The sequence below is a fragment of the Hyperolius riggenbachi genome, chromosome 3 (assembly GCF_040937935.1).
Source record: "Hyperolius riggenbachi isolate aHypRig1 chromosome 3, aHypRig1.pri, whole genome shotgun sequence".
Classification (NCBI taxonomy): domain Eukaryota; kingdom Metazoa; phylum Chordata; class Amphibia; order Anura; family Hyperoliidae; genus Hyperolius; species Hyperolius riggenbachi.
In genome coordinates, this window is record NC_090648.1 from 10,141,289 (window position 1) to 10,285,467 (window position 144,179).

Here is a 144,179-nt window from a genome sequence, read left to right on the forward strand (position 1 = left end):
TGCTGGGATGACCCCACAAACTCCCCTTCTGCATGCATGGGCTGAGGGACAGTCACCCAAAGTGCCCATCAGCATTTCTTCCTCCTCCATTGCCAATTCTGCCGCAACAGCACTCCATAGCCCCGCTGTGCTTGGGGATAAGAAGGTGCTGAGTGACAGGGTGCTGGTGTTGCCCGCTGGGGCTGGAGAACTGCACTCCTCATCCTCTCCCCCAGGCAGTGCTGGGCGGCTACTGCTACCCTTGCGAACAGGAGTGGTGGTGGGGGTGGAGGACTCTGTTCCAGAGCCAATGGTGGCCTGCTCATCCACAATCAGTTCCACCACAGAGTCTGCGTCCTTCTCCTCAATAGGACGGCTACGACCTGGCGGTGGGAGGAACATCTGCGCCACACGCTGCTGCTGTGTCTCTGCAGCGTGACTCCCAGCTGTTGGGCGGCCAAGGCGTCCACGGCCAGTGGCTAATGGCGGAATAGCCACTGGTGCAGACGCAGAACTGCGCATGGTGGTGGTGGCGCGGCTGCCACGACCTCCTCTCTTGCCGATGCCCTTGCTGCCCCTGCCCAAACCGCGGCTGCCAGTGCCAGACATCGTATATTTTTAATATTATACAAATGAAAAAAAAAGTTATGTATTTAAAGGCGGGTGGGACAAGTGGGGTACTTTAATGGGGTGGGACTGGTGGTGGTGGGTGTGTGAGGTGACGGACAGGTGTACTCTACAGCAGAGATCGGTGTAGGCTAACGAGAGAGTGCACAGTGCGCACACAAAGACCCTAGCTGACGCTGACTGACGGTGCCCCTATACACAGACTACAGTACAGTACAATTCAGCGAATACACAATACAAGTTATATAAACAATAGGACGGGTGTAGCACTAATGAGAGGATGTGGACAGCGCAGACGTGCACTGCGCACACAAAGACCCTAGGTAACGCGGTGACGGGCGGTCCCTATACACAGACTAGAGTACACTACAGTACTAACTAAACAATAGAAGAATCTAGTTAAACAATAGAACAGGTGTGACTAGATTACAGAGAGCAGATACAGGACAGGTATAGCAGTAAAGCTGGGCCTTGCTAACTACAAAATAGTACAATAATCTATCTAACACAGAAGTAGTACAGTAGAGTAGGACAGGTGAGAGCACAGGTAACTAGAGACTAGAGCACAGAGCAGGGCAGGCTGCCTTGCCTAGGCACAGGGCCTAGCTGCTGGCTGCAGGCCTGCAGCAGCAGCACCAGTGACAGTCTCCCTCCCTAGTCCCTAATCACACAAACTAAACTGCCTAAAATACAATTTATCTACAATACAAAGCAATACAGGTGAATATCAAGTGTTGGAGTGTAAAAACGCTTGGTGTATTCAACAATAAATGCACTACTTGCACAGACAAAAAGCACTGGAGCAGTCTCTCAGTACAATCAGTCAGTAAGTCACAAGCAGGACGAGTGAGGCAAGATGCTGCCCGCTATTTATAGAGGGGGGCTTGGCCAGGCTCCCCCTCTGTGATTGGCTGCAGTCAGAGGGCTGGGAGCCCTCTGATTCGCTTGTGAGGACTCGGGTGATGTCACCCGCTGATGGCGCTATCCGAGCTCCGTATTCGAGCTCAGATAACTCGGATATCTTCGGATAGCTGATTGCTATCCGAATGCGCTCGGATAGCACAGCCCGGATAGCTAATACTATTCGAGCTCGGTATTCGAGCTCGAATAGTAAAAAAAGAGCTAGGGTATACGAGTATCTCGGCTGTCCTACCTCGGATGAGCATCACTGCTGGATATTTCTACTCCAGACTCAGTCCACTGCTTCCGCAGGTCCCCCAAGGTCTGGAATCGGTCCTTCTCCACAATCTTCCTCAGGGTCCGGTCACCTCTTCTCGTTGTACAGCATTTTCTGCCACACTTTTTCCTTCCTACAGACTTCCCACTGAGGTGCCTTGATACAGCACTCTGGGAACAGCCTATTCGTTCAGAAATTTCTTTCTGTGTCTTACCCTCTTGCTTGAGGGTGTCAATGATGGCCTTCTGGACAGTAGTCAGGTTGGCAGTCTTACCCATGATTGCGGTTTTGAGTAATGAACCAGGCTGGGAGCTTTTAAAAGCCTCAGGAATCTTTTGCAGGTGTTTAGAGCATGATATGCTAATTTTTTGAGATAGGAATCTTGGGGTTTTAATGAGCTGTATGCCAAAATCATGAATATTAAAACAATAAAAGGCTTGAACTACTTCAGTTGTGTGTAATAAATCCTACTAATATAATAAATGGGAAAGTTCGGATGTTTGGATGTTTGGATGTTTGGATGTTTGTTACTCGATCACGCAAAAACGGCTGAACGGATTTGAATGAAATTTGGCACACACATAGAACATTACCTGGAATAAAGTATAGGATACTTTTTATTCCCATAACCAAAAAGAGACAAATACAAATTTCACTGGAAAATGTAAACTGCAGACATACACTGTTACACTGGAGGTGTGTTTAGCTTCTAAGGGTAGAATGGTTAATTTGCATATATCCAGCAGTGATGCACTGGGAGACATCTCAAGCTCACTCCAACCTAAATTATCGCAAATTCTTTCTGTTTTAAGAAAGCAAACGTTTGTTTTTCTTAACATCTTAGTAAGGGGGCTTTTAGGACCATTGTAGTCCCTTACACACTCCAATGAGTTCTGGGTCACCATGAGCTTGCTGGGTAGCATGTCCCTCTCGGTGTTACAAGCCCTACTGCATAGAGCCAAATTAATCTATGCAATGCATTGATAAGGATCAAACAATCCAAAACAGTCTGTATGCATGTTGGATTATTATGTACAATTTAACAAGCTGACCCATCATTGCATTCCAGCAGTTCTGAAGGTGTGTTTAGCTTATAAGGGTAACAATGGTTAATTAGCATATTTTCAGCAGTGATGCACTGGGAGACATCTCAAGCTCACTCCAACCTCAATTATCGCAAATTCTTTCTATTTTAAGAAAGCAAACTTTTGTTTTTCTTACACTGTTAATGGTAGGGTTCTCAAACTTTGCACAGTTGGTCGTTGGGTGACTGGGATTAATAATCAGAAAAGTGGTTGGAGCCTATAAAAGCCAATCAAAATTCACCTAATGATTTTCAAGGGGAATATTTACATTTCTGCCATTCTTGCACTGTTAATGGCACAAGCCTGAAACCTGGTATAGTTGATCATTGGGTGACTGGGGTTCAATTTCAGAAAGGGGGTGGAGCCACAAATAGCCAATTAGATTTGTTTCATTCCAATGCAAATTATTGTTGCCAAACACCGCAAAGCTCACAAACTTGGTAATTGAGTAATTGATTAATTGTGTGTTAGGGTTATGAAAAAGGGCACAGCCATCACCAGCCAAATACATAAGCGGGCAACGCCGGGTCATAAGTGGGCGGAGACAAATACAAATTTTACTGGGAAAATGTAAACAGCAGCCATTCTTACACTGTTAATGGTAGGGTTCTCAAACTTTGCACAGTTGGTTACTGGGTGACTGGGATTAACCACTTCCCTACCACGCTATTTTGTGCTGATCTGTGCTGCGTGGGCTCTCCAGCCCACAGCACAGATCAGGTTGCAGCCAGGCCGATCAGACTTCCCCCCTTTTTTTCCCCACTAGGGGGATGTCCTGCTGGGGGGGTCTGATCGCCGCCGGCTGCTTGCGCTTGCGGGGGGGGGCTCTTCAAAGCCCCCCTCCGCAGCGCTTCCTGGCCTCCTTCCCCTTCCCTCCCTCTCCCTCCCCCTGTGAGCGGCGCAGGACGGATTTCCGTCCTGCGCCTGATGGGATAGGCTTTAGCCTATCAGATGCCGGTGATCCCCGGCCAATCAGAGGCCGGGGATCACCGATCTCCTCTACGGCGCTGCTGCGCAGCAGCGCCGTATACATGTAAACACCGGGGAAGGTCTTCCCCGTGTGTTTACATTTACCCTGCGAGCCGCCGATCGGCTCGCAGGGTGTCCATGGAATACACTTCAGGATTCAGGGGCGTGTATATACGCTCCGAGAATCCGGAAGTGGTTAATATTCAGAAAAGTGGGTGGAGCCTACAAAAAACAATCAAAAATTACCTATTGATTTTTCAGGGGAATATTTCATTGCTGCCATTCTTGCACTGTTAATGGCACAAGCCTCAAACCTGGTACAGTTGATCAGTGCGTGACTGGGGTTTAAATTTATATAAGGGGGTGGAGCTCCAAACAGCCAATCTGATTTGTTTCATTTTAATGCAGGTTATTGATGCCAAAGACCGCAAAGCTCACAAACTTGGTCATAGAGTAATTGAGTAATTGAGTGTTAGGGTTAGGAAAAGTGGGCGCAGCCAACACCAGCCAAATACATAATCGGGCAATGCTGGGTCATCAGTAGGCGGAGACAAATACAAATTTGACTGAGAAAATGTAAACTGCAGCAATTCTTACACTATTAATGGTAGGGTTCTCAAACTTTGCACAGTTGGTCACTGGGTGACTGAGATTAATATTCAGAAAAGTGGGTGGAGCCTACAAAAGCCAATTAAAATCCACCTATTAATCTTTAAGGGGAATATTTAATTGATGCCATTCTTGCACTGTTAATGGCACAAGCCTCTTGCACTGTTAATCACCTGTACCTGGTACAGTTGGCCATTGGGTGATTGGGGTTCAAATTCAGAAAAGGGGTGGAGCCACAGCCAATCAGATTTATTTTATTTCAATGCAAATTATTGATGCCAAAGACTGCAAAGCCCACAAACTTGGTCATTAAGTAATTTTGTGTTAGGGTTAGTAAAAGTGGGCGGAGCTAGCACCAGCCAAATACATACCTGGGCAATGCCGAGTCTTCAGTGGGCGGAGACAAACACAAATTTCACTGGGAAAATGTAAACTGCAGCCATTCTTACACTATTAATTGTAGGGTTCTAAAACTTTGCACAGTTGGTCACTGGGTGACTGGGATTAATATTCAGAAAAGTGGGTTGGAGCCTACAAATACCAATCACAATTCACCTATTGATTTTCAAGGCAAATATTTAATTGCTGCCATTCTTGCACTGTTAATGGCAGAAGCCTCAAACCTGGTACAGTTGATCATTGGGTGACTGGGGTTAAATATTTAGAAAAGGGGTGGGGTTACAAACAGCGAGTCAGATGTGTTTCATTTCAATGAAAATTATTCATGCCAAAGACCACATATCTCACAAACTTGGTCATTGACTATTGACAATTGTGTGTTAGGGTTAGAAAAAGTGGCCACAGCCAACAGCAGCCAAATACATACCCGGGAAACATTAGGACATCAGTGGGTGGAGAAAAATACAAATTTAACTGCCATAATGTAAACTGCAGCCATTCTTACACTGTCTGTCAATGGCAGGGTTCTTAAACTTTGCACAGTGGGTGACTGGGATTAATATTCAGAAAAGTAGGTTGAGCCTACAAAAGCTAATCAAAATTCACCTATTGATTTTCAAAGGAGTGGAGCCACAGCCAATTATTGATGCCAAAGACCACAAAGCTCACAAACTAGGTCATCATTGAGTAATTGTGTGTTAGGATTAGAAAAGTGGACAGAGCTAACACTAGCCAATTACATACCCGGGCAACGCCGGGCGACCAGCTAGTCTAAAATATATGAAAGTCTAATGCTTATCAGTACATTACAGAAAATAATGAACTTTATCACAATATGCTAATTTTTTGAGAAGGACCTGTACATGTGTCCATTACCCTTCATGATCATTACCTTGCCGCGGTGAAGGGGCTTGTGTATCACAATGAAGCAATGACCGCCGGCTATATGAGTGTCTCGGGGGGTGGCACACCAAAGATAATAAGGTTGGTGCTTCATTGTGGACAGACCAAATTTGATCAGCTGGACAGTCACTGTTCTGTCATTCAGCTACATCAGCCGGGCGGCCATATGGGCTGAAAAGCCACCATCACCTGCACTCTCGTCATGGTGCGCACCAGTCTAGCACGGCCGTCACTACACAAATGGCTGTTTGCAGTCACTGCATACCTTTCACTGCATCTGTGACTGCACATTATACCTGGCAGTGAGTGCATAACTTGCACTTGAATGGATGGCAAACTTGCCCTCCATAACAGATTCTCATTACAGCCAGGTAATGCAGCCTCCTTTTGGTCACTACCTCGGGACATTCATGCCATGCCTGCTGCCTTCCTTGGATGTGTGCAGGGCCGCCTTCAGAAATTTCTGGGCCCCATACTGGGAAAACCTACTGGGCCCCCTCATGCCAGATCGCAATCTGCAGAAAACCGCTCTTTAACTGCTTGCCAACCGATGGGCTTGGCCGCGGCGGCAGCCCCAGGACTGCCTAACGCCGATTGGTGTAAAGTCCTGGGGCTTCAGTTTGCAGGAGATTGCGTGTAGGCTGCGCAAGCATCTTCAGTCTCCCAGAGGTGATCACCGCTCAGAGACTGTTAGAAGGCTTTTTCCTTAGTACAGCGCTGCGATCAGCAGCAGCGCTGTACTGGGGACAGCCATGTGACACGGCTGTCCCCCTGGGGCACAAGAGAGCGACTAGCTCTCTTAGGTTTAAGCCTATGACAGCTGATCGCTATGATTGGCTTAGGGAGGCAGAGGGAGAAAAAAAAAAACATACATTTTTTTTTTTAAAATACAATAAATATTTGTAAAAAAAAAAAAAAAAAGAAACAACTGGGGAGCGATCAGATCCCACCAACAGAAAGCTCTGTTAATGGAAAGAAAAGGGGGGGATCACTAGTGTGCTGCCCTGCAGCTTAGCCTTAAAGCTGCAGTGGCCTATTTTGAAAAAAAATAGCCTGGTCTTTAGGGGGGGGGGGGGGGGGGGGGGTTTAACACTGTGGTCCTCAAGTGGTTAAATGCCTGAACCCATGGGTGCTCTTGTGCCCGCTTTTCATCTTTCATCTGTAAGGTCTGGGGCACACTAGAATGCTTTTTGGAATGATTTTAGAGTTTTGAGAATCGCCGGCGTTTGTGAAAAAAAAGCTTTGCTAATGCCAGGCTACGGTGTTGAGCCCGATAGAGTGATTGCGATTTTGGAAGTTGTAATCGCAGGACATGCAGCATTTTGTGAGTGTTTGTACTCATATACTTAGTATATGAGTTAGCGTGATCACTGAAAAACGCAGTTGTAATCACCTACAAAGGCTATCATTCATAAAGCATTCCCGCATGCAGAAATGCTGAAACGGCTGACTTTACCGAGCACATAGCAAAATGTGTATTCATAAAGGCTGTTTCCGCATGAAAAGCTGACATTCCTGAGCAGAGCGATAAATTACCGCCTTGTGCTGTGATTATCTTAACAAAAATGTCAATTCATAAAGATTAGAGCAAGCGGTATGCGGACGGGGGAATACCGCTCCCTTGGAAGTAGCGATAAGCATGCGAAATACATGTAAGTTAATGGAGACAGACCTCCCAAGCAGCAGCAGTGAGAGCAGCGCACGGAGGGACTCAGGCAGCTTCTCCTGATACTACAGCCTACAGCCAGCCTAGTTCGGGAAATCACCGCACTGCTATCGCAACTGGCAACATTTTTATGAATGAGCACACAGAAGTCTGAATTACCGAAAGCAGTATTTTCCCGCACAGATTTTTGTTACCGAACTCACTTTTATGAATGATAGCCAATGTGTTTACACCAGGGATGGCTGCAGGATTTTTTAAGATTGAGGGTGCTATGCAGGTGCCAGATCAACTTCCAGTGAAGCTGATGACCGCGGTATAAAATGGGCATGTCCATGCACTTGGAATAGAGTGTGTGTGTGTGTATATTGCACACACACACACCAGCTAACTTTCATGTACTTCACATGCTCTGGGATGTACATGGACATATGAAGCTTTCATATAAACCACATGACAGGATGCATTTTTACAGATGACATGCTGATCTCTTGTGTTTCTGGGCTGAGGAGCTGGGACAGTGACAATACACCTGAGGATCAATGCATTCACATGTTCATTATAAGTGTGCATGAGCTCTCAGATCCAAAACCAACACAGCCATCTGGCCATCTGTACATACTGTCTATAGGCTAGGGCACACTAAATACAAAGACATGCTACATGCATACCTCACACGCAGGCAGTATTCCTCACTGTCTCCCTGTCCTGATGAATTCCTTGTAGCTAGAGTGACCAGATTTTTGTGCGTCCAACCTGGGACGGGGAGGGGGGGCAAACGCAATGCGGGCAAACATGTCAGTACAAAATAAACGCAATGCGGGCAAACATTTACTCTCCGGCCGCGACGAAAAGTGGGGGGACTGAGGAGCGCGCCGCGGTGAAAAATGGGCGTAGCCATGACATTGTATGGGCGGGGCTAACGTAATGATGTAACAGCAAGGCATAAGAAAGCAGCGTTTACGCCATGATGTGGTCAAACGAGACTTTTCATCATGGGTGTGCAGAAACTGTGTGATGCTAATAGTATACCGTAACCACAAAGCAGCAAACATAGCTATCTATGACCATTAAATAATAAATGCAGTAACAGTTACCCCGGACACCAGAAAATAAATGCAATGGGCAACATGTCAGCACAAAATAACCGCAATGCGGGCAACATGTCAGCACAAAATAACCGCAATGCGGGCAAACATGTCAGCACAAAATAACCGCAATGCGGGCAAACATGTCAGTACAAAATAAACGCAATGCGGGCAAAAAATGTCAGTACAAAATAAACGCAATGCGGGCAAACATGTCAGTACAAAATAAACGCAATGCGGGCAAACATTTCACCACAAAATAAACACAATGCGGGCAAACATTTCACCAGAAAATAAACGCAATGCTGGCAAACATTTCACCAGAAAATAAACGCAATGCGGGCAAACATTTCACCAGAAAATAAACGCAATGCTGGCAAACATTTCACCAGAAAATTAACGCAATGCGGGCAAACATTTCACCAGAAAATTAACGCAATGCGGGCAAACATTTCACCAGATAATTAACGCAATGCGGGCAAACATTTCACCAGAAAATAAACGCAATGCGGGCAAACATTTCACCAGAAAATTAACGTAATGCGGGCAAACATTTCACCAGAAAATTAATGCAATGCGGGCAAACATTTCACCAGAAAATAAACGCAATGCGGGCAAACATTTCACCAGAAAATAAACGCAATGCGGGCAAACATTTTTTAGAAAATAAACGCAATGCTGGCAAACATTTCACCAGAAAATTAACGCAATGCGGGCAAACATTTCACCAGAAAATAAACGCAATGCGGGCAAACATTTCACCAGAAAATAAACGCAATGCAGGCAAACATTTCACCAGAAAATAAATGCAATGCTGGCAAACATTTCACCAGAAAATAAACGCAATGCTGGCAAACATTTCACCCGAAAATAAACGCAATGCGGGCAAACATTTCACCAGAAAATTAACGCAATGCGGGCAAACATTTCACCAGAAAATTAACGCAATGCGGGCAAACATTTCACCATAAAATTAACGCAATGCGGGCAAACATTTCACCAGAAAAGAAACGCAATGCGGGCAAACATTTCACCAGAAAATTAACGCAATGCGGGCAAACATTTCACCAGAAAAGAAACGCAATGGGAGCACATTTCACCTGAAAAAGAAAGCATTTACTCACCTGGCAGAAGTCTCCGGCCTCTGGCGCGCTGCTCCCGGTACCACATTCCTCCTGCTCTTCTCTCCCGCGCTGACAGGGCTACGGCAAGATGGCGCCCGAAGCCCTGTACTGGAGACACAAATAGTCTCCAGTACAGGGCTTCGGCAGCCATCTTGCCATAGCCCTGCTCGCCTGCCGGTGTCGGAACACCGGAAGACTAAGGAGGCTGGAGCGGGGCTGCGGGCAATGAACTGGCACGGCGTCTATAGATGCCGCTGCCAGTTCATGAAGATAGAGTGGCCAGAGTCCTGAGGCCGGGACGTCCCGTTTCCCAGGACCTCATGCAGCCTGGTACAGCGGACCCCGAATCCGGGACGTCTGGTCACTCTATTGTAGCATAACTCAGCGTTATCAGTATGGTTCAGCAAGGAGATCAAGTTACAGCTTTCTCTGCTCTGGATAGCTTGGTCTCCATTCAATTGTCAATATCTACACAATACTAGAATCACATGTACAAATGATACAGATTGCCCTGCAAGGTTATGGTGAACCAGAACTCCTAGGAATTGTGTAAGGGGCTAAAAGAGACCAACAAACCTCCATACTAAGATAAACTTATGAACAAATGTGAACAGAAGTTCCAAGATGATAACTTACTCTTACTCCTTACACGCAACAGGATGCGTGGATCGGGGGGCTGGCCCTGGAGTTGCGCAGCCGCACTAGCGGCAATGCGGAGTGCGCAGCCGCGGCCAGGGCCGGCGCCCATCTTGATACAGGCAGAGAGCCCGACCCTGGCCGTAGGGTCGGGAGCCGTCCGGGGGGCTATGAGCGGCGGGGACCCGGCGGAACGGCATGGAGGGCGCGGACGGCGTCCTCCGTGTCCTACAAAGTTACACAGGTATATAACTTTTTTTATGTTTTTTTTAAACATTTGGCCTCGGAAGTCCTTTAACAATGGTAGAGAAAGAACCATTGAAAGTTGATAAGGCAGTCAGACATTACCTGACATAACTGAGTGAGGAAGAGCAATCTCGCCATGGTGCGCACCAGTCCAGCACGGCCTTCACTACGCAAAAAGCTGTTTGCGGTGCTTTACACGGTGAGTTTGGTGTGTCAGTGTAAAGCAGTACACTAATTACTCTACCTGATTGATGTAGACACATGCAAGATGTTTTAAAGCACGTTAGGCCTGCAATTTAGCTTTCAGTGTGATTTCGGCCCTTATAACGCTGCTTTGCGTCCAATCCAGATTTTTCCCCGGGACTTTTGGCGTGTATCCCACTCTGCCATGCCCCCCTCCAGGTGTTAGACCCCTTGAAACATCTTTTCCATCACTTTTGTGGCCAGCATAAATTTTTCTCGCTTTCAAAGTTTGCGACCCTAAAATCAGAGGTTCGGGCCATCTCTAATAGCCAGATGCTCCCACAGTGTTAGGCAGCTGATCCTCTGCCTTGAATACTATTAGCCATAGACCCCAAGCAAGCATGCAGCAGATCAGGTGTTTCTGATGTTATTGTCAGATCTGACAAGACTAGCCACATGCTTGTTGCTGGTGTGTGATTCAGACATAACTGCTGCCAAATAGATAAGCAGGACTGCCAGGCAACTGGTATGGTATTGTTTAAAAGGAAATAAATATGGCAGCTTCCATATTATTCTCACTTCAGTTGCTGTTTTAATTGCATTCTTGAAGACACATGACATTTAGCTGTTGACACACTGCATTTGTTCCAGCATTTGTCAAAACCATTTTTCCATTCATCCAAAATGTTCTGTATTGTGTACATGAGGGAACCATCCACACAGGGGCAGTCTAGGGCACAGAACGAATGTGAAAGTCCAGAATGGTTTTACATATAAACTTGGCATGCTTTGCTGTGGTTACTTTTCTTGCTTATTTGCATATCATAAAAGCTAGAGCAATTTTCCTGATCACCTGACCCATGCACACCTGTGTCTCTGACTCACCGACCCTGCCCTCTGCTACCCCTCAACCTCAGCACAACACAAACATCCCCGCCTCTGAATACCTTTCACCCTCGCTGGCTCCCCAATGACAGGAAACCACCTGGCACCATCCATCTTCACTGCCAGCCACAGGTGTATAAATCGTCACACAAAGGCAAATGAAAAATACATAGCAACATAACAACAACAGAAATAAGGAGCAGATCAGAAGTGTCCTGCTCTGTGTGTTGTTTCCAAGATACTTTTTTGAATGAAAGCCCCGACTTCGAGCCACCCTCAGTACCTGATGGTCCCTCAATAGGGATGGTCGTAAATGCCTATATCCGATTCTGACTGATTTCCACTTTCTGAGATATATATACAGGGGTGTGAAAAACTATTTGCCCCCTTCCTGATTTCTTATTCTTTTGCATGTTTGTCACACTTAAATGTTTCTGCTCATCAAAAACCGTTAACTATTAGTCAAAGATAACATAATTGAACACAAAATGCAGTTTTAAATGATGGTTTTTATTATTTAGTGAGAAAAAAAACCTCCAAATCTACATGGCCCTGTGTGAAAAAGTGATTGCCCCCCTTGTTAAAAAATAACTTAACTGTGGTTTATCACACCTGAGTTCAATTTCTGTAGTCACCCCCAGGCCTGATTACTGCTACACCTGTTTCAATCAAGAAATCACTTAAATAGGAGCTATCTGACACAGAGAAGTAGACCAAAAGCACCTCAAAAGCTAGACATCATGCCAAGATCCAAAGAAATTCAGGAACAAATGAGAACAAAAGTACTGTAATTGAGATCTATCAGTCTGGTAAAGGTTATAAAGCCATTTCTAAAGCTTTGGGACTCCAGCGAACCACAGTGAGAGCCATTATCCACAAATGGCAAAAACATGGAACAGTGATGAACCTTCCCAGGAGTGTCCGGCCGACCAAAATTACCCCAAGAGCGCAGAGAAAACTCATCCGAGAGGCCACAAAAGACCCCAGGACAACATCTAAAGAACTGCAGGCCTCACTTGACTCAATTAAGGTCAGTGTTCACAACTCCACCATAAGAAAGAGACTGGGCAAAAACAGCTGCATGGCAGATATCCAAGGCGTAAACCACTTTTAAGCAAAAAGAACATTAAGGCTTATCTCAATTTTGCTAAAAAACATCTCAATGATTGCCAAGATTTTTGGGAAAATACCTTGTGGACCGACGAGACAAAAGTTGAACTTTTTGGAAGGTGCGTGTCCCATTACATCTGGCGTAGAAGTAACACAGCATTTCAGCAAAAGAACATCATACCAACAGTAAAATATGGTGGTGGTAGTATGATGGTCTGGGGTTGTTTTGCTGCTTCAGGACCTGGAAGGCTGGCTGTGATAGATGGAACCATGAATTCTACTGTCTACCAAAAAATCCTGAAGGAGAATGTCTGGCCATCTGTTCGTCAACTCAAGCTGAAGCGATCTTGGGTGCTGCAGCAGGACAATGACCCAAAAGACACCAGCAAATCCACCTCTGAATCGCTGAAGAAAAACAAAATGAAGACTTTGGAGTGGCCTAGTCAAAGTCCTGACCGGAATCCTATTGAGATGTTGTGGCATGACCTTAAAAGGGTGGTTCATTCTAGAAGACCCTCAAATAAAGTTGAATTACAACAATTTTGCAAAGATGAGTGGGACAAAATTCCTCCAGAGCGCTGTAAAAGACTTGTTGCAAGTTATCGCAAACGCTTGATTGCAGTTATTGCTGCGAAGGGTGGCCCAACCAGTTATTAGGTTCAGGGGGCAATTTCTTTTTCACACAGGGCCATGTAGGTTTGGAGTTTTTTTTTCTCACTAAATAATAAAAAACATCATTTAAAACTGCATTTTGTGTTCAATTATGTTATCTTTGACTAATGGTTAACGGTTTTTGATGAGCAGAAACATTTAAGTGTGAAACATGCAAAAGAATAAGAAATCAGGTAGGGGGCAAATAGTTTTTCACACCACTGTATATATATATATATATATTTAAAAACGTGTACAAGTACAGTTGGCGGCAGTGCAGGAAGTGATAAGCGCTAGGAACGCGGAAGGAAGAGGTGCCTGACACGCTGCGCTCATAGCTGGAGGGGGAGATCGGACGGGGAGCTCCAGGTGAGGGGGGGTCCAAAACCTCCTCCCCACTGCTGTGCCTGCTGCCCTCCTTCCTGGCTGCTACCCCCTCCACCTCAGCAGCCCCACCCACGGCCAGGATGGTGCCCCCCCCACCCCATACACACTTTTGCCACCCGAGAAATCTGCCTCACCCCGCCTCATGCTGCCCCTGCCTAAAGCAAATCTGTAGTGATAAAAAGGCAGAAACCTATGGAGAGGTAAGGCATTGGATCCTTCAGAGCCTTATCTGCCCCCTCTCGGTGTGCTCGTTCCCCCTGCACTCAAGCACATGAGAGGTCCTGAAGCCTTCCGAGCGTCCCTGGAGGAGTACTCGTCCATTTGTTCAAATACATGCAGAGGGGTGACAGCGCTGGAAGGAGGAGACCGAGCGGGGACTGGGGAGGTCAGCAGGATTCAGAGCCTTACCTCTCCATAACTATCGGACTTTCCTTTCCCTCTTCTTCAGAGCTTGCTCACATCAGGGGCGATTTCATTTTTTGTTTATTTACGCTGGTGATTTAAAAAATCTCCTTTAAAGAGCCTCTGCAATGGAAGCTAATGTGAGTGTTCTCACATGAGTGATGAACTTGCCATACAATCGCAAATGCGGCTCCTGCACCACTTTCAGAGCGTTTGCGATTCAATAGAAAGGATAGGGAAACTGCTAAGCACTTGAAAAAGCGCTTTGAAAGTGATTTCCCGAGTGCTTTAATGAATAAATACATTGTATGTTTTCATTTCCGGGGCAAAGAGTTCACTTCCTGACTGACATCAGAAAGTAAAAAAAAAATGTTACACAAAGTGCTTTCAAAATTGCTCAGCACTTGTGATAGCTCTGACGATTTATAATGTGATCTAGGCCTCAGTTTTACTTTAAAGATAATCTGTACTCTAATATTCTTACAATAAAAAGCATACCATTCTATTCATTATTTTGTCCTGTGCCCCTCTGTGCTGTTTCTGCCACTCTCTGCTGCAATCCTGGCTTGTAATTAACAGTTTTAGGCAGTGTTTACAAACAAACTAACCAGCTTGTAATAGGATCACATATACAGAGTGTGTGAGTCATTCAGAGTGTGCAGGGGGCCTGCAGAGGGTGTGTATCGCTTCTACCAATCACAAGCAGCCCTGCACATTCCACACAATCAAGCCTTATCCCGACAAACAGGACAGAGGAAAGATACATTGATTTATTACAGAGACAGTGCAGTTAGGAAAGACTGCAGTAAGCCAGAGCAGATTAGAACAGGCATAGGAACTTATAGGATAGAAGAACTAAGGCTGAAAAATTTGTTACAGAGTCTCTTTAAGACCCCTACCTCTGACCACACCGCATGCACCAGGTCTAAGCCGATTCTCGCTATGTTAGATTTCAGTAAGTAGTTCACCCAGGTTCAATATTCTTAGCAGCAGTTTCCCTGCATGAGAGGTCATGTTGATGCAAAGTGATGAAGGCTACAGACCTTTCTCTGGAGGTGACCCTCAATAACACAAGGAGTTCATGGACTGTTTCCATATAGCAGTGGACCACCACTATGACAGTGTGAGTACCTTGGCCTATTTTTCCTGGACCATGAATTATTTTAACTTGTCATTGAGGCTGTTTCTTGTAAAATAGATCTCTATAAAGCACAATGACTCCCAAATATAATGCCATTGATAGTCAAATTGGTGCTTGCAGGCAAAAGGTTCTAGAGGGGAAGTGGATGGGAGGGGGGTTGTGAAATATCACATACCTATAATGGGGACTCACAGGTACATCACTACACGGTAGTAGGAACCCTCTGATGATTTATTATTTTAAAAAAGAGGGTGTTTTTTGTTGTTGTTGTTGTTGTTACATAGTTACATAGTTATTTTTGGTTGATAAAAGACATACGTCCATCGAGTTCAACCAGTATAAAGTACACCAGCCTGCTCCCTGACATATTGTTTTTCTTTTTTTTAACCACTTCAGGATCAACACAATTTTCACATATCAGCACTGCTTCCATTCTTTTGCCAATAATTGTATTACTAATAATCTCACATAAATGATCTATATACTGTTTTTGTTTTTTCAGGACAAATTAGGCTTTTAGCATGTGATAATTTTGTTTAGTAATTACCTTATTTTCAATGCATTAAAAAAAAAAAGAAGGGAAAAAAAATAGAAAAAAACACACTATTTTTACATTTACACCCATTATAGCTTTACAATAAACAGTGATAACTATAAGTTATCCCACAAATTGTATTTGCTTATTCATCCTGGTTATTACATCGTTTAGATTATGCTCCCAGCACAATGGGGTTGATTCTCTATAACAAATAGCGTGCCTTACCAGAGTTAACATGCATTTTCAAAGGTAACACACCTTATCAGAGTTGGCGTGCCTTATCAGGGTAGCATAGTGTCACAAGGGCCCTCGTGGCTGACCGCACTTAGCCTTCTAAACGGTGCCAGTGCACAGATCGTGCGAACTCTGGTCGCAGTCAATGCGCAGGAACCGTTAAGAATTAGCCGCAGACAACTCAGAAGGGAGCCTGTGAGACACGGGTAATTACAACGTCACCTACTGGTTCAGAGTAAACTGCCACCACCGCGGTTACTATGGGACCGTGGGGCCCACTAACTGACTGACTAATCCTGCGAATAAAACGGTTAAACACACGATATTCTGTCTAGCCAACAACAAACAAACAGTAGCGTATCTTCAGAGACCCGGGATCAGTTCTGTGTGTGCTGATAAGCAGGGTAGCGGAAAGTGAATGACTTGGAGAAAGTCGTTTATTCACGCAATATAAATAATTAATATATACAGGCAATTATGAAAATCAACAATTATTAAAACAGTAATAGCCAGTATGAAAAATAAAAGAAGGGAGAAAAATACTTAGTTCCTGGAAAGATGTCCTTATTGTGGGAAGAATCATAAAGTTCTTGGTTTCAAAGTCCAGAGTTCAGAGTTCAGACCAGGTGGATGCCAGCATATCCTCAAGCTGGCATCTGATGAGTGCAAGATGGTTCAGTGTGGAGGACACTGAGTTTGGGTCCTCAGCCATTCTTATGCCCCTGCTTCAGTAGGAGGGAGTGAGGGCGGGGAGCCATACACCCCCTTCAAAGATGAGATGAGCCCTCCCCTTGTACTGGGGCTAGAAATCATATCTACCCATATATGGGCTCTATCTCACAGAACCGTACAGGTCAGGGCAGATTTATTAACATTTTCAGGTCTGTCTCGATTTACCCAGCGCCCTGATACCAGACATGAGGGGTGGGACCCCTGTGGTATCATCAGGGCACTTTGAAACTGCCTAGCTGGCAGTCCTTACCTCCGAAGGTTCTGAAACTTCCTCAGAACCAGCACCGGGGCTCATGCTACACTTCCCCCATGTTTGGTGAAGCGGCCATCTCAGGAACCCCAGAAATATTACAGATCTGGGAAGTTATGGATTATGCCATGAGACTGAGGTTGTGTTCTAGCTGCTAACTGCTGACTTTCCTTTGATCTTTAGCAGAGAGCAGAGTGTCCAGACCTCCCGTGGATTCGTAGCCTGCTTGGCTGCACCTAGGCATCCTTTGGTTAATTAACATCTCCATGAGATCAGCTAAGTGTCACCTGGTTCCCAGAGCCAAAAGGGAAATTGGGCCTTCCACAGGGAATATGTCCAAGCTAATTAACACCTCCCCCCAGGCTTTCACTCAGCTAAGACAGATTCCCCAGCTGTTTTAAGCAGAGGGATACTACACGTCAAATCTTGGTTCTATTGATCTGAGGCGCACTTGATGCAGGAATCGAGTGCGATCGTTCTTTTCTTCACGGGCGGTTCCAGGACGCGCCTGCGTCCCCGCAATCGTCCGTGACAGCCCTCCCCCTTGTCCGTGGCTTAGCCACTCATCCGCAAGATGTGTGGCGGCGCCGCTAACCTGGCTGACGGGCCTCGAGTTGCCGGTACGGCGGGAAAACCTATTGGAGCCTGTGGCTCGGTTCCCCTGGACCGGTCGCGGTCTGCTACCCTCAGGGTTGACCCAACATGGACCGTTCTGGACAGGGCGTTTGCGCCACTGCAGTCGGACGTGGTGTCTGCCGGGACTGCTGACAACGGCCAGTGGGTTGGTTAGGTCAACAGCCAGCCCACGCAGGGTTCCCCTGCTGAGTGGCTGTGGACCTAAGGGAACCCCGCGGGAATCCCTGGACCTTCCCAGCTCCTGACAGACGGCACATGCCCTGCAGTAGTTGGCTACATCCCTGTTCATCCGGGGCCAATAAAACTGGTTCCGAATACCGGCGAGTGTCTTGCGGACACCCGAGTGCCCTGTCAGAGGATTACCATGTGCGGATTTCAGCACATGTCCCCTGAACGCACTCGGGACCACAAGCCACTTGGTATTCGCGTGGGATCTACCTGTAGGGGGCTGTACAGACTCACTGTACAGTCTCCCACCTTCCCAGTACACCTTGAAAGTGGCCCCGTCTGCGAGGGGCTCAGCGGCTTGCTGCCTGAGCACCTCCAGGCTTGGGTCACTTTGTAGTGCGGCTGAGAATATGGCGCTGTCAGTTTCAGCCAACTGGCTCATGTCACACGAGGCCAGCGGCTGAAAGGTCTCATCCCTGCGGTCAGAGGAGGGGGAGGAGGCCGGAACCCCCTCCACCTGTTCTGAGCTCGGGTTCTGAGCAGTGCAGCTGCGCGGTACTGCTAGCACAGGTACACTGTCAGAATGGCACAGACGGGCATTACTCAAATCATCATTGCATGCAGTAATGACATTGACAGGTATAGACATTTTTTCATTACAGATAGGTTGTACAGTAAACTCAGGTACAGCTACAGCATCATCACAACAGACAGTCTGTACATCAAACTCAGGTGCCTTTGAAGCAGGCACTATTGAACCTGGTACCCTTGAACTGGGCACATTCAACCCACCTCCCCCTGGTGCTCCCCCAAGTGTATAAAGTACCTGGTGGTGGGTGGAGAGTCCGTCTCCTTCCGTGAGCGACAAGGCGGTCGTGGCAGGTTCATAGTAGGACACAAGCTTGCCCAAATCAGTCCCCAGCAACACAGGGACTGGGAGATCCTTCATAACCCCAACAACCCTTTCGTGGATTCCTCCCACTCCCCAATCCAGCTTCACTGTCGCGTGGGCTATGTGAAAAAGGGTGCCCTCTACTCCAGTAAGGGCAAGGGATCGGCTGGAGCTGATGCTCTCCTTTGGCACAAGATGTGAGTGAACTAACGTGATGTCAGCTCCGGTGTCTCGAAATCCGGTGACAACTTTGCCGTTCACTCTAACAAGTTGCTGCTGGTCGGTTCGGTCGCGGATTTCCTGTCCGCGTGCAAACAGGACAAAATCTGATGATCCAGGCTGTGGTTCGCTGGCGGGTTGCCTCTGCTGTGGGTGAGGTACAGGTGATGCAGATGATCCAGGTGCTGGTGGTGTCTGTCTCCGCTCCGGACAGTCGAATTTCATGTGTCCGGGCTGGCGGCAGTAGTGACAGGTGACCTCTCCAGGCGCTGCAGGCCTGGGTGCAGCAGCTGCGCTGGGTGGCCTCTGTGGCGGACGGCTCACAGGGGCAGGAGGGTCTGCCGAGGTATTGGGCTGACCTCCTCTCCAGCTGGATGGGACAGTTCTGCGGGTATCAGCCACCCGGGTAGTTGCAAAAGTCTCAGCAAGGTCTGCAGCGACAGTGGCTGAAGCCGGCCTGCGTTCTAACACAAACTGTCGTACATCAGCAGGGCAAATGTTCAGAAATTGTTCGAGGACTATCAAGTCCTCCAGGACATCATAAGACCCTTTGGTGAGGCCTAGTGTCCACTGGCGGAGTGTGGTGAGCAAGCTGCTGACCACATCTCGGTACGAATCAGAAGACTTTTTCTGCCAGGCCCTGAACCTTTTCCGATAGGCTTCTGGCGTCAGCTGGTACTTAGTAATGATAGCGTCTTTTATAGCAGCATAATCATTATCCTTCTCCGCAGGCAATTCTGCGAAGGCATCAAGCGCTTTGTAGCGCAGCAAAGGTGTCAGATGTCTGGCCCACTGGTCTTGGGACAGACGATACTGACGGCATGCTTTTTCAAAAGACCGCAAAAACAAGTCAATGTCTGTGTCTTTTTCAATATTAGCAAATTTAAACTTTGCACTTACGGGTGGTGCAGCTCCTTCAGCAGGGAGGCTGGGCGGTGAACTCCGGCTGGCCTGTTGAACTTTTGCCATGTTGAGCTCATGCTGTCGTCTCTCCCGCGCCTCTGCAGATTGGCGCTCCCGTTCTCGCTCAGCGGCATCCCTCTCTGTGTGGCGTTCAGCAGCAGCAGCAGCAGCAGCAGCAGCTTGCCGCTCCCGTTCCTCCCGCATTTGGCGCTCTGTCCGCGCTTCTGCAGATTGGCGCTCCTCACGCATGTACTGCAGGTACTTGTCCAGGTCAGTGTCCATCAGCTTTTGTAATGCCTGCTGCATTAGCGGATCAGTACAAACGGACAGTCCAGTACTGGCCGGTTCCAGGCGAGTACTTTCAGAAACTCTGGGATTGGGGTCCATACTGACAGTCTCTGGCGTAACTGTTGCAACAGGGCCCGCAGGATGCTCAACCTCTGTACGCCTAGGATCTTCAGCCTCTGGTTCCCCTTGCCTTGAGTCAGATGGGGCAGCGTCTACCTCAGCAGACACATCCAGCTCCCGCGGTTGCTGGGTATCCCATTGAAACAAGTCATTTACCATGTCCTATTTGTTCCTGCGGAGGGTGTCAATGCCCCGCAGCTGACAAAGATTTTCCAGGTCGGATACGGCCATGAGCTTGTAGTTCCCGGACATTTCCATGCCAAATAAAATAAAACTTTTGGGGAGGGGTACTGGCTACACAGTCTCTCTGTATATATAAAAAATATATTGCCTTCCAGCTACACCAACGAATTAGTTCGTTTCTCGATAGCGCTAGCGCTATCGCAGATACTTTCAGCACAACACAGGTCCCAACCGCTGCCTAACACTGTCACCAGGGCCCTCGTGGCTGACCGCACTTAGCCTTCTAAACGGTGCCAGCGCACAGATCGTGCGAACTCTGGTCGCAGTCAATGCGCAGGAACCGTTAAGAATTAGCCGCAGACAACTCAGAAGGGAGCCTGTGAGACACGGGTAATTACAACGTCACCTACTGGTTCAGAGTAAACTGCCACCACCGCGGTTACTATGGGACCGTGGGGCCCACTAACTGACTGACTAATCCTGCGAATAAAACGGTTAAACACACGATATTCTGTCTAGCCAACAACAGACAAACAGTAGCGTATCTTCAGAGACCCGGGATCATTTCTGTGTGTGCTGATAAGCAGGGTAGCGAAACAGTGAATGACTTGGAGGAAGTCTTTTATTCACAGCAATATAAATAATTAATATATACAGGCAATTATGAAAATCAACAATTATTAAAACAGTAATAGCCAGTATGAAAAATAAAAGAAGGGAGAAAAATACTTAGTTCCTGGAAAGATGTCCTTATTGTGGGAAGAATCATAAAGTTCTTGGTTTCAAAGTCCAGAGTTCAGAGTTCAGACCAGGTGGATGCCAGCATATCCTCAAGCTGGCATCTGATGAGTGCAAGATGGTTCAGTGTGGAGGACACTGAGTTTGGGTCCTCAGCCATTCTTATGCCCCTGCTTCAGTAGGAGGGAGTGAGGGCGGGGAGCCATACACCCCCTTCAAAGATGAGATGAGCCCTCCCCTTGTACTGGGGCTAGAAATCATATCTACCCATATATGGGCTCTATCTCACAGAACCGTACAGGTCAGGGCAGATTTATTAACATTTTCAGGTCTGTCTCGATTTACCCAGCGCCCTGATACCAGACATGAGGGGTGGGACCCCTGTGGTATCATCAGGGCACTTTGAAACTGCCTAGCTGGCAGTCCTTACCTCCGAAGGTTCTGAAACTTCCTCAGAACCAGCACCGGGGCTCATGCTACACTTCCCCCATGTTTGGTGAAGCGGCCATCTCAGGAACCCCAGAAATATTACAGATCTGGGAAGTTATGGATTATGCCATGAGACTGAGGTTGTGTTCTAGCTGCTAACAGCTGACTTTCCTTTGATCTTTAGCAGAGAGCAGAGTGTCCAGACCTCCCGTGGATTCGTAGCCTGCTTGGCTGCACCTAGGCATCCTTTGGTTAATTAACATCTCCATGAGATCAGCTAAGTGTCACCTGGTTCCCAGAGCCAAAAGGGAAATTGGGCCTTCCACAGGGAATATGTCCAAGCTAATTAACACCTCCCCCCAGGCTTTCACTCAGCTAAGACAGATTCCCCAGCTGTTTTAAGCAGAGGGATACTACACGTCAAATCTTGGTTCTATTGATCTGAGGCGCACTTGATGCAGGAATCGAGTGCGATCGTTCTTTTCTTCACGGGCGGTTCCAGGACGCGCCTGCGTCCCCGCAATCGTCCGTGACACATAGCGATCACTATGAACGTATGCCTGCTAATTGGCGAGAGCTCTGCTCATCCTGCCCTGAGCCCCTGAGAGTCCAGTCACTTTAGAGGACATTATCCCCACACTTTGATTGACCCAGTAGGCTGCCTGTCACTTGACAGCAAACTTGACAGGCAGCCTATTGGGCCAATCAAAGTGCGGGGAGAATGTCCTTTAAAATGATTGGACTCTCAGGGGCTCATGGCAGGACGAGTGGAGCGCTCATCATTGCCAATTAGCAGGCATAAGTTCATAGTGATCACTATGCTACCCTGATAAGGCACGCTAACTCTGATAAGGTGTGTTAACTCTGATAAGGCACACTATTTGTGAATCAACCCCAATGTTTGGTGACAATATTGTGTTTGGAAATAAAGGTGTCTTTTTCTGTTATTTGTCTTTTACTTTCTCATGGTACACTATTGATGATTATAAAACTTTTTTTTGCAAAAAATAATAGTAATATACCCTTATGGCATATATATTTTAAAAGCCAAGTTCCTAAGGTAACAATGTATGTTTCTTCTTTCATATTCTGTAACTTTGTTTTCATTTTACAAGTCTTTTATTTGGTACAGACTATGCGAAAATGTAATTGGCTTTGATTCAGTTTGTGACTAAAAATAATACACAAGACATGGGCCTCAACCCTAAAACTCTCTAAACTCTATTCTACTACTTATCATGGTTAAAATGTTACCACATATATCTCCTGTAGTTTTGTTAAAACTTTCCCAAGTTTGATCATAATTTTGAAAATTACTTTTTTATGTTGGATTGAGTTTGCCACCACCTATTTTTTACGTGACATGTGTCCAAGCTTAAAGAGTAACTATCGGGCTGCAAAAGCTAATTTAAACCTCTATTCTCCTGTGTTAAACAGTTTAGAAGGAAGCCAAAAAGGCAATACTGAAGTTAAAAATCTCTCTTACTTTTGATGTGTGCTGAACAGCAAGGCTGTTATTCCCAAGCTCTTAAAAGGACGAGAGGCCGCATACCATACTGCAAAGCATTCTGGGGCTACTTCTCCCCACCTTGGGTCCTCCCCTCGGCTGTTAGTGATAAGTTACAGGCTCAAGTTACAGCAGCTTGTAACTCAGCCCAGCTCACCGCACTGAAAAATCACGGCATATGTTCCGTTAGAGTATACTGCATGAGTCCGCTATTGTTCCTAGCCACATGGCTAATTAATATTCACTGCACAGTAGTGTTGTCCATTAGGATCTTTTTTGTGAGTCGAATCATCAGGAAGCAGGGAGGACATGAAGACACAATTGGCTTCATAGGAGACAGACAAACATGGAACCTGCCATGAGCTGTCAGGAGCATCATTCTCTGCAAATACTATATAAAAATTCTGTGAAATCCAAACGTGGACAGTGAAATGCATATGTAATGTAAGTACAGTAATATGTATGTAAGTAAGACCTTATACCTAACAGCTCCTCTTTAAAGACACACCAAAATGTATTCTACAACTCGTCACGGTTAAAATGATACCACATAAGCCTAATTTAGTAACAAACTGGTGGTGCACTCTCCACAAATACAAGGTCAGTATATACATGTCCTGTAGTCATTAATTGGAGCATACCTGTAACCACCCAGTGACGAAAAAGTCAGATACTTACCTAGGAAGACGGATGGCGCTGGATCGCTTAGAGCTTTCCCGTTCCTCTCTTGGTCTCCTCCATCCCGATCTGGGCCCTCGTTCAATTCTCCCGTTGCTTGCATCTACAGGTCTCCTCGAAGAATTTGGGTCTCTAAGTACTTCCAGAGATACAGTAAGTGGTACCATACTGCGCATGTACAAGTCCACAGTCACGTGTCCACAGTGTGGAGCCACAACAAGAATGAACAAGATAAAGTAACGTTTATTTTATTTACACATTGCCTGTGCAAATAAAATCGATTTTACTTTATCACATTAGTGTCATTGGAGAGGTAAACCAGGGCTATTGGACTACAGTGACTCAGCCATCTGCAGTACCAGTTATTTTTCCAAGAGTACGACCAATCCCCATCCAGCTATACCTGCTATGCCCGAGTGAAGGTGGGTTGTTGTTCTGCATCTGCATCAGGTGATTGGTTGCCCCTTGCTGCAACCCACCTTTGTGAGTATATTTCTTTTTGTTCATTTTTCCAAGCCTAGGGACATATTGCGCTATTGGGCTCCCATTGTCTCTGTGTTTTTTCCAAGTTGTTTGTTCTCCTCGTCCTCTGTGCAGTACGGAGCCCCTTTTGTTCCAAAGAACTCGGAGACCTGAGTACTTTCATACTTTTCTAAGGAGACTCAAAGGTTTCTTCTATATTAAAGTCCAATGCTGGAACATGGGGCCCGGCAGTGGAGCCAGGAGACCCAGAGGGGACTGGAAGGTTCTATAACAGGGCTTTTCAACCCTGTCCTTAAAGTGAATGGGAACTGCATTTTTTAAAAAATGAAGCAAATACTTACCTAAGGAGAGGGAAGGCTCTGGCCTCTGGGTCGTATAGAGCCTTCCTTCTCCTTTCTCAATACTCTCTATCCTGTGCTGGCCCAATTTCAATCCCCCGCCGAAAGGGTATTTGGAAGTCTTCGGGAGCCGTGTCCTCCCAAAGACGTGCGGCTCCATACTGCACAGGCGTGAGCAGTGGCGGCTCCAGGATTTTTTTTTAGGGGGTGCTAAGCAGGTGCTGGACCAATTTCCGGGGGAGCTGACGGGCAAAAAATGGGTGTGGCTACAACCTGCATCGCGCAAAGCGCGCCGCGGCGAAAAAATGGGCGTGGTCATGACCGGATGAGGGCGGGGCTAACTGTAATTTAAAGTGAACCCCGGGTGAGAGTGATATGGTGGCTGCCATATTTATTTCCTTTTAAACAATTCTAGTTGCCTGGCAGCCCTGCTGATCTATTTGGCTGCAGTAGTGAACTGAATTACACCAGAAACAAGCATGCAGCTAATCTTGTCAGTTCTGACAATATTGTCAGAAACCCCTGACCTGCTGCATGCTTGTTCAGGGTCTATGGTTGAAAGAATTAGAGGCAGAGGACCAACACGGCAGCCAGGCAGCTGGTATTACTTAAAAGGAGATAAATATGGCAGCCTCAATATTATTCTCACCTCGGGTTCCCTTTAAAAGTGCAACGCAAAGACAGAGGGCCCAAGTATTGGTGACCCTTTCCCCAGAAAATTCACATAATTGTGCAGGTTTTCTCAAGAAAATACACGTAATGTGAGCAGATTTGAACAAAAAACATGTTCAATAACCCCAATATGCACAATCGTTATCAGATATGGCCCCAATACGCACAATCTGTAGCAGATATGGCCCCAATATGCACAATCGGTAGCAGATATGGCCCCAATATGCACAATCGGTAGCAGATATGACCCCAATATGCACAATCGGTAGCAAATATGACCACAATATGCACAATCGGCAGAAGATATGACCCCAATATGCACAATCCGCAGCAGATATGACCCCAATATGCACAATCCGCAGCAGATATGACCCCAATATGCACAATCCGCAGCAGATATGACCCCAATATGCCCAATCCGCAGCAGATATGACCCCAATATGCCCAATCCGCAGCAGATATGACCCCAATATGCACAATCGGTAGCAGATATGACCCCAATATGCACAATCGGTAGCAGATATGACCCCAATATGCACAATCCGCAGCAGATATGACCCCAATATGCACAATCCGCAGAAGATATGACCCCAATATGCACAATCCGCAGCAGATATGACCCCAATATGCACAATCCGCAGCAGATATGACCCCAATATGCACAATCGGTAGCAGATATGACCCCAATATGCACAATCAGTAGCAGAAATGACCCCAATATGCACAATCGGCAGAAGATATGACCCCAACATGCATAATCGGCAGAAGATATGACCCCAATATGCACAATCGGCAGCAGATATGACCCCAATATGCACAATCGGTAGCAGAAATGACCCCAATATGCACAATCGGTAGCAGATATGACCCCAATATGCACAATCGGTAGCAGATATGACCCCAATATGAAAAATCGGTAGCAGAAATGACCCCAATATGCACAATCCGTAGCAGATATGACCCCAATATGCACAATCCGTAGCAGATATGACCCCAATATGCACAATCCGTAGCAGATATGACCCCAATATGCACAATCCGTAGCAGATATGACCCCAATATGCACAATCGGCAGAAGATATGACCCAAATATGCACAATCGGTAGCAGATATGACCCCAATATGCACAATCTGTAGCAGATATGACCCCAATATGCACAATCCGTAGCAGAAATGACCCCAATATGCACAATCAGCACCACCTGAAAAAGAAAAGAAAAACCCATTTACTCACCTATAGCCAGAAGACCTTCTTTCCCGACCACTGGCACGACCTCCTTGTGGCGCGCAGCGCCCGCGCGCCCACGATCCTCTTCCTTCCCGACGTCACGACGAGACTTCCTGCTTGCATGCTGAGAGCAGGGCTACGGGAAAATGGCCGCCCGAAGTCTGCAGAACAGGGCTTTGGGCGGCCATCTTACCGTAGCCCTGCCTGCTGCTGCCGCTGTGTGAACTGACTTGGCGTCTTTTAGACGCCTGAAGTCAGTTCACTCCAGGGGGTGCTTTGGGGGTGCTTGGACAATTCTAGGGGGTGCTCGAGCACCCCCAAGCAACCCCCTGGCGCCGCCCCTGGGCGTGAGCGTCCAAGAGAGCGTGCTTGTGCAGGCCCAGTACAGGGCCGCCCTTCTTCAGGAGCTCTCGGGCTTCCTGAAGACTTCTGAAGCCTCCTTCGGGCGGGTAAAGCAGTATTTGACTAATTTAGTCAAATACTGCTACCGGATGAGCCAGCACCGGAACGAGGGGACCAGGAGAGGAGCCGGAAGGCTCTGTAGGACCCAGAGCTTTCCCTCTCCTTGGGTAAGTATCTGTCTTATTTTTTAAATGCGGTTCCCATTCACTTTAAGGCCCACCAACAGTGCATGTTTTGTGGAAAACCACAGAGGTAGTTAATCACAGCTCTGCTGAGACACTAATTACCTCACCTGTGCATGTTTGTGGCTTTCTGAAACACATGTACTGTTAGTGGTACTTGAGGACAGGGTTGAAAAGCCCTGCTCTATAAGATCCAGAGCCTTCCCTATTCTTTGGTGAGTAACTTTTTCTTCCCTTAATTAAAAAACACCAGCTGTGACTTATATTATTATTGGCTTGATCTGAGAGTTATTGAAGAGGTTTTGTTTCTATAATTTTAGGTAAGAGAGAGTACTGTAGGGCATTCCATGGAGGGCTTTAGGAACCTTTTGGGGTCTGTATCGTGTGCCCAATAAACACCCTGTGTGCATGATTCTCTCCTGATACTTCTGACTCTGCAAACATTTAGGCTAATGTCATTTGGCAGCTTCACCCATCACTGACGGCCAAACAAGTCGTGGAAAGGAAAGAGTCCTAAACCCGTAACAAAGACAGAGGGAATGGTATGTTGACTTTCATGTGAGTCATTGCAGGTGATTCATTCACAGATGGTTCTGAACAATGAAGGCATCCAGATGGAACTGAAATGACAGAAGAATGTCCCAGTCCCTAACAATGATAAACAAGGCAGTAAATGGCTCCTCAGTAGGAAAGTACATTGCAGTGGAAAGTCCCTGGCCTGGGTCTTCATCATGGTCACATTTCCGCTATGTTGTATAATGGCTGCCTCACCACACCCGGGTTTATGGTGCAATGACCGAATATTACCAGCTATAAAGCAAAGTCCACACCTGTTCTCTGTGCTGCAGGCAATGCGGAAGAATGATCAGCAGAGAGGGCAGAAGTAAGTGAAGTGCGGTCCGGTGTTAGTCAAGGAGCAGAATGCAGATATCAAACCAACAAACGTTGATTCAGGTTATACCGTCAGGCCGGTTGCACACCTAATATAAGCAGTGCAAGCACCGCATCGCACTACATTAATGAGCCTTCATATGACGGCGCCACAGCGCAGCGACAGGGTCATATGCCTAACTCCGCCTCCCCGGCTAGTGCCGTATTCGCTGCTGGGCAGGAAGCACATCACTGGGATTCCCGTCGGTCCACACATGCGCACTTGGTCACACTTGCTCCCATCAGGCACACTTACTGCTTCGCCCATTGACTTGCATTGATGTGTAATCCATAATGTATAATCCAGTGAGCTGCATACCTACCGTTGGCTACCCTGAGTCAGGCTCGGGATTACTGCTCCTGGCTACTTTTTTCCACCCTGAGCCTAACTCAGGTTTTTTTTCCCGACTAGCGGTGGCCACCAGAAAGGTTAAGAGAAATGGGACTTTATTGAATTGAATTGTATCAAGTTGCTGTGTACACTTTAGGCGATGTGACACGGTGGGCTGGAAGTATCCAAATCACCGCATTACTGACGCATTGTCCGCAGCGCGTTACCGCATGATCCATGCCTACCGAAGCGTGGCGGCGTTTCAACTCACCTCCCCGGGATCCAGACACTGGCAGCCATTCTCCTTCCGGTCCTCAGAGGCTCTGTATCCCTCGGGTGAGATTGCCGTATTTTGTGATAACAACAGAGAGCAATCTCACTATAGGGGTACAGCGCCACCCGGAGGACTGCCAGGGAGGTTGAAATGTAAAAAGGTGCCTGGATCTAATGACCTGGGGAAGAGAGACTGTCATGTCATATAGGGGGTGGGGGTGTAGCTGAAGTCATGCAGCAGGTGGGTTAGAATGGGGAGAAGAATGGGGAGTGATCTGCCAGGACAGATTGCTGGCCGAGTGATCCAGAGGGTCGGTGGCTGCCGGACACACACTGGATTCCCGGCAGATGTGGTTGTTATTGGCTGCCTCTGATGAGTTTCATCTGGCGTATGTGGGAAGCTTGAGATTGCCAGTGCCATTTCCTTCTCTCTCTTAGTGCCTAGCTGAATTAGAAGTCCTCACCAGAGCAGGGTCATCTACAAGGCAACCGGGGTGTAACTACAAATTCTGGGCCCACCTAGCAAAACTTTGATGGGGGACCCCAATGTTTACACCCTTTCCCTTGCCTACTTCTGGTGACCCTCACAGCCGGGAAGCCCATCTTGCAAAGGTCATAAAACAAGTTTGGACATTGTAATATTCATACTTATAACAAGTGTAGCCACAAGAACATCTGGTCTGAAGGATAGACTCCTTTATTGGAGGGAGTGAAATAGTAGTAAGGGCCCCCTTACAGCTCAGGGCCCCACTGCAGTTGGAGTGCCTGCTCCCCCATAGTTATGCTTCTAAAGGCAACCATAGGCAACTGCTTAGGGCCTAGTGGCCATCAAGGGGCCCAGCTGACACATTCTTTGACCACTCTCCACCCTCAACTTACCAAAACAGACTATTGAAGGAAGTGAAGGCTAGTACATTGCCTTGGGCCCAATTTCATGTCACTTACTGTCCTCAGAGGAGCTCACATTCTAATCCTACCATAGTCATAGTCTAATGTCCTACCATATTATTATTATGTATTTATATAGCACTGACATCTTCTGAAGCACTGTACAGAGTACATAGTCATGTCACTGACTGTCCTCAGAGGAGCTCACGCTCTAATCCTACCATAGTCATAGTGTAATGCCCTACCATATTATTATTATGTATTTATATAGCACTGACATCTTCTGCAGCACTTTACAGAGTACATATTCATGTCACTGACTGTCCTCAGAGGAGCTCACACTCTAATCCTACCATAGTCATAGTCTAATGTCCTACCATATTAATATTATCTATATATATAATTCAGTAAGTGCCTCAACCGTCCAGCAAGAAGAAGAAGTACTTTGCATGAGAAAATTTATGCGTGCTCAAAGACCAAGTTTGAGGCCTCCTTTCCATGGACTGTTGAGCTGTGTGCTCAGCAAGCAGTTACCAGGCACAGGTAAGAAGTTATCAGGCAGCAACAAGCAGTTATCAGGCAGCAACAAGCAGTTACTAGGCAGCAGTGAGCAGTTACCAGGCAGCAGTGAGCAGTTACCAGGCAGCAGTGAGCAGTTACCAGGCAGCAGTGAGCAGTTACTAGGCAGCAGTGAGCAGTTGAGAGAGTTTGAGAGGCATTTCACTGCCTATCAACAGTCCGTGGAAAGGAGGCCTAACCCTAGCAAGTCTGGGTTTGCAAATCTGGCCTAATTGGCTATTCATAATTCAATAAGGGCCTCAACCTTCCAGCAAGAAGAAGAAGTACTTTGCATGAGAAAATGTATGCGTGCTCAAAGACCAAGTTTGAGGCCTCCTTTCCACGGACTGTTGAGCTGTGTGCTCAGCAAGCAGTTACCAGGCACAATTAAGAAGTTATCAGGCAGCAACAAGCAGTTATCAGGCACCAACAAGCAGTTACTAGGCAGCAGTGAGCAGTTGAGAGAGTTTGAGAGGCATTTCACTGCCTATCAACAGTCTGTGGAAAGGAGGCTTAACCCTAGCAAGTCTGGCTTTGCAAATCTGGCCTAATTGACTATTCATGAGGCAATGCTCATGCAAATATGCATTTGCTTTTGCATGTCAAACTATGCAGGGTGAAAAAACCAATACTGCAAAGCGGTCGTGGAGCAGTGCTTTTCAGCACTGCTAGATTTAGGCTCAGCGAGTGCCGCCATAGACCAGGGGTCCCCAACCTTTTTGAGCCCGGGGCCCCCTATACCGTCCAAACTTTTCTCTGGGGCCCGGGGGAGGGGGGCAGGGATTTGGGGGTCGTGGTTAGTGGCGGCGGCAGTCCCCCTCCTGCCTTTTTTCCCCCGATTGTGAGTGTAGTATATACACTCGGCCCCTCAGAAAAACTGCCCAGGGACCACCAAGGGGGCCACGGCCCCCAGGTTGGGGACCCCTGCCATAGACTGTAATGGGAGTCAGTCTATAGCGGCGCTCAGTGAGTAACGTCGGCGCCGTCAGAAGACGGAGCCGAACTTGCTTAAAAAACACAATCATTCGACCTCCAGCAATCGCTGGAAGCCGAATTATATCATTCCCCCACTATCCATGGCGGCCTGGAGGGGGAATAGTAGTAATTATATAATAGAGTAAGTGTCTCAACCTTCAAACAAGAAGAAGAAGTAGCGCCCTGCCCCCAGGGCCGGTCCAAGCAAGAAGAAGGGGCTGGTCCAAGCAAGAAGTAGTGTCATATCAAACCAAGGGCAAAGAGGGATAATTTGCATATTCAGTTGCAGTGCATTGTGGGTAACCACAAATGTTCACTTATAGCTGAAATATTGCAGATTTGCTTCTGTTTTAAGAGGGAAAATTACACCAAGCTTTGTTTTTTTTAGTAGGAGGGCTTTTTGGTCTCTTTTATCATCCTATACATTCTTAATAGTTTGGGTCACCCTGAGCTGCTTGGTTACTCTGTTGTACTGGTCCAAGCCCTATCTCATACAGCTGTATCAATCCCTGCCATGTACTGATGAGGACCAAAAGTCTGAAACAGGCTGTGTAAAACTTAAAGCTATAGGCTTGCTTGACTTATCAAGGGTGAAAAGGAATTATTTGCATATTTAGTAGCAGTGCATTGTGGGTAACCACAAATGTTCACTTATAGCTGAATTATTGCACATTTCCTTCTGTTTTAGGAAGGCAAATTACATCAAGCTTTGCTTTTTTTAGTAGGAGGTCTTTTTGGTCCCTTTTATCCCCCTATACATTCCGAGTGGTTTGGGTCACCCTGAGCTGCTTGGTTACACTGTTGTACTGGTCCAAGCCCTATCTCATACAGCCATATCAATCCCTGCCATGTACTGATGAGGACCAAAAGTCTGAAACAGGCTGTCTACATGTGGGTTTGATATGACTGTGTAAAATTTAAAGCTATATGCTTGCTATACACCAGCGGCTCTGGATGCTTGCTTGGCTTACCAAGGGGGAAAAGGGGTAATTTGCATATTTAGTAGCAGTGCATTGTGGGTAACCACAAATGTTCACTTAAAGCTGGATTATTGCAGATTTCCTTCTGTTTTAAAAAGGCAAATTACACCAATGCAGTGTGCGGCATTGCAGGAAGTGACGACAGTGGAACGCACGATGGAACACGGAAGAGGTGAGTCATCCCCGCCCGCTGCCTCTTACTAATAGTGGCGGCTGCTACTGTGCTTAAGCAGGAGGGGGAGTGCACATGGGGGACACAGGTGAGGGGGGGGGGTTCCTGCTGAGCTTAGGCTGGAGGTAGAGCACACATGGGGGACCCAGTTGAGGGGGGTCCAACCCCCCTCCCTGCCGCTGTGCCCAATACCCCCTTCCTGCCCTCTACCCTCTTATGCGGCGTATGGTACGCCGCGGGTCGGCTAGTGTAATTATATAGCACTGACATCTTCTGCAGCACGTTATAGAGTACATAGTCATGTCACTGACTGTCCTCAGAGGAGCTCACACTCTAATCCTACCATAGTCATAGTCTAATGTCCTACCATATTATTATTATGTAATTATATAGCACTGACATCTTCTGCAGCACTTTACAGAGTACATAGTCATGTCACTGACTGTCCTCAGAGGAGCTCACAATCTGATACTACCATAGTCATAGTCTAATGTCCTACCATATTATTATTATTATGTATTTATATAGCACTGATATCTTCTGCAGCACATTATAGAGTACATAGTCATGTCACTGACTGTCCTCAGAGGAGCTCACACTCTAATCCTACCATAGTCATAGTCTAATGTCCTACCATATTATTATTATTATTTATTTATATAGCACTGATATCTTCTGCAGCACATTATAGAGTACATAGTCATGTCACTGACTGTCCTCAGAGGAGCTCACAGTCTAATCCTACCATAGTCATAATCTAATGTCCTACCATATTATTATTATGTATCTATATAGCACTGACATCTTCTGCAGCACATTACAGAGCACATAGTCATCATGTCACTGACTGTCCTCAGAGGAGCTCACAGTCTAATCTTACCATAGTCATAGTGTAATGCCTACCATATTATTATTATTATTATTATTATGTATTTATATATCACTGACGTCTCCTGCAGCACATTACAGAGTACACTGTCATGTCACTGACTGTCCTCAGAGGAGCTCACACTCTAATCCTACCATAGTCATAGCCTAATGTCCTACCATATTATTATGTATTTATATAGCACTGGCATCTTCTGCAGCACTTTACAGAGTACATAGTCATGTCACTGACTGTCCTCAGAGGAGCTCACACTCTAATCCTACCATAGTCATAACCTAATGTCCTACCATATTATTATTATGTATTTATATAGCACTGACATCTCCTGCAGCACATTACAGAGCACATAGTCATGTCACTGACTGTCCTCAGAGGAGCTCACACTCTAATCCTGCCATAGTCATAGTCTAATCTCCTACCATATTATTATTATGTATTTATATAGCACTGACATCTTCTGCAGCACATTACAGAGTACATAGTCATGTCACTGACTGTCCTCAGAGGAGCTCACACTCTAATCCTACCATAGTCATAGTGTAATGTCCCTACCATATTATTATTATGTATTTATATAGCACTGACATCTTCTGCAGCACATTACAGAGCACATAGTCATGTCACTGACTGTCCTCAGAGGAGCGCACAATCTAATCTCTACCAAAATCATAGTGTTATGTCCTCTTACCATATTATTATGTATTTACATACTCGATCAAAAGACTGATTTTTCTGCAACAGTTAAGCATATTGGTCCCCATCTCACCCTACCTGCTGGAATCCATCCCATAATACGTTGATCTATCATTCCTCTTCCCCGAGTGATAATCATAGTGCATGTGTACATCAATGATACAATCTTACCTTTCTATGTAGTGGCAGACTAACTGAATATACCTTGAATGGATACTTGCGCACGCGGGGGGTGGGGGGAGATTACTGATGCCCCGAATCCCCCCTCCCCCCCCCCCTGCTGCTCTCCCCGCATGCCCTATAGCGGCACCAGCCGCCGAAGTGTAATGCTGGGAGGGAGGCCGACATCACTCCTCCCTCCCTCTTCATCAGTGCCCCCTCCCGAGTCCCCTTGCAGAGAATGCGTAGCAGGCGTTTAGTTTACCTGAGTCTCTGCGCTCCAGCCGGCTTCTTCATTCCATTTCCTGTTTCCCATGACGCGAAGCAGGAAATAGAATGAAGAAGCCGACTGGAGCGCAGAGACTCAGGTAAACTAAACGCCCGCTGCGTGTTCTCTGCAAGGGGACTCGGGAGGAGGCACTGATGAAGAGGGAGGGAGGAGTGATGTCAGCCTCCCTCCCCGCATTACACTTTGGTGGCTGGTGCCTCGATCTCCTCCTCTCCCCCCAGAATGGCACCCTACAACCTACCCATGTTGGGTGGCTATATATATATATACATATGTACGTATATATGTACTGTATATGTATGTATATATATATATATGTGTGTATATATATATATGTGTATATATATATATATATATATATATATATATATATATATATATATATGTGTATATATATATATATATATATATATATATATATATATATATATATATATATATATATATATGTGTATATATATATATATATATATATATATATATATGTATATATATATATATATATATATATATGTATATATATATATATATATATATATATATATATATGTATATATATATATATATATATGTGTATATATATATATATATATATATATATATATATATATATATATATATATATATATATATGTGTATATATATATATATATATATATATATATATATATATATATATGTGTATATATATATATATATATATATATATATGTGTATATATATATATATATATATATACACACAGGGGGATCTGACTATATACACTGGCTATATGTAGGGGGATCTGGCTATATACAGTGGCTATATACAGGGGGGATCTGGCTATATACATTGGATATATACAGGGGGGTATGGCTATATACAAGGGGTATCTGCAGGGCCGGATTTGTACTTTTCACCGCCCTAGGCCAACTTTCACCAGCCGCCCCATGGCCAACAGCACCCAACACCCCACCCCCAGTATGACCTATCTCCGCCCCCTGCCCTGCACCTCTTTTTATTAGGGAAATAATCTTTTAAAGCTTTTGTACCTACTCTTAGGTACAGGAATAAAAAAAAAACTAGCTCTCCATATACATATAAAATAACTACTTGGTTGATCCCCCAGTGTGATTACAGCAGAGTGTGGAAGGAAGCACACAAGGCATGCTCCCAGTATTCCCTTCTAGTGATGCATCAGCCACATAAATGCACCTGATCTGTGCAGCTTTTGATTGACCTTAATGGACAACTGTAGTGAGAGGTATGTGGAGGCAGCATTATTTATTTCCCTTTAAAGGACTTACGAGGCGAATCTACTAAAAAAAGTTATTTACCTTATTGCAATAGCTGACCTCAGACCAGCATACAGTAGCAGCGCTGTGCCAGCGTAATTACAGGGGGCGCGGCTGACTGGAACACAACTTAGTCATGTGGGCGGTCATGTGGGGACGCCCACATGACGTAGTTCAGCGCGCACGGAGCTAGGATGGACCGCAGACAGGGCTGGAAACCTGCGCAGCCGCAACAGCGGCTATGCGAACCTACGCAGGCATTTGAATTTTAAAGCGCCGATTCTAATCGCCATCAGATAAGGCGACCCAAGGGAGGGTCGAGTCGTGTAATGAAGCATGGATTTAGATAAGAGAGAGTCTGAAAATGACAAGGGAGGCGCCGATCGTCTGGTCTGAGGTCAGCTATTGCAATAAGGTAAATAACTTTTTTTAGTAGATTTGTCTCGTAAGTCCTTTAAGCAATACCAGTTGCCTGGCTATCCTGCTGATCCTCTGCCTCTAATACTTTTAGCCATAGACCCTGAACAAGCATGTAGCAGATCAGGTGTTTCTGACATTATTGTCAGATCTGATAAGATTAGCTGCATACTTGTTTCTGGTCTGATTCAGACACTACTGCAGCCAAAGAGATCTGCAGGGCTGCCAGGCAACTGGTATTGTTTAACTTTGAAAGCAAATAAAAATGGCAGCCTCCATATATCTCTCACTTCAGTTGAACTTTAACACACTGCCAGTCACTGTGATGTCAGCCTGTTCTGGCAAGATCAGGTCCATTTATGTGACTTATTTGTCACTAGGAAGGAGCAGGCGGGGAGGAGTGGTAGTGTGCTCGGCACTCTGCTACAATCAGACTGAGGAATCAGCCAGGTAGCTATTGGTTTATATTGAGATACATATACCACTTTAAAATTTAAAGCGGAACTGAAGATAATTTTAAAACAAACAGTTTCACTTACCTGGGCCTTCTGCAAGCCCCCAGCAGCCGTCCTGTCCCTTGCTGGTCCTCCACGATCCTCTGTTACCCGCCGACTTGTAAGTCGAGGGGCCATTGCGTCTGTTGCGCCCTGCCAAGCGTATCCTTTTTACACGTTCCCGTCTGCAATAGCGCTATTGCGGACTGGAACATGAAGTAGGATACGCGTGGCCAGAGCCGCGCAGGCGCAGCGGCCCGAGGGCGAAACCAAAAGTAGCGGGAGAACGGAGGCTCGTAGAGGACCGGCGCGGGACAGGACGGCTGCTGGTGGCTTGCAGAAGCCCCAGGTAAGAGAACCTGTTTGTTTTTCAACTATCTTTAGTTCCGCTTTAAGCTACATACCTACGACACACTTTTTTGAACAATTTTTTCCAGCCACTGACAATTTTTTGCGCAACAAGCAATCTTTTCTGCGATCTTGCGTCGTGGGTGTGGGTGCGTAATCGGGCAAACAACGATTTGCGACGCACGGTGATATTGATCGTCAGATCTTTAAGATACCCGACAACTCCCGCACAAAATGCAGCGATCGTTTGAACTCTCGTTCAAGCCCGTCGCGTGTCGTTGCATGATCCCGCGAGAAGGAAGATGGATTGGAGAACGCTTGTTTGCCGAGCCGCATCGCAGTGAGAACAGGGCTTGAGAACACTGTGTCTGAGTGTTGAGGCGGAGGTCAGTCAGGACAACAGCTAAGACCAGAACTTGAGAAAACAGACAGACCTCTGCCCTGAGTCCCGGGAACTGCTCCCCCTCCTCCTTCCCTCGCATCACCCCCAGCATTCCAACACAGACAGGCTGATAATTCATTACACACATGCTTACCCACACAGAAGCAGCCATGATCTAGTGATGATCCATTTGCAGAGTCTGAGTGTCCCGTGAACAGCAGCTGTATATGATGACCCCGGGGATGCAGCTCCGATCTTCTTCCTCCACGTGTGAAGCTTCAGGGGGCGGGGAGGTGACGTTCATGCAAACCAGGAAGGCTGGAACAAGGCTGGAGGTATCAGCAGCAAGTGTGGATGCTGCTCTGAGCGTCTGGGCGCGCTTTTACTTCCCTGTCAGCCTGCGTCAATGATCAAGGTGTGAATCAGCAGCCAGTGCCAGGGAGACTTCATGGGGATTAGTCCGGTCCTCAGGCTTCCAAGGCTCCTCTCCGTGTCCCCACACTGTGCAGCGCACACTCTGCTCCTCTTTGCAGTTGATGTGCGGTGTCCCCCACCACACCGGGATCTTTCCTGCCAGCCACGCGTCCTTTCACTGCCGGTGTGATGATCACATGTCTGCCCCAGCGCCGCTGCTATCTTAATGCAGGGCCAGGTCTGACTGCCTCGTCTACTGTTTGCATTAGCATTGTGAAGGAGAGGAGTTGGGACTCCCGAGCAGAGTGTGCAGCTGGCGGCAGGCATGGTTGATTAACGTGACCGGGCGCTTTGATCCTACTTGCCGCACACATCAAAACAAATACTTACTTCCCCTTAGCCGCCCTAAACAAGGCTGAATTTTCTGCCGCCCTAGGCCCAGGCCTTGGTGGCCTTGCCAGAAATCCGGCCCTGGGTATCTGGCTATATACACTGGCTATATACAGGGTGATCTGGCTATATACACTGGCTATATACAGGGGGGGGGGGTATGGCTATATACAGGGGGATCTGGCTATATACACTGGCTATATACAGGGGGTTCTTCTGGCTATATACACTGGCTATATACAAAGGGGGTCTGGCTATATACCCTGGCTATATACAAGGGGTATCTGACTATATACACTGGCTATATACAGGGGGATCTGGCTATATACACTGGCTATATACAGGGGGTTCTGGCTATATACACTGGCTATATACAATGGGGATCTGGCTATATACCCTGGCTATATACAAGGGGTATCTGGCTATATACCCTGGCTATATACAGGGGGAGGGGTCTGACTATATACCCTGGCTATATACAAGGGGTATCTGACTATATACACTGGCTATATACAAGGGGTATCTGACTATATACACTGGCTATATACAGGGGGTTCTGGCTATATACACTGGCTATATACAAGGGGTATCTTACTATATACACTGGCTATATACAGGGGGTTCTGGCTATATACACTGGCTATATACAATGGAGGTCTGGCTATATACCCTGGCTATATACAAGGGGTATCTGACTATATACACTGGCTATATACAAGGGGTATCTGACTATATACACTGGCTATATACAGGGGGATCTGGCTATATACACTGGCTATACACAATGGGGGTCTGGCTATATACCCTGGCTATATACAAGGGGTATCTGACTATATACACTGGCTATATACAAGGGGTATCTGGCTATATACACTGGCTATATACAGAGGGGGAGGGGGGGTCTGACTATATACCCTGGCTATATACAGGGGGATCTGGCTATATACCCTGGCTATATACAAGGGGTATCTGGCTATATACACTGGCTATATACAAGGGGTATCTGGCTATATACAAGGGATATCTGGCTATATACCCTGGCTATATACAAGGGGTATCAGGCTATATACCCTGGCTATATACAAGGGGGATCTGGCTATATACCCTGGCTATATACAAGGGGGATCTGGCTATATACATTGGATATATACAGGGGGGTATGGCTATATACAAGGGGTATCTGGCTATATACACTGGCTATATACAGGGTGATCTGGCTATATACACTGGCTATATACAGGGGGGGGGGGGTATGGCTATATACAGGGGGATCTGGCTATATACACTGGCTATATACAGGGGGTTCTTCTGGCTATATACACTGGCTATATACAAAGGGGGTCTGGCTATATACCCTGGCTATATACAAGGGGTATCTGACTATATACACTGGCTATATACAGGGGGATCTGGCTATATACACTGGCTATATACAGGGGGTTCTGGCTATATACACTGGCTATATACAATGGGGATCTGGCTATATACCCTGGCTATATACAAGGGGTATCTGGCTATATACCCTGGCTATATACAGGGGGAGGGGTCTGACTATATACCCTGGCTATATACAAGGGGTATCTGACTATATACACTGGCTATATACAAGGGGTATCTGACTATATACACTGGCTATATACAGGGGGTTCTGGCTATATACAGTGGCTATATACAAGGGGTATCTGACTATATACACTGGCTATATACAGGGGGATCTGGCTATATACACTGGCTATACACAATGGGGGTCTGGCTATATACCCTGGCTATATACAAGGGGTATCTGACTATATACACTGGCTATATACAAGGGGTATCTGGCTATATACACTGGCTATATACAGAGGGGGAGGGGGGGTCTGACTATATACCCTGGCTATATACAGGGGGATCTGGCTATATACCCTGGCTATATACAAGGGGTATCTGGCTATATACACTGGCTATATACAAGGGGTATCTGGCTATATACAAGGGATATCTGGCTATATACCCTGGCTATATACAAGGGGTATCAGGCTATATACCCTGGCTATATACAAGGGGGATCTGGCTATATACCCTGGCTATATACAAGGGGGATCTGGCTATATACATTGGATATATACAGGGGGGTATGGCTATATACAAGGGGTATCTGGCTATATACACTGGCTATATACAGGGTGATCTGGCTATATACACTGGCTATATACAGGGGGGGGTATGGCTATATACAGGGGGATCTGGCTATATACACTGGCTATATACAGGGGGTTCTTCTGGCTATATACACTGGCTATATACAAAGGGGGTCTGGCTATATACCCTGGCTATATACAAGGGGTATCTGACTATATACACTGGCTATATACAGGGGGATCTGGCTATATACACTGGCTATATACAGGGGGTTCTGGCTATATACACTGGCTATATACAATGGGGATCTGGCTATATACCCTGGCTATATACAAGGGGTATCTGGCTATATACCCTGGCTATATACAGGGGGAGGGGTCTGACTATATACCCTGGCTATATACAAGGGGTATCTGACTATATACACTGGCTATATACAAGGGGTATCTGACTATATACACTGGCTATATACAGGGGGTTCTGGCTATATACACTGGCTATATACAAGGGGTATCTGACTATATACACTGGCTATATACAGGGGGTTCTGGCTATATACACTGGCTATATACAATGGGGGTCTGGCTATATACCCTGGCTATATACAAGGGGTATCTGACTATATACACTGGCTATATACAAGGGGTATCTGACTACCGTATTTTTCGGACTATAAGACGCACTTTTTCTCCCCCAAAAGTGGGGGGAAAAAGTCACTGCGTCTTATGGTCCGAATACAGGGAGTCCCCGACTTACAAACACCCGCCGATACGAACTGCCGCTGCGCCGCAATGTCGGGGACTCCCTGTGCAGTCCACTCTTTGTCCTCCTGTGTCCTCTTCTTGTCCCTGCCCCCCCCCCCCCGCAGTGTAATTAGCGGCCCCCGCTGTGTAGTTAATGTCAGCAGTGTATAACCCGATAATCCCCGCATCAGTACAATGACATTGCCCCCCCCCCCCCCCCGTAGTGTAATTAGCGGTATCAATATAATCCAATTAGGCGCTCGCTTTGTAGTTAGTGGCAGCCATGTATTACCGGATAGTCCGCATTAGCATATTCCTGATAGTCCGCATTAGCATATTTCATTGTCTCCCGCTGGCGCTGTGTAATTAGCAGCCATCCGATCCTAGAAGTCCGCGCTGCTCAGAGACTTTTCCTATGCGTCATTCGCCTCTAGTGCCGGCTTTTTATGTTGCGTCATTACAGGCGGCCGGCACTAGAGGGAAGAATGACGCATAGGAGAAGTCTCTGAGCAGCGCGGACTTCTAGGATCGGATAGCTGCTAATTACACAGCGCCAGCGGGAGACAATGAAATATGCTAATGCAGCGAATACACTGCGGGACTATCAGGTAATACATGGCTGCCGCTAACTAGCGGGCGCCTAATTGGATTATATTGATACCGCTAATTACACTGCCGGGGGGGGGGGGCAATGTCATTGTACTGACGCTGGGATTATCGGGTTATACACTGCTGACGTTAACTACACAGCGGGGGCCGCTAATTACACTGCGGGGGGGGGGGGGGGGGGGCGGAGACATGCAGAGGACACAGGGGGACCAGCAGAAGACACGGGGGGGCCAGCAGAGGACACGGGGGGGGCCAGCAGAGGACACGGGGGGGGCCAGCAGAGGACACAGGGGGGGCCAGCAGAGGACACAGGGGGGACCAGCAGAGGTCACAAGGGGGACCAGCAGAGGTCACAAGGGGGACCAGCAGCACAGGGGGGCCAGCAGAGGACACGGGGGGCCAGCAGAGGACACAGGGGGGACCAGCAGCACAAGGGGACAAGCAGAGGACACAGGGGGACCAGCAGAAGACACAGGGGGGGGGCCAGCAGAGGACACAGGGGGACCAGCAGAGGACACAGGGGGGGCCAGCAGAGGACACAGGGGGGGCCAGCAGAGGACACAGGGGGGGCCAGCAGAGGACACAGGGGGGGCCAGCAGAGGACACAGGGGGACATGCAGAGGCAAGCAGAGGACACAGGGGGGACCAGCAGAGGACACAGGGGGGACCAGCAGAGGACACAGGGGGACCAGCAAAGGACACAGGGGGACCAGCAGAGGACACAGGGGGACCAGCAGAGGACACAGGGGGACAAGCAGAGCACACAGGGGAAAAGCAGAGCACACAGGGGAAAAGCAGAGCACACAGGGGAAAAGCAGAGCACACAGGGGGACAAGCAGAGCAAACAGGGGGACAAACTGAGGAGGTCAAGGGGGACAGATGGGGACTAGAGTTGGGCCGAACGGTTCGCCGGCGAACGTGGTTCGCGCGAACGTAGGTGGTTCGCGTGCGGGTACCGCACGCGAACCTTTTGCGGAAGAAGTTCGGTTCGCCCCATAATGCACTGAGGGTCAACTTTGACCCTCTACATCACAGTCAGCAGGCCCAGTGTAGCCAATTAGGCTACACTAGCCCCTGGAGCCCCACCCCCCCTTATATAAGGCAGGCAGCGGCGGCCATTACGGCCACTCGTGTGCCTGCATTAGTGAGAGTAGGGCGAGCTGCTGCAGTCTCTCATATAGGGAAAGATTAGTTAGGCTTAACTTCTTCCTGGCTGCATACCTGTTCTGTTCAGTGAGCCCTCAGCCCACTGCATACCTGTACTGTGATCCTGCCACTGCATACCTGTTCAGTGATCCTGCCACTGCATACCTGTTCAGTGATCCTGCCACTGCATACCTGTTCTGTTCAGTGAGCCCTCAGCCCACTGCATACCTGTACTGTGATCCTGCCACTCCATACCTGTTCAGTGATCCTGCCACTGCATAGTGCATACCTGTTCTGTTCAGTGAGCCCTCAGCCCACTGCATACCTGTACTGTGATCCTGCCACTCCATACCTGTTCAGTGATCCTGCCACTGCATACCTGTTCAGTGATCCTGCCACTGCATACCTGTTCTGTGAACCCACCACTGTATACCTGTTCTGTTCAGTGGACCCACCACTGTATACCTGTTCTGTTCAGTGGACCCGCCACTGTATACCTGTTCAGTGAACCCGCCACTGCATACCTGTTGTGTTCAGTGAACCTGCCACTGCATACCTGTTCTGTGAACCCGCCACTGTATACCTGTTCTGTTCAGTGGACCCGCCACTGTATACCTGTTCAGTGAACCCGCCACTGTATACCTGTTCTGTTCAGTGGACCCGCCACTGTATACCTGTTTAGTGAACACGCCACTGCATACCTATTGTGTTCAGTGATCCTGCCACTGCATACCTGTTCTGTGAACCCGCCACTGTATACCTGTTCTGTTCAGTGGACCCGCCACTGTATACCTGTTCTATATCATTACCTTGCCGTGGTGAAGGGGCTTGCGTATCACAATGAAGCAATGACCGGCGCCTAGATGAGTGTCTCGGGGGGCACACAAAAGATAATAAGGTCGTTGCTTCATTGTGGTCAGACCAAATTTGATCAGCTGGACAGTCACTGTTCTGTCATTCAGCTACATCAGCCAGGCCGACCATATGGGCTGTAAAGCCACCAAAACCTGCACTCTCGCCATGGTGCGCACCAGTCCAGCACGGCCGTCACTAGTGCAAACAGCTGTTTGCGGTGCGTTACACGGTGAGTTTGGTGTGTCAGTGTGAAGCAGTACCTTAATTACACTACCTGATTGATGTATACACATGCAAGATGTTTTAAAGCACTTTAGGCCTGTCATTTAGCATTCAATGTGATTTCTGCCCTTAAAACGCTGCTTTGCGTCAAATCCAAATTTTTCCCGGGGACTTTTGGCGTGTATCCCACTCCGCCATGCCCCCCTCCAGGTGTTAGACCCCTTGAAACATCTTTTCCATCACTTTTGTGGCCAGCATAATTATTTTTTTTTTCAAAGTTCGCATCCCCATTGAAGTCTATTGCGGTTCGCAAACTTTAACGCGAACCGAACGTTCCGCGAAAATCAACTCTAATGGGGACTCAGAAGTCACAAGGGGGATAAGAAGAGGACAAAGAGAGGTACAAGGGGGGCACAAGAAGTACAAGAAGTCCATAATAATTGGGGTGAGAACATCCACAAGATGCCCCTGGACCATAGACGCACCAGGTTAAAAATATTTTTTTCCCCTGGTTTTTGCCCTCTAAATCTAGCTGCGTCTTATGGTCCGGAGCGTCTTATGGTCCGAAAAATACGGTATATACACTGGCTATATACAGGGGGATCTGGCTATATACACTGGCTATACACAATGGGGGTCTGGCTATATACCCTGGCTATATACAAGGGGTATCTGACTATATACACTGGCTATATATAAGGGGTATCTGGCTATATACACTGGCTATATACAGAGGGGGAGGGGGGTCTGACTATATACCCTGGCTATATACAGGGGGATCTGGCTATATACAAGGGGTATCTGGCTATATACACTGGCTATATACACGGGGTATCTGGCTATATACAAGGGATATCTGGCTATATACCCTGGCTATATACAAGGGGTATCAGGCTATATACCCTGGCTATATACAAGGGGGATGTGGCTATATACCCTGGCTATATACAAGGGGTATCTGGCTATATACACTGGCTATATACAAGGGGTATCTGGCTATATACACTGGCTATATACAAGGGGGATCTGGCTATATACCCTGGCTATATACAAGGGGTATCTGGCTATATACACTGGCTATATACAAGGGGTATCTGGCTATATACACTGGCTATATACAGGGGGGGTCTGACTACCCTGGCTATATACAGGGGTATCTTCCTATGTACAGTAACTATATACAAGGGGTATCTGGCTATATACACTGGCTATATACAAGTGGGAATCTGGATATATGTACTGAACGGGGAGTCATCTGGCTATATACGATAAATGGGGATCATGTGGTTACCTATCCTAACTGGGGGGTCATCTAGCTACCTATACTGTAAATGGGGGGGGCCTCCTCTGGCTACCTGTGCGATAAATGGAGGTCATCTGGTCACCTGTACTAAAGGGCAATTTGGTTATCCATAATAAAGAGGGGTTATCTGGCTACTTAATCACTGCCACATTATATATATTTTGGCGAAACACTACTGCATCATGTGTATTTTGTATGGAAACGCTGCCCATTGTATGTATTTTGTGGGGAAATGCTGTGCATCATGTGTATTTTGTGGGGAAATGCTGTGCATCATGTGTATTTTGTGGGGAAATCCTGTGTATCATGTGTATTTTGTGGGGAAATGCTGTGCATCATGTGTATTTTGTGGGGAAATGCTGTGCATCATGTGTATTTTGTGGGGAAATCCTGTGTATCATGTGTATTTTGTGGGGAAATGCTGTGCATCATGTGTATTTTGTGGGGAAATGCTGTGCATCATGTGTATTTTGTGGGGAAATCCTGTGTATCATGTGTATTTTGTGGGGAAATGGTGTGCATCATGTGTATTTTGTGGGTAAACGCATGCACGGTAGTGTGCGGCTTGCCAAAAGAGGCTTTCAGGAATCCACCCCTTGAAAATCCTGGGTTTGCCCCTGCCTATTACATAGAAGAGGTGAGATTGTACGGTAAAGATTTCATTATTGACAGGCACCTTTAGAATCTGGAGGGGCGGCTGGTAAAAGTGGGCTTAGGCGGGTAATGAAAATACAAACCCGCCCTGGACATAGGAAAATGTTGCTGCCACTAGATGTCGCTGTTGCTGATATAATCCTGCACAGCGTCATCCTGTACGGCTCAAGTGTCCAACACTCTGGTCATTTACCCCCGCAGATGCACCGGCCATCTCCTTCACCGCTCCACTGCATCTGGGCCAATCATAGGGGGGCCACATTCATGACAATGACAATTAGGGTACAACACATCATTGTACATCCAAGCAATAATCTGAAGGGTCCCCCAAGTCTCAGCACCTTTCCACTCCTCCCCAGAACAAAATCTTCTCTGGATTACCCCCCCCCCCCGAATAACAGAGAAAGGAAGAGTAGGTAGATGGGATCCAGTGGTGTAGCTAAGGAGCTAGGGGCTCCGATAGAAAGTTTTACATTTGGGCCCCCCCCAAGCACTCTATACATAACAATTGATACGGGGCACCAAAACTTGCCAATGGCAACTACAGTGTCAGAGGTGCAAGAAGGGGGTGGGGAGCAGCTTGTTACTGATTACCCCCAAGCACTCTATACATAGCAATCCCTGCCAATGGCAACTACAGTGTCAGAGGTGCAAGAAGGGGGTGGGGAGCAGCTTGTTACTGATTACCCCCAAGCACTCTATACATAGCAATCCCTGCCAATGGCAACTACAGTGTCAGAGGTGCAAGAAGGGGGTGGGGAGCAGCTTGTTACTGATTACCCCCAAGCACTCTATACATAGCAATCCCTGCCAATGGCAACTACAGTGTCAGAGGGGCAAGAAGGGGATGGGGAGCAGCTTGTTACTGATTACCCCCAAGCACTCTATACATAGCAATCCCTGCCAATGGCAACTACAGTGTCAGAGGAGCAAGAAGGGGATGGGGAGCAGCTTGTTACTGATTACCCCCAAGCACTCTATACATAGCAATCCCTGCCAATGGCAACTACAGTGTCAGAGGTGCAAGAAGGGGATGGGGAGCAGCTTGTTACTGATTACCCCCAAGCACTCTATACACAGCAATCCCTGCCAATGGCAACTACAGTGTCAGAGGAGCAAGAAGGGGATGGGGCACAGCTTGTTACTGATTACCCCCAAGCACTCTATGCATAGCAATCCCTGCCAATGGCAACTACAGTGTCAGAGGTGCAAGAAGGGGATGGGGAGCAGCTTGTTACTGATTACCCCCAAGTACTCTATACATAGCAATCCCTGCCAATGGCAACTACAGTGTCAGAGGAGCAACAAGGGGATGGGGAACAGCTTGTTACTGATTACCCCCAAGCACTCTATACATAGCAATCCCTGTCAATGGCAACTACAGTGTCAGAGGTGCAAGAAGGGGATGGGGAGCAGCTTGTTACTGATTACCCCCAAGCACTCTATACATAGCAATCCCTGCCAATGGCAACTACAGTGTCAGAGGTGCAAGAAGGGATGGGGAACAGCTTGTTACTGATTACCCCCAAGCACTCTATACATAGCAATCCCTGCCAATGGCAACTACAGTGTCAGAGGTGCAAGAATGGGATGGGGAGCAGCTTGTTACTGATTACCCCCAAGCACTCTATACATAGCAATCCCTGCCAATGGCAACTACAGTGTCAGAGGGGCAAGAAGGGGATGGGAAGCAGCTTGTTACTGATTACCCCCAAGCACTCTATACATAGCAATCCCTGCCAATGGCAACTACAGTGTCAGAGGTGCAAGAATGGGATGGGGAGCAGCTTGTTACTGATTACCCCCAAGCACTGTATACATAGCAATCCCTGCCAATGGCAACTACAGTGTCAGAGGTGCAAGAAGGGGATGGGGAGCAGCGTGTTACTGATTACCCCCAAGCACTCTATACATAGCAATCCCTGCCAATGGCAACTACAGTGTCAGAGGTGCAAGGAGGGGATGGGGAGCAGCTTGTTACTGATTACCCCCAAGCACTCTATACATAGCAATCCCTGCCAATGGCAACTACAGTGTCAGAGGTGCAAGGAGGGGGTGGGGAGCAGCTTGTTACTGATTACCCCCAAGCACTCTATACACAGCAATCCCTGCCAATGGCAACTACAGTGTCAGAGGTGCAAGGAGGGGATGGGGAGCAGCTTGTTACTGATTACCCCCAAGCACTCTATACATAGCAATCCCAGCCAATGGCAACTACAGTGTCAGAGGTGCAAGAAGGGGAGGGGGAGGAGCTTGTTACTGATTACCCCCAAGCACTCTATACACAGCAATCCCTGCCAATGGCAACTACAGTGTCAGAGGTGCAAGAAGGGGATAGGGAGCAGCTTGTTACTGATTACCCCCAAGCACTCTATACATAGCAATCTCTGCCAATGGCAGCTACAGTGTCAGAGGTGCAAGAAGGGGATGGGGAGCAGCTTGTTACTGATTACCCCCAAGCACTCTATACATAGCAATCCCTGCCAATGGCAGCTACAGTGTCTGAGGTGCAAGAAGGGGATGGGGAACAGCTTGTTACTGATTACCCCCAAGCACTCTATACATAGCAATTGATACGGGGCACCAAAACTTGCCAATGGCAACTACAGTGTCAGAGGTGCAAGAAGGGGATGGGGAACAGCTTGTTACTGATTACCCCCAAGCACTCTATACACAGCAATCCCTGCCAATGGAAACTACAGTGTCAGAGGTGCCAGAAGGGGATGGGGAGCAGCTTGTTACTGATTACCCCCAAGCACTCTATACATAACAATCTCTGCCAATGGCAACTACAGTGTCAGAGGAGCAAGAAGGGGATGGGGAGCAGCTTGTTACTGATTACCCCCAAGCACTCTATACATAGCAATCCCTGCCAATGGCAACTACAGTGTCAGAGGTGCAAGAAGGGAATGGGGAGGAGCTTGTTACTGATTACCCCCAAGCACTCTATACATAGCAATCCCTGCCAATGGCAACTACAGTGTCAGAGGTGCAAAAAGGGAATGGGGAGGAGCTTGTTACTGATTACCCCCAAGCACTCTATACATAGCAATCCCTGCCAATGGCAACTACAGTGTCAGAGGTGCAAGAAGGGGATGCGGAACAGCTTGTTAATGATTACCACGATTCAAAGTATCTATAGAATCAGCGGTGCTCGGATAGTACTTTTTAAAATCCGAATTGATCCGGATACCCAGATATCCGGATCCGGTTCGAATATCCGAATCCGGCCTTTTAGATATCTGCGTTAACGCGGATATCCGGACGCATTATCTGCGGATATCCGACCTATTCGGATATCTGGATAGAGAAACCGGAAGTGCCCTTTAAATAGCTTTAAAAGGTGTTTTTAGGGTAAATGAGGCATGTAGCATCATTATTTTGCGAAGGGGAACACGGGTCTACATGAAAAGGGCGCTGGTAAAAAAGGGCGCCTGGTGGAGCCCATATATATACCAACTTCGGCTACAAAAAAGGCGCCTGGTGTAGCCCATATAAAAACTTCGGCTACAAAAAAACTCCGGGATGTGCTAATTACTATTCCCCCTCCAGGCCGCCATGGATAGTGGGGGAATGAAATAATTCGGCTTCCAGCGCTTGTAGCCCATATAAAAACTTCGGCTACAAAAAAAAAGTCAATAATATGGGCTACAGAGGGGCACCTTACTGTAGCCGAAAAAAATATGGGCTACAAAGGGGAGCCCGCTTGTAGCTGAAAACCTTGTAGCCGAAAAAATATGGGCTTCAAAGGGGAGCCCACTTGTAGCCTATATCAAAACTCGGGCGCCCTTTTCTACACCTTGTAGCCCATATTTCCAGAAATAACATTGAGGTCTATGGCGGCGCCCTTTTCATACAGGCAGCTCGGGCGCCCTTTTCAACCGATCCCGGGAACACTAATTGATAATGTGGGGACTTCAAATCCCCCCCCCCCCCCCCCAAAAAAAAATGGCTGTCAATTAACATTAGGCCTAGGTTCTAGACAGCGGTCGTGCACCCCACATTGTGTCCAAAGTCCACCCGCACAATTGGGACATGGCAGTTTTCAGCCAAGACACCTCCAAAAAATTATGCAGCAATTGTGTTTTGGGTTAAATATAGGTGGTACCAGCGGCCTGTGGCACCCTAGTGGTGGGAGCTGCACAGGCAGCAGGAGCAGGGCAATGCAGCAGCATCAGGTGTAATGTGTGCCAGGAGCATGCCGGACGTGGCACATGGCACTTGCCACTTGTTACGTGGCACTTGCCAAGTGACACGTGACATATGCCAAGTGCAAAATGACAAGTGACACGTGACAAGTGCCGAGTGACAGTCAGACAGCAGAGGAGAAGACACTAGTGCACACTAACACATTAATGATTTAACAATAGTGTAGTGATAGTGAAGGGGTTAATCACTGAGCTTATCACTGTGTGCAGCCCTAGGCCCCGCAGCACTGCAGCTGTGCAGCACACACTCTAACTGTCACACTATGAGACATCAATCAAGCTAAATAACGATTACTATAGAGTAGTGAAGGGGTTAATCAATGAACAGCTTTAGGTTTATAACTGTGTACAGGCAGCCCTGGCTAGGCCACAGGCACTGGAGCATGTCTCTCAGGAAGCATTCAGCAAGCTAGGACGATCTGTCCCATCATGGCAGTCCTCCTTATTATACAAGGGGGGCTGGCCAGTGTTCCTTTCTGTGATTGGGTGTCAGGGCTTCTGCTGGGTGGCCTCTGATTGGCTCAATGAGGTCAGGTGGGGCTGGCCAGGGTTCCCCTCTGTGATTGGTTGCTAGGGCTTCTGCTGGGAGCCCTCTGATTGGCTCCAGGACGTCATCACCTTAGTTACAGTATTTCGGATCCGGATATCCCAGATATCCCCATATATCCGGGTAATGCGGCAAAATATTTGCAGATAGCTATCCGGATTTCTATAGAAATCTGGAATCTTTAATCTGATCCAGGTAGCGTAAAAATGGTCGGATATCCAGGTTACCCGGATATCTGGAATCCGGATGAGCATCCCTGTATAGAAGTGATTATTATGAGCACAGGACCAATAGAGAGCTAATACTGTAGTTGAGGAAGGGCCCTTCGGGGCCCCTCTGGCTCAAGGTCCCTGATGCGGTCGCTACCTCTGCACCCCCTATTGCTATGCCCCTGATGGGATCCCAACTGCCTTGGCCCCCTTATAGATAAAGAAGAAAATGTCCCAGTACTTTGGACTTTGGTTGCAAAACTTTTTCACTCTCCTACAAGGAAGTGCAAACAAAATCTAAGTCCACTTCAAGTCCAGGAAGTTCTGAGAATATTTGTGCAATGAGAGGAGTGGAAAGGTGTATCAGATGTTCAAGGAACTTTGATAATCCTTCTGTAGGAACTCGATGAGGTGTTCGGTTACACAACCTTCTTGTTGCTGAAGACAAACTGATCTTATTTCATATTGAAGAAGGGATACTTTATTTTTACCCTGCTGTTAGGACACTTTATTTCTGTTTGACCTCTTCAGAACAGTAAAGGCTGATCTTTTATTGTCTGGTAGAACTACAGATCTTTGACCTTTTCTAAAGTTTACAGTACATAACTCGTGACTATGGTTTCTGCCTCGCCCTGTGTCCTCATAAACTGCACAGACATTTAAATCAGAGAGTTTCATTTTCACTTTTCCCTTCTGCAGTCAGCAATGGCTTCTGCTAGTCTCAAAGAGGAGCTTGAGTGTTCCATTTGCCGAGACATCTACAAGGACCCAATAACTTTGCTTTGCGGACACAACTTCTGCCGGTTATGTGCCATACAACACTTTGACTCGCAGGAGGAGCTCTGGATGTACAATTGTCCTGAATGCAGGGCCGAGTTTCTGGAGCGGCCGGTACTGCAGAAGAACCTGAAGCTATGCAACATAGTAGAGAACTTCACGTCTTTTCAGTGGAATCAACCAGAAGCTGAAGTCAACCATTCTCCCGAAGCACCTGCACCTCCTATCAACATTACTTTTCAAGATGAATTGCCCTCATCTGAGAGGAATCTCATTATTTTCAGCAGGTTTCCAGAAGATGACCCAGCTGCTTTCACCCAGACACGGAATCGGTATTCCAACAGGACCACGCGGATGTACAATTCAGACACAGGTGATTTTTCTGACACTGAGAGACAATGTACAGATGTTCTCCCAGGGGCTAAACTAATGCCCCTGCATGGGATGCAGCTGCAGAGGGCCCTTAGGGGGAGAAGCCTGAGGGGAGGGGGCATGCCTCTGGGGCTCTCCAGGGCCATTTTTAGGGGCAGGAGGAGGTGCAGCACAGGAAGGATGAGCAGCAAGCACACACAGCAGCGGGGAGGGGGACCCGACTCCACCCTTACCTCGGGCTCCCCCTCAGCACTCCCTCTTCTAGCAATGGCAGCAGGCAGGAAACGCTGACTCACCTCTTCCACGTTCCATGTGACAGAGGTCCACTCTTCTCTGCAGTGCTTTACTCGCTCAGTAGCTGGCTACCCATACTGGGGACACCTATAGCTGGCTAAATATACTGAGGGCACCTATAACTGGCTACCTATTATTATTATTATTATTATTATTTATTTATATAGCACCAACATATTCCGCAGCGCTTTACAAAGCACAATAAGACGACAAGGGGAACATAGATACAACTAACAAATATACAGCAGAGTTCCAAGCAGCACAAATATTGTTACAAAAACAGTAAACATTAGGAGGATGACCCTGCCCTTGCGAGCTTACAATCTAATGGGTAGTGGGGGACACACTAGGTAAGGGGGTGGAGGATGGATGAGGCAGTGATTCTTTGCCTCTGATTACATTGTGACAAATAAGTAAATAAAGGGCTATAGAATGTTATAAGCTTGTCTGAAAAGGTGTGTTTTAAGAGTGCGTTTGAAGATGTCCAGGTTTGGAGCATGACGTACAGGCTGTGGAAGAGAGTTCCAGATAAGGGCTGATGCTCGTGTAAAGTCCTGGATGCGAGCATGAGAGGAGGTGATCAGCTTAGAGGCCAGGAGAATTTCTTGGGAGGAGCGAAGGTTGCGGGAGGGACAATATCTTGAGATTAGTGAGGAGATGTATGGAGGAGACAACTCGTGCAGGGCTTTGTATGTTAGAGTCAGGAGTTTGAACTGGATCCTCTTGGTAATGGGTAACCAGTGGAGAGAATGGCACAGTGGGGCTGCATCAGAAGAGCGTGTGGAAAGGTGAATGAGGTGGGCCGCTGCATTTAGAAGGGATTGGAGAGGAGCTAGCCTGTTTTTTGGTAGGCCACAGAGCAGGGTGTTGCAGTAGTCTAGGCGGGAGATGATTAAGGCATGAACAAGCATTTTGGTGGCCTCTTGTGTGAGGAAGGGATGGATACGGAATATATTTTTGAGCTGGAAATAGCAGGTGGTGGTTAATGAGGCAATGTGAGGTTTAAAGGAGAGCTCTGAGTCAAGTATAACCCCCAAGCAGCGGGCCTTAGTGGTTGAGGTTATTGGGGTGTTGTCTACCGTTATGGTTGCAATTGGTGGGGGTGTAGATAGCAATGGTGGAAAAATCACAATTTCCGTTTTAGTCATGTTGAGTTTGAGGAAGCGGGAGGACATGAATGCAGAAACGGCACGTAGACAGTCGGGGACTCTGGATAGTAGTGAGGACAGGTCAGGAGCTGAGAGATAGATTTGGGTGTCATCCGCATAGAGGTGATACTGGAAGCCAAAAGAGTTAATTAGTTGTCCCAGGCCACGGGTGTAAATTGAGAAAAGAAGTGGCCCAAGAACAGAGCCTTGAGGTACACCAACAGACAGTGGGTGTGGAGAGGACTTGGTGTTAGAGAAGGAGACAGTGTAAGAGCGTCCAGAGAGATAAGAGGAGATCCAGGAATGTGCTTGTCCCTTGATTCCTAAAGATGACAGTGTCTGCAGAAGCAGAGCATGATCAACCGTGTCAAAGGCAGAGGAAAGGTCAAGGAGTATTAGAATGGAGAACTGGCCTTTGGATTTAGCTACCAGTAGGTCATTAGCAACTTTCGTGAGGGCAGTTTCAGTGGAATGGTGTGTGCGGAATCCAGATTGAAAGGGGTCAAGTAAGGAGTTGGTAGAGAGAAAGGCAGACAATTCTGAATGGATGTGACGTTCCAGCAGTTTAGAAGCAAAGGGGAGGAGCGAGACAGGACGGTAGTTGGATAGAGAAGTTGGATCAAGAGAGGGTTTTTTGATTAGTGGTGTGATGATAGCTTGTTTGAATAAGGAAGGAAAAGTGCCAGTGGAGATAGAAAGGTTGAATAGAGTTGTTAGAGCGGGATTAAAGGAGGAGGAAAGCTGGGGGATTAGATGAGAGGGAATGGGGTCCAGGGCACAGGTAGTGAGATGCGCTTTGGAGATTAGTGAGGAAAGACACTGATCAGTTAGTGTGGTGAAAGATGTTAGAGTGGGAGACTGGTCTTGTGGAGCGGGGGGGAGGCAGTTAGTGGTGGGTGAGGGTGCAGGCGGACAGAAGGAATTTATAGGTGACGGCTGTGCTGGTAAAAATGGTTGCGCGTTAAAGCTATTACGTATTGCATCAATTTTGCTTGTAAAGTATGATGCAAAGTTGTCGGCTGACAGACATGTGGTAGGGGGAGGAGGTGGGGGACGAAGTAGGGAGTTAAAGGTGTTGAATAATTGTTTTGGGTTGTGAGACTGTGAGGAAATGAGCGAGGAGAAATAAGACTGCTTAGCAGAAGTGAGGGCATCCCTGAGCTCCTGCATAGTTTGTTTATAGTGATTGAAGTCTTCTACAGCAGTGCTTTTTCTCCAGCATCTTTCTGCCACCCTGGAGTGCCTTTTCAGCTGTTTGATTTGTTCAGTGAGCCAGGGCTGCCGGTTAGTTTGGCGGGGGCAGGTGGTGGTGAGTGGAACGGCTGAATTCATGGCAGAGGAGACTACATTAAATAAGTAACTGGATGCTGCCTCAGAGTCAGTGTAGGAAGACAGGGTACTTAGAGGTTGCAAGGCCTCAGTCAGGGAATTCACATCCAGGTTGCGGTAATTCCTGTGCGTGACTGTATGGTGTAGTGTTGGAGGAGTTGACGGTAGAGAAGAATTGATTGAGAAGGTAAGAAGGTTGTGGTCTGAGAGGGGAAGCGGAGTGTTATGAAAGCTTGAAATAGAACAGAGGCGGGTAAAGACAAGGTCAAGAGTGTGGTCGTCTTTGTGGGTGGAAGTGGAGGACCATTGGGTGAGGTCAAACGAGGAGGTGAGAGAGAGCAGTTTGGTGGCAGTAGGGCAATTAGTATCGATGGGTATATTAAAATCTCCAATGATGATAGAGGGTATATCAGTGGAGAGGAACTGGAGAAGCCATGCTGAAAAGTGATCAATGAAAGTAGAGGCTGGACCGGGCGGGCGGTAGATAATAGCAATCTGAATGTGGTATGGAGAGTAGAGACGGACAGCATGAACTTCAAAGGATGAGAGTGCGGGCAGTGATGTGAGTGGCTTAAAGGAACAGTGTTCAGAGAGGAGGATCCCCACCCCCCCTCCATGTTTGTGGCCTGGTCTAGGGGCATGACTAAATTTTAGACCACCATATGATAGAGCATCTGGAGACACCGTGTCTGATGGATACCTATACTGAGGGCACCTATACCTGGCTACCTATACTGGGGGCACCTATACCTGGCTACCTATACTGGGGCACCTATACCTGGTTACCTAAACAGAGGGCACCTATCCCTGGTTACCTAAACTGAGGGCACCTATACCTGGTTACCTAAACTGAGGGCACCTATACCTGGTTACCTAAACTGAGGGCACCTATAGCTGGCTACCGATACTTAGGGCACCTATACCTGGCTACCTATACTGGGGCACCTATACCTGGTTACCTAAACTGAGGGCACCTATACCTGGTTACCTAAACTGAGGGCACCTATAGCTGGCTACCTATACTTAGGGCACCTATACCTGGCTACCTACACTGGGGGCACCTATAACTGGCTACCTATACTGGGGGCACCTATACCTGGTTACCTAAACTGAGGGCACCTATAGCTGGCTACCTATACTGGGGGCACCTATACCTAGTTACCTAAACTGAGAGCACCTATAGCTGGCTACCTATACTGGGGGGACCTATGCCTGGCTACCTATACTGGGGGCACCTATACCTGGCTACCTATACTGAGGGCACCTATAGCTGGCTACCTATACTGGGGGCACCTATACCTTGCTATCTATACTGGGGGCAGCTATACCTGGCTATCTATACTGGGGGCACAAATGCCTGGCTACGTATACTGAGGGCACCTATAGCTGGCTACCTATACTGGGGGCACATATACCTTGCTATTTATACTGGTGGCAGCTATACCTGGCTATCTATACTTGGGGCACCAATGCCTGGCTACCTATACTAGGGGCACCTATACCTGGCTACCTATACTGGGGGCACCTATACCTGGCTACCTATACTGGGGGCACCTATACCTAGTTACCTAAACTGAGAGCACCTATAGCTGGATACCTATACTGGGGGAACCTATACCTGGCTACCTATACTGGGGGCACCTATAGCTGGCTACCTATACTGGGGGCACCTATACCTAGTTACCTAAACTGAGAGCACCTATAGCTGGCTACCTATACTGGGGGCACCTATACCTGGCTACCTATACTGGGGGCACCTATACCTGGCTACCTATACTGAGGGCACCTATAACTGGCTACCTATACTGGGGGCACCTATACCTTGCTATCTATACTGGGGGCAGCTATACCTGGCTATTTATACTGGGGGCACAAATGCCTGGCTACGTATACTGAGGGCACCTATAGCTGGCTACCTATACTGGGGGCACCTATACCTTGCTATTTATACTGGGGGCAGCTATACCTGGCTATCTATACTTGGGGCACCAATGCCTGGCTACCTATACTGGGGCACCTATACCTGGTTACCTAAACTGAGGGCACCTATACCTGGTTACCTAAACTGGGGGCACCTATACCTGGCTACCTATACTGGGGGCACCTATACCTGGCTACCTATACTGAGGGCACCTATAACTGGCTACCTATACTGGGGGCACCTATACCTTGCTATCTATACTGGGGGCAGCTATACCTGGCTATCTATACTGGGGGCACAAATGCCTGGCTACGTATACTGAGGGCACCTATAGCTGGCTACCTATACTGGGGGCACCTATACTTTGCTATTTATACTGGGGGCAGCTATACCTGGCTATCTATACTTGGGGCACCAATGCCTGGCTACCTATACTATGGGCACCTATACCTGGCTACCTATACTGGGGGCACCTATACCTGGCTAACCTATACTGGGGGCACCTATACCTGGCTACCTATACTGGGGGCACCTATACCTAGTTACCTAAACTGAGAGCACCTATAGCTGGATACCTATACTGGGGGAACCTATACCTGGCTACCTATACTGGGGGCCCCTATAGCTGGTTACCTATACTGGGGGCACCTATACCTGGCTACCTATACTGGGGGCCCCTATAGCTGGTTACCTATGCTGGGGGCACTTTCTACCTGGCTTGCTTTTCCAATTTTTTTTTTGCTGGGGGAGCCCTCACGATTCTTATGCATGGAGCTCCCAGTGGCAGCCCTAGTTTGAGACAACACACAAGTAGTTTGATTATTAATATTATTAAGTATTATATAGCACTGACATCTTCTGCAGCACATTACAGAGTACATAGTCATGTCACTGACTGTCCTCAGAGGAGCTCACACTCTAATCCTACCATAGTCATAGTGTAATGTCCTACCATATTATTATTATTATTATGTAATTATATAGCACTGACATCTTCTGCACCACTGTACAGACAGAGTACATAGTCATGTCACTGACTGTCCTCAGGGCAGCTCACACTCTAATCCTACCATAGTCATTGTCTAATGTCCTACCATATTATTATTATGTATTTATATAGCACTGACATCTCCTGCAGCACATTACAGAGTACATAGTCATGTCACTGACTGTCCTCAGAGGAGCTCACACTCCAATCCTACCATAGTCATAGTCTAATGTCCTACCATATTATTATTATGTATTTATATAGCACTGACATCTTCTGCAGCACATTACAGAGTACATAGTCATGTCACTGACTGTCCTCAGAGGAGCTCACACTCTAATCCTACCATAGTCATAGTGTAATGTCCTACCATATTATTATTATTATTATGTATTTATATAGCACTGACATCTTCTGCAGCACTGTACAGACAGAGTACATAGTCATGTCACTGACTGTCCTCAGGGCAGCTCACACTCTAATCCTACCATAGTCATTTTCTAATGTCCTACCATATTATTATTATGTATTTATATAGCACTGACATCTCCTGCAGCACATTACAGAGTACATAGTCATGTCACTGACTGCCCCAGAGGAGCTCACACTCTAATCCCACCATAGTCATAGTCTAGTGTCCTACCATATTATTATTATTATGTATTTATATAGCACTGACATCTCCTGCAGCACTGTACAGACAGAGTACATAGTCATGTCACTGACTGTCCTCAGAGGAGCTCACAATCTAATAGCCATAGTCTAATGTCCTACCATATTATTATTATGTATTTATATAGCACTGACATTTTCTTCAGCACATTACAGAGTACATAGTCATGTCACTGACCGTCCTCAGAGGAGCTCACACTCTAATCCTACCATAGACATAGTCTAATGTCCTACCATATTATTATTATGTATTTATATAGCACTGACATCTCCTGCAGCACATTACAGAGTACATAGTCATGTCACTGACCGTCCTCAGAGGAGCTCACACTCTAATCCTACCATAGACATAGTCTAATGTCCTGCCATATTATTATTATGCATTTATATAGCACTGACATCTCCTGCAGCACATTACAGAGTACATAGTCATGTCACTGACTGTCCTCAGAGGAGCTAACAATCTAATCCTACCATAGTCATAGTCTAATGTCCTCCCATATTATTATTATATATTTATATAGCACTGACATCTTCTGCAGCACATTACAGAGTACATAGTCATGTCACTGACTGTCCTCAGGGCAGCTCACACTCTAATCCTATCATAGTCATAGACTAATGTCCTACCATATTATTATTATGTATTTATATAGCACTGACATCTCCTGCAGCACTTTACAGAGTACATAGTCATGTCACTGACTGTCCTCAGAGGAGCTCACACTCTAATCCTACCATAGACATAGTCTAATGTCCTACCATATTATTATTATGTATTTATATAGCACTGACATCTCCTGCAGCACATTACAGAGTACATAGTCATGTCACTGACCGTCCTCAGAGGAGCTCACACTCTAATCCTACCATAGACATAGTCTAATGTCCTGCCATATTATTATTATGCATTTATATAGCACTGACATCTCCTGCAGCACATTACAGAGTACATAGTCATGTCACTGACTGTCCTCAGAGGAGCTCACAATCTAATCCTACCATAGTCATAGTGTAATGTCCTACCATATTATTATTATGTATTTATATAGCACTGACATCTGCAGCACATTACAGAGTACATAGTCATGTCACTGACTGTCCTCAGAGGAGCTCACACTCTAATCCTACCATAGTCATAGCCCAATGTCCTACCATATTATTATTATGTATTTATATAGCACTGACATCTCCTGCAGCACATTACAGAGTACATAGTCATGTCACTGACTGTCCTCAGAGGAGTTCACAATCTTTTTTTTTTTTTTTAAACGTAATTTTTTATTGAAGGTTTTCAGGAATACATACAGTAAGTACTATGAAGCTTAGTAGAACAAATCTCAAATGCGCTATATGGCAATACAAAAACACGTGTACATATATTCACTTCTGCAACTTGACATATGTGTATTCAAAACTGAGTTATTACATCAATTATATGGTATGTCAAATAGTTATTAATAGTTCCCTAGTACCAAGCTCGATTATTTTCCTTATACATGGATAATAGCACATTAAACATAGAACAACGAAACCTTAACAGATAACGAACTATAACATGTATCAAGCTGCCTTACCAGTCTCCTCTTAGGGTGTTCACTCTCGTGTGGTGGGTGACTTGGTTTTTACTGTCTAAAACCTGTATCATGTCTCTAACTCTTTGAGTTTCTGGATTTCCCCTGTTGTGGCATTTCAATTGGATATATTGCGTAGTTTGAATTCCATATCGAAGTTTAGCGCCTCTAGGTTTTTTATGTATACCCATGTGGGCGGATCAGGATCTTTCCAATGTGAGCATATTGCTTGTCTTGTGGCACATAGTAGGTGGGTTATTTTTAATCTGTGTGGCTTTGGTATGGTGTCCAAGTCTATATGTAGTAATGCTAGACTGGGGAAGGGTATTATGTGTTTCCCCAGTTGGTCCGATATTTCCTCAAACACTTGGGCCCATATTGGATAGTGTAATGGTTAAGGGCTCTGCCTCTGACATGGGAGACCTGGGTTCGAATCTTGGCTCTGCCTGTTCAGTAAGCCAGCACCTATTCAGCAGGAGACCTTAGGCAAGTCTCCCTAACACTGCTACTGCCTATAGAGCGCGTCCTAGTGGCTGCAGCTCTGGCGCTTTGAGTCCGCCAGGAGAAAAGTGCTATATAAGTGTCTGTCTGTCTTTATGTATGGGCCCTCCCATAATATATGCGTTAGGGTTCCCTCCTCTCCACAGTTTCTCCAGCAAAGCCCCTGTTGTGATTTGGAATATTTGGCTATCTTAGAGGGGGTAATATACCAATTGTACATTATTTTTAATACAGTTTCCCAATGCGATATGCATTTGGATAAGTGTGTTATGTTTTTTGAGGCCTGGCACCATTTTCCTATTGTAATATTTTCTCTAAGAGATACTGTCCAGTATCTATATATATAATAGAGTAAGTGCCTCAACCTTCAAGCAAGAAGAAGAAGTAGCGCCCTGCCCCCAGGGCCGGTCCAAGCAAGAAGAAGGGGCCGGTCCAAGCAAGAAGAAGAAGTAGTGTCATATCAAACAAAGGGCAAAAAGGAATAATTTGCATATTTAGTAGCGGTGCATTGTGGGTAACCACAAATGTTCACTTATAGCTGAATTATTGCAGATTTGCTTCTGTTTTAAGAAGGAAAATTACACCAAGTTTTGCTTTTTTTTAGTAGAAGGTCTTTTTGGTCTCTTTTATCCTCCTACACATTCTTAGTAGTTTGGGTCACCCTGAGCTGCTTGGTTACTCTGTTGTACTGGTCCAAGCCCTATCTCATACAGCTGAATCAATCCCTGCTATGTATTGTTGAGGACCAAATATCTGAAATAGGCTGTCACATGTGGGTTTGATATGACTGTGTAAAGCTTAAAGCTATAGGCTTGCTTGCCTTACCAACGGTGAAAAGGAATCATTTGCATATTTAGTAGCAGTGCATTGTGGGTAACCACAAATGTTCACTTATAGCTGAATTATTGCATATTTCTTTCTGTTTTAGGAAGGCAAATTACACCAAGCTTTGCTTTTTTTAGTAGGAGGTCTTTTTGGTCCCTTTTATCCCCTATACATTCCAAGTGGTTTGGGTCACCCTGAGCTGCTTGGTTACTCTTGTACTGGTCCAAGCCCTATCTCATTTAGCTGTATCAATCCCTGCCATGTACTGATGAGGACCAAAAGTCTGAAACAGGCTGTCTACATATGGGTTTGATATGACTGTGTAAAATTTAAAGCTATATGCTTGCTATACACAAGCAGCTCTGGATGCTTGCTTGGCTTACCAATTGGGAAAAGGGGTAATTTGCATATTTAGTAGCAGTGCATTGTGGGTAACCTTATAGCTGAATTATTGCAGATTCCCTTCTGTTTTAAAAAGGCAAATTACACCAATGTGCGGCATTGCAGGAAGTGACGACAGTGGAACGCACGATGGAACACGGAAGAGGTGAGTCATCCCCGCCCGCTGCCTCTTACTAATAGTGGTGGCTGCTACTGTGCTTAAGCAGGAGGGGGAGCGCACATGGGGGACCCAGGTGAGGGGGGGGAGGGTTCCTGCTGAGCTTAAGATGGAGGGGGAGTGCACATGGGGGACCCAGGTGAGGGGGGGCTCCCCCTTCCTGCCCTCTACCCTCTTATGCGGCATATGCTACGCCACGGGTCGACTAGTGGTAAATATTTCTCTAGGCTTGTAGAGGAGTCACGTGTAAGGGTTTCATAACAAATAGCGATTCCTTTCTTAAATTTACCTGGGTCTGCGAAACAGGCGTAGAGACTTTTTGGCCATAGGGGCCATTTAGATTGTGTCGATTGTATAAAGTGGCGTATCTGAAGATACGTATGAAATTCTCTATTATTCAAACCACATTCCTCTCTTAGTTCTTGGAACGACTTTACCCCTGTTGTGGATAAGACCTGTTGTAGTGTAGTGTTGGGCGAACACCTGGATGTTCGGGTTCGGGAAAGTTCGCCGAACATGGCTGCGATGTTCGGCATGTTCGGGCCGAACCCCGAACTCCCCGAACATCCCGCTTTTGGGGGCCCATAAGGGGGGACATGCCCGATCGCGGGGGGGTCGGAAATTCCCCCCACCCCCTCCGCTAGCGCTCCCCCCTCTGCCCGCTTCCCCATACAAAAGTTTAATGAAGTAAAACAGTACCGGTCCGGTGCGGTGGTAGTGGCTGGGTGGCTGGCAGTGGGCGGCACTGTTTAGTGAGTGACTGAGGAGGAGGAGTCCGGAGAGTGACGTGTTGAGGGAGGCCGGGCAGCGGGCGGTTCAGCAGTAGTACGGTACTACTGCTGAACCGCCCGCTGCCCGGCCTCCCTCAACGCGTCACTCTCCGGACTCCTCCTCCTCAGTCACTCACTAAACAGTGCCGCCCACTGCCAGCCACCCAGCCACTACCACCGCACCGGACCGGTACTGTTTTACTTCATTAAACTTTTGTATGGGGAAGCGGGCAGAGGGGGGAGCGCTAGCGGAGGGGGTGGGGGGAATTTCCGACCCCCCCCCCGCGATCGGGGCATGCTCCCCCCCTTATGCCTGCGACCCCATAGGGGGGCAGTATTCGGCCGAACAGGGCCCTGTTCGGCCCTGTTCGCGGCCATTTAGTAGTTCGGGGCGAACCCGAACTTAAAAGGCCGAACACCATCAGGTGTTCGGCCGAACTCGAACATCACCCGAACAGGGTGATGTTCTGCAGAACCCGAACAGTGGCGAACACTGTTCGCCCAACACTATGTGTAAACTCCTGCTTTCAACCATTCTGCTATATTAATATTGTCTATTAGGACTTTGAGACAGGATAGAGGTATGTTTGGGCAGGACAATTTGTGCCCTATAAATTTAGTTTCTGATAACGTTTTCCAGGCACTAATAGTGGCCTTAATAGTAGGATAGTTGGGAATTTGCGTGTTACTTTGGATGCAATTAGCTATCAATACATCTTTGGGGTGGTGGTTCAGTATGTTGCTTTCAAGTGTGGCCCAAAGGGGCCTGTCCTTATCCATCCACCAAGCCTTAGAGATCTCTAGGTTGCAAGCTATATATAAGGACTTGAAACAAGGTAGTCCAAAACCTCCAGAGTGTTTTGGAATTATTAAATTTTTAAGAGCTAGTCTGTGTTTCTTGTCTTTGCCCCATATATATTCTAGAGTGATTTTATTGAGGTCTGCAAAAAATTTCTTACGGATTGGGATTGTGACAGTCCGAAATATATATGTTATTTTAGGTAAGGTAAACATTTTTAATGCTGCTAGTCTACCTACCCATGATAGTTGATGTTTGGCGTAATCTTGGAGTTCAGTCTTAACTGTCTGCAGTAAGGGGGTGAAATTTAGCTTGAATAATTTATTTGCTGAGGCTGACAATTTAATGCCTAGATATTGGATCGAGTCCTTTGCCCATGGAAAGGTATATTGTGCTTTAAGTATTTTCTGCACCTCGAAGGGAATATTAGACCCTAGTATATATGACTTAGACTCGTTAATTTTATAATATGATACCTCAGAGAAGGCCTCAAGATCCTTCATGAGGTATTTCATGGAGTTTAGGGGATCAGTGATAGCCAGGATGGTGTCGTCCGCAAATAGGCCTATTTTGTGAGTTTGATCATGGCACTGTATTCCTTTGATTAAAGGATTTTCTCGTATTTTTTGAGCCATAGTCTCCATGATGAGTGTGAATATGAGAGGGGATAAGGGGCACCCCTGACGGGTGCCATTGGTAATTGTGAATATTTTAGATTGAAAGCCAGACGACACCACCCTGGCTGTGGGGGATGTGTAGAGGGCCATAATACCAGTCTGTATATTTCCAGTTAAGTCGAACCTGTGTAAGATGCTTCTCAAGAATGTCCAGTTTACCCGGTCGAATGCCTTCTCCGCATCCAAGGATAGGAACAGAGAAGGCATCCGACCGAGCTCAGTGAACCTTAAGAGGTCTATAAATCTCCTAGTGCCATCGCCTGACTGCCTGCCCTTCATAAAGGCAACCTGATCTAAGTTGATTAGTTTAGGAAGAACCATTAATAGTCTTGAGGCTAAGATCTTAGCGTACAATTTCAAATCTCCGTTCAGGAGAGAGATCGGCCTGTAATTGGAAGGGCTACTTAGGTCTTTTCCAGGTTTGGGTAAAATGGATATTGTGGCTGATAGGTATTCCTGCGGTATTGTACCAGATTGCAGAAATATATTGTATAAAGTTTGGAGCCTAGGGGCTAATATATTAGAAAAAGTCTTGAGGTATTCCCCCCTAAAGCCGTCAGGGCCCGGCGCTTTGTTTGATTTTATAGATTTGATGCCATGGAAGATTTCAGAGAGAGAGATGTGTTTATTAAGGTGTTCTAAATCCTCTGTTGAGATGTGAGGTAAATTTATAGTATCCAGGAATTTAGTGATAGATTGGGGGGTAGGTTGGGTGGTGTTCGGATCTTGTTTGATGTTATAAAGGGCGCTATAGTAATCGCTAAACGCGTTAACTATGTCTCTGGGGTTGAACAGTTTTGCCTTTGTTGGTTTTGGCTTGTCTACTTTTGATAATATTAGCACATTTTTTGCTGGCTTTGTTACCTTGGGAGTAATGATTGGTTTTATATTTTTTGAGGAGGAACTCATATTTATTTTGTAAAAGTAGCCTAAGCTCCTGCCTTAGCTGGAAGAGGATGTTAGATGTTTGTTGGGAGAATGTGCGCTTCAGGGTAGTTTCACATTTATGTATTTCTGTTAATAATGCTTCCATTTTTGCTTTTTGATCCCTCTTTTTGTTTGCACCTAGTTTTATTAGATAACCTCTTATGTGCGCCTTATGGGCTGCCCAAATCGTAGCCATTCCAACTTCACCATTCTCGTTTATTTCAAAAAATTCTTTTAAAACATTAGTTATATTCTCTTTGTTGGTGTCAGAAGCTAATAATGTTGTATTGAGCCTCCATGCAGGTCTATCTGGCGATGGACCCAAAACACTTAAGGTCAGTGAAACGGGAGCATGGTCCGACCATGTTATTTGATGTATCTTAACATCTTTAACCTTCTGTAGTGTATGTTTATCTAATAGAAATAGATCAATTCTGGACCATGACTTATGAACCTGTGAATAGAACGTGAAGTCTCTTTCGGATGCATTCATCACTCTCCATGCATCATAAAGTTGTTCCTTATGTAGAGTTTCTTGTAGGGAGGGCACTGAGTCTCGGTTAGGGTGTGTTGAGTCCAGTTTAGGGTCGGTACATATGTTCATATCACCCCCAATTATAATGGAGCCTTTACCTGAGTGTTTAATTTTTTGATTTTAGCTTTAAGGAATGACAGTTGTTTTGTATTGGGTGCGTACACATTTGCAATGGTGTATAATTAGTTGTTGATTACGCAAGTCACCAAGATGAATCTCCCCTGTGGATCCCTTACTTCTTCCAAGATTGTTAAAGCCAGATTCTGATGGAAGGCTATAAGCAGACCTCTTTTCTTCTTACAAAAATTATTGAAAAGGATGGTAGGAAACTCTTGCAGTTTGCAATAGCGCTGTGTTGAATCTAGAAGGTGTGTCTCCTGTAGTAACAGAACGTCAGGGTGGAGCTGTTGTATCTCCTTTTTGAGTGAGAACCTTTTTATAGGGGAGTTCAGTCCATTTACATTAAGTGATATAAAGCTGAGAGACATGTTTCTTTCAGATTTGTGATGTGTGTGATACCTGTTGTATGACCAGGTTTAGGAGGTGAACCTCTCTAGATGTCAGGAGGCGCAGTAATGAGTCAAGAGAGAGATAAGCAGTAGACGTTTCTTGTAAGGCGCTTGAAAAACACAGTCTTAGGAGGAAACAAAAATTATATTCACCTGGGTGGAAGAAGGTGACAATATCTCGGGGATTGGAGTATTGCTTATGGTAAGTAGCAACACTCAGGATACAGTGCAGCAATAGGACAACTAGGTGTCTGGTAGTGGGATACCTGATCCAGCTTTCAGTTGTTAGATCTCCTTCCCTGGAAGATTTTTCTAGAGGAGGAAGTAACAGTGGCATGCAGAGGAGGTTCTTGTAGCTTGAGCTTCCAGCTTTTTATCAGCTTATGACCTCCTTCTGTGTCGACAATTACATGTGTTGAACCTGCTCTGGTGATCAGCAGCTTTAAGGGGTAGCCCCATTTGTATTTTATATGATGATTTCTTAAAGTAGCCGTGATCTGTTGTAGTGATCTCCGAAATTTTAGGGTGGCCGCTGAGAAATCCGGAAAGATCTGGATGTTCTTGTAGGTTTCTGGCATTGTATTAGACTTTTGTAGGGCGAGTAAGATGGCTTCTTTCATAAAGTAGAAAGCAAAGCGCACGATCACATCTCTCGGGGTCGCTGATGGTAGATGCTTTGGTTTTGGGATTCTGTGTGCCCTTTCAATAATAACATCTCGCTCTGGAATAGATGGTATTAGTGATCTGGTTAGTTTCAGGATGTAAGGCTTGATTTGGTCATCTGGTACTGTCTCTGGTATGCCTCTCAGCTTCAAATTTTGTCTTCTGTCCCTGTCTTCCATATCTATCATTTTTAGTTTTATCTGGTCCATATCATCTGTGTTATGGTCCAGCGTGTCCACTATTTTATTATGCTCTTGTGTTAAAGCGCATAGCCTGTCCTCTATCATGGCGACTCTCTCTCCTAGTACATTTACTGAAGATTGTACTGATTTGGAAAGAGAAGCAAAGTCAGCGGAGAGAGATTGCTGCAGCAATAAGAGCATGGTTTTTAGGCTGTCTGGTGTTAATGTTTGATCAGAGGTATTGATATCAGCAAGCGTTAGATCAGCTCTGGTGTCTGCAGGGACAGTCGGTGTTGTTTGGCCTACCTGATTCGGCTCCTGGTTCGTATCAGCCAGCCTAGGTCTGGACTTTGCAGGGCTGCCACTCTGCGGTGATCCGGATGCTGGAGAAGTGCACTCTGCTTCTGCATCCAGCTCTGCCGCTTGTGTACAGGTGCCAGAGTCCTTTGGAGCTGTGTGCGTACCTCTGGCGCTCGTGCCGGCGCCATCTTGGAGGCCTTCATCAGAGCATGGAATAAAGTAGTCTGTACGTTTCTGGGGTCTGGCGCTACCCATTTTGCGTTTGCGGGTAGCGTCTGTGTCCATCCACTGTTCCCCGTCCATGGATGTAGGTTCTGCCGAGATTTGGAGTTGCGGTGTGCCGTTTCGTGAGGCTGGATCACGGAGCTCTCCTTTCAGTCAGCCGTCCTCAAGCGCTGCCAGGCCACGGCCACAATCTAATCCTACCATAGTCATAGTCTAATGTCCAACCATATTATTATTATGTATTTATATAGCACTGACATCTTCTGCAGCACATTACAGAGTACATAGTCATGTCACTGACTGTCCTCAGAGGAGCTCACACTCTAATCCTACCATAGTCATAGCCTAATGTCCTACCATATTATTATTATGTATTTATATAGCACTGACATCTCCTGCAGCACATTACAGAGTACATAGTCATGTCACTGGCTGTCCTCAGAGGAGCTCACACTCTAATCCTACCATAGTCATAGTCTAATGTCCTACCATATTATTATGTATTTATATAGCACTGACATCTCCTGCAGCACTTTACAGAGTACATAGCCATGTCACTTACTGTCCTCAGAGGAGCTCACAATCTAATCCTACCGTAGTCAGTCTTATGTCCTACCATATTATTATTATTTATACAGCTCTAATATCTTCTGCAGTACATTACAGAGTACATAGTCATGTCACTGACTGTCCTCAGAGGAGCTCACAATCTAATCCCTGTTATAGTCTAATTTCCTGGATTATTATTATTATTACTATTATGTATTTATATAGTGCTGACATCTTCTGCAGCACTTTATGATCTCGGAACAGGTCCATACACCCTATTGAGAATCTTATTGTTCAGGTTTTCAGGACATATGCTCAGGGTGGGATAAATGATGGCCAGTTGTTGTATGTTGTTTATATTCTTATCTTCCCTGTGTCCTTTTATTGTGTGTCTGTGCAATCTGATTCTTTGTTGTAATATCTGTCTCTGATGTTAGCAGGAACAGATGAGAATGATGGTTCCTACGCTACCTGGAGCCTGCTGTGCCTGGCATTCTGCAGCGGACTCCTTCTCTACCTGCTGTACAAGTCCCCAGCTCACCTCTACGACATTCCCTTTGGACGTAAGTTTTGAGGAAGCAGTTTTAATGGATGTACACCCGTCACTAATACACATAAAACGCATATTGGGGTTGCTTCACAAACCTAGGTAGAGCGAGTAACCTCCTGTTACGCAAGCTATTACCCTAGGGTGCCTTCATTGTAAGTCCTTGCATGCTATGCACGCTAGTAGCAGCGTAGTGTGCGTAATTAAGCTTGGTCAGAGGAGTGCATGCTATGCGCACTGGTAGCAGCGTAGTGTGCATAATTAAGCTTGGTCAGAGGAGCGCATGCTATGTGCACTAGTAGCAGCGTAGTGTGGGTAATGAAGCTTGGTGAGAGGAGCGCATGCTATGCACGCTAGTAGCAGCGTAGTGTGCATAATTAAGCTTGGTCAGAGGAGCACATGCTATGCGCGCTGGTAGCAGCGTAGTGTGGGTAATGAAGCTTGGTGAGAGGAGCGCATGCTATGCGCGCTGGTAGCAGCGTAGTGTGCATAATTAAGCTTGGTCAGAGGAGCACATGCTATGCGCGCTGGTAGCAGCGTAGTGTGGGTAATGAAGCTTGGTGAGAGGAGCGCATGCTATGCACGCTAGTAGCAGCATAGTGTGCGTAGTTAGGCTTGGTCAGAGGAGTGCATGCTATGTGTGCTAGTAGCAGCATAGTGTGCGTAATTAAGCTTGGTCAGAGGAGCGCATGCTATGTGCACTAGTAGCAGCGTAGTGTGCGTAATGAAGCTTGGTCAGAGGAGAGCATGCTATGCGCGCTAGTAGCAGCGTAGTGTGCGTAATTAAGCTTGGTCAGAGGAGCGCATGCTATGCGCGCTAGTAGCAGCATAGTGTGCGTAATGAAGCTTGGTCAGAGGAGAGCATGCTATGGGCGCTAGTAGCAGCGTAGTGTGCGTAATGAAGCTTGGTCAGAGGAGCACATGCTATGCGCGCTGGTAGCAGCATAGTGTGCGTAGTTAGGCTTGGTCAGAGGAGCACATGCTATGCTCTGGTAGTAGCAGCGTAGTGTGCATAATTAAGCTTGGTCAAAGGAGCACATGCTATGCTCCGGTAGCGCAGTGTAGCGTGTGCTGGTAATTTACTTCCGCTTTCCAATAACAGGCGCTCCACTCGTCCTGCCCTGAGCTGAGCCCCCTCGGGTCCAGTGGCTGCAAAGGATGGAATCCCTGCACTTTGATTGGCACCGTCACTTAAAGCCACTGGACCCAAAGGGGCTCAGGGCGGGACGAGTGGAGCGCCCGTTATTGGTGGGCAGGCATAAGTGACTAGCGCTAATTAGGTTAGTGAACCAAACCCATTGGCCTCAATTCTGGTAACCGTGTGCAATATATATATATATATATATATATATATATATATATATATATATATATATATATATTTGTCAGTAAAATACCTCATGGTGTGATTTCCTCTCTCTTTTTTTTTTGGGGGGGGGGGGGGGGGCAATTCTGATTTTTCTGCATTTCCAAACATGTAGTAAAGCATGCGGTAAAACATGCAGTGAATGCATAAACGTGGTAAAACGTGCGGTATTTCAGCGGTAAGCATGCAGCAAATATATAATAGCAGTCTTTAATTGTCTTCCATAAGTTAGGAAATTGTTTGGAAGATGTTTTTTTTTTTGGGGGGGGGGGGAGGGGAGGTGTATTTGATTATGTTGCAACCTATCGAAAGTATATCTATAGGCACCCCTTATTAAAAAAATCCAGTAAATATTTGGAGTTGCATATAAATTGACATTACCGCCAGGTCTTAAATAGAGATGGCCCGAAACTCCAATTTTCGGTTCGCGAACCGGGTTCGTGAACTCCCGCAAAAGTTCTGTTTGCGTGAACTTTCTCGAACCGCAATAGACTTCAATAGGGAGGCAAACTTTGAAAACTAGAAATACTTATGCTGGCCAGAAAAGTGATGGAAAAGATGTTTCAAGGGGTCTAACACCTGGAGGGGGGCATGGCGGAGTGGGATACACGCCCAAAGTCCTGGGGAAAAATCTGGATGTGACGCAAAGCAGCGTTTTAAGGGCAGAAATCACATTGAATGCTAAATTGGAAGCCTAAAGTGCTTTAAAACATCTTGCATGTGTATACATCAATCAGGGAGTGTAATTAGAGTACTGCTTCACACTGACAGACCAAACTCACTGTGTAATGCACCGCAAACAGCTGTTTGCGTAATGACGGCCATGCTGGACTGGTGCGCAACATGGCGAGATTGCTCTTCCTCACTCAGTGATATCAGGTAATGTCTGACTGCCTTATCAACTTTCAATGGTTCTTTCTCTACCATTGTTAAAGCTTACATCTATTTTTTTTATTACATTTTCTGCTGGCTGTTCAGTAACTGTAACGAGAATCTGTTATGAAGGGCAAGTCTGCCATTGTGACCACGGGTAATGGCCGGGGAATCAGGGTTCGATTCCGGTCCGAAGTGGGAGCCTGAGAACTGACTACCACCACCACACATCCAAGTAAAGACCCATTTGCTGTATAAGTAATGTACCTGCCCTTACCGTGCTTTGCAGACCAGGCATCTGTGGTCAGATGGGCCCTTGACCCAACGCTGTGTGCCAGAGATGACACCACTTGCCTTTAACGAGAATCTGTTATGGAGGGCAAGTCTGCCATCCATTCAAGTGAAAGGTATGCACTGACTTGACTAATACAATGTGCAGTCACACAGGTGCAGTTAACAGGTATGCACGGAGTGGTATATCACACTGCGTGCGCTCACGTAGGTGGGTGGGTGCACTGTGAACAACAGGTAGGTATATGCAGTGATGGGTATTACAATGTGCACCTGTCACACACAGACAGGTACCGGACAGGCACAGTGACACTGCGTGCGCTCACGTAGGTGGGTGGGTGCACAGTGAACAACAGGTAGGTATATGCAGTGATGGGTATTACAATGTGCACCTGTCACACACAGACAGGTACCGGACAGGCACAGTGACACTGCGTGCACTCACGTAGGTGGGTGGGTGCACAGTGAACAACAGGTATGTATATGCAGTGATGGAAAGGTGGGGGGGGGGGTGGGGGGGAAAGGCTGTGCATCCCTAAACACATGCTGCAATTGAATGGTTAATCGCACAGGCATACACCGCCACTGCCAGACTGAAAAATGCATGCCCTGCATCCAAGACAAGTGCTAACATTTATTAAACTAGGAGGTACTTTAGCTTCCAATATGGTTTGCATGCAAAGTATATTATACTAGACACTTGCGCCACGGTGAGGCAGACCTCCGGGCAAGTGACCTAACCTAAATGTAAAACCTTGGGAACAGCTAAGCAGAAAAAATGTGTAACTTACATTTGGTAGAACAGCGAGGAGAACGCCAGCGCATACCACTAAGGCTGCATCTGAAATGACCACCAGCTCAGTGTGTAGCACCTATATAGACTTTCTACACACTTCGCATTCAATTCAGATGCAAATCATATGCAAATCTGCTACTACTTATGATGCAAACAGGAAACTCAGGAGGAGGGGCTGGGAGCAGCTAACCTGACAGTTACATAGTTACTATGTAACTATGTAACTGTCATGTAACTGTCTATGTAACTGTCACATAGTAACTATGTAACTGTCAGGTTAGCTGCTCCCAGTCCCTCCTCCTGAGTTTCCTGTTTGCATCATAAGTAGTAGCAGATTTGCATATGATTTGCATCTGAATTGAATGCGAAGTGTGTAGAAAGTCTATATAGGTGCTACACACTGAGCTGGTGGTCATTTCAGATGCAGCCTTAGTGGTATGCGCTGGCGTTCTCCTCGCCATATGCAGTGATGGGTATTACAATGTGCACCTGTCACACACACAGACAGGTACCGGACAGGCACAGTGACACTGCGTGCGCTCACGTAGGTAGGTGAGTGCACAGTGAACAGGTAGGTATATGCAGTGGGTATTACAATGTGCACCTATCACACACACAGGTAGTAGTCACTGAATGTGCTGGGCCTGGCAGTGGCACACAGTAGGTATTACCAAGGCTGTCTATGCAACACAAGTGTCAGTGGGGGACACACAAAAAAAAATAGATCACAAGAACAAGATTAGCTCTCAAAAGAGCTGTTGAGGGGTGATTTTTTTAGCAATGAAAATCAGCAAGGAGCAAGCTAACAAGCCTACAAGAGCCTAACTAACCTTTCCCTATGAGAGTCTGCCAGCAGATTTCCCTTCACTAATTACTGCAGACACACGAGTGAGTGTAATAGCCAGCGCTGCCTGCCTTTTATAAGGTAGGGGGGGCTCCAGGAGGGAGTGTTGCCTAATTGGCTACAATATGCCTGCTGACTGTGATGTCAGGGCCGGATTTGTACTTTTTACCGTCCTAGGCCAACTATCACCAGCTGCCCCATGACCAACCGCAAACAAATTCCCCCCTCCCTCCCCAACATACACACAATTTTCCCCCAGCAAACATGCAGCCTTAACTTTTGAATATAAATAAATTCATGACAGCAGGGATTAGATTGTAAACTCCTCTGAGTAGTTAGTGACTGTGACAATCCAGCCCCGCGATCCCGTCGAGATCTGCTCCCGTTAGCGTACGCAGGAAGTACGGGCGCAGACGGACAACGAGACCGGTTGCTGGATCGTCAGAGGTAAGAAGAAAGAAAGAAGAAAAGGCGACAGAGTGGGCCAATCCCGTCTAATCTGCTCCCGTTAGCATACGCAGGAAGTACGGTGAACAGACTGACAATAAAGATTGGTCGCGCAGATGCCGACAATATGTAATGGGACAAACATCCACCAATCCCGTATTACTAGGCCACTGTTGCCATGCAGGTCTCATGCACTAGAGACTGCTGGAGGCAAATTCACTGTGTGCGTAGTAAACGGTTAAGATTGGTTGGAGGTGCCCATACATGTACAATTCTGATTGTATATACAATCGGTAAACTAAAAATATCGATTTCGCGCTGGAAATCGGGTAAATAAAGTAAACTGCCACCACTCTCTCAAGTTCAGGGAGGAAAGAGACTCCCGCGCTATCATAATACGGTAGCCAGCCCAATCACGTTCAACACGCTCAAGTCACCGTTCGGGGAATAATCACTTCCGACGGCTTAAAGACTGTGAGCAATGTGACGTTAAAGAAAGGTTACTGGGTCCCTATATGATGCAATCTCGAATTGTATTTACAATCGAGAAACGAAAGTTATCGATTTCGCACAGGAAATCTGGTACTAGCTAATCCTAGAAGGAAGAAACGGTTATTTACAACCTAGCTAGCAAATCAACAATTTATAAGCAAATCATAAAACAATGCGGTAGTATGACTGACTCTTCAGAGGGCAGATTCGTTATAGCAGCAATCAGATGACCAGAACAGGCACACAACTGAACAATAAAATCGTTAGTTTATTTCTAAACTACATACACACAGCTTATTTTAGAACAGATTGATTGGACAGAGAGAAGAGAGGAAGAGAAACAGAATGTCTGATTATATACAGTTCAAATACCGTTATTGGTAGTCCATGCGGCAATCGCAAGTCTTTGGCGAAAGTCCCAAAATGGCGGTTGCCATGCGGCCAACAGGCCTTTGTTAGAAAGTTCAAAGATGGAGGTTGGCCCGTGTCCCTGCGGGCTGCCAGGATGTTACTAGGCATCAGATTGAAGGTAAAGGACACTGGACTTTTGGATCATGTCAGTTTTGTTCCTCACTGTAGGTGGGGGGAGTTATGACACGTACAAGTCCAGCCTTGTGCAATTTGAATAAGGCAATGCCCCCTTAGGCAGGGAGAGGTTTTGGGCCAATTCATATTTTGCCCGCTCTCAGCATGCCCGTAGGTAATATCAAGAACCCGAATGAATATTCACAATCAGCGTAAGTGTGTGAATCTGCTAATACCAAACACGAGGAGTCTGGATCGCTAATAGCACCGTCCCCCCCTTTCACCTTACTGGCACTGGTTCCGAAAGATCCAGAGGGCTGAAAATCTCTCAGGACCAGTGTCATGTGGAATCTAATAAACTCTGTGAATTTGAGGGAACTGCGATCTTGGGAACACCAGAAATATTACCAAATTGTGCCTATTTATTAAATACAGTTTCTACAGTTTGGTTGAATCTTTGGGTGCCCAGATGGCGTGATAAGGATCATTCCTGTCTCCTTTCAACTCAGGCCACAAGGCAGCTAGGTGTTGGACTCCTGGTGGGTCGGTGCCAGATCAGGCTGGAGAAAGCTACAATTTATGAGCTTCTGTCAACTGATATCTACCCTTCACCTGATGGATGAGGTCATAAACACCTCAGGGGGTCCCCTGTGCTGGCAGAGAATCTTTTCAACAGGAGGCTAATTAACTGACCATGAAAAGATTTCTCCAGCCCTTTGGTGAAGGGAAAAAAAGTGTATTTAAACCAAAAACTGTCAGTTTGGGTGGTTTGCGAAGAACTAGCGTTGGTAACTCCCTGACGCATTCGATATGTCATATCGACGGCGTCACAGTGACATCATGTGGTAGGGATTAGATTGTAAACTCCCCTGAATACAGCTAACGACATGGTGGCAGGGATTAGATTGTAAAATCCCCTAAATACAGCTAATGACATTGTGGCAGGGATTAGATTGTAAACTCCCCTAAATACAGCTAACTACATGACAGCAGGGATTAGATTGTAAACTCCTCTGAGTAGTTAGTGACATCTTGTGGGAGGGATTAGATTGTAAACTCCCCTGAATTAGAGTGACCTGACGTCCCGGATTGCCCGGGACGCGTCCTGGATTCGGGGCCCGCTGTCCCAGGCTGCATGAGGTCCCGGGAAACGTCCCGCTTTCAGCAGCGGGACATCCCGTCCTCGGGACTCTGGCCACTCACCTCATGAACTGGCAGCGGTGTCTATAGACGCCGTGCCAGTTCATTGCCCGCAGCCCCGCTCCAGCCTCCTTCTTCCGGTGTCTGTTCCGACATCGGCAGGCGAGCAGGGCTACGGCAAGATGGCTGCCGAAGCCCTGTACTGGAGACTATTTGTGTCTCCAGTACAGGGCTTTGGGCGCCATCTTGCCTTAGCCCTGTCAGCGCGGGAGACGAGCAGGAGGAAGGTGGTCTCAGGAGCAGCGCGCCAGAGGCCGGAGACTTCTGCCAGGTGAGTAAATGCTTTCTTTTCCAGGTGAAATGTTTGCCCGCGTTGCGTTTATTTTGTACTGACATGTTTGCCCGCATTGCGTTTATTTTGTACTGACATGTTGCCGGCATTGCGTTTATTTTGTACTGACATGTTTGCCTGCATTGCGTTTATTTTGTACTGACATGTTTGCCCACATTGCATTTATTTTATACTGACATGTTGCCCGCATTGCATTTATTTTGTTCTGACTTGTTGCCCATTGCGTTTATTTTCTGGTGTCCGGGGTAACTGTTACTGCATTTATTATTTAATGGTCATAGATGGCTATGTTTGCTGCTTTGTGGTTACGGTATACTATTAGCATCACACAGTTTCTGCACACCCATGATGCAAAGTCTCGTTTGTCCACATCATGGCGTAAACACTGCTTTCTTATGCCTCGCTGTTACATCATTACGTTAGCTCCGCCCATACAATGTCATGGCCACGCCCATTTTTTCGCCGTGGCGCACCCCCCCCCCTGTCTTCATTGCTGCGTGCTCCTCAGTCCTGCCCACTTTTTGCCCCCCCCCCCCCTCCCCGCGCCCCCCCCCTCCCTGTCCCCGGTTGGACCCACAAAAATCTGGTCACTCTACCTGAATACAGCTAACGACATGGTGGCAGGGATTAGATTGTAAACTCTCCTAAGTACAGCTAGTGACATGGTGGCAGGGATTAGATTGTAAACTCCCCTGAATACAGCTAACTACAAGACAGCAGGGATTAGATTGTAAACTCTTCTGAGTAGTTAGTGACATCATGGTGGCATGGATTAGAGTGCAAGCTCCTCTGAGTACAGTAAATGACATGGCAACAGGGATTACATTGTAAGATCCTGTGAGTAGTTAGTGACATCATGGTGGCAGGGATTAGATTGTAAATTCCTCTGAATACAGCTAACGACATGGCGGCAGCAAGGATTAGATTGTAAGCGCCTGACATCATGTGGCAGGGATTAGATTGTAAAATCCCCTATTTGCAGCTAACAACATGGTGACAGGCAGCAGCAGGGATTAGATTGTAAGCTCCTGCAAGAACAGCTAGTGACATAGTGGGGTGGCAGTGTGTAAAATCCCCTTAACATTTCAACATACAGGGCCAGATTTATCAAAGCATTACTGACAGTTTTTTCTTCTTAATCTGTTCTAACCAGCAGAGGAACTATTCAGCATGATAGTAAGAAACTGCTCAAATCCTAAGTAATAGCAGCAGTTTAGTGTAGATTTCTAGAGCTATAGAACAGTTAAGAGAAGTGCAAATCCATCCCTAAACTGGTGCAGAATAAGAAGTGCTTGATAGCAGTTCTACAGATGTAGAACTGCAGGCTAGAAATGATTGCAGAGTGCAAGCTAGACATGATTTGTGATGTGCTCCTCCCCCCCTGCTGAATTCCTCCTCAGAGCTGCTGCTATGAATACAGCCGGTGTGTTAGTTACCTCAGCAACAGCAATTCCCCTCACACACTGCACTGTCTGAGAGACCTTCCTAACTCCTCCTATTATACAACAGTTTTAGAAGGAATCTGCATCTAATGATTTCTTAAGATGCCCGAGACAGTTCTGCACAGATTTCTAAAAACCTACTAATATTTTGTCTCAGGCACTCTTGATAAATCTGGCCCACTGTGCATTATTCATACCTTATGTATTAAATTCCCTCTGTCCCTTGTCCTGCAATACCAAGCCCCTCACCGTCCATCACCAGGCATCAGCATCACTTCCATTCCTCTCTCTGAGGACCACATTTGTCTTTCAATGCGCCTGCGCCCCGGGGATGTTTTTTCCCAATGCAGAGAGCCACATGCTTTTCAATCTTCATCACAGCACAGGCAGTCGGATTTGTACATTGGGGGACATTTCATCTGAATTGCAGCCAGGCAACATGAGGTGATGTGAGTTGCCTGGCTGCTGCTTCTCGCTGCTTGTCCCACCATGATCGCTGCCTTGCCGCTCTTGCAAAGTGTCCAGCTGCCGAGAAATATGTTGAATTTGTCCCCCTCTGCCGCCATGTGTCACATGCGACCACCAGCCAATGAGCTGGCAAAGATGGATTGTACACCACGATCAGCAGCCAATCGCGTGGCTCGGGGGTTGTGGCCACACCCCGGAGCAGCGCGATTGGCTGCTGAGCGATGTACACAATCCAGCCTTGCCAGCTGTCGTGTTTGCAGCCCAGGAGAGGGGGAGAGCGGAGAAACTGATCCCTGCATCCATTATCAGGTGCGTGCGAGACTCCTGCCCGTCCAGCCTGCTGCCTGCTAGCCAAATGTCTATCAGCAAGCTCGTAATGCAAGACGGGTGGCCACAAATGGATCGGGTCTCAGCGCATGTAAGAATGTTTATGAAGAAGGCCACAGAGGAGAGCAGAGGGGATGACAGGAGGAAGTGTAACTAAAGCAGCGGCTGCACAGCCCATGGGCGGCATGATCGAGTAACATTATAGACGCTGGCTAGTTGTCACTTTATGCACTATTGCTACATACACTTACTGCCCCTTAGGTGCCTCAAGACAGTGCAAAATTCTGGTGCCTTAGGCCATGGCTTAGGTGGCCAAGGCAGAAATCCAGCCCTATGTGATGTAGAGGGTCAAAGTTCACCCTCACTATGGGGGCAAACCGAACTTCCGGAAAAGTTCACGGTTCTCCGCAATCGCGAACCCCGGAAGTTCGCCGGTACCCGTTCTCCTAAAAATGACTTTGATATTCCACGGTTTTATTTATATTTGAATCTACTTTTTAAGTTTTTGCTGTTTTATTGTTTGTGGTCAATGGCACGTTCATTAAAGTATTCCAGAGCTAAAATGTATGAACTATTGAACCTTTTTTATCTCTTTCCTGCTCTCAGAAGCCATGTTTTGCCAGGAAAGTGTTTTATAGTTGTAATTTCTTATCAGTGAGGGTCACACTGTAGTCTGACCCAGTCCTGACTCAGACAGGAACTGCCACTTACATACCTGATATTTAACCCTTTCAGGCAGAGAAAGAAAAAAAGGAACACAACCTAGTTATTAGTGTGCTTGGCACTGTACATACCCATGTCTATCTCATCATGTCACATGTCACCTCGGGTATCATTTAACCCCCTTGGCGGTACGCAGTTTCCGACGCTACGTCCGCCAGGAGGTTTTTTGCCCCCAAATTTTTTTGAATGCTTTAGCTAGCAATTCCCTAGCTAAGCGTATGTATTAGGTTGCTCCGGTCCCCCCCATGCCGGCCGATCGCCGCCAGCTATACATACCTCGCCACGATCCCACGCAAAGCGCAGTTTCCTGATCGGCTTCCGGCATTGCCATGGCGATGATCGGAGATGACGTCATGACGTCAGCCGCAATCCTGATCGCCGTCATCGCGAAGCCTGGAGCCGATTGGGCGGCTGAGCCTGCGTGGGAGCGCTGGGGGGGTACGTATACCAGCGGCTATTATGGGCGATCGCGGGGGACCGGAGCAACTTTGTGCATACGCTTAGCTAGCGAACTGCTAGCTAAAGCGTATTGCACCATTTTTTTTTTTTTTAAAGTCCTGGGGCCATGTGATCCTCCGCGGCGGCTACCCCATATGTAGCACGGGATTACCGCTAAGGAGGTTAAAGCAGACAGTATTTTCAGCTCATCACTTTCAGCATGTGTCTACATTTTATAGACAAGATCATGCAGCCTCATCTCACATCAGTAACTCATTCCCTTCCTCTCCACAGTCCCACGAAACTGCCAGGAGCTGATGGATGAAGGGGTGACTATGTCAGGCTGGTACACCATACATCCGTATGGGATGAGGTCTGTGAAGGTGCTGTGTGATATGCACACCGACGGAGGAGGATGGATAGTAAGTGACAGAGGCTGACCGGAACTGATATGTCTGTACACTGGTGATGGATGAAAAGAGATTATTATTATTATTATTATTATTATTTAGCACTGACATCTTCTGCAGCACTTTGCAGAGTGCATAGTAATGTCACTGACTGTCCTCTGAGGAGCTCACACTCTAATCCTACCATAGTCATAGTCCAATGTCCTACCATATTATTATTAAGTTATTATATAGCACTTACATCTTCTGCAGCACATTACAGAGTATATAGTCATGTCACTGACTGTCCTCTGAGGAGCTCACAATCTAATCCCTACCATAGTCATAGTCTAATGTCCTACCATATTATTATTATTATGTATTTATACTGCACTGACATCTTCTGCAGCACATTACAGAGTACATAGTCATGTCACTGACTATCCTCAGAGGAGCTCACAATCTAATCCTACCATAGTCATAGTCTAATGCCCTACCATATTATTATTATGTATTTATATAGCACTGACATCTTCTGCAGCAGTTTACAGAGTACATAGTAATGTCACTGACTGTCCTCAGAGGAGCTCACAATCTAATCCTACCATAGTCATAGCCTAATGTCCTACCATATTATTATTATGTATTTATATAGCACTGACATCTTCTGCAGCACATTACAGCGTACATAGTCATGTCACGGACTGTCCTCTGAGGAGCTCACACTCTAATCCCTACCATAGTCATAGTCTAATGTCCTACAATATTATTATTATGTATTTATATAGCACTGACATCTTCTGCAGCACATTACAGAGTACATAGTCATGTCACGGACTGTCCTCTGAGGAGCTCACACTCTAATCCTACCATAGTCATAGTCTAATGTCCTACCATATTATTATTATGTATTTATATAGCACTGACATCTTCTGCAGCACATTACAGAGTACATAGTCATGTCACTGACTGTCCTCAGAGGAGTTCACAATCTAATCCTACCATAGTCATAGTCTAATGTCCTACCATATTATTATTATGTATTTACAGTATATAGCACTGACATCTTCTGCAGCATATTACAGAGTACATAGTCATGTCACTGACTGTCCTCAGAGGAGCTCACACTCTAATGCTACCATAGTCATAGTCTAATGTCCTACCATATTATTATTATGTATTTATATAGCACTGACATCTTCTGCAGCATATTACAGAGTACATAGTCATGTCACTGACTGTCCTCTGAGGAGTTCACACTCTAATCCTACCATAGTCATAGTCTAATGTCCTACCATATTATTATTATGTATTTATATAGCACTGACATCTTCTGCAGCACTTTACAGAGTACATAGTCATGTCACTGACTGTCCTCAGAGGAACTCACAATCTAATCCTACCATAGTCATAGTCTAATGCCCTACCATAATAGTATGTATTTATATAGCACTGACATCTCCTGCAGCACTTTACAGAGTACATAGTCATGTCACTGACTGTCCTCAGAGGAACTCACAATCTAATCCTACCATAGTCATAGTCTAATGCCCTACCATATTATTATTATGTATTTATATAGCACTGACATCTTCGGCAGCACTTTACAGAGTACATAGTCATGTCACGGACTGTCCTCAGAGGAGCTCACACTCTAACCCTACCATAGTCATAGTCTAATGTCCTACCATATTAATATTATTATTATGTATTTATATAGCACTGACATCTTCTGCAGCACTTTACATGGTACATAGTCATGTCACTGACTGTCCTCAGAGGAGCTCACAATCTAATCCTACCATAGTCATAGTCTAATGTCCTACCATAATATTATGTATTTATATAGCAGTGACATCTTCTGCAGCACATTACAGAGTACATAGTCATGTCACTGACTGTCCCCAGAGGAGCTCACAATCTATTCCCTGTCATAGTCATAGTCTAATGTCCTACCATATTATTATTATGAATTTATATTGCACTGACTTCTTCTGCAGCACATTACAGAGTACATAGTCATGTCACTGACTGTCCTCTGAGGAGCTCACAATCTAATCCTACCATAGTCATAGCCTAATGTCCTACCATATTATTATTATGTATTATATAGCACTGACATCTTCTGCAGCACTTTGCAGAGTGCATAGTAATGTCACTGACTGTCCTCAGAGGAGCTCACAATCTAATCCTACCATAGTCATAGTCTAATGCCCTACCATATTATTATTATGTATTTATATAGCACTGACATCTTCTGCAGCACTTTACAGAGTACATAGTCATGTCACTGACTGTCCTCAGAGGAGCTCACAACATAATCCTACCATAGTCATAGTCTAATGTCCTACCATATTATTATTATGTATTTATATAGCACTGACGTCTTCTGCAGCACATTACAGAATACATAGTCATGTCACTGACTGTCCTCAGAGGAGCTCACACTCTAATCCTACCATAGTCATAGTCTAATGTCCTACCATATTATTATTATGTATTTATATAGCACTGACATCTTCTGCAGCACATTACAGAGTACATAGTCATGTCACTGACTGTCCTCAGAGGAGCTCACACTCTAATCTTACCATAGTCATAGTGTAATGTCCTACCATAATAGTATGTATTTATATAGCACTGACATCTTCTGCAGCACATTACAGAGTACATAGTCATGTCACTGGCTGTCCTCAGAGGAGCTCACAATCTAACCCTACCATAGTCATAGTCTAATGTCCTACCATATTATTATTATGTATTTATATAGCACTGACATCTCCTGCAGCACTTTACAGAGTACATAGTCATGTCACTGACTGTCCTCAGAGGAGCTCACAATCTAATCCTACTATAGTCATAGTCTAATGTCCTACCATATTATTATTATGTATTTATATAGCACTGACATCTTCTGCAGCACATTACAGAGTACATAGTCATGTCACTGACTGTCCGCAGAGGAGCTCACACTCTAATCCTACCATAGTCCTAGTCTAATGTCCTACCATATTATTATTATGTATTTATATAGCACTGACATCTTCTGCAGCACTGTACAGAGCACATAGTCATGTCACTGACTGTCCTCAGAGGAGCTCACACTCTAATCCTATCATAGTCATAGTCTAATGTCCTACCATCTTATTATTATGTATTTATATAGCACTGACATCTCATGCAGCACATTACAGAGTACATATAGTCATGTCACTGACTGTCCTCAGAGGAGCTCACACTCTAATCCTACCATAGTCATAGTCTAATGTCCTACCATATTATTATTATGTATTTATATAGCACTGACATCTCCTGCAGCACATTACAGAGTACATAGTCATGTCACTGACTGTCCGCAGAGGAGCTCACAATCTAATCCTACCATAGTTATAGTCTAATGTCCTACCATATTATTATTATGTATTTATATAGCACTGACATCTTCTGCAGCAGTTTACAGAGTACATAGTAATGTCACTGACTGTCCTCAGAGGAGCTCACAATCTAATCCTACCATAGTCATAGCCTAATGTCCTACCATATTATTATTATGTATTTATATAGCACTGACATCTTCTGCAGCACATTACAGCGTACATAGTCATGTCACGGACTGTCCTCTGAGGAGCTCACACTCTAATCCCTACCATAGTCATAGTCTAATGTCCTACAATATTATTATTATGTATTTATATAGCACTGACATCTTCTGCAGCACATTACAGAGTACATAGTCATGTCACGGACTGTCCTCTGAGGAGCTCACACTCTAATCCTACCATAGTCATAGTCTAATGTCCTACCATATTATTATTATGTATTTATATAGCACTGACATCTTCTGCAGCACATTACAGAGTACATAGTCATGTCACTGACTGTCCTCAGAGGAGTTCACAATCTAATCCTACCATAGTCATAGTCTAATGTCCTACCATATTATTATTATGTATTTACAGTATATAGCACTGACATCTTCTGCAGCATATTACAGAGTACATAGTCATGTCACTGACTGTCCTCAGAGGAGCTCACACTCTAATGCTACCATAGTCATAGTCTAATGTCCTACCATATTATTATTATGTATTTATATAGCACTGACATCTTCTGCAGCATATTACAGAGTACATAGTCATGTCACTGACTGTCCTCTGAGGAGTTCACACTCTAATCCTACCATAGTCATAGTCTAATGTCCTACCATATTATTATTATGTATTTATATAGCACTGACATCTTCTGCAGCACTTTACAAAGTACATAGTCATGTCACTGACTGTCCTCAGAGGAACTCACAATCTAATCCTACCATAGTCATAGTCTAATGCCCTACCATAATAGTATGTATTTATATAGCACTGACATCTCCTGCAGCACTTTACAGAGTACATAGTCATGTCACTGACTGTCCTCAGAGGAACTCACAATCTAATCCTACCATAGTCATAGTCTAATGCCCTACCATATTATTATTATGTATTTATATAGCACTGACATCTTCGGCAGCACTTTACAGAGTACATAGTCATGTCACGGACTGTCCTCAGAGGAGCTCACACTCTAACCCTACCATAGTCATAGTCTAATGTCCTACCATATTAATATTATTATTATGTATTTATATAGCACTGACATCTTCTGCAGCACTTTACATGGTACATAGTCATGTCACTGACTGTCCTCAGAGGAGCTCACAATCTAATCCTACCATAGTCATAGTCTAATGTCCTACCATAATATTATGTATTTATATAGCAGTGACATCTTCTGCAGCACATTACAGAGTACATAGTCATGTCACTGACTGTCCCCAGAGGAGCTCACAATCTATTCCCTGTCATAGTCATAGTCTAATGTCCTACCATATTATTATTATGAATTTATATTGCACTGACTTCTTCTGCAGCACATTACAGAGTACATAGTCATGTCACTGACTGTCCTCTGAGGAGCTCACAATCTAATCCTACCATAGTCATAGCCTAATGTCCTACCATATTATTATTATGTATTATATAGCACTGACATCTTCTGCAGCACTTTGCAGAGTGCATAGTAATGTCACTGACTGTCCTCAGAGGAGCTCACAATCTAATCCTACCATAGTCATAGTCTAATGCCCTACCATATTATTATTATGTATTTATATAGCACTGACATCTTCTGCAGCACTTTACAGAGTACATAGTCATGTCACTGACTGTCCTCAGAGGAGCTCACAACATAATCCTACCATAGTCATAGTCTAATGTCCTACCATATTATTATTATGTATTTATATAGCACTGACGTCTTCTGCAGCACATTACAGAATACATAGTCATGTCACTGACTGTCCTCAGAGGAGCTCACACTCTAATCCTACCATAGTCATAGTCTAATGTCCTACCATATTATTATTATGTATTTATATAGCACTGACATCTTCTGCAGCACATTACAGAGTACATAGTCATGTCACTGACTGTCCTCAGAGGAGCTCACACTCTAATCTTACCATAGTCATAGTGTAATGTCCTACCATAATAGTATGTATTTATATAGCACTGACATCTTCTGCAGCACATTACAGAGTACATAGTCATGTCACTGGCTGTCCTCAGAGGAGCTCACAATCTAACCCTACCATAGTCATAGTCTAATGTCCTACCATATTATTATTATGTATTTATATAGCACTGACATCTCCTGCAGCACTTTACAGAGTACATAGTCATGTCACTGACTGTCCTCAGAGGAGCTCACAATCTAATCCTACTATAGTCATAGTCTAATGTCCTACCATATTATTATTATGTATTTATATAGCACTGACATCTTCTGCAGCACATTACAGAGTACATAGTCATGTCACTGACTGTCCGCAGAGGAGCTCACACTCTAATCCTACCATAGTCCTAGTCTAATGTCCTACCATATTATTATTATGTATTTATATAGCACTGACATCTTCTGCAGCACTGTACAGAGCACATAGTCATGTCACTGACTGTCCTCAGAGGAGCTCACACTCTAATCCTATCATAGTCATAGTCTAATGTCCTACCATCTTATTATTATGTATTTATATAGCACTGACATCTCATGCAGCACATTACAGAGTACATAGTCATGTCACTGACTATCCTCAGAGGAGCTCACAATCTAATCCTACTATAGTCATAGTCTAATGTCCTACCATATTATTATTATGTATTTATATAGCACTGACATCTTCTGCAGCACATTACAGAGTACATAGTCATGTCACTGACTGTCCTCAGAGGAGCTCACACTCTAATCCTATCATAGTCATAGTCTAATGTCCTACCATATTATTATTATGTATTTATATAGCACTGACATCTCATGCAGCACATTACAGAGTACATAGTCATGTCACTGACTGTCCTCAGAGGAGCTCACAATCTAATCCTATCATAGTCATAGTGTAATGTCCTACCATATTATTAAGAAGGTGGCAGGTGGGCCCCTTGACACCCTCTAGGCCCCAAGTACCTGCTTAGGTTGCCTGGTGGATGATCCTGCTCTGCATCTTCTGCAGTACTTTACAGAGTACATAGTTTTGCCTAATGTTCAACTTGAATTTCGCATGTTTGTCATTTTAAATTGGAATTCCAATATAGTTGGATAATCCATCAGCAAAATGTCACATCCATAAAGTAATGACAATTGGCAAAAATCGTGTGTAAATTTTGCTAGTTCGGCCCCCTAACATTCACAAGAACAGCGATATGGCCCTTGGCCTAAAACGTTTGGACACCTCTGCTATAGAGGCTTCCCACACCCTCCTCGCCAATGCCGCAGGGCAGTTTCTAGGCTACATTGCTCCCAGGGTGAGGGTGTAAAAAGTGCGCCCCCTTCCCCTCCCACCCCCGTGGACTCGCCATCCCTTACTCTTTAGGGACAGTCACACAACCACAGGTCTCAAGTAGATCTGCCTACTTACTAGTGACCAGCCGCTCATCCAGGAGGAAGCAGGGACCAGGAGAACACACAGGAGAAGAGAGCCCAGAAAGCCGACTCCTCCATGGGCGCTGCACACTGACAGCCTGCAGTACCGCTACAGGACACCAGGTGTCATCACGCGGTGGTGACAGCCTGCAGTACCGCTACAGGACATCAGATGTAATCACGCGGTGGTGACGTGATGATGACTTGACTTCTGACGCAGGCAGCCCAGGAGGAGTCAAGGAAGGTGATCGCTCTGGTAATCTTCCTTCTTCCATTTGGCTGCACTGCGCGTCACCAGCTCCCTAGCGGTTATGTCCTTGTGTCTGCGCCCCCTTCTTCTACTTTTCGGATTTGGGTCTGCACCCAAGGCAGTCGCCCTGCCCGCACAGCCCAAGAAACGGCCCTACTGCCCCTGCTGCTCACTGGAACCCTCTGAAGCACTGGGGCTGCGCTTCTCTTCAACACAAGCGTGGCCGTGCTGCACTCACGTGAGCACAGGCGAGCCTGCGCAGCAGCTTGGAGGTGCTTGTGCACGAGTGGCTCTGGAATACTGCTCAGATGCTGGCTGTACTCACCCAGGCACAGTATGGGCTCACTCATGCTTGAAGAGCAGCACAGCCCTGATCAGACTTCTGATAAGCCCTTGTCGGAAATCTTTGGGAGGTCCACAAGCGGCAACTGGAGACCAGAGGAAGCTTCTATAGAATCCTGAGGCTTCCCTCCCTTTTGACCTGGGCTTTAGCTCAGGTCCTCTCTGTAAGTTTGTAAAACGCTCAGCTGAAGGCCTCTCTCCTCTCTTCCAGGTGTTTCAGAGACGTGTGGATGGCTTGGTGGACTTTCACAGGAGCTGGAGAGAGTACAAGTACGGCTTTGGGAGCAAGATGGGCGATTTCTGGTTGGGGAATGACCTTATTTACCAACTCACAGATACAGGTAGATCTCAGACCCTGCATATCACTTTGTGCATGTATGTCTGCAGAACTTAACTGATTATAACTTAACATTGCTCTTTATTTAGTGAGTATTTGCTCATTGTAAAATGTTTCCTCACACTGATTTAGTTTCTGAAATTTATCACAGGTGGTGACATTTTTACTACTGGAAGGTGTATCATTGAGGAATGCTTGTTTGTTGTGTGTTCCAAAGACAGTAGAAATAATACCTGGTATTCCACAATACTCCGGGAGAAGAATTATGCATGGCTGAACAGCCTAGGCTAAACATCACTAGTGGGGGGCGGAGATACACACCAATATACTGCAATATATACATATGGGAAGTGTTGCTGATGCTGAAACCAGGAAAATTACCATAAAATTGTTGTGTATCTTATTGCTTATTACCTGTATTGTGTTATTGTACCTTATTGCTTGCTATCTGTATTGTGTTGTGTACCTTATTGCTTGCTATCTGTATTGTGTTGTGTACCTTATTGCTTGCTATCTGTATTGTGTTGTGTACCTTATTGCTTGCTATCTGTATTGTGTTGTCAGTCACCCATCAGAGATCAGGATTGGCCTGTCAGATTTCTTTTTCTCCACCCCAGATATGGATGGAGCACCCTCGGCTCCCATATCTGCTGACAACATCTCACCACTAGCCACCCTTCTGCCATGGCCTGTTCACTATCCACGCCTGCCCCACTGGCTCCCAAATCACCCCCAAATCCCTGATATTGTTAACTACCTTTGTAAAGTCCCCATCAAGATGCTCTAGTAATGTTTAGACCCCTTGCAGGATACCCATAACAGAACCCCCTGCCCCATCACCTGACTCCCTGTGCCCTTGTATAAAGGCTCACACATGTCCAGCTATCCAACTTAATGCACACCCAACCACACAACATGACCAACCACACAGGGCCCTATCTCTTAAAGAGACACTGAAGCGAAAAAAATATATGATATAATGAATTGGTTGTGTACTATGAATAATTACTAGAAGATTAGCAGCAAAGAAAATATTCTCATACTTTTATTTTCAGGTATATAGTGTTTTTTCTAACATTGCATTATCCTATAATATGTGCAGATTACACAACACTCAGCATTCAAAATGAGTATTTCAGAGCAGCCTGTGAAGTAATGACCTCTCCTCTAGCAGAGAAAAAGAAAACAGTTTACTTACAGATGAGATAATAAAAGTCAGATAACAGCCCTCTCCACGACTTTGAAAGTCGTAGAGCTTAAGTGCTTTTTTCCATAGAGATAACAACTGGAGTTTCTTAACTCTTCCTGTACTGGAAACAATTAGACTGATGTATCTGATCTTAATGTTTTATTACTTAGCTGTACTACACATACAAATCATAATATCATCATTTTTTTTTCGCTTCAGTGTCTCTTTAAGAGGCACCCGTGGGCCGGTGCCATGGGCGGCCCCTCGGGGGGGGGGGGGGGGGCGGCCTCCTATATGGTGTGTTATTTAATTTATTTAAAATTTTTCCTCTGGTCCTCTGGAGTGGACCTCTGGATTATTTTATTTTTTTTTAAGGGAGGGGGGGAGGTTTGGGGGCGAGTCTGGTCCAGCCCAGGGTAGCTGCAGCTGGCACCTGCCCTCCCCATCCATGCCTGGCAGTGGTTTAGTCCCGACCTCCTCTTCAGCGGGGCTGAGCCTGTGAGTGTGTGACAGAGCAAACCACTGGCCAATGAACTGCAGGCGGCAGGGTCGGAAGTGCGACCTGAAGCTGCATAATTCATTTCCTGACAGCTTAGCAGGCAGCGCGTCTTACTCTGCAAGGGTCCCTGTCTTGCCTGATGTCTGCAGCTTTTCTGCGCAGCGTCAGGTTTTCTCCCTCAATCCCAGCCTCCTGCCTCATCAAGCTCAAGGGGAGAGGGACACTGGCTGCACAAACATCACGGGCACTCTCCATGGTAAGACGACACCTTCTCTCAACTTAATTGGTCTTATCTGCCTGTCACTTCAGCCCTGATCACACAGTCCAGCATGTCTCTGTCCCTAGTGTGTAACCCTTTCACTGCTGGTGTAAGCTGATTTAGCTAGCTGCAGCACTGATACTACTATCTAAACTGGGGGCACCTATATACCTACTATCTAACTGGGGACACCTATATACCTACTATCTAACTGGGGACACCTATATACCTGCTATCTAACTGGGGACACCTATATACCTAGCTACTATCTAACTGGGGACACCTATATACCTAGCTACTATCTAACTGGGGACACCTATATACCTAGCTACTATCTAACTGGGGACACCTATATACCTAGCTACTATCTAACTGGGGACACCTATATACCTACTATCTAACTGGGGACACCTATATACCTACTACCTAACTGGGGACACCTATATACCTGCTATCTAACTGGGGACACCTATATACCTACTATCTAACTGGGGACACCTATATACCTACTATCTAACTGGGGACACCTATATACCTACTATCTAACTGGGGACACCTATATACCTACTATCTAACTGGGGACACCTATATACCTACTATCTAACTGGGGACACCTATATACCTACTATCTAACTGGGGACACCTATATACCTACTATCTAACTGGGGACACCTATATACCTACTATCTAACTGGGGACACCTATATACCTACTATCTAACTGGGGACACCTATATACCTGCTACCTAACTGGGGACACCTATATACCTGCTATCTAACTGGGGACACCTATATACCTGCTATCTAACTGGGGACACCTATATACCTGCTATCTAACTGGGGACACCTATATACCTACTATCTAACTGGGGACACCTATATACCTACTACCTAACTGGGGACACCTATATACCTGCTATCTAACTGGGGACACCTATATACCTACTATCTAACTGGGGACACCTATATACCTACTATCTAACTGGGGACACCTATATACCTACTATCTAACTGGGGACACCTATATACCTACTATCTAACTGGGGACACCTATATACCTACTATCTAACTGGGGACACCTATGTACCTACTATCTAACTGGGGAGGGACACCTATATACCTACTATCAAACTGGGGACACCTATATACCTACTGTCTAACTGGGGACACCTATATACCTACTATCTAACTGGGGACACCTATATACCTACTACCTAACTGGGGACACCTATGTACCTACTATCTAACTGGGGACACCTATATACCTACTATCTAACTGGGGACACCTATATACCTACTATCTAACTGGGGACACCTATATACCTACTATCTAACTGGGGACACCTATAAACCTACTACCTAAACTGGGGACATTTTCTGCTGAAATACTGCCCACGTTGTGATTGTTTTCTGTTGAAATGATGCCCACATTGCGATTATTCTCTGGTGAAATGTTGCCCTCATTGTGATTATTCTCTGGTGGAATGTTGCCCACATTGCAATTATTCTCTGCTGAAATGTTTCACTCATTGGGATTATTCTCTGGTGAAATGTTGCACTCACTGCGATTATTCTCTGGTGAAATGTTGCCCTCATTGCGATTATTCTCTGGTGAAATGTTGCCCTCATTGCGATTATTCTCTGGTGAAATGTTGCCCTCATTGCGATTATTCTCTGGTAAAATGTTGCACTCATTGCGATTATTCTCTGGTGAAATGTTGCCCTCATTGCGATTATTCTCTGGTGAAATGTTGCCCTCATTGCGGTTATTCTCTGCTGAAATGTTGCCCTCATTGCGGTTATTCTCTGCTGAAATGTTGCCCTCATTGCGGTTATTCTCTGCTGAAATGTTGCCCACATTGCGATTATTCTCTGCTGAAATGTTGCCCACATTGCGATTATTCTCTGGTGAAATGTTGCCCACATTGCGATTATTCTCTGGTGAAATGTTGCCCACATTGCGATTATTTTATGGTGAAACATTGCCGCATTACGATTATTTTATAGTGAATTGCTGCCCCATTACGATTATTTGGCACCTATGGGGGGGACCCCATCCAAATTTTCGCAAGGGGGCCCAGCAGGGGCGTAACTAGAAGTCACTGGGCCCCCCTGCAAAACTTTGGATGGGGCCCCCTACCCCCCTCACTTTCTGCACAGGTAACCGGAGAACCAATGTTAATCAATTGGCTAGTGCACACTTGAATGTGTTTTCCCCATGCAGATAAAAACAGACAGCAGCAAACCACTGCACGCATTTTCTCTATCAATTACATTAGCTCCTGTGATAAAAATTGCATGTTTTCCCACATACAGACAAACATGGTGTGCAGAAAACACGTACAGAAAACGGACATACAGTGTGCTCCCAGCCTTAGCTTATTACACTCCCTCTGTCCATCTCTGATGGAGCAGAACTGGCTCTGCAATCTTCTCCAGCATCACTACAGTACACAGCACTTGGGGAGGGGTAGAGGTTGGTGGCTGGGCGCTGTACACAAGAGCCTGCTACATACTGAATAGGGACTGTCTACAAATCTTTCTACGATTCTTTATCAGTAGCTGAGCAGATGCAGTCATTAGAACAATTGTGCAGAGAGCAGAAAGTTTTTTTTTCCCTCTCCGTGCCATTACTTGTCAGTGTCTCAGGACAGGGAAAATAAACCTCTCCCCCCATGGGGCCCCCTGTGGCTTCTGGGCCCCCCTGCGGCAGCATCCTTTGCAGGGTCTATTTTTACGCCCCTGGGGCCCAGTGATTTCTAGTTACTTCCCTGACTACTACCTAAACTGGGGATACCTATAGCCAGCTATCTATACTGGGGACACCTATAGTATGTCTACATTGGGGACACCTATAGACATGGCTACTTTATACTATACTTATACTAAGGCCTCGATTCATAAAAGTGCCTGCGAGCGGGGAAAGTGGAGCGGGGAAACACCGCTGTCGGTATTTCCGCCTTCAGGGTGGTAATTCATAAAAATGTTTCCTGTTGTGACAGGCGTGCGGAGATACTCCGCTGTAGGCAGGCGTTAGGCTGTCGGGAGACATGCGGAAGCCGGAGAAGCAGGCGGAATCCCTCCGTGCGGTGTTCTCTCTGCAGCTGCTTGGGAGGTCTGTCCCATTCACTGCAACGGATTCCGCACGCTTCTCGCCACATCAGAGGGAGCGGTAATACCCGTCCGCATACCGCTACCTCTAATCTTTATGAATTGACATTTGTTACTTTTGCTGTGATAATCACCGCGCAAGGCGGTGATTGATCACTCTGCTCGTGGATGTCGGCTTTTCATGCGGAAAAAGCCTTTATGAATACATATTTTGCTGTGTGGTCGGTAAAGCGAGCGGCTTTCTGCATTTCCTCATGCGGAAATGCTTTATGAATCGAGGCCTAAATCTTTATATAGCGCCAACATATTACACAGCACTGTACAGATTATGTATTGTCTTGTTACTAACTGTCCTACAGAGGGGCTTACAATCTAATCCCTACCAATGCGAGAGCGCTAACCACTCCGCCACCATGCTGCCATACTACTGTACTATATCGTACTGCCATCTTCAGCAGTACTTCACAGAGTATGTAGTCATGTCACTGACTATCATCTGAGGAGCTTACAATCTAATCCTGCCATAGTCTAATGTCCTACCATATTATTATGTATTTATATAGCACTGACATCTTCTGCAGCACTTTACAGAGTACATAGTCATGTCACTGACTGTCCTCAGAGGAGCTCACACTCTAATCCTACCATAGTCATAGTCTAATGTCCTACCATATTATTATTATGTATTTATATAGCACTGGCATCTTCTGCAGCACTTTGCAGAGAACATAGTCATGTTACTGACTTTTCTCAGGGGAGCTCACAATCTAATACCTACCACTATTTTGTGCGAGAGAACACTGGCTAATGTGTATTTTTTTGGGGGTGGGAACATTTCCTACTTGCTTTTTTAGGGTCACTTTTCTTATACCCGGGGAGAAAACATGGCCCCACCGACTTTGGGCTGCACTCTTACTAGGAAGTTTTAATTGGTCACACCCACTGTATGTTATGGACACGCCCACTGCATTATGTGGCCACGCCCATTTTTCGCCGCGGCGCGCTTTGCGTGCCGCCAACGCCCTCGGGGGGGGGGGGGGCGCCATAGGTTTGGGGTGCCTAGGGGAGCCCAAACCCTAAATACAGCCCTGCAACCACACAACAAATTGTTTACCTGACAAGTACGTACACACACGCCAACCAACTAAACAACCAACTTACTTAAATACTACAGTATGTGTGCAAGCTAAATGACAAATTTCACAACATGTCCGCTTTCAAAAACAATTAAGTTGTTCAAAAGACTTGTACACAGTCGCACGTGGTCAACCTGTCTGATAGTTGGTCAGATTGATCCACTGGTTGGATCTGGCAAACACCCTGTTATCAGTTGGTCATCTGGTTGTTTTTCAGCCGCACACATGCCCAACTTATCTTTCAACAGACAAGTTGGGAAGATAGTTGGACAGATTGTTGGTAGGTGTGTATGAGCCTTAAAGAGAGCTTGTAACAAAAAAAAGTTCCCCTGGGGGGAACTCACCTCGGGATCGGGAAGCCTCAGGATCCCAATGATGCTTCCTCCTCCCCTGTAGCTGCAGGCAGTCCAGCGCTGGCTCCCCCGAAGTGTCCCGGAATCCTCCCTCAACAAGGCTGACAAGCGCTGATCTATTTACCTTTCCTGGCTCCTGCAGGGGCGCTGTTGCAGCTCTCCGCATGGAGATAGGCGAAAATACCCTCTGTCGGGTCCGCTCTACGGCGCAGGCATAGGAGACTTGCACCTGCGCAGTAGAGCAGCCCAACAGCGATCGGCTATTTTCGCCTATATCTGAGCGGAGAGCCGATATTACACCTGTGCTGGAGCCGGGAAGGTAAATACAGTATTTACATCCCCGCTGTTCGGGGAGCTTTATCGACGCTGCTGTGGGAATGAGGAGAACGGAGGAAGCCTCAATAGGAAACCAGAGGCTTCCCCCACCCGAGGAGAGTACCCCCCCAGGGGAGGTTGTTTTTTTTTGTTACAGGTTTTATTTAAGGGTGTGGTGAAAAAAACTGGCAATGACTCACCAGCATGACCCTACAGGCGATATGCCCGTAGGGTCGTGCTGGTGAGTCATTGTCAGTTTTGTTTTTTGTTTTTTTTAGGTGCTACTGTCTGATTCCACTTCATCAAGACCCCCTGACCATAGCTCCTGTATTCCCTTGATGTCAGACAACCTTAACCGTGACAGGACATAAAATGATATAAAGAGTCTGACGTTTCATTATTTTCTAACGCCCATCCTAGCGGCAAACACCTGCTATCTCACATACATTGCATGGCTATTCTGTAAGTTGTCTTTTTATCGGTGGACACCTCTAGATTTACTTCGTGTCTGATGGCATCGATATTCCTCTTCCAGGTCGATATCAGCTGCGGGTGGATCTGGAAGATTTTAACCACAACAAAACGTATGCCACATACAGTGGCTTCAAATTGGAGAGAGAGAAAGAACTTTACCGGCTGCAGTTCAGAGGATTTACCGGAGGCACGGCAGGTAGGACAGTCTATTCATCTTTCTGTGTGTTTTATAATTGTTGCCTGTGAATATACGACATGATGGGGATAGTCTTTAACTAATTTCGTACTAAAGGCTCTGGTCCCTTTTTTTTCTATCTGTCACTTCCTGATAACTGTGATTTGCTCTCCTCTCAGTGATTAAAGTGACACTGAAGTCTCTTAAAAATTAATTTTTTATAACAAAATCCTCTTTAACATATTATCCCTAACTAAACCGCAGCATCCCCGTGGCTGTAAGCTATCTAAATCCCCGCTTAGTTTCTCTCCCCTGCAAAATTCACGACTTTCTTGGTCGTGGATTTTGCTGGCAGCATTAGCTTCCGTGTGAGGCAGGGCTATGAGCCGCAATTTTTCGGGATGGGTGGAGCTCTCTCTCCACGCACCTATAAAGTTCCCACCTTTTCTTCAGATTCATTCTAGTTATGTCTAAGGGCGCATCAAGCCCGACATGCTTCATTTTGATCCTGTAGAAGCCCATCTTCCAATAAAGTTTATCGGCTTTTATGAACTCTACTGAAGTCTGCTGATCCATCTCTGTTGAAATCTATGGCCTAATAGTGAGGAATAGCGACCCAGCATCAAAGGCAATCAAACCAAACTATCCCCTTATTTTTCCACACTACTCAGTTGATACAGCAGGCCCACCCCACCTCATCCATAAGTACCTCCCCAACCCAACATCTGCAAATACACCATACCTACTCCAGGCCCTCGCACATCCCCCCCCCCCCACACACACACACACACCAACCCTCATGTGTAAACTCCAATACAATCAATTCTCATGATTAAAGATGTAGGCTGTCCAATAATTTTTTTCTGACCAATCCCATAGCTGGAATAGCCCCCCCCCCCCCCTTCTTCACCAACAATGAGAAGAGATGCCATTTCCCCTGACCCATCCTTATAAGTTCCTCTACTTTCTTATAATATGTTTTCTTGCAATGGTGGTGACTAATTCTACCAATGGCCTTGCACTCAAACTGTTTCTGCCACACCAGCATCCTCCTGATTTACAAAGATTGACAGATTAGTATCAAAGATGTTCCTGGGGATCAAATTTAATGTGCAGAATGTTTCCACCTCCCTTGAAAAACTTCTCACCATATGGCACTCCCACCTCACATGAACCAATGATCCGGTGATCATTTTGCATTTCCGACATAAGTCGGTATTAGCTAGACCATTCAGATTCACATTACATACCATCTAGATTTATGTTAATACTGAAAAATCTTGGCCCGGAGATCTGGATTCCTTATTCCAACTAATACAGTAAGATGGAGGAACCATGTGCGAGATTGCATCAATTAATAGGTAATTCTTCGATAACACCTCAATTCACCTTTGTTTCAGTAAGAACCATTGTTCATAGATACCCCTTTCCCTTTTTTCAAGCCTCCTAAAAAATGTGTTACTAGCATACGACCAAATGGTGGCATCTGGACAGAGTTTAGCCGGGAAGGGACATCTAACTTTTTATTTCCCAGTATATGTTTGAACCTCAGTTCTGTATTCATGTTGTAGGAAATTAACCAGAACTTACTCCTGGCTGGTCCAAAATCTGGATGGAATGTGAGAGACACCAGCGGGGAGATACCTCACTAGGCTGCCCATAGCTTGTATGGTATATCGAGCAATGCATCACTGATTTCATGCTGAAATCTATTGGTAATCTATTCTACAGGACTGGATTTACTCCACAGGAGCCTATAGGTACAAATGTCCTAGCACCTTAGGCTTCACCCTCCATGAACCCGCAAACCCCCACCGAACTGCATCGCAAGTGTGCTGGCTGTCCCAACTGTCACTTCTCCCTTATTTTCCTTGCCCATCATAGGTAGCCACATGTGCTCCTTAGTATTAGGTAGCCAGATGTACCATCAACATTAAGTAGCTAGAGATGCCAAGTATTGGGTAGCTAGAGGAACCTCCGTATTAAGTAGCTAAAGGTGCCCCTGACTGAAGGGAAATCTCGTCAGGGGAATGCCAAGACCAAGGTGAGTAACCTCTCATTTACACTCTGCATGGGTCTCTGCATAGGTAAGGAGGGAAGTGAGTCGCCTTTCCATTATCGGGCGACTGTAGGCATGTGCCTACAGTGCCTTGAGATAAATCCGGCTCTGGTAATCTATGTGCAGTGTGTGGAAGGAATCCATCCCTCTCTGACCAGATTCAGATGGGAGAGGGATAAAACCTTTGGCCACATCAGGTCGCAATCCGATAATATATGGGTACCATTCATGACTTTTTCTCTTTGTCTTTTGCAGGTGATTCTCTTGGAACCCATAAAGATCAGGCTTTCTCCACGAAGGACAAAGACCGGGACCGTGCTGAAACTGTAAACTGTGCGGTTCTGCATAAAGGGGGCTGGTGGTACAACGCCTGCCATGACTCAAACCTCAACGGGCTGTACCTGCGCGGGGAACAAGAGAGAAAAGGCAGAGGAGTTCAGTGGTCCTCCTTCAAAGGAAGCTACTACTCCCTACAAATGGCAGAAATGAAATTCCGACCGGAATAGTAGAAGACAACGTGTTACCATTTTATGTTCATCTGAGCTCTGGGATGAAACCTTCGGACCTCTGTGTCCCTGTTCCTAGCTAAGTCTACCTCTGTCTGCGCTTTCTGGAGCCAACAAGAAACAATTGTCCACCATGGGTTGAGGCCTTCATGTTCATGGATGGTTTCTTAGGCAGAAACACACATTTTAACTCCCCGAAACCAGGCGGGTGACTATAAATCACTGGACCCCCCCTAGCAGATTTTGGCGCTCCCCTCCAGCGTTCACACCCCTCCCCTTGCCTCTTCTTGGTGAATGTTACAGCCCATCTTGCAAGGGTCATACAACAAGTGTGGCCATCATGATCTTCACACCCATAACAAATGTAGCCACAAAACACCTGATCTTGAGGACGGGCCCCTATATCAGAGGGAAGTTAGTAGTAGGGGACCCCCCACAGCTCTGGACCCCAATGCAGTGACAGGGGCAGCTACCCAATGGTTATATCCCTGCCCAAAACCTCTCTTCTGTGATATCTCCGTTCATGTCAGTTTGACGATATATATGCAATAGCAGTTGTATGGCAGACATTCCAAACGGGCACCTGGTAAAACGGGCTCAAGGACATCCACATAGTGGAATATTGGTAAATGTAATATTATTCTAATGTCCCCGATAGAATATTTGTAAATTTACTACATCCCGGATAGTAGAATATCGGTGCCCAGCATAACACTAACTTCCTGCTACATACACCTAACTCTAATCTACTCCTAAACACTAACCTCCCCCATCTACTCCTAACACTAAACAGTAAACAGTGCCAAAACCAAATATCACTGCTGGCAATGCATGGCAAAAAAAAATATTCACCATGACTGGCTATACTGGGGTCACCTATGACTGGCTATACTGGGGGCACACCTGCCTGGCTATACTGTGGGCACCTATACCAAGCTTTACTGTGGGCGACCATACCTGGCTATACTGTAGGCACCCATGCCTGGCTATACTGTAGGCACCCATGCCTGGCTATACTGTAGGCACCCATGCCTGGCTATACTGTAGGCACCCATGCCTGGCTATACTGTAGGCACCCATGCCTGGCTATACTGTAGGCACCCATGCCTGGCTATACTGTGGGCACCTATACCTTGATATACTGTAGGCACCCATGCCTCTCTATACTGTAGGCACTCATGCCTGGCTATACTGTGGGCACCCATGCCTCTCTATACTGTAGGCACTCATGCCTGGCTATACTGTGGGCACCCATGCCTGGCTATACTGTAGGCACCCATGCCTGGCTATACTGTGGGCACCTATACCTTGATATACTGTGGGCACCCATGCCTGGCTATACTGTAGGCACTCATGCCTGGCTATACTGTGGGCACCTATACCTGGCAATACTGGGAGCACCTAAACCTAGCTATACTGTTGGCACCTATACCTGGCTATACTAGGTGCAACTATAATGAGGGCACCTATACCTCGCTATACTGGGTGCACCTATACCTAGCTATACTAGGGGCACCTATACAGGGCTATACTGGGGGCACCTATACATGCCTATACTGGAGGCACCTATACCTGGCTATACTGGGGTTACCTATACCTGGCTATCTGTACTGGGGGCACCAAGTGGTGAGCTCCTATAGCACCTATACCTGGGGAGGGGGGGGGGCAACCAATTTTTCACAGGGGGGCCAAGTGATTTCTAGTTACGCCCCTGGGATCCAGAGTCACATCTATGGGATCCAGAATCACAAGTTTAAATGTGATTCCAAAGAAGTCATGATTTAACCCTACACTATTGAATGCAATTGCTCTAAAAATGTTTCGGGCATCATTCTGTAATTGGAACACTGCTGACGAACCACCGCCATAGTGTGCCACTGGAGAAGCGCTTAGCTGATCGCCAGTTATCAGCCAACACTGCTGGGGAACCACCGCCATAGTGTGCCATGTAGCAGTGCTTTGCCGATCGCCAGTGATCAGCCAATGCTGCTGGGGAAACCACCGCCATAGGCTGCCATGTAGCAGTGCTTTGCCGATCGCCAGTAATCAGCCAACGCTGCTGCGGAACCACCGCCATAGTGTGCCACTGGAGCAGCGCTTAGCCGATCGCCAGTAATCAGCCAACGCTGCTGCGGAACCACCGCCATAGGCTGCCATGTAGCAGTGCTTTGCCGATCGCCAGTGATCAGCCAGTGCTGCTGCGGAACCACCGCCATAGGCTGCCATGTAGCAGTGCTTTGCCGATCGCCAGTGATCAGCCAACGCTGCTGGGGAAACCACCGCCATAGTGTGCCACTGGAGCAGCGCTTAGCTGATCACCAGTGATCAGCTAACGCTGCAGGAATCAATCTGTTGGGCCCCGGCCTATAGAGGCATCTGGCCAGGAACATGTATTACAAAGTGATTGCACTAGTTTCCGATATTTATTTTCACTTTGCATACAGAGCACTTTGTAATGTTTACTGTGATCCTGTTTCATGGTGTAATCATTGTGCTATCGAGATTTTCTATCAAATTTTTTCAATAAAATCATTAGTCTAATTGAGGGTGTCTGAGTCTCAGTATTATCATTATTAATATCATTTTCATTCACTGCCCCAATGACCCCAGATGGCAACCTGTTCCTCCTCTGTGGCCAGCAGTGGGGATAGTCCTGGATGGCGATGGACCGTGGGTGCCTCTAAATTGGTCAATATGTGCAGTAACTTTGCGATGCATTTCGGTATATCCACGCCTTTGCCGCTTGACAATATACCGAAACCCCCACTGGTCGCTGGATTCCGCGGAATTAAGAATTCCGTGATTCCGGCCAGAATTTGGTGATTCCGTTCCGTTATGACGGAACAAAATTGGTATATCACTTTGGCGGAATTTCCGCGGAAAAATATGAAATTCCGCTGAATTTTACGGAATGAACATTTTTTTTTCCCACCTAACTGATTTTTCCCTAGTAAGAAGTATTTCTGCTCAACAGACATCCTTTTTTCCCTCCGGAGGAGGAGGGTCTTGTCTTCCAGGGAATTGTAGGATTTCAAAAGCCGGCTTACATACATTACATTCAATCCGGCGGAATTTCGAAATTGCCTGTGAAATTCTGCCGGTATCCATTGATGGTTTTGAGCTGAAAATTCAGTTCAATGACATCAAGTCCTAGAGAGAGACAGAGCTCATTTTTCTCTTGGATATATCACAATGGTACATGCTAGGCTGGCTTCAGCATGTAGCATTGTAGTGTGTAGTGTTGGTGGTATAATGGTTAGGACAGCAGCCTACCAAGCGGTAGGCCTGTGTTTGGTTCCTGGCCAATGTGAGTTGGCTTTTGACATCTTACAAATCCCTAAGCACGCTCATTTTTCTCTTGGATATATCATAATGGTACATGCTAGGCTGGCCTCAGCATGTAGTGTTGGTGGTGGTATAGTGGTGAGGAGAGCTGCCCACCAAGCACTAGACCTGGGTTCGATTCCAGGCCAAGGTATGTAAGCTGGCTTTTGAAATCCTACAATTCCCTGGAAAACAAGACCCTCCGGAGGAGCAAGGAGAAAAACGGAGTAAGGGAACAGTCAATAGGTTCTATGAGCCACCATATAGTATAAACACGGTTCCATTTGCGATTACTTTAATTTTTCCATCGGAATCCGGAATTCCGCGGAATTTCGCAAAAAATCTGACGGATTTTCATAGCGACGGAATTAAGTACTGGCGGAATCCGCAAATTATGGCGGAACGGAATTTGTTCTTTCCGATCATCCCTACCCACAGCCCCTCTGTTGAACCTTACACCTCCATACTGACCGACCGCAATGACTAGGCCACAATTAGGGCTAATGCCCTGCCACTGGGACATGTAACCAGGCCACCAGCAAACTACGGGACTGCCGCAACCCCTAGGGACTCTCTCTCTCTCTTTCTTTATTTTTCTATCTCTCTACACTATTCTCCATAGGTATTCTGGGGGGCATCCGAATAGCTGCAGAGCTGTTGAGCGCTGCAGAGAATGTGGCGGTTCCACTCACATAACACTTGGATGTCCCCTCGGGACCTTCCACTATGCTCTATGTAACCATGTATTATGTTCCATGCACCCTGTACTCACTACTAAATGTATTGTACATTACTGCTTGCGTTTTGCTGTACCATCACCGACCCTGTATGTGCCAAAAATAATTCCGGGTACAACCCCGTTGTACTTGGTGAAATAAATGATTCTGAATCTGATTCAAAGAAGCTCTTTTGCATAAATAAAAACTGAAGTGTTTTAACTCTTCCTTTACTGGATACAATGGGCTCGATTCACAAAGCGGTGCTAACCCAGTTAGAGACTTTAGGCGTGATAACCATTTTTATCATGCCTAAACTCAGTTTAGGCATGATAAGTTTAGGCATGATAAGTTTAGGCATGATAAGTTTAGGCATGCTAAGTTTAGATAAGTTTAGATTGCATGCAAAGTCCTGCACGCAAAGCAGCGCCATTAAACTCTATGCAAAGTGAACCAGACTTTGCTAGCACAAAACTTTTGATCAGCTGTGCACTGCGGTGCTAACCCAGTTGGTGCTTAAACTTATCACGCCTAAAAACTTATCATACCTAAACTTATCATGCCTAAACTTATCACACCTAAACTTATGACACCTAAACTTATCATGCCTAAACAGAGTTTAGGCGTGATAAAGGGCTTTTCACCACGGTGCTAACTGTTAGCACCACTTTGTGAATCAGGCCCTCTATGACATTAGTAGCAAAGAAAACAGTCTCATATTGTTTCCAGTACAGGAAGAGTTAAAACACTTCCGTTGTTATCTATGCAAAAGAGCTTCTCTGAGCTACTGTATATATACTAAACTAATATATGAATATTTTCTTTGCTACTAATGTTCTCTTTCTTACCTGTACTATACATACAATTCATGATGTCATAAGTTTATTTTCACTTCAGTTTTGCTTTAAAACACAATGCATTTACAGTTAGAATCTGATGAGAGAGGCATCTAACCCTTCCACACACTACAAATAGATATGTAAAGTGATTCAGCGTGAAATCGATTGACTATCGGACTGCAGCACCGTTGCACTGCTCTGTACTATGAGCCATCGATGTCCCGCCACTCCCGACCTGGCCCTCATGATCTCACGCCCAGTACGATAAATCATTCTGGCCAAGGATTCATTGAAATAAATGATCAGCGGACATCTCGGTGCATCAGTCTCTGGCAGACACAATCACAGTGACTGAATCTGCTGGGAATAAAAAAAAAATCTTATTTTACTAATATTATAAACTAGCCGACCCGCGGCGTAGCATACGCCACATAAGAGGGCAAGAAGGGGGTATTGGGCACAGCGGCGGGGAGGGGGGTTGGACCCTCCCTCACCTGGGTCCCCCATGTGCTCTACCTCCAGCTTAAGCTCAGCAGTAAATCCCCCCCCCCCCCCGTCACCTGGGTCCCCCATGTGCACTCCCCCTCCTGCTTAAGCACAGTAGCAGCCGCCACTATTAGTAAGAGGCAACGGGCGGGGATAACTCACCTCTTCCGTGTTCCATCGTGCGTTCCACTGTCATCACTTCCTGCAATGCCGCACGCTGTATTGGTGTAATTTGCCTTTTTAAAACAGAGGGAAATCTGCAATAATTCAGCTATAAGTGAACATTTGTGGTTACCCACAATGCACTGCTACTAAATATGCAACTTACCCCTTTTCCCCCTTGGTAACCCAAGCAAGCATCCAGAACCACTGGTGTATAGCATGGTATATAGCTTTAAATTTTACACAGCCATATCAAACCCACATGTGACAGCCTGTTTAAGACTGGTCCTTATCTGTACATGGCGGGGATTGATACAGCTGTATGAGATAGGGCTTGGACCAGTACAACAGAGTAACCAAGCAGCTCAGGGTGACCCAAACCACTCGGAATGTATAGGTGAATGGAAAGGACCAAAAAGCCCTCCTACTAAAAAAAACAAAGCTTGGTGTAATTTGCCTTCTTAAAGGAAAACTTAAGTCAAATAAAAAAAATGACATTTACTCACCTGGGGCATCCCTCAGCACCCCGAAGCTGGATGGTGCCCTCGCAGCCCCGCTCCGATCGTCCTGTCCCCGCCGGCGGCTACTTCCGGTTCGGCGACAGCCGCCGACAGGCTGGGAACGCGGCTGATTTTCCGCGTTCCCAGCCGCTGCTATCACCCTCTATGCTGCTATAGCGTATATATAGACGCTATAGCAGCATAGAGGGTGATAGCAGCGGCTGGGAACGCGGAAAATCAGCCGCGTTCCCAGCCTGTCGGCGGCTGTCGCCGAACCGGAAGTAGCCGCCGGCGGGGACAGGACGATCGGAGCGGGGCTGCGAGGGCACCATCCAGCTTCGGGGTGCTGAGGGATGCCCCAGGTGAGTAAATGTCATTTTTTTTTTTTGACTTAAGTTTTCCTTTAAAACAGAAGAAAATCTGCAATAATTCATCTATAAGTGAACATTTGTGGTTACCCACAATGCACCGCTACTAAATATGCAAATTATCCCTCTTTGCCCTTGGTTTGATATGACACTACTTCTTCTTCTTGCTTGGACCGGCCCTGGGGGCAGGGCGCTACTTCTTCTTCTTGCTTGAAGGTTGAGGCACTTACTCTATTATATATATACTAGCCGACCCGTGGCGTAGCATACGCCACATAAGAGGGTAGAGTGGCAGGAAGGGGGTATTGGGCACAGCGGCTGGGAGGGGGGTTGGACCCCCCCTCAACTGGGTCCCCATGTGCGCTCCCCCTCCTGCTTAAGCACAGTAGCAGCCGCCACTATTAGTAAGAGGCAGCGGGTGGGGATGACTCACCTCTTCCGTGTTCCATCGTGCGTTCCACTGTCGTCACTTCCTGCAATGCCGCACACTGTATTGGTGTAATTTGCCTTTTTAAAACAGAAGGAAATCTGCAATAATTCAGCTATAAGTGAACATTTGTGATTACCCACAATGCACTGCTACTAAATATGCAAATTACCTCTTTTCCCCCTTGGTAGGCCAAGCAAGCATATAGCTTTAAATTTTACACAACCATATCAAAGCCACATGTAGACAGCCTGTTTCAGACTTTTGATCCTCATCAGTACATAGCAGAGATTGATATGGCTGTATGAGATAGGGCTTGGACCAGTACAACAGAGTAACCAAGCAGCTCAGGGTGACCCAAACCACTCGGAATGAATAGGGGGATAAAAGAGACCAAAAAGACCTCCTACTAAAAAAAGCAAAGCTTGGTGTAATTTGCCTTCCTAAAACAGAAGGAAATCTGCAATAATTCAGCTATAAGTGAACATTTGTGGTTACCCACAATGCACTGCTACTAAATATGCAAATAATTCCTTTTCACCCTTAGTAAGCCAAGCAAGCATCCAGAGCCGCTGGTGTATTGCAAGCCTATAGCTTTACACTTTACACAGCCTGTTTCAGACTTTTGGTCCTCACCTGTACATGGCAAGGATTGATACGGCTGTATGAGATAGGGCTTGGACCAGTACAACAGAGTAACCAAGCAGCTCAGGGTGACCCAAACCACTTGGAATGTATAAGGGGATAAAAGGGACCAAAAAGACCTTCTACTAAAAAAATCAAAGCTTGGTGTAATTTGCCTTCTTAAAACAGAAGAAAATATGCAAAAATTCAGCTATAAGTGAATATTTGTGATTACCCACAATGCACTGCTACTAAATATGCAAATGATTCCTTTTCACCTTTGGAAAGCCAAGCAAGCCTATAGCTTTAAGTTTTGCACAGTCATATCAAACCCACATGTGACAGCCTGTTTCAGCCATTTAGTCCTCATCAGCACATGGCAGGGATTAATACGGCTGTATGAGATAGGGCTTGGACCAGTACAACAGAGTAACCAAGCAACTCAGGGTGACCCAAACCACTAAGAATGTATAGGAGGATAAAAGGGACCAAAAAGCCCTCCTACTAAAAAAAAAAAACAAAGCTTGGTGTAATTTTCTTTCTTAAAACAGAAGAAAATCTGCAATAATTCATCTATAAGTGAACATTTGTGGTTACCCACAATGCACCGCTACTAAATATGCAAATTATCCCTCTTTGCCCTTGGTTTGATATGACACTACTTCTTCTTCTTGCTTGGACCGGCCCTGGGGGCAGGGCGCTACTTCTTCTTCTTGCTTGAAGGTTGAGGCACTTACTCTATTATATATATACTAGCCGACCCGTGGCGTAGCATACGCCACATAAGAGGGTAGAGTGGCAGGAAGGGGGTATTGGGCACAGCGGCTGGGAGGGGGGTTGGACCCCCCCTCAACTGGGTCCCCATGTGCGCTCCCCCTCCTGCTTAAGCACAGTAGCAGCCGCCACTATTAGTAAGAGGCAGCGGGTGGGGATGACTCACCTCTTCCGTGTTCCATCGTGCGTTCCACTGTCGTCACTTCCTGCAATGCCGCACACTGTATTGGTGTAATTTGCCTTTTTAAAACAGAAGGAAATCTGCAATAATTCAGCTATAAGTGAACATTTGTGATTACCCACAATGCACTGCTACTAAATATGCAAATTACCTCTTTTCCCCCTTGGTAGGCCAAGCAAGCATATAGCTTTAAATTTTACACAACCATATCAAAGCCACATGTAGACAGCCTGTTTCAGACTTTTGATCCTCATCAGTACATAGCAGAGATTGATATGGCTGTATGAGATAGGGCTTGGACCAGTACAACAGAGTAACCAAGCAGCTCAGGGTGACCCAAACCACTCGGAATGAATAGGGGGATAAAAGAGACCAAAAAGACCTCCTACTAAAAAAAGCAAAGCTTGGTGTAATTTGCCTTCCTAAAACAGAAGGAAATCTGCAATAATTCAGCTATAAGTGAACATTTGTGGTTACCCACAATGCACTGCTACTAAATATGCAAATAATTCCTTTTCACCCTTAGTAAGCCAAGCAAGCATCCAGAGCCGCTGGTGTATTGCAAGCCTATAGCTTTACACTTTACACAGCCTGTTTCAGACTTTTGGTCCTCACCTGTACATGGCAAGGATTGATACGGCTGTATGAGATAGGGCTTGGACCAGTACAACAGAGTAACCAAGCAGCTCAGGGTGACCCAAACCACTTGGAATGTATAAGGGGATAAAAGGGACCAAAAAGACCTTCTACTAAAAAAATCAAAGCTTGGTGTAATTTGCCTTCTTAAAACAGAAGAAAATATGCAAAAATTCAGCTATAAGTGAATATTTGTGATTACCCACAATGCACTGCTACTAAATATGCAAATGATTCCTTTTCACCTTTGGAAAGCCAAGCAAGCCTATAGCTTTAAGTTTTGCACAGTCATATCAAACCCACATGTGACAGCCTGTTTCAGCCATTTAGTCCTCATCAGCACATGGCAGGGATTAATACGGCTGTATGAGATAGGGCTTGGACCAGTACAACAGAGTAACCAAGCAACTCAGGGTGACCCAAACCACTAAGAATGTATAGGAGGATAAAAGGGACCAAAAAGCCCTCCTACTAAAAAAAAAAAACAAAGCTTGGTGTAATTTTCTTTCTTAAAACAGAAGAAAATCTGCAATAATTCAGCTATAAGTGAACATTTGTGGTTACCCACAATGCACCGCTACTAAATATGCAAATTATCCCTCTTTGCCCTTGGTTTGATATGACACTACTTCTTCTTCTTGCTTGGACCGGCCCTGGGGGCAGGGCGCTACTTCTTCTTCTTGCTTGAAGGTTGAGGCACTTACTCTATTATATATATACTAGCCGACCCGTGGCGTAGCATACGCCACATAAGAGGGTAGAGTGGCAGGAAGGGGGTATTGGGCACAGCGGCTGGGAGGGGGGTTGGACCCCCTCTCAACTGGGTCCCCATGTGCGCTCCCCCTCCTGCTTAAGCACAGTAGCAGCCGCCACTATTAGTAAGAGGCAGCGGGTGGGGATGACTCACCTCTTCCGTGTTCCATCGTGCGTTCCACTGTCGTCACTTCCTGCAATGCCGCACACTGTATTGGTGTAATTTGCCTTTTTAAAACAGAAGGAAATCTGCAATAATTCAGCTATAAGTGAACATTTGTGATTACCCACAATGCACTGCTACTAAATATGCAAATTACCTCTTTTCCCCCTTGGTAGGCCAAGCAAGCATATAGCTTTAAATTTTACACAACCATATCAAAGCCACATGTAGACAGCCTGTTTCAGACTTTTGATCCTCATCAGTACATAGCAGAGATTGATATGGCTGTATGAGATAGGGCTTGGACCAGTACAACAGAGTAACCAAGCAGCTCAGGGTGACCCAAACCACTCGGAATGAATAGGGGGATAAAAGAGACCAAAAAGACCTCCTACTAAAAAAAGCAAAGCTTGGTGTAATTTGCCTTCCTAAAACAGAAGGAAATCTGCAATAATTCAGCTATAAGTGAACATTTGTGGTTACCCACAATGCACTGCTACTAAATATGCAAATAATTCCTTTTCACCCTTAGTAAGCCAAGCAAGCATCCAGAGCCGCTGGTGTATTGCAAGCCTATAGCTTTACACTTTACACAGCCTGTTTCAGACTTTTGGTCCTCACCTGTACATGGCAAGGATTGATACGGCTGTATGAGATAGGGCTTGGACCAGTACAACAGAGTAACCAAGCAGCTCAGGGTGACCCAAACCACTTGGAATGTATAAGGGGATAAAAGGGACCAAAAAGACCTTCTACTAAAAAAATCAAAGCTTGGTGTAATTTGCCTTCTTAAAACAGAAGAAAATATGCAAAAATTCAGCTATAAGTGAATATTTGTGATTACCCACAATGCACTGCTACTAAATATGCAAATGATTCCTTTTCACCTTTGGAAAGCCAAGCAAGCCTATAGCTTTAAGTTTTGCACAGTCATATCAAACCCACATGTGACAGCCTGTTTCAGCCATTTAGTCCTCATCAGCACATGGCAGGGATTAATACGGCTGTATGAGATAGGGCTTGGACCAGTACAACAGAGTAACCAAGCAACTCAGGGTGACCCAAACCACTAAGAATGTATAGGAGGATAAAAGGGACCAAAAAGCCCTCCTACTAAAAAAAAAAAACAAAGCTTGGTGTAATTTTCTTTCTTAAAACAGAAGAAAATCTGCAATAATTCAGCTATAAGTGAACATTTGTGGTTACCCACAATGCACTGCTACTGAATATGCAAATTATCCCTCTTTGCCCTTGGTTTGATATGACACTACTTCTTCTTCTTGCTTGGACCGGCCCCTTCTTCTTGCTTGAAGGTTGAGGCACTTACTCTATTTTATATATAGATAGATAGAAGATAGATTTGCAATAATTCAGGTTGGAGTGAGCTTGAGATGTCTCCCAGTACAACACTGCTGAATATATGTAAATTAACCATTGTTGCCTTTAGAAGCTAAACACACCTCCAGAACCGCTGGACTGCAATGATATGTCAGCTTGTTAATTTGTACTGAGCCATAATAATCCAACATGCATACAGACTGTTTCTGATTTTTTTTTTTTTTTTTTTTAAAGCCTTTCAGATTAAAATCACTTAAAAACCAGCCCTCACACGGATCTCTCCATCAGGTTGGCAGCGATCTTGCCCTTCCTTCACTGTTCAATCATCATGCCGGCTTTTATTAAGTCTGTTCTTTATCAATAAAAAGAAAACAAAACATTTTAGAGCAATGAGCGCCACTCCTTTTGCTTCCACAATTCTTGCGCCTTCTCCTCTCCAACACCTTTTTTTTCCGCCAGGTACACCACATACAATCTTGCTAAGAAAATATTGCACACTGCTTCCAGTGATAACTCCTCCTTCTGGAATACTATTAAGTTTCTTGCATCCCACAAAACTTCCTTAAGTACAGAGAACACAATCCACCCCTTCCTATCCTTCTCCTTTGCACCCAGTGACACTCCACCCATCACCATTGAAAGAGATGTGACCCTAACCTCCACCACCACCTCTAAAAATTTCCTCAACTTCCTCCGAAAACCCTTTGCAAAATCACAATCCCAAAACACGTGGTCCACATCCTCTTCCCCTCCACACCCTTCTCTTGGACACCTTCCTGAGGGAGTCATACCCCTCAATTTGCAAAAAACCCTAGTAGGGAGCGCTGACACCAGAGCCATCCAGACAACATCTTTTTGCCTGTTTGTTATTCCTTTAATACTCATTCTTTTCCATACTGTCTCCGCTTGTGCACTTGTCATTCCTTTTATATAACATATTATATCATTTCTTGTGATCCATTTTTTTATATTCTGCTTGTTTATGTCTGTTAAGGCTGCTCCTGCCATATTGAAATTGTCCAGAATTCCTTTAACTTTTTGGTAGCATGATGTAGTAGTGTATGCAACAGGCTTGCTCAAATCCTTAGCGACCCATCCCAACCTGTTCCACAACCATCCTCCCAAGTACCTCACAAAATCCTTCACCCTCCCCTCTGACTCCAACACTCTACGGACAGACACCAGATAGTGCAGAGACAAAAAGGAAGCAACATCAGGGAAGTCCCAACCACCCAGAGACACACCCTTGTGAACCGTCACCCGTGCCACCCTCTCCATCTTTGAACCCCAGAAGAAGACAAACAACATTCTCTGCACCTCTTGCATCCACCTTTTGCCAGGAGGCAAGACCAAACAAAAATACAACAACAACGGCAATATCACAGCTTTCACCACCAACACTTTCCCTGAAAAGGACAACTTCCGCAACCTCCACAAATTCAACTTTCTTACCACTTTTCCTTTCACCTCATCCAAAGTCTTTCTACCTTTCATCTCTGCATCAAACACCACACCCAACACCTTGATCTCCTGACTCACCGGCACTTTCTCCACTTTCAAAGGTACAGGCCTCCCAAAGGAAACCAGTTGGGACTTCTCCCAATTCACAGCCATTCCAGACATTCCACAAAACACCTTCACATGCAAATTCACCCTGTCAATATCAGCCTGAGACCCGCCCACAAATGACACATCATCCATATAAGCCAAATACTTCACCTGCTCTCCACCACCACCTGGCACAACAAACCCTTTCACCACTTTATCCCGCTGGACATACCTCAGCAAAGGCTCCACCACACAAATAAAAGCCATAGGCGACAGGGGACACCCCTGCCTGACTCCGGACAAAACGGGGAATGACCTGGACAAAACCCCATTTACCAAGACTTGGCTCGAAATTCCAGTGTAAAAACTTCTAATAACTTTTAGGAGACAATCAGGGACCCCTAATTTTGCCATCACCCCGAACAGGAAGGAGTGTGATACTCTATCAAATGCCTTTTCCAAATCGATACCCTCAATGACCATCGGCACTTTATTTTCCTGTGAAAAATTTATCATGTCCCTTAACAAAACCAGGTTATCGACGCTTCTTCGACCGGGGACCGCACAGGTCTGCCCCTCTCCAATCATAGATGCTATCACACTCCTTAACCTGTTTGCGACCAATTTCGCCACTATCTTGTAGTCCACATTCAACAGCGAAATCGGCCTCCAATTTTTTATCAATTTTTTGTCTCCTTTCTTATAAATCAGGGTGATGACTCCCTCCCGCATTGATGGGGACAACCGTCCAGAAGAAAAAACCTCCTGGACCACCTCCACCACTTCCCCACCAATGATAGGCCAGGCCCACCTAAAAAACTCCACTGGGAGCCCATCCTTGCCTGGAGTCTTGCCTGTTTGCATGGCACCCACTGCCGCCCATACCTCCTCCGTGGCCACCGACTCTTTCAACTGCTGCACCTCCAACGGATCCAAACACTCCTCCAACACCTCTTCACAATACTCTTCCATCTCCACATCCGACACAACATTTCCTCCTCCATACAAATCCACATAAAACTTCTGCACCTCTTCCACCACCTCAGAACCAACCACTTCTTTCTCATCCACCACCACTGACTCTAACACTTCCCTACTGGACACCACCTTCTTAAAGAAGAAACGGGAGCAAGACTCCCCCTCTTCCAAATCTCTCACTTTCGCCTGATACACAATCCTCTTCCCACGTTCCATCAACATTCTCTTCATTCGCTGTCTTGCCTCCTCCAACTCTTCCTCCACCTCATACCCCCATACCTTCATCTTCACCAGATACTGCAATCTCACTTTCCACCTTTCTTCCTCCTCTCTCTGCAAACACCTCTTCTCATACGCCAGATTCCTGAAAAAGCCAGAAATCCTCCTCTTCACCCAATCCCACCATTCCAACAAATCCACAAAACCTCTCTTCCTGCGCACCCATCCTGCATATTCCACCCTAAATCTTTCAAGTACATCCACATCCTCCAACAACTCCACATTCAACTTCCAGACTCCCTTCCCAAACACCACTCTCTCCGACGCTTCCAAGGAACAAAGAATGGCTCTGTGATCAGAAAAAGTGACCTGGTGATAAGAGACAGCAGAAACCAACACATACCTAGAAAGTAAAAAGTAATCTATGCGTGACTTAACCGTGCCCGTATCTGAAAAGTAAGTATATTCCCTGTCCCTACTGCCTGCCGCCAAAGCTGCATCCTGCAGTCTAAAATCTGTCACAATCTGGTTGAGGATCCTACTGGTGGAGTCCAGCTTGGTCTCTCCTGACCCCACTCGATCCCCAACCGATCTTATACAGTTCAGATCGCCGGCCACAATGGTCTTAATGCGGCCTGGCAGATTGAACTTGAGCACCTCCAAAAACTCCGCCCTCTCTTTCTTGTCTGCAGGAGCGTAACAGTTAAAAAGACGGTACTGGGAACCAAAGAAATCAAAATTCACAACCATCATCCTTCCCGGAATGATGACAGCATGTGACAAAACCTTTATGCCTGGGTTATTAAACAGCACGCCAATGCCCTCATTCCTACTCTGGCAGGCAGGGGACCAGATGGCATTGCCCCCTGTCCATTCCCCAGAGCCTGGTACCGTCTTCAATATACACTCCTGCAGACAAAAAATATCCGCCCTAAAATTTGCGAGGTCCTGCAGGACTGCAGCCTGGCGGTATGAGGAGCCAATCCCCCTCACATTTACTGACAGCAGGGACAGGACCATCACCAAAAGACACCACGTGTTATGCACCCTACACTCAGCCATCATCACTTCTTGGATGCCCTGGGACTCTTCCTTAAGCCCACTGTAGCGGGCTCCTGCTTTCCTTTTCTATTTTTCTTTCTTTTTTGTTTCTTTGACTCCGCCATATTCCAGTCCTCTGGACCAGAATCTCCAGCAGTACTCGGCCCAGGCACCTCTGGGTTAATCCTCCTAGCTGGTTTGGTGTTTTCCCAGCTAGTGGGTACAGGAGACTGCATCATGTCAACTTTTAACTCTCCCTCAGAAATGTCACTGACAATACGCATTTTTGCCACATGGGTATCATCACTCTCTGATTCTGTCACAGCCTCTTTTCTTTCTTGATAAGGTAGTGGATAATCACTGTCACTCTCTTCTATCACCACCTCTTTCTCCCCTTCCACCTTCCCAGGGTCTGTTATGTCCATCTCACACTCCTCCTCCTCATTTGCATAACCTCCTCCCACCTCCTCTGACATCATGCTGGCCGATTTCCCTCCTTTATTTGAATTTGGGGAGCCGTTTTTTTTGGAGGGAAGTGAGGGAGTCCCCTGCTGGGATCTCCCCACAGCAGTGTCAGCCTTTGTCTTTTTCCCTGCGCTTTTCACAGGGCTGGAATGTGCTGACAGAGTCTTCTGCGAGAGAGCAGAAGAAGGGGTGGAGTCAGGATTGTGCAGGGGATCAGCTGACTGTACAGCTGTTTCCCCACCTGTATTCCTCTCATTCTCGCCGGCTGAGCCGGCTCCAGGGACTGTGGCACTACTGCTCCCAGCGGACCTGCGGCTACTAGCGTCCATGGCAGGCCGCTGGGAGTCTGTGCAGACATCAGGCACCTCTGCCTGGCTGATGAGAAGCACGGGGGAGGCTTCGGTACTGGTGGCAGGGGTCAGGGAAGCCTCAGCATGCTCTCCAGGCTCACGCTGCGGGTCCCGCTCAGCAACAGCTGAGCTGGTGACGTCACTGGCATCGGGGGAATCCCGCTCTGCTTGAGAGCCGGGCACATCTTCGGGGAGCTGCTCTGGGGGGGTTTCCTCCACAAAATCTCTCTGCACAGCCCCAGCCTGACTCTCCACAGCGGGGGGACTCGGGGCAACCTCAGTCACAGCACATAAATCAGCTTCTCCAGTCCTACTCGCTGTAGACACGGCAGCGGCAGCCTTCTTGCAGGCAGGACCGGCAACATTCTGCACATCACAGGGAAACTCTGCAGACAGAGGCACGGCGTCCTCTTCACCCCCACTCCCCACAGCATCATCATTTTCATTCACGTCCTCGGCAAGTTTCCTTTTTTTAACTCGCTGCGGCTTTTGCACCTCCTCTGCCTGCAGCATCTGGGAATCAGTCACATCATCCACAGGGGGGACAGGGGGGGTCTCTGCAGCGGTTGGGCCCGAATGACACACACTGGTGCCCTCTCCAGCTGCATCAGCAAAGGGAGGCTCAGTAACAGCCTCAGGGTCCCGGGGCTCCACATGGGGAGCCAGTGACCTCCTCCTTCCCCTGCTGTATGAACCAGCTGCAGCAGCATACGTGTAAATCCTTGTTTTGCCACGCTTTTCACAATCTTTGGCCAAGTGGCCAGCCAAACCACAGAGGTCACACACTTTCACCTTCTTACAGCTGGAGCCAGGGTGCACTGGCTCCTTGCAATGTCTGCACCGCTCCTCCGAGACACAACTTCCAGTTCCATGCCCAAACATATAGCACCTCCGGCAGTAGAGAGGCTGCCCAGGATACGTGACATAACCTCTCTCCCCGGCAATAGAGAAGACAGGGGGTGGGTGAACTACATCATGCCAGCAACCCTCCTGTCTCTTGAACTTCACAAAAAACTTCATTTTGCTTCTGTAAACACCAATATGGTTATATATTTTTTCAGCATAACTTACATCCTCAAAATATCTGAGCATAAACAGCCTGACCACATCTGGCTCCACGAATGGATTGTACATATGTACATAAATCTGTCTCGCCTTTTCGTTAAATAATGGCGTGACCGACTCCAACCAATTTACATAATCTTCCCTGCTCTCTCTATAATCTGCCAGCACTTTTAGCGCATCTTCCTCATTATGCATTGTGATATCATAGGCCCCTTGTCCTGGAAAATCTTGTATTGCGAACATCTTGCTCTTATTCAGCTTCAACCCCTCCACCAGTACCTTATCGATGAACGCCTTTGGTCCATGCTTCCTCCAATCCGTCTTTACTACAAAGCGAACTGAGTTCCGAAGTTTTGGCATGCCTCCTCCACCTCCTCCACTCGACGCAGCTGCCATCCTCCCCTCGTTTATCCAGGGCCCCCACAAGGAGGACCCTTAGAATACCTCTCGTACCAAGACCAAGTATACTGTTTCGGATTGTTTGATCCTCATCAGTGCATGGCATGGATTAACTTGGCTCTATGGAGTAAGGCTTGTAACACAGAGAGGTACAGACTAACCAGCAAGCTCATGGTGACCCAGAATTCATTGGAGTGTGTGAGGGGCTACAATGTGTGAGGAAACGCGGAAAAGCCGCCGTCTCTCGAGGTGAGGCGGCTGTTTCCGCGTCCAGCATGGCGTCACAACGCGGAAAAAACGCCGCATGCCGCATGGGCAGTGCGGCTGAATCCGCATTGGTAACGGCAGAATCCACATCAGAGGCGACCCCCGCATTAGATACATTGCAAAACAGTACTGGTGTGGCTGGGACTGATAGTCCACCAAGATTCAGACTTACACGCGCGCGAGCACTGAGGCAGAATTTAAATAGCAGTTAGAAGGGTGTCGGCTGACCAGCTGGGTCAGCTGACAAATTCCACTGCTCCCATTGGACCAGCAATTAGGGAGGTCCTGGAAAGGTCCTAGAGTATATATACTGCTGGTTGTTCACTTGCTCCTTGTCTGGCGTTGCGTTCACATATGTGGGAGCACCCAGATCCGTAGTTAGATCCGTTAGTGTGCCGGGACCAGCTGGAGCTGTAATCCTACACTAAGCTAGATTCTGTTGATAGCTAAAGTACTAGTTTGATTGTGATTATCTGTTGTGACTTTTGCCTGCCTTGACTATCCTCCTGAACTCTGATCTTGCACCTCGATAATTCTGATACTCTGTTGCCGAACCCCGGCTCGTACTTTGACTCTGCTTCTGCCTCCTGATTTTGTACCCCGATATTTCTGATACCCCGTTGCCGAACCCTGCCTGTACTTTGACTCTGCCTTAGCCTCCTGATCCTGTACTTTATCTGTCCGTGTGTGTACGACCTGGCTTGTCCGACCTCGAGAACCGACCTTACCGTTAGAGGCGGTTCCTCGCTCTGTTAGCGATCCTTCCTCCTGAGGGTCACTTTCAGATATCCCTTCCTACTGTCAGTCTGACTCCTCCCGTCTTGGAGAGCTCAGGTCTGCGGAAGGAATCTGTGCAGTACTCCTTACTGCATTGAGGCCTTGTCCTCTTAGTGTTACAGTTACACCAAACACTACACTCTATTCAGGTGATCAGAGGTTAGTTTGTATATCGGATTATCGGTGAGACTGCAGTTCACTTATAATCTGGTATATATCTGTATTTCCGGTGATACTGCAGATCACCGGTAATCAGATACTCTCTGCGCCCACCGATCGTTACAGAACGCCAGACCAAAAAACAAAATGGACGCAAACACTGGTCGTCTGGGTATGCTTGCCACTTCGGTGGATAACCTCCATCAAGCACTGGGCCAGCACAAAGCTTTGATTGATGCCCTTTCAGGCTCTGTGCAAACCCTCCAGACGTCAGTTGATTCAGTGCGATCCCCTCCTAGTAATGACATTCGTATGCCTGTACCTGATAAATTTTCCGGCCACAAGTCTGACTTCCGGAATTTCAAGAGTAGAGTGTTGTCATACTTCGAGTTAAGACCCCGATCATCGGGGACTGAGACCCAACGGGTCATTTTCATTAAAACACTGTTAACTGGTGATTCCCAGTCCTGGGCATACAACCTGTCCCCCGCTAATTTAGCTCTGACCTCAGTCGAGGAATTTTTTAAGGCTATGGCCGTAATATACGACGACCCTGACCTTGCGGCAACTTCAGAGCGGAAGCTCAAACTTTTGCGGCAAGGCAGAGGGTCGGTCGAGGATTACGCAGCAGAATTTCGTAGGTGGTCTGTTACCGCCAGATTCGACAATTTTGCTCTGATGGATTACTTTCTATCTGGGTTGTCAGAGGAGGTCTCTGATTTGATGCTAACCTTACCCGAGCCCGCAACAGTCGATGAGGCCATATCATCGGCCATCAGAGTCGATCGTCGACTACGCCATCAGAGGCAGACTAGGGGCAGTCACCGGGTCAGGGTGACTTCGTATGTGGCACCTTCTGGTACGCCCGCAGTAACGGCATCTCCACCGGTGTCACCCTCTCCAGCCTCACCACCACCCGAACCCATGCAAATTGGTCGATCAAGATTGACCCAGGTGGAACGTAGGCGGAGAATAACAGAACAACTGTGCCTGTATTGTGCAGAAGCAGGGCACAGGGTGCGAAACTGCCCTAACAAGTCGGGAAACGGGTCTGCCTAGGAGTAGTGGGGGGTGACACCCTAGGCACTTCATTCTCACCCCAAAAAGAGAAGAAGTTACTTCTCCCCTGTACTATTACGTGGGATGATAAGTCTGTGGACACTGAAGCTTTTATTGACTCTGGCTCAGCGGCCAATTTTATGAACCTTGAATTTGCTCGGGAGTTGGGTATTCCTCTCACTCCAGTAAGTCCCCCCATTCAGGTCACGGCAGTAGACGATTCCCCGCTGCAACGGGATCGTCCCCTGTCTCAGACTCCGCAGGTGAGGGTTACGATAGGGGTATTGCATGGGGAACAGCTACAGTTTTTCGTTTTGAACATGTCAACCTCCACTATTATCTTAGGCATGCCTTGGTTACAGGCCCACTCTCCACAAATCGACTGGGCCACGGGTCAGGTAACCAGATGGTCTGATCGTTGTCACCAACAGTGTCTAGGAAAGGTGACATTGGGTCAGACCAAGGTGTACGTGGAGGGTGTTCCCGAGGTGTATTCCGATTTTTCTGATGTCTTTTGTCCCAAGTCTGCTGATCAATTACCTCCTCATCGCCCGTTCGATTGCCCCATTGATCTCCGTGCTGGTTGTATGCCCCCTAGGGGTCACCTGTATAACTTGTCCGGTCCCGAGAAGTTGGCCATGCAGGATTACATTCGTGACAACCTGGCCAAGGGGTTTATTCGGCCCTCTCGGTCACCTGCTGGGGCCGGTTTCTTTTTCGTTAAGAAAAAAGACGGGGGTCTTCGACCTTGTATCGACTACCGAGGTCTCAATAAAATCACGGTGAAAAATCGCTATCCGTTACCATTGATAGACGACTTATTCACGCAGGTCACTACTGCAAAGATCTTTTCTAAGTTAGATCTGAGGGGGGCATACAACCTAATCCGCATTAGAAGGGGCGATGAATGGAAGACGGCCTTTAACACACCCGACGGGCATTACGAATACTTGGTGATGCCCTTCGGGTTGTGCAATGCGCCCGCCGTCTTCCAGGAACTAATCAATGAGGTATTCCGGGAGGTATTGGGTAAATTTGTACTGGTATATCTCGATGATATATTAATTTATTCCAATAACCTCCCCGAACACAGGGTCCATGTGAAATTTGTCCTAAACAAATTAAGACAGAATAGACTCTATGCCAAGTTAGAAAAGTGTATTTTTGAGGTGACATCCGTCACGTTTCTGGGGTATGTGATTTCTACCTCAGGTCTGTCAATGGACCCTGCTAAAGTCACAGCTGTCCTAGAATGGCCGCAACCTGTGGGTCTGAAAGCCCTTCAGAGATTCCTGGGTTTTGCAAATTATTATAGGAGGTTTATAAAAGGGTACTCCACAATCATTGCACCCCTTACCAGTCTTACAAAAAAGGGGGCAGATACTACCCACTGGTCTCCGGAGGCTCAGAATGCATTTTCTAGTCTGAAAAAATTGTTTTGTTCCGCACCAATCCTGAGACATGTCGACACCGCTTATCCGTTCATTGTTGAGGTCGATGCCTCGGAGGTCGGGGTAGGGGCTGTGCTGTCTCAGCGATCAGGGTTACAGGGAAGACTACATCCCTGTGCGTACTTTTCCCGTAGGTTCTCTCCGGCGGAGAGAAACTACGATATAGGCAACAGAGAGCTCCTGGCCATTAAATTGGCATTTGAGGAGTGGCGCCACTGGTTGGAGGGGGCAGAGCACATGATCACTGTTTACACCGACCACAAGAACTTGGAGTACATCGAGGGGGCTAAGAGGCTTAGTCCCCGTCAGGCCCGGTGGTCCTTGTTTTTTACGAGATTCAGGTTTATAATCACATACACTCCAGGTAGCAAAAACATCAAGGCAGATGCCCTCTCCAGGTGTTTCGAACCTGAGACAGCACAGCCCCCCACTCCTGAATCCATCATTCCGCAGAAACTGGTGTTAGCCGCCACGGAGTCTTGGGAAGAGTGGACAGAGATCTTGGGTCCCTTTCAGCAGGAGGTTCCTGAAGGGAAACCCGAAGGGGTCTTGTTCATACCACTACCATTCCGGTTACAGGTTCTGCAACTCTTTCACGCCCATAAGAATGCTGGTCATCCTGGAGCTGCCAGAACGCAGGATCTGATTGCCAGGTGTGCTTGGTGGCCTTCCTTGGCAACAGATTGCAAGGAGTATGTTAGGGAGTGTGCGGTGTGCGCCCAGAGTAAGCCCTCCCGGCTGGCACCTGCAGGAAGGTTGCAGCCTTTGCCCACCCCGAGTGAGCCATGGACCCACTTGTCCATGGATTTTGTGGGGGAATTGCCCAGGTCTGAAGGCATGTCGGTCATTTGGGTGGTAGTCGATCGGTTTAGCAAAATGGCCCATTTTGTGCCCCTGAAAGGACTCCCCTCGGCTCAAGAACTGGCTGAATTGTTTATCATTCACATCTTCCGGCTGCATGGCATTCCGGAAGACATCGTGTCTGATAGGGGAGTCCAGTTTGTGTCTGGATTCTGGAGGGCATTTTGCCACCAAATGGGCATGAAATTGTCTTTCTCGTCAGGCTACCACCCACAGACCAATGGGCAGACAGAACGCATTAACCAATCCCTGGAGCAATTCCTGAGATGCTACGTTGCTGAGGCGCAGAGTGACTGGGTGAAATTTTTGCCCTTCGCGGAATTCGCTCAAAATAATTTAAAGAATTCCTCGTCTGGGTTTTCCCCATTTCAGATTGTAACAGGGAGGTCACCCAAATTTTCCCCTTTTCCAGTTGTCTCGTCTCCATTTCCAGCACTGGAAGATTGGCAGAGATCACTCAGGGACAATTGGGGAATTGTTAAGGGGAATTTACAGAAGGCGTTCCAGAGTCAGAAGGGTCAAGCAGATAAGAGACGGTCCGTGGAATGGAAGTTTCGGCCAGGGGATCTAGTCTGGGTGTCCACACGTCACTTGACCCTGAAGCAGCCATCTGCCAAACTGGGTCCCAGGTTTGTGGGCCCATTTTCCGTGACCAAGAAGATTAATAATGTTACTTATTCCATTGACCTTCCCACCAGCATGCGGGGGGTGAGGTCTTTCCACGTATCCCTTCTTAAACCAGCAGTCCAGGTGGGTCCCACTCCTCCTCCTCCCGTGTTGGTGGATGCCCAACCCGAGTACGAAGTGGAGAAGATCATAGATTCACGTACTGTACAGAACTCGGTACAGTACCTCGTACATTGGAAGGGGTACGGGATTGAGGAGAGGCAATGGGTACCTAGGAACCGCATGCATGCGGACGAGTTAGTGAAGGAATTTCATGCTGTACATCCTGAGAAACCTGGTGGGAGTTGTCCGGAGTCCACTCCTCGGGAGGGGGGTACTGTGAGGAAACGCGGAAAAGCCGCCGTCTCTCGAGGTGAGGCGGCTGTTTCCGCGTCCAGCATGGCGTCACAACGCGGAAAAAACGCTGCATGCCGCATGGGCAGTGCGGCTGAATCCGCATTGGTAACGGCGGAATCCACATCAGAGGCGACCCCCGCATTAGATACATTGCAAAACAGTACTGGTGTGGCTGGGACTGATAGTCCACCAAGATTCAGACTTACACGCGCGCGAGCACTGAGGCAGAATTTAAATAGCAGTTAGAAGGGTGTCGGCTGACCAGCTGGGTCAGCTGACAAATTCCACTGCTCCCATTGGACCAGCAATTAGGGAGGTCCTGGAAAGGTCCTAGAGTATATATACTGCTGGTTGTTCACTTGCTCCTTGTCTGGCGTTGCGTTCACATATGTGGGAGCACCCAGATCCGTAGTTAGATCCGTTAGTGTGCCGGGACCAGCTGGAGCTGTAATCCTACACTAAGCTAGATTCTGTTGATAGCTAAAGTACTAGTTTGATTGTGATTATCTGTTGTGACTTTTGCCTGCCTTGACTATCCTCCTGAACTCTGATCTTGCACCTCGATAATTCTGATACTCTGTTGCCGAACCCCGGCTCGTACTTTGACTCTGCTTCTGCCTCCTGATTTTGTACCCCGATATTTCTGATACCCCGTTGCCGAACCCTGCCTGTACTTTGACTCTGCCTTAGCCTCCTGATCCTGTACTTTATCTGTCCGTGTGTGTACGACCTGGCTTGTCCGACCTCGAGAACCGACCTTACCGTTAGAGGCGGTTCCTCGCTCTGTTAGCGATCCTTCCTCCTGAGGGTCACTTTCAGATATCCCTTCCTACTGTCAGTCTGACTCCTCCCGTCTTGGAGAGCTCAGGTCTGCGGAAGGAATCTGTGCAGTACTCCTTACTGCATTGAGGCCTTGTCCTCTTAGTGTTACAGTTACACCAAACACTACACTCTATTCAGGTGATCAGAGGTTAGTTTGTATATCGGATTATCGGTGAGACTGCAGTTCACTTATAATCTGGTATATATCTGTATTTCCGGTGATACTGCAGATCACCGGTAATCAGATACTCTCTGCGCCCACCGATCGTTACACAATGGTCTTAAAAGCCCCCTTACTAAAGCACTATGGAAAACAAAAGTTTGCTTTCTTAGAACAGAAAGAAATTGTGATAATTCAGGTTGGAGTGAGCTTGAGATGTCTCCCAGTGCATCACTGCTGAATATATGCAAATTAACCATTGTTGCCTTTAGAAGCTAAACACACCTCCAGAGCTGCTGGAATGCAATGTTTAGCTTCTTCTTGCTTGGACCGGCCCTGGGGGCAGGGCGATACTTCTTCTTCTTGCTTGGACCGGCCCTGGGGGCGGGGCGATACTTCTTCTTCTTGCTTGGACCGGCCCTGGGGGCAGGGCGATACTTCTTCTTCTTGCTTGGACCGGCCCTGGGGGCGGGGCGATACTTCTTCTTCTTGCTTGAAGGTTGAGGCACTTAGCTTATTATATATATAGACTAGCCGTCCCGCGTCGTAGCATACGCCGCATCTTCTATCTATCTAATACAGTACGTGCCTCAACCTTGAAGCAAGAAGAATAAAGGTGGGTACACACATCAGATGAAAGTCTTTGGAAAAATGAAAGATCACAGACCAATGTTACCCCCTTCCATGTAGTATCAGAGCCATACTCTACACAGTCTATTCTATTGAGCTGCACTCCCCATTAGATAGAAATATTTGCAAGATGCTGCACACAAAGTTGCTGTACACATTCAAAAGATCATTATCTGCAAAAGATCCGTTCCTGCAAAAGATCAGTACCTACAAAATACATTCATAGTCTATATTTCCATGCGGATTATTGTGGACATTTTTCCGCATAAGGGCATAAGCATCCGCATACAATGAATTTTCGATGCTGGTCGAAAACACAAATATTTCTGAAGATTTTCGTGAAAATTCGCCAAAAAACGAAAAGGAGCGCCACAGGGAGGATTCCCAATGCCCCCTTTTTATACAACCGGAGGGACCGCGGGAACCACAGCGGCACCCCGGAGGGGGAGGCTAGGTGCCGCAGGCGACCCCCCCCAAGCGTGGCCATCGCCAGGGAGAGCCGTCTGCACCCACCTCCCAATATTAAAAACAGCCACTTACCTTAACGTCCATTGGGTTCTGCTACATGCGCATTAATTTTCTCATGGAAAGTATTTTTTGCAGTTTGTATCCTTTGGAGGCAGGTGGTGGATGGCTTGCTCCGGTGGTGTGAACCCTGGAGTGAATGCGCCTGTCCTCCCCCCCCCTCTGGAGTGCTGTATGTGAGCCAGCCCTGAGCTCTAAAGCTCGGGGTGACCCATGCTTCACTCCTTTCTCATGTGGTGCCCCCAAGTTAATGCGCATGTAGCAGAACGCAATGGACGTTAAGGTAAGTGCCTGTTTTTAATATTGGGAGGTGGGTGTGGACGGCTCTCCCCGACGCTGGCCACGCTTGGGGGGGGTCGCCTGCGCCTCCCCCTCCGGGGTGTCGCTGTGGTTCCCAGGCAGTGAGAGAGCCTGGGACCCTGTGGTCCCCCCGGTTGTATTAAAGGGGGGCATTGGGAATTCTCCCCGTGGCGCTCCTGGATAGTGCTAATGTAGCATGTAGCAGTGTTGCTTGCGAATTTTCGCCTCGAAAATACCGTTTTCGTTTTTTGGCGAATTTTCACGAAAATCTTCAGAATTATTTGCGTTTTCGACACGCATCGAAAATTCATTGTATGCGGATGCTTATGCCCTTATGCGGAAAAATGTCCACAATAATTCGCATGGAAATTCAATCTATGCGGACGTTTATACGGAAAAATGCCCGCAATAATGCGCAAGAAACTTCTCTGAATGTGGGCGCTAATGCCCTTATGTGGAAAATGTCCGCAATCATACGCAAGTAATGCGAAAATGACTGGCCTTGGGCGAAAATTAATGTGAAAAAATTAGAAGGAAAATTTGCCTGTCAAAACGAAATTAGGCGAAAATTCGGTAAACATTTATCGAAACAAATTTTTGCATTTTCGCTCATCACTGGCATATAGCAGGGCGACCGCTTTGCAGTATTGTTTTTTTGACGCTGCATAGTTTGGCATGCAAAAGCAAATGCATATTTGCATGAGCATTGCCTCATGAATAGCCAATTAGGCCAGATTTGCAAAGCCAGACTTGCTAGGGTAGGCCTCTTTTCCACGGACAGTTGATAGGCAGTAACATGCCTCTCAAACTCTTACAACTGCTCACTACTGCCTGGTAGTGTTGGGCGAACAGTGTTCGCCACTGTTCGGGTTCTGCAGAACATCACCCTGTTCGGGTGATGTTCGAGTTCGGCCGAACACCTGACGGTGCTCGGCCAAACCGTTCGGCCACATGGCCGAACTAAGAGCGCATGGCCGAACGTTCCCCGAACGTTCGGCTAGCGCTGTGATTGGCCGAACGGGTCACGTGGTTCGGGCCCGAACGCGCTCTGATTGGCCGAACGGTCACGTGGTTCGGGTAAATAAATACCCGAACCACGTCATATCTCCGCCATTTGTCTGTGGGTTTAGCTTTGGGTAGGCAGGCAGGGTAGTTCGCTCTCCAGCCACGCTAGCCAGGGTCCCCCCCAGTCATTGTGTGTCGCTGCTGAGAACAGTAGTACACCGCTCGCTCAGCCACACTATATATAGCATTGTTTACTGCCACTGTGCACCTCGCTCAGCCACGCTATATATAGCATTGTGTTTTCTGACACTCTGTGTACACGGCTTAGCCTGACTAATATAGCATTGTGTGTACTGCCACTGTGCACCTCGCTCAGCCACGCTATATATAGCATTGTGTTTTCTGACACTCTGTGTACACGGCTTAGCCTGGCTATATAGCATTGTGTGTACTGCCACTGTGCACCTCGCTCAGCCACGCTATATATAGCATTGTGTTTTCTGACACTCTGTGTACACGGCTTAGCCTGACTACATAGCATTGTGTGTACTGCCACTGTGTACCTCGCTCAGCCACGCTATATATAGCATTGTTTACTGCCACTGTGCACCTCGCTCAGCCACGCTATATATAGCATTGTGTTTTCTGACACTCTGTGTACACGGCTTAGCCTGACTAATATAGCATTGTGTGTACTGCCACTGTGCACCTCGCTCAGCCACGCTATATATAGCATTGTGTTTTCTGACACTCTGTGTACACGGCTTAGCCTGGCTATATAGCATTGTGTGTACTGCCACTGTGCACCTCGCTCAGCCACGCTATATATAGCATTGTGTTTTCTGACACTCTGTGTACACGGCTTAGCCTGACTACATAGCATTGTGTGTACTGCCACTGTGTACCTCGCTCAGCCACGCTATATATAGCATTGTGTTTACTGCCACTCTGTGTACACGGCTCAGCCAGACTATATAGCATTGTGTGTACTGCCACCCTGTGTACACCGCTCAGCCAGACTATATAGCATTGTGTGTACTGCCACTCTGTGTACACGGCTCAGCCAGACTATATAGCTTTGTGTGTACTGCCACTCTGTGTACACCGCTCAGCCAGACTATATAGCATTGCGTACTCTGCCAGTCAGTGTGTATATTGCTGGGATCAGTAATACTCCACTCACCGCCAACCACTATATGAGCTCACCATGAGTTCCTCAGAGACCTCCGCTGTGAGCAGCACTCCCAACAACAGCAACAGCCAACGCCCCACGCAAGCTATAACATCCACTACAGCAGCCAGTGGTCAGCAGCAGCCCTCTCCGGAGGAGAATGTTGTGTCCATCGGTCCGTCGCCAGAGCGATTAATGAGGGCTGCCATTGAGGAGATGATGGGGCCTGATGTGGAGGAGGAGGTCGGGCTCAGGCCAGCATCCCAAGTTAATGTGGAGGACGATGAGGGGTCTGTGTCTGGGGATGTTGGGGTGGCAGAGGTGGTGGGTGGGTCAGACTCAGGAGAAGAGTTGTATGATGAGGATGATGATCGGGACCATCTGTATGTGCCTCAGAGTCCGACCCCGGAAAACATGTTGTATCGTGTGTTTAGGTACTAAAATCTGCGTTCCCACTTCCCAGTACTGCCTGCAGTGCCCGGGTCCACGGATCCATATAATTTTTTGGGCAGCACTATCAAACTGTGGTACTATGAGTGAGTTGCCATGGTCCTTCTGTGCTGCCTGTCACACTCACCGTCTGTCTGCAGATGGATTGTTCAACACAGCTACGCCATCTGACATGTAGTCCTGGACCTTGACCATCTTCTCTAGGCGATTGGTGTTGGAGGACGTGGAACTGCCCGATTGCTGTTCTGTGGGCTGCTGCATGGGTGTCAGAAAATGTTCCCACTCCAAGGACACTGCCAATACCATTCCATTTTGGGCACTAGCAGCAGCTTGTGTTCTTTGCTGCCCTCCTGGTCCTCCTGGGTTTGCTGAAGTCAGTCTGTCGGCGTACAACTGGCTAGAGAAGGAGGAGGATGTCAATCTCCTCTCTAAAGTCTCCATCCTCAAGGGCCTGCTGGAATTGTTCCATTTTTGACCTGTCTGACACTTTCTTCAATCAGTTTTTTAACATTGTGTTTGTATAAACTGGGTATAAACCCAGTAATTGGTGTTGTCCAGATTCCAGAATAATGAATAATAATGAATAGTGAATAATGCGCGGGCCGCGTTCAATGCAGTCTAGCATGAATTGAGCCATGTGTGCCAGAGAGTCCTGCCAGACTCCTCTATCTTCATGTTCTTGTAAGCGTTGTGATTGTTGTGATGCACCATATTCGTCACCAGCATCACTTTCTTCCTCTTCTGCTGTCCTTTCCCGCTAAATTGTGGAAGTCCAACGTGCAGCGCTCTGTCCCTCGGCAGTGGGGGCATCCAATTCCTGCTCCAACTCCAGCTGTTCCTCGTCCTGTTCTTTGTCATAGCTGGGACCAGCGTTTCCTGAGGCAGGTTGCCTGATGTTGGTATCATCACGCTGATCGTTTTCATCTTCAGAATCCCCCACTTGCATCATGCCAGCGGTTTCCATCTTCAACATTGATTTCTTCAGTAAACACAGCAGTGGTATTGTAATGCTGACTGTAGAGTTGTCACTGCTCAGTCACGCAACGTGGATTGCTCAAAATTTTGGAGGACTTGGCAGAGATCCAACATGGTGGCCCAATCAGATCCACAGAAGCTTGGTAGCTACTAGCTGCTGGAATGCGCCTCGGCACTGCGCAAAAGCGTGCTAGCATGTGCAGCGTAGAATTCCAGCGCGTAGGCAGGGACATCACCCAGCGAGCGATGGTGCGCTAGATTGAAGCGCTCCTGCATCTCTTGGTGAGTCCTTCAGAAGCGGTACTGGACTTTTAACAATGTTTTTTTTTTTTTCCTTCAACAGAAGATCTGCCACGTTGGAGTGAGGAGGACGCCACCGACCCCGACACCAAGCTGAACCCCGGCGAACTCCAAGCAGAGGATCTTCAGGAACCCTCAAGGCTTTGAGCAAGCTGAGGAGGATCAGCAGTCCCGACGAGACCTCTCCTCATATGCGACTGAGTGCAGTGGAGCTCCCCAGAACAACCTCTCAGTTGTCACTTTGTCACTGGTCACTTTGTCACTTTGTCACTTTGTCATTTTGTTACTTTGTCAGTTGTCACTTTGTCACTGGTCACTTTGTCACTTGTCACTTTGTCATTTTGTCACTTGTCACTTTGTCACTTGTCACTTTGTCACTTGTCACTTTGTCATTTTGTCACTTGTCACTTTGTCATTTTGTCACTTGTCACTTCTCACTTTGTCACTTGTCACTTTGTCATTTTGTCACTTGTCACTTGTCACTTTGTCATTTTGTCACTTTGTCATTTTGTCACTTTGTCACTTTGTCACTAGTCACTTTGTCACTTGGTCACTTGTCCAGATGATCTCGGTACACCTCCTGAGATTCAAATTCCTGCACACATTGCTCTGGGATTTGGGTGTGATGAATGATGCATCTAACTGGCCACCGGAGGCAATTAAGGCCTTCAAAACATTGAAAGCAGCTTTCTGTTCCGCCCCCATTTTGCGTCATGTTGAGTTGTTGACGTCATGTTCATCCTCGGCCTCGCCTTGCATTTCAGTGCGAGGTGCATTTTCCACAGAAAAAGGTTGTGAATCCGGGCACAACATTTGTGGCTGTTCCATTGACCTTTCACAGGTAGAAGATTGTGGGGGTGGGAATAGCTCCTCCGAATAGCCCATTGTGTCCTGAAAACTACTCATTGCATTGCTTTGCGCACACATTTTTTTGTCCTCATGCAAGGCCTGAGTTGCACCTGAAAGCGTGGCCTTCTCCTCCTGCGCCTCCTCCTGTTCCATCACGTCTGCTGCTGCTGGGTTAGCGTTGACGCCCGGTCCCTGTTTATTGAACCTCTTATCTTTATTACATTTATGACTGCATGGCGGTACAAAGCATGCTATCCGCACGCTTCTTGTCCTCATGCAAGGCCTGGGTTGTTGTGTCTCAAAAAGCATGGCCTTCTCCTCCTGCGCCTGCTCCTGTTCCATCACGTGTGCTGCTGCTGCTGGGTTACCGTTACCGGTCCCTTTTCCTGGAACCTCTTCTCTGTATTACATTTATGACTGCATGGCGACAAAAAGCATGTTACCTGTGCAAAGAAACATGACATTTTCCACATTTAAAAGACAGTTTTTCCTTTGAAACTTTACAATCAATTTTCTCAAAAACTATAAGCTCTTTTTCAAATATTTTTTTTCCTCTTGTACCCACTCCCAAGGTGCACATACCCTGCTAATTTGGGGTATGTAGCATGTAAGGAAGCTTTACAAAGCACGAAAGTTCGGGTCCCCATTGACTTCCATTATGTTCGAAGTTCGGGTCGAACACCCGAACATCGCGGCCATGTTCGGCCTGTTCGGCCCGAACCCGAACATCTAGATGTTCGCCCAACACTACTGCCTGGTAACAGCTTGCTGCTGCCTGGAAACTGCTTGTTGCTGCCTGGTATCTGCTCACTGCTGCCTGGTAACTGCTTGCTGCTGCCTGGTAACTGCTTGCTGCTGCCTGGTAACTGCTTGCTGCTGCCTGGTAACTGCTTACTGCTGCCTGGTAACTGCTTGCTGAGCACACAGCTCAACAGTCCGTGGAAAAGAAGCCTAAAACTTGGTGATTGAGCACGCATACATTTTCTCATGCAAAGTACTTCTTCTTGCTCGAAGGTTGAGGCACTTACTCTATTAGATAGATAGATAGATAGATAGATAGATAGATAGATAGATAGATAGATAGATAGATAGATAGATAGATAGATAGATAGATATGCAATAATTCAAGTTGGAGTGAGCTTGAGATGTCTCCCAGTGCATCACTGCTGAATATATGTAAAGTAACCATTGCTGCCTTTAGAAGCTAAACACACCTCCAGAGCTGCTGGAATGCAGTGATGTGTCAGCTTGTTAATTTGTACAGAGCCATAATAATCCAACATGCATACAGACTGTTTCAGATTGTTTGAATCTAATCAGTGCATAGCATGGATTAACTTGGCTCTATGGAGTAGGGCTTGTAACACAGAGAGGTACAGACTAACCAGCAAGCTCATGATGAACCAGAACTCATTGGAGTGTGTGAGGGGCTACAATGGTCTTAAAAGCCCCCTTACTAAAGCACTATGGAAAACAAAAGTTTGCTTTCTTAGAACAGAAAGAATTTGCGATAATTCAGGGTGGAGTGAGCTGGAGATGTCTCCCAGTGCATCACTGCTGAATATATGCAAATTAACCATTGTTGCCTTTAGAAGCTAAACACACCTCCAGAGCTGCTGGAATGCAGTGTTTAGCTTCTTCTTGCTTGGACCGGCCCTGGGGGCAGGGCGATACTTCTTCTTCTTGCTTGGTCCGGCCCTGGGGGCAGGGCGATACTTCTTCTTCTTGCTTGGTCCGGCCCTGGGGGCAGGGCGATACTTCTTCTTCTTGCTTGGACTGGCCCTGGGGGCAGGGCGATACTTCTTCTTCTTGCTTGGACCGGCCCTGGCGGCAGGGCGATACTTCTTCTTCTTGCTTGGACCGGCCCTGGGGGCGGGGCGATACTTCTTCTTCTTGCTTGAAGGTTGAGGCACTTAGCCTATTATATATATAGATGCGAAAGTTTGGATGTTTGACTACATCACTACGCCACTACGCCACCATGCTAGCCAGAAATGGAGCCATTTCGGAGCCGTACACAGGTCATGTGACCAACAGTTTGGAATCTGCAAAAAGGTACTCGTGTAGTATTTATTTCTGAGAATGTGGCTATTTTACTGGTGTGAGTAGTTACTGAGGTCAGTCAAGGTTTTTATTGTGATCTTATCATGCTCCTGTAATGATCCGCTCAGCTGTCTGCACAGGCAGACAGCTGTTTGACCATTCCTTAAAGGGAAGGTTCGGGGAGGGCTTTAAAAAAATAAAAATCAAAATCCACTTACCTGGGGCTTCCTCCAGCCCGTGGCAGGCAGGAGGTGCCCTCGCCGCCGCTCCGCAGGCTCCCGGTGGCCGACCCGACCTGGCCAGGCCGGCTGCCAGGTCGGGCTCTTCTGCGCTCCAAATGCCGGCACTTCTGCGTCCCACGTGGACGCGCTGACGTCATCGGACGTCCGCCGGGCTGTACTGCGCAGGCGCAGTAGTTCTGCGATTGCGTTCTCACTTGGTTTCTGCTGTTGTGTGTTCGCCGTCACTGGGTGGCAACTAGATTGGTGGACATACATACATTCCTTTTCTGTACTTATTCAATCTTGTGTCGCTGTTAGCAATCGCCATCTCTTGCGATTGCTTTCCCACATGATCTTTACTGTTGTGTGTTCATCGTCGCTGGGTGGCGACTAGATTGGTGGACACACATACATCCTGTCTCTGTGCTCTCTCTCTTTAAGGGCTATCTTGCCCTGCATTGCTTCCCCTCGTACAATTCCTATCTGGCATCTGTGGCAGTACAGAGGGGTTGTTCCTCTGTTCTCCACAGCTCCATCTGCCGGCAGGAATTCCCCACTACAGGTGCATAGCACCATTGCTGGGTTCTCTCAGATTATACGCTTGTGGAGGATTTCCGCAGTGTCAGCGCGCATCCTGTTGGTTAGATACCAGTACAGTCACAGAAATTTCTAAGTCGGAGTCCAAGTCTTCTTTTGAAAGTCCAGTGCTTGTGACCACTACTCGTGATGATTCTCTGCCCGGTTTTGGTCTTGTCGTGACGGACTCTGAGGTTGGCAGTTCCTCGACATGTCCTGAGGTTTCTCTTGTGCTAGTGTACCCCGATGCGCTCTGTTACCCAGAAAGCCCAAGTGTGTCTTGGTTGCCAGCATGCTCAGATGCTTCATCAGTGGAGACATGTTCTGATATTTCCTGCCTGCCTGCATGCCCAGAAGTGGTCCTTGAAAGCCCTGATCTTGATACTTGTCCTGGTAATCCTGAATCTGGAATTGTCATTAGTTCCATAGGGGTTCTTGGTAGTTCTCCATGTGAGCCTGGTGATCGTTCTGCCATCTTGGGATCTCTGCGGAGCTTCAAAGCGTTCTGGGAGATTCTGGGAGAAATATTTCCTGGTACCCTGGATGAGATCAACAGTGGCTTCTCTGTGGAAATTGACACTTCAAATTGTGGCAGGTTTGGTATTTTTGGATGGTCCCTGGAAGGTGGTGGGCACTGGGCATTGCTCGGAGGGTGTCGATGGGTTCTTCTCTGGCATTCACAGTTCTGATGGGTGTTATGCTGAGACTTGTAGTACTGATGGGCATGTTTCGGTGGCTTCTGCTTCCAACGAGGTCGGTTTCGGGAGGATTGACTCTGGAAGTGGGCCTAGTCGGGCTGTCCCAACGTTCATGAGTCTTCAGTCAGAGTTTTTTGCAAATATCAGTTTTGAGAGACAACTGGAAGCCATCTCTGGGGGGGGGGGGGGGGGTGTTACTGTAATGATCCGCTCAGCTGTCTGCACAGGCAGCTGTTTGACCGTTCCTTAAGTCTGAGGGCTGCAGGTCTCTGGAAAAAAGTCCTGTCTTTACTTTGCAAGTTTCAGACTTGCTCTGCTACTGAGGAATTTGCATACACTTGTCATGCAAATTGCCTAGATGCCTCCTTTCAAGGCTTTCAGTATAAATACCATGTTCTCCCAGGATCCTTTGCTGGTCATGATGGTTTTTTCCTGCTAAACACTCCTGGAGTGTCAGCCTTGCTATTGTTTGCTAAAGATTATCTTAGAGTAATTCTTGGGATGGCACTAGGCATCCCTTCTAGTGCAGTCAGGTTGTATTATCTGTATTGCCGTGTTCTGTCTCTCTGTCTCGATTGTCTTGTCGCCAGCGGTGGTCGACAGGAAATCGTTCTGTCTCTCTGGGAGTGTAGGCCAGAGCTGCGGTTGCTACTGGCTGCTCCATCTGTTTGGATTGCATTCGCCCTAGTGGTAGTGGCTGTGCTTCCTTCTATATTCTACCTTGTGGGTGCTAACCAGAGCAGCGGTTGCTACTGGTAGCCCCATCTGTTGTCTGTCTGGATCGCATCTGCTCTAGCGGTAGCAGCGGTGGTTCCTTCTGTGTTCCGCCTTAGGGGTGCTAGCCAGAGCAGCGGTTGCTACTGGTAGTCCCATCTGTCTGTCTTGTCTGGTACGAACACTTGCTGTAGGCTCGGTGAGGTAACCGTTTAGCAAGCGTTCACGTTCTCTATTTTGTGTTTGTGTTTCATTGGTTAGGTAGGGTGGCACGCTTATCACTGGGCGCCTAACGCGCTGTGATCGTGCTTAAATGCATTCGCTGTTGCGAATGAGTGCGGTGTTCGCGTTTAGCTAGCGTTTGTTATTTTCCTTGACGTTCTGATCATTGTTATTGTTATGTCTTTCCTGCTACACTTGTCTGATCTGGTCTTGTGTCTCTATTGGCAATCGCCACTCTTGCGATTGCGTTCCCACTTCGTTTCCGTTGTTGTGTGTTCACCGTCGCTGGGTGGCGACTGGATTGGTGGACACACATACATTCTATCTCTGTACTTATTCAGTCTTGTTTCCCTGTTGGCAATCATCATCTCTTGCGATTGCGTTCTCACTTGGTTTCTGCTGTTGTGTGTTCGCCGTCGCTGGGTGGCGACTAGATTGGTGGACATACATACATTCCTTCTCTGTGCTTATTCAGTCTTATGTCGCTGTTAGCAATCGCCATCTCTTGCGATTGCTTTCCCACATGGTCTTCACTGTTGTGTGTTCATCATCGCTGGGTGGCGACTAGATTGGTGGACACGATTTTGCAGTAGGAGAACAGAGGCGCCAGCAGAAAAAAAGTGGATAAAACCTTTAAAATTTGCTTGGAGGAAGCGGTGGACTTACCTCCATAAAGCCGACACGAAAGACTGTCTGAAAAGTAGCAATCACATTTATTATATGGTACCCCAAAAGTGAAACGCATTTCGCAGGCCGAGCCCGCTTCATCAGGCAATAAAGTGGGGACAAAACTGTAGACAAGAGACAGTACATTATGCTATAGTGAATTCTGCAGTTACAAGATGCATATTAATATATTACATGTCACTTTTGACCAGAAAACACGTTCAATCGTGTCGGCAGATTTGACTAAAAAACACGTGCAATCATGTCGGCAGCTTTGCCCAGAAAATACATGCAATCATGTGGAAGATTTGACCAGAAAATACATGCAATCATGTGGCCAACCTGGCCAGAAAACACTTCAATCATGTAGCAGACCTGGCCAGGACAGTTGATACAGAATAGATAGTATAGTTGCCCCCAGTTTAGGTAATATAGTTGCCCCCAGTTTAGGTAATATAGTTGCCCACAGTGTAGATAATACAGTTGCCCCCAGTGTGGGTAATACAGTTTCCCCCAGTGTAGGTAATACAATTGCCCCCAGTGTAGGTAATATAGTTGCCCCCAGTGTAGGTAATATAGTTGCCCCCAGTGTAGGTAATACAGTTGCCCCCAGTGTAGGTAATATAGTTGCCCCCAGTGTAGGTATAATAGTTGCCCCCAGTGTAGGTAATATAGTTGCCCCCAGTGTAGGTAATATAGTTGCCCCCAGTGTAGGTAATATAGTTGCCCCCAGTGTAGGTATAATAGTTGCCCCCAGTGTAGGTATAATAGTTGCCCCCAGTGTAGGTATAATAGTTGCCCCCAGAATAGCTAGTATAGTTACCCCAAGAATAGCTAGTATAGTTACCCCCAGTTTAGGTAATATAGTTGCCCCCAGTGTAGGTAATATAGTTGCCCCCAGTGTAGGTAATATAGTTGCCCCCAGTGTAGGTATAATAATTGCCCCCAGTGTAGGTATAATAGTTGCCCCCAGAATAGCTAGTATAGTTGCCCCCAGTTTTATGTAATATAGTTGCCCCCAGAGTAGGTAATATAGTTGCCCCCAGAATAGCTAGTAAAGTTGCCCCCAGAATAGCTAGTAAAGTTGCCCTCAGAATAGCTAGTAAAGTTGCCCCCGGTATGGGGGAAGCTTGGAAGGAGGGGTCGCAGGGAGGGGGGCCAGACCCGCCACCTCCCTCACCTGGGTCCACTCCTTCTGGCGCTTCCCCCTTCTAATTAGCAGCAGCGGGCAGGTGCAGGCAGAGAGGACTTACCTGCTCCTGGCGATAGCACACAGCGTCATCCTCACGTGACGCTGCTCTCCGACTTCTCTGTCACTCACTGCGCTTCCGCCAATCAGGAAGCACAGTGAGTGGTGGAGAAGGCGGACACCAGCGTAACGTGACAATGACACTATGCGCCATCACCTGGAACGCAGGAAGGAGGTGAGTAAGTCTTCTCCGCCCGCTCCTGCCCGGTCGCTGCTACTAATTAGGAGGGGGAAGCGCCAGAAGGAGGGGACCCAGGTGAGGGAGGTGGGGGATCCGGCCCCCCTCCCCGCCGCTTTCCCTGCCACCCCTCTATTCTGTGCTGCGTCCCCCCTCCTGTCCGGCACAGGCCTCTGTGGGAGGCCTTGATGACACCCCCTGGGGCGCCCGACACCCGGTGCGGGGCGCCCGACACCCGGTGCAGGGCGCCCCCTGCTGCCCTATTGTAGGAATGCCACTGGTCATTGGCATCAATAATGTGAGAATGGAAGACTTTTATCAATCAAGCAAATGTGATTGGCTGTTTGTGGCTCCACCTCCTTTTCTGAATTTGAACCCCAGTCACCCAATGACCGACTGTAGCAGTTGTGAGGCCTCTGCCATTAACAGTGTAAAAAATTCGGCAGTTTAAATATTCGTTTTGAAAAAGGCAGCCTTCTAAATTTTCCCATTGACATGAATGGGTGAAATCTGATTGGCTGTTTGTAGCTCCGCCCAGGTGTGCAGGGGGGGGGCGTGAGACCCCCCCCTCCCCCCAGAACATATTATCCCAGGTAATAAGGGATCTGTATACCAAGGCACACACGCACGCTGGGGCAATTAGAGGCCATTTTCTTCTAATTGCAGAACCGCCGACAGTCTCTAGCACTTTTTAAAGCGCTATTATAATGTAAACTATATGGCAATGATCTCACGTCCAGAATTGCAGTCAATTTGCGATAAACGTAAATGCACAACATGAAGCGTTTTTTCACGATTTTAAAGTGATCGCAGTATTTAAAACGCAAATGCAATCACTCAAAAAATCATAAAAATGTTCAGTAAAAAATATGTGATAATTGCAAATAAACCGCTGCGACAAAACGCTAGCAATAATTGCCAGTGTTTTGCGATTCCCCGTGTGCACTGCGCCTTAGGGCACAGTCACAATTGAGAGATTAGCAGGCGTTTACCGCTAATTGCCGAATCTCTGGCGATCGCATAATCACTAGTGTAATGTTGGTCTCATGTGATCTCACTGCCGTATTCGCCGACGATTTGTGGTTCGCAAATGCAAGACGCAAATGCAATGCTTTTTTGAAATTTCTGAGCGAACGCGGTTGCAATGTATAAAAAAACACTAATTGCAGTCGCCTAAAATACGCAAAAATGTACAGCAAATAATATGCGTTTTATCATAAAACATTTGCCGTAAAACGCTTGCGCTAATCCCTAGCGTTTTGCGATCCTAGGTGTGAATGGGCCCTTAAAAGTAGTTCGGAACACTTAAAAGCACATCGAAAACAAGCAAAAAGCAAATTTATTTATGCTGTGTGTCCAAATCCAGCGCTGTCCGGAACTAATTTGTTTATCCACGTTTAACCGTATATAACACAGGACTCTACTTACAAACAGATTCAACTTAAAGGGAACGCCTGCATTCTCTAAGTAAGAAAAAAATATATATATTTATGAAAAAAAAAAAAAAACATGACCAGGGATTAGGCGGGTAGCAGGAAAAAAGGGCGCCGGCTGAGGCTGGACAAAAAGGGTGCCGCCATAGACTTTAATGTAATTATCCTTAACCACTTGAGGACCAGGGGATTTATCTCTGCGCTGTGCTGGGTGGGCTCTTCAGCCCCCAGCACAGATCGTGTGGCAGGCAGGGCGATCAGACTTCCCCCCCCCCTTTTTCCCCACTAGGGGGATGTCCTGCTGGGGGGAGGTCTGATCGCCGCCGGCTATATGTGTTTAGCGGGGGGGAGGGGCTCAAACAGCAGTGCCGTACGATGTAAACACAGAGGATTTCTTCCCCGCGTTTTTACATTTAGCCGGCGAGCCGCGATCGGAGGTTCGCAGGCTGTTCACGGAGACTCCCTCCGTGAACTGACATGGAACGGCCGCTCGAACGAGTGGCTGTTTCCATGGAAACCCCCTTACGACCAGCAGCCGCCTATTGGCGTTAGGCGGTCGTTAAGCGGTTTTAATATCTCAAAAAAAGTAGAAAAAAGGGCGCCGTGAAAAATATTGTTAAAAAAACCAAAACAATATACTTTTTGTTTAAAACATCGTTACCCATGATTGTAACCTTAATAATTTTGAATTTATGAAACAGTAATAATTAATGTAACCAAATATATGGTAACATCCATAACAAAACAATAGCAACATGTAACATTTGTTTTCTTTAATAACCGGCGGCATTTCATTATCAACTCGGGCCCTTTTTTTACGGCGCCCTTTTTTCATGCATGCATTAGCAGGAATTAAACTAATCTTTGTGTCTCTGCACTTTTCACTCCTGTTTCTGTGTAAATCATGTGACAGCTGAAAATAGTAAAGGAATGTGGTGAGCACAGCATGAGTCACTTCGCCCCCTCACCCTCTAGGCAAACACACAATGGTTACAGACGTCACAAGGCGGGGAGACTTTCACTTTCACTTCAGCCTGCAGTGACTGTCAGCGATGGCGTCTGCTGCTCTCCGAGAGGAGCTGGAATGTGCCATCTGTCTGAGCGTTTACACAGATCCCGTGATGCTGAGATGTGGACACAACTTCTGCCGGGGCTGCATAAACCGTGCACTGGACACGCAGGACGGCTCACGCTATTACAGCTGCCCTGAGTGCAGAAAACGCTTCAAGGTCCGGCCTGCACTTCACAGGAATATTAAACTGCGTAACATAGTGGAGAACTTCCTGTCTGCTCAGCCAGATGAGGAGGAGGACTCTGGGATCTTCTGCACTTACTGTGTGGACTTCCCTGTGCCTGCCGTGAAGTCCTGTCTGCATTGTGAAGTCTCTCTGTGTGACAAACACCTGAGAGCTCACAAGAAGTCCCCAGAACACGTCTTGTGTGACCCCACCACCTCCCTGGAGGACAGGAAATGTTCAGTCCACAATCGGATCCTGGAGTATTACTGCACTGAGGACTCCGCCTGTGTCTGTGTGTCCTGTAGGCTGGATGGTGACCACTGGGGACACCAGGTGGAGACACTGGATGAGGCCTCTGAGAAGAAGAAGAGGGCGCTGAGAGATGTTCTGCAGAAACTGATGACTCAAAAAGATGAAACCGAGAAAAGAGTCCGGAGTGTGCAGGTACACAGGCAGAAATCACGAGATAAAGCTAAATATAGCACTGAGAAAGTTGTTGCCCTGTTTAGAGTCCTCAGAAAAAGGCTGGAGGACTTGGAGAAAAAAGTCCTGAGTGACATCAACAAACAGGCCATGGAGATATCAAGCAAATACAATGAGGTGATCCGGCAGCTGGAGATAAAGAAGGATGATCTGACCAAGAAGGTACATCGCATTGAGGAGCTGTGTAACATGACTGATCCACTGACTGTCTTACAGGAATCAGACACAGGTGACACGGGTGACACGGAGGACAGACATGATTCCAAGGATGGAGGTGAAAGAGAGAGACATGATAATCAGCTCCATGATGGAGGGGATCTGGATGTGGCCAGCATCTCACACACGTTACACACAGGACTATCTGATATTATACCAGGGGTAAATGTCCACTTCTATATGCAGGACGCTGAAGACATCATACTAGATATTAACACAGCTGCTAATGATCTGCACTTATCAGATGATGAGAAAACTGCTTCCTGGTCCGATAAGAACCAGAGTCGCCCAGAGACACCAGAGAGGTTTCAATGTTCTCAGGTGCTGAGCAGCCAGAGTTTCTCCTCAGGGCGACATTACTGGGAAGTGGATGTTAGGAAGTCTCACGGCTGGATAGTCGGGGTGGGTTACCCCAGCATAGACAGGAGAGGAGACCAGTCACTGATCGGTGGCAATGACAAGTCCTGGGGTTTGGTCAGAGATGATAATCAGTATTCTGTGGTACATGACTGTACAGTGATTGGGTTACCCGATAATATCTCCAGTGCGAAAATCAGGATATACCTGGATTATGAGGCCGGGCAGATCTCCTTTTATGACATATGTGCCCCAATCAGACACCTCCACACTTTTACTGCCACCTTCACTGAGCCACTGCATGCAGTGTTGGGTGTTGGGGGAGGGTGCGTAAAGATATGCAGTGGAAACTGAGATATTTGATTGGTGGGATGCTCAGCCAATTGAAAGAAGAAGTGGGTGGGGACTTAATTACTCCGTTTTTTTTATTGTAAATTAAATATTGTGGGATTTTTTTCAGTTTTTAATGTGCTACTATTACATTAAAGGGAACCAGAGGCCCGAGAAAAAAGATTTTATACATACCTGGGGCTTCCTCCAGCCCCATACGCACGGATCGCTCCCACGCCGCCATCCTCTGCTTCCTGGATCTGCCGGTACCGAGTCCCATCACTTCCGGCTGACGCGGACAATTATTCGCATGCACAGGGGCTCCGTCCATATCCGTACGCTTGCGGCTGCGCAGTATGCAGCTGCACACGTAAGGGTATGCCAGGAGACCCTGTGATGCGGACAATTAGCCGTGTGCTGCCACCGACTGGCCGAAATTAAGATACCTGGTACCGCCGGATACAGGAAGCGGAGGACGGCGGCGTGGGAGCGATCTGTGCGTATGGGGCTGGAGGAAGCCCCAGGTATGTATAAAATCTTTTTTCTGGGGCCTCTGGTTCCCTTTAAATTACTCTTGAGCCAAGACCTAAATTATGGCATGAAGCCCATGGTGGGGTAGGTCACCTCCTCCTGAGTGGGCTGCTGCTGTACGTTGGCCTCAGGGTGCACCTGTTCCCTAATCCTCTTCATATTTGACAGGGTCCTCCTGTCACATACCTTTTCCCCCAAGCTCCACTTCGGGATTGAGAACAGCGTAGGCACAGTTCTAAATCACTGAAGATTTATACTTTTTCCGCCCCTAGGCCAACTTTCTAGCAGCTTCCTTAGCAGCTTCCCTTCCATGTGCAGCACCCCCTCCTATTCCTTGTGCAGCCCCCTCTTCCATGTCTAACCTTCATGTAAAGCAGCCTCCTTCCGTTATATACATGTCCCTGGGGCAGCAGCCTATTTCCATGTGTTGCTCCTTATTTACAACCTCTGTATTCCATTAACAGCCTTTTCTTCCATATGCAGCAATCCCTCTAGCATGTCCAGCCGCCCCTTGGCCAGCTGCCGCCCAATGCCCGGGCCTTGGCTACCTTTCCTGAAATCCGGCCCTGGGGAGCACAGCTAAAGCAAGTTCTCACCCACAATTGCTTTTTTTTCACTGCACAGGTACTATTCAGAGATGCTCTGTAATACTAGGAGGCGGCAGAGCTAAGAGGTCTGAATATGGGAAAATAGGGGAGGGGGGGGGGGGTAGAGGGACCCCAAGGAGGACAAGCAGGGGAAGCCCACTCAGGAGGCGGTACTCTAACCCACCATGGGCTTCAGTCAATAGGTTGTCCCCAATTCAGAGGTACTTTAAACATGCAATTAAAATTCCAGTTTGAAATATCGCTGTAACATAAACTGGTGTTCCACAAGGCTTTTTGCATATAATATTATTAAAAATTATTTTGAACTGCAACGTGCTCCCAGCTATCAATTTCCCACCGTCAGCACTGCACTCTTAAAAAATGCTCCCATTAATTTGCATTGAAATAGCGGTAAAATCGTGGTAAAATTGCAGCTAGTGTAATTTTACAAAAAAAAAATGCAATTGCAACAATTTTGCTGTAATTTTAATGCAAGTTGGGGCATTTAAAAAAACAAAACAAAACAAAGAAGTATGAATTTTTTTTTTAAAAGCAAGTATGGATTGAAAAGCGTTCTGCAGTGTGGCGCTATGTTTTGGTTATTTGTGATTCCCATTTTAAAGATCAGCAAAGTACTGAAACGCCCATCAAAAGCACCCGAGCGTAAACCTGAACACTGTACTTCTTTGCAAGGCTGGGTTCTTTATTTTTTAATCATTCCTAATTTAAAGCAAGGGCTAAAGGGGCTAGAGCAGGGGCATAAGAGCAGCCCCCTGCCCCCCCCCTCCCCCCAACATACAAATACACACAACGCATAGTTACCAGTCAGAATCCTGCTACCTTCACCCCACCCGCTCTCACTTGGTGGAGTAAGAGCAGCAGAGCTGTGAATAAATATTCTCCTGCTCCAGTCCTGCATCATGTTTCCTGTTCCCCTTGGCCGCCACTCACTCTTACATCCTGCAGCACCCAATGCATGTCACATGATCAGGAGCAGGCAGCATAGAGTGAGCAGCTGCCAGGAGGAGGAGAAGAGCTTAACGCAGTGCTGGAGCAGAAATATCTGCTTCCTGCTATACTCTGTAAGGAGGGAAGGAGAAAGATTGCACCCCCATAGCCCTCGGACTATAGATACGCCACTGCCGGCATGAGTAACTGATTACACAAAGCAGGAGCCCTTGTTACTTAAATCTTCCCATGAGCTGTCCTGATGCTTATTACACTGCCAACTGCCACTGTCTCACTCAATCTGTGCGCTGGGCTGGTCGGCACAGTGAAAGTGCAGGATGAGCGAGGTGGCATCTTTGTGGTCTGCAGGATCAGCCAGGTAAGAGGTCAGTCAGGGGTTGTGGGGTGCGTACCTATGTACTGCAGGGGCGGAACTACAGTCTATGCCCCCCCCCCCCCCCCCAGTGTTCACACCCTCCCCTTTGCCTACCATTGGTAACCCTCACATAACAAAGTGTGGCTATCATAATCTGTACACCCATTACAAGTATAGCCACAAACACACCTGTTCTGATAGATAGACCCCTTTATTGGAGGAAGGGGAGGTTAGTAATTGGTGCCCCCTCACAGCTTTATGCCCCTCTGTGATTGCATTGGCTGCTCTCCTTTAGTTACACCCCTGAAGCACGGTGGCACCAACATTAAGAGGAACACAGCTCTGCAGAGGGGGAGAGAGGCCAGGATTGCAGGGCGAGAGACAGGAGCCTAAAATCCAAGACAGTCCCAACATCACTGTATTAAGGGCCTGGGAGAGGTCAGAGTGAGGTATAGTACAGAGGGTGAATAAAGTATAGGGTGGGGAGAGGATAGAGTGAGGTATAAGGAAGGTGAGAGGATAGAGGGGGGTGCAGGGTACAAACGCTAAGTGCCCGCTATTGTAGCCATATTTTATTGTATTGTGCATTCATCCGTGGGCACCCAAAGTTAAGCCAATTACAGGCACCAAATTTCCTGCTTCTCACTGACTGTCCTCAGAGGAGCTCACAATCTATTCCTACCATAGTCATAGTCTAATGTCCTACCATATTATTATTATGTATTTATATAGCACTGACATCTTCTGCAGCACTTTACAGAGTACATAGTCATGTCACTGACTGTCCCCAGAGGAGCTCACACTCTAATCCTACCATAGTCATAGTCTAATGTCCTACCATATTATTATTATGTATTTATACAGCACAGACATCTTCTGCAGCACATTACAGAGTACATAGTCATGTCACTGACTGTCCTCAGAGGAGCTCACACTCTAATCCTCCCATAGTCATAGTCTAATGTCCTACCATATTATTATTATGTATTTATATAGCACTGACATCTCCTGCAGCACATTACAGAGTACATAGTCATGTCACTGACTGTCCTCCGAGGCGCTCACACTCTAATCCTACCATAGTCATAGTCTAATGTCCTACCATATTATTATTATGTCTTTATATAGCACTGCCATCTCCTGCAGCACATTACAGAGTACATAGTCATGTCACTGACTGTCCTCAGAGGAGTTCACACTCTAATCCTACCATAGTCATAGTGTAATTGTTCTACCATATTATTATTATGTATTTATATAGCACTGACATCTTCTGCAGCGCATTACAGAGTACATAGTCATGTCACTGACTGTCCTCAGAGGAGCTCACAATCTAATCCTACCATAGTCCTAGTCTAATGTCCTACCATATTATTATTATGTATTTATATAGCACTGGCATCTCCTGCAGCACTTTACAGAGTACATAGTCATGTCACTGACTGTCCTCAGAGGAGCTCACACTCTAATCCTACCATAGTCCTAGTCTAATGTCCTACCATATTATTATTATGTATTTATATAGCACTGGCATCTCCTGCAGCACTTTACAGAGTACATAGTCATGTCACTGACTGTCCTCAGAGGAACTCACACTCTAATCCTACCATAGTCATAGTCTAATGTCCTACCATATTATTATTATGTATTTATATAGCACTGACATCTCCTGCAGCACTTTACAGAGTACATAGTCATGTCACTGACTGTCCTCAGAGGAGCTCACACTCTAATCCTACCATAGTCCTAGTCTAATGTCCTACCATATTATTATTATGTATTTATATAGCACTGGCATCTCCTGCAGCACTTTACAGAGTACATAGTCATGTCACTGACTGTCCTCAGAGGAACTCACACTCTAATCCTACCATAGTCATAGTCTAATGTCCTACCATATTATTATTATGTATTTATATAGCACTGGCATCTCCTGCAGCACTTTACAGAGTACATAGTCATGTCACTGACTGTCCTCAGAGGAGCTCACACTCTAATCCTACCATAGTCATAGTCTAATGTCCTACCATATTATTATTATTATGTATTTATATAGCACTGGCATCTCCTGCAGCACTTTACAGAGTACATAGTCATGTCACTGACTGTCCTCCGAGGCGCTCACACTCTAATCCTACCATAGTCATAGTATAATGTCCTACCATATTATTATTATGTATTTATATAGCACTGACATCTTCTGCAGCACATTACAGAGTACATAGTCATGTCACTGACTGTCCTCAGAGGAGCTCACACTCTAATCCTACCATAGTCATAGTCTAATGTCCTACCATATTATTATTATGTAGTTATATAGCACTGACATCTTCTGCAGCACTTTACAGAGTACATAGTCATGTCACTGACTGTCCCCAGAGGAGCTCACAATCTAATCCTACCATAGTCATAGTATAATGTCCTACCATATTATTATTATGTATTTATATAGCACTGACATCTTCTGCAGCACTGTACAGAGTACATAGTCATGTCACTGACTGTCCTCAAAGCTCACTCTCTAATCCTACCATAGCCATAGTCTAATGTCCTACCATATTATTATTATGCATTTATATAGCACTGACATCTTCTGCAGCACTTTACAGAGTACATAGTCATGTCACTGACTGTCCTCAGAGGAGCTCACAACATAATCCTACCATAGTCATAGTCTAATGTCCTACCATATTATTATTATGTATTTATACAGCACTGACATCTCCTGCAGCACTTTACAGAGTACATAGTCATGTCACTGACTGTCCTCAGAGGAGCTCACAATCTAATCCTACCATAGTCATAGTCTAATGTCCTACCATATTAGTATTATGTATTTATATAGCACTGACATCTTCTGCAGCACATTACAGAGTACATAGTCATGTCACTGACTGTCCCCAGAGGAGCTCACAATCTAATCCTGCCATAGTCATAGTCTAATGTCCTACCATATTATTATTATGTATTTATATAGCACTGACATCTTCTGCAGCACATTACAGAGTACATAGTCATGTCACTGACTGTCCTCCGAGGCGCTCACACTCTAATCCTACCATAGTCATAGTCTAATGTCCTACCATATTATTATTATGTATTTATATAGCACTGACATCTTCTGCAGCACTTTACAGAGTACATAGTCATGTCACTGACTGTCCCCAGAGGAGCTCACAATCTAATCCTCCCATAGTCATAGTATAATGTCCTACCATATTATTATTATGTATTTATATAGCACTGACATCTTCTGCAGCACTGTACAGAGTACATAGTCATGTCACTCAGTGCTGGTCGTAATGGAGAAAGCTACGCTTACGGATCATTACGCGTAATTTTACTCTATTACGCATTACTAAATAACGCTTGCGGCATAGACAGTCAATTTCGGTACATGTCTATAATTACGCATAGCACTTACGCAATTACGCGTAAGTATACCGTAATTCAGGTTATTACGTTATAGGTTTACGCGTAAAAATCCTACTAGCAATTAATGCGTAAGGTCATGCTGCCAAGCGGAAAAGTTGACGCATGGATCAATGTTAGGTAGCCGCCGACTTTAAGGGTTAATAACAAAGCCCCCTTAAGTGCTAAGAGCCTCAAATTTGGAGAATATATTAAGGAGATCAGGAGGAATAAGAGGAAAAAATTTTTTTTCAAAAAGACCTTATAGTTTTTGAGAAAATCGATGTTAAAGTTTCAAAGGAAAAATATATACATTTAAAAACCCGCCGACTTTAACGGTTAATAGCAAAGCCTGCTTAAAATTTAGGAACACCAAATTCACAGGGTATATTAAGGGGATCAGTGGGAATAAGAGGAAATTTTTTTTTCAAAAAGACCTTATAGTTTTTGAGAAAATCGATTTTTAAGTTTCAAGGGCGAAAATGTCT

General features: G+C 46.5%; 2 protein-coding genes across 5 annotated transcripts; both read left to right on the forward strand.

Annotated features, from left to right (window-relative positions):
- The first annotated feature begins 27,931 nt into the window (after positions 1-27,931).
- Positions 27,932-100,564, forward strand: LOC137562472 (ficolin-1-A-like). 4 transcript variants are annotated; one of them, XM_068273841.1, is made up of 7 exons: positions 27,932-27,967; positions 51,257-51,707; positions 68,091-68,216; positions 79,019-79,146; positions 86,874-87,003; positions 94,396-94,530; positions 96,824-100,561. In XM_068273841.1, exons 2-7 carry the CDS (start codon positions 51,263-51,265, stop codon positions 97,072-97,074), a joined length of 1,215 nt encoding a protein of 404 aa, XP_068129942.1. In that variant the 5' UTR covers positions 27,932-27,967; positions 51,257-51,262; the 3' UTR covers positions 97,075-100,561. The 4 variants fall into 4 exon arrangements, with proteins under 4 accessions (XP_068129942.1, XP_068129945.1, XP_068129944.1 ...); XM_068273844.1 differs by lacking the exon at positions 51,257-51,707 and having other exon boundaries at positions 27,943-27,967; XM_068273842.1 differs by lacking the exon at positions 27,932-27,967 and having other exon boundaries at positions 50,962-51,707; positions 68,094-68,216; positions 96,824-100,562.
- Positions 100,565-136,252: 35,688 nt separating this feature from the next.
- LOC137560851 (E3 ubiquitin/ISG15 ligase TRIM25-like) lies at positions 136,253-138,008 on the forward strand. The gene has a single exon (XM_068272006.1). It carries the CDS (start codon positions 136,267-136,269, stop codon positions 137,860-137,862), a length of 1,596 nt encoding a protein of 531 aa, XP_068128107.1. The 5' UTR covers positions 136,253-136,266; the 3' UTR covers positions 137,863-138,008.
- Positions 138,009-144,179: the final 6,171 nt, after the last annotated feature.

Excerpts from the sequence above, each read along its gene's own strand:
- LOC137560851 (XM_068272006.1), top strand. The coding sequence starts at position 136,267 with ATGGCGTCTGCTGCTCTCCGAGAGGAGCTGGAATGTGCCATCTGTCTG.
- LOC137562472 (XM_068273841.1), top strand. The coding sequence starts at position 51,263 with ATGGCTTCTGCTAGTCTCAAAGAGGAGCTTGAGTGTTCCATTTGCCGA. Across the intron at positions 51,708-68,090 it reads GATGTACAATTCAGACACAG|CAGGAACAGATGAGAATGAT; the intron begins GTGATTTTTCTG and ends CTCTGATGTTAG. Across the intron at positions 87,004-94,395 it reads TTACCAACTCACAGATACAG|GTCGATATCAGCTGCGGGTG; the intron begins GTAGATCTCAGA and ends TTCCTCTTCCAG.